Genomic DNA, 144,179 nt, shown 5'->3' with positions numbered 1-144,179 from the left:
CAACATTGGGAACATTCTTCCTGCATCCAACCTGTCCAAACCCGTCAGAATTTTAAACGTTTCTATGAGGTCCCCTCTCACTCTTCTGAACTCCAGTGAATACAAGCCCAGTTGATCCAGTCTTTCTTGATAGGTCAGTCCCACCATCCCGGGAATCAGTCTGGTGAATCTTCGCTGCACTCCCTCAATAGCAAGTATGTCCTTCCTCAAGTTAGGAGACCAAAACTGTACACAATACTCCAGGTGTGGCCTCACCAAGGCCCTGTACAACTGTAGCAACACCTCCCTGCCCCTGTATTCAAATCCCCTCGCTATGAAGGCCAACATGCCATTTGCTTTCTTAACCGCCTGCTGTACCTGCATGCCAACCTTCAATGACTGATGTACCATGACACCCAGGTCTCGTTGCACCTTCCCTTTTCCTAATCTGTCACCATTCAGATAATAGTCTGTCTCTCTGTTTTTACCACCAAAGTGGATAACCTCACATTTATCCACATTATACTTCATCTGCCACGCATTTGCCCACTCACCTAACCTATCCAAGTCACTCAGTAGCCTCACAGCATCCTCCTCGCAGCTCACACTGCCACCCAACTTAGTGTCATCCGCAAATTTGGAGATACTACATTTAATCCCCTCGTCTAAATCATTAATGTACAATGTAAACAGCTGGGGCCCCAGCACAGAACCCTGCGGTACCCCACTAGTCACTGCCTGCCATTCCGAAAAGTACCCATTTACTCCTACTCTTTGCTTCCTGTCTGACAACCAGTTCTCAATCCACGTCAGCACACTACCCCCAATCCCATGTGCTTTAACTTTGCACATTAATCTCCTGTGTGGGACCTTGTCGAAAGCCTTCTGAAAGTCCAAATATACCACATCAACTGGTACTCCTTTGTCCACTTTATTGGAAACATCCTCAAAAAATTCCAGGAGATTTGTCAAGCATGATCTCCCTTTCACAAATCCATGCTGACTTGGACCTATCATGTCACCATTTTCCAAATGCGCTGCTATGACATCCTTAATAATTGATTCCATCATTTTACCCACTACTGAGGTCAGGCTGACCGGTCTATAATTCCCTGCTTTCTCTCTCCCTCCTTTTTTAAAAAGTGGGGTTACATTGGCTACCCTCCACTCAATAGGAACTGATCCAGAGTCAATGGAATGTTGGAAAATGACTGTCAATGCATCCGCTATTTCCAAGGCCACCTCCTTAAGTACTCTGGGATGCAGTCCATCAGGCCCTGGGGATTTATCGGCCTTCAATCCCATCAATTTCCCCAACACAATTTCCCGACTAATAAAGATTTCCCTCAGTTCCTCCTCCTTAATAGACTCTCTGACCACTTTTATATCCGAAAGGTTGTTTGTGTCCTCCTTAGTGAATACTGAACCAAAGTACTTGTTCAATTGGTCTGCCATTTCTTTGTTCCCCGTTATGACTTCCCCTGATTCTGACTGCAGGGGACCTACGTTTGTCTTTACTAACCTTTTTCTCTTTACATACCTATAGAAACTTTTGCAATCCGCCTTAATGTTCCCTGCAAGCTTCTTCTCGTACTCCATTTTCCCTGCCCTAATCAAACCCTTTGTCCTCCTCTGCTGAGTTCTAAATTTCTCCCAGTCCCCAGGTTCGCTGCTATTTCTGGCCAATTTGTATGCCATTTCCTTGGCTTTAATACTATCCCTGATTTCCCTAGATAGCCACGGTTGAGCCACCTTCCCTTTTTTATTTTTACGCCAGACAGGAATGTACAATTGTTGTAATTCATCCATGCGGTCTCTAAATGTCTGCCATTGCCCATCCACAGTCAACCCCTTAAGTATCATTAGCCAATCTATCTTAGCCAATTCATGCCTCATACCTTCAAAGTTACCCTTCTTTAAGTTCTGGACCATGATCTCTGAATTAACTGTTTCATTCTCCATCCTAATGCAGAATTCCACCATATTATGGTCACTCTTCCCCAAAGGGCCTCGCACAATGAGATTGCTAATTAATCCTCTCTCATTACACAACACCCAGTCTAAGATGGCCTCCCCCCTAGTTGGTTCCTCGACATATTGGTCTAGAAAACCATCCCTTATGCATTCCAGGAAATCCTCCTCCACCGTATTGCTTCCAGTTTGGCTAGCCCAATCTATGTGCATATTAAAGTCACCCATTATAACTGCTGCACCTTTATTGCATGCACTCCTAATTTCCTGTTTGATGCCCTCCCCAACATCACTACTACTGTTTGGAGGTCTGTACACAACTCCCACTAACGATTTTTGCCCTTTAGTGTTCTGCAGCTCTACCCATATAGATTCCACATCATCCAAGCTAATGTCTTTCCTAACTATTGCATTAATCTCCTCTTTAACCAGCAATGCTACCCCACCTCCTTTTCCTTTTATTCTATCCTTCCTGAATGTTGAATACCCCTGGATGTTGAGTTCCCAGCCCTGGTCATCCTGGAGCCATGTCTCCGTAATCCCAATCACATCATATTTGTTAACATCTATTTGCACAGTTAATTCATCCACCTTATTGCGGATACTCCTTGCATTAAGACACAAAGCCTTCAGGCTTGCTTTTTTAACACCCTTTGTCCTTTTAGAATTTTGCTGTACAGTGGCCCTTTTTGTTCTTTGCCTTGGGTTTCTCTGCCCTCCACTTTTCCTCATCTCCTTTCTGTCTTTTGCTTTTGCCTCCTTTTTGTCTCCCTCTGTCTCCCTGTATAGGTTCCCATCCCCCTGCAATATTAGTTTAACTCCTCCCCAACAGCACTAGCAAACACTCCCCCTAGGACATTGGTTCCGGACCTGCCCAGGTGCAGACCGTCCGGTTTGTACTGGTCCCACCTCCCCCAGAACCGGTTCCAATGCCCCAAGAATTTGAATCCCTCCCTGCTGCACCACTGCTCAAGCCATGTATTCATCTGCGCTATCCTGCGATTCCTACTCTGACTAGCACGTGGCACTGGTAGCAATCCCGAGATTACTACTTTTGAGGTCCTACTTTTTAATTTAGCTCCTAGCTCCTTAAATTCTTTTCGTAGGACCTCATCCCTTTTTTTACCTATGTCGTTGGTACCAATGTGCACCACGACAACTGGTTATGGTCTGAAATTGTTGAACTCAATGTTGAGCCCAGAAGGCTGTAAAATGCCTAATCAAAAGATGAGGTGGTGTTCCTCGAGCTTGCGTTGAGCTTCATGGGAACAGTGTAAGAGGCCGAGGATGGAGATGTCAGAGTGGGAATGGGGTGGAGAATTAAAGTGACAGGTGACCGGAAGCTCCGGTTCATGCTTACGGACTGAACGAAGGTTTTCCACAAAGCGGTCACCCAATCTACATTTGGTCTCCCCAATCGCATCGATTATAGTATATTAAATTGCAAGAACTACAAGTAAATCGCTGTTTCACCAGGAAGGAATGTTTGGGGTCCTGGACAGCGGGAATGGCAGGTGTTGCATCTCCTGTGCTTGCATGGGAAGGTGCCGTGGGAAGGGGAGGGAGTGTTGGGTGTGATTGAGGTGTGGACCTAGGTGTCGTGGAGGGAGCAGTCCCTGCGGAATGCTGAAGGGGAAGAGGAGATGAATGTGTGTTTGGTGGTGCAATCATGCTGGAGGTGGCAGAAATGGTGGAGGATGATCCATTGAATGTGGAGGCTGGTGGGATGAAAGGTGAGGGCAAGGGGAACCCTATTGTGTTTCTGGGAGCGAGGGGAAGGGGTGAGAGCACATGTGCAGGAAATAAAAGGGACACGATCAAGGGCCATGTCAACCATGTTTGAGGAGACCTGCTGACTATTTCCAGCATTTTCTGTTTTTATTTCGGATTTTCAGCGTCCACAGTATTTTGCTTTTGTATATCATTCCTGGAGTTTGGTGCTCAACACTGAAAACTGTACTCCAGATGGGGTCTGTGCAAGGCTCTGTACAGCTGAAGCATCACTTCCTCACTTTTGAATTCCAACATGTTTGGGATAAAAGCCAACATTCCATTAGTCTTTTTGATTACGTTTTGTAGCTGTGCACTAGCTGTTGGTGATTTGTGTACATGTACAAATAAATCCCTTTCCTCCTCAATTGGTGAGCTCCCAATCTCTCACCATTCAGAAAATATTCCAATTTGTCTGTCCTGGATCCTAAGTAAATGGCCTCACACTACCCACAAAATCCATCTGCCATAGTTTTGCCCACTCGCTTAATCTGTCTATGTCCCTTTGTATCTTCTTGCTCTCATTTACACAACTTACTGTGCTCCTAACTTAGTGTCGTCTCCAAACTTAGATGTACGACTCACTATTCCTTCTTTGAAATCATTAATATATATGTGGTGACAATGTGAAACTCCAATACAAATTTCTGGGGAACACCGCTTGTCACTTCCAAAATATTAGAGAATGATCTCTTTATCCCTGCTCTCTGTCTCCTACCTCCCAACCAATTAACAACCAGTATCACAAGGTTACCTCCAATTCTGTGCACTTTCATTTTTGTTAATAATTTCTTATGTGGAACCTGATCAAAGACACTCCCCTATCCACAATGTTAGCGACCACCTCAAAAAAGTTAACTAGCCAAGTCCAACATGGCCAACCTTTCATAAATTCATGTTGACTCATTTTGATCAGCTCTTACTTGTCCAAGTGCTCAGTCACACTGTATCAGATGAGAGATTCCAGTAATTTCCTCACAACTAATATTAAATCGATGGGCCTGCAGTTACCTGGTTTCTTTTGCCCTTATTTCTTATGTAATTGACTGACAGTTGCAATTTTCCAATCCAAAAGCGCAGTTGCTGAATCTAGAAAGCTTTGGAAAATTATAACTAATGCATCTGCAATTTCTTCACCTATTTCTTTTAATATTCTGGGGTGGAAGCCAGCAGGTCCTGGAGATCTGTCGATTTAGTCCCATTATTTTCTCCATTACCATTTTTTACTTAAATTCAATCCACTATGTTCTTCCCCTTGATTTTTTCTTTAGGTTCCCTTGCACTGCTGGTATTTTGTCCACTTCCTCTGCTGTGAAAACATATGCAAAGTATTAATTTAACTAGTCTGCCATTTCCTTATTGTTCATTATAGTCTTGCCTACATCTGTTTTTAATGGACCCAAATTCCCCTTTACCATTCTCTCCCTTTCTCTTAATATGTTTATAAAAACTTTTGCTGTCACCTTTGATATCCGTCGCAAGTTTTTTTCTTCATATTCTTTTTGCACTTTATATAGCTCTCCCAGTCCACAAGATTTCCACTTTTCTTTGCATTTGTGTAAGTTGTTTTTTTTTAGCTTGATTCTGTCCCTTGACTCATTTGTTGACCATGGTTGCTTAGCTACACAAGTAGAGCATTTGCCTTATGTACTGGTTTTGTATTGTCCCTAAAAATTTGAATATTTCCTATTGTTTATCTGTGGGTTTACGCTTAAACAGTTCAGCACAGTTTACTGTGTTCAATTTATTTTTCACCCGTCGAAATTTGCCATAGTTTAAAACTTTGGTTTATGATTTTCCCTTTTCCCTTTTAAATCTAATATCAAATTCAATCATATTATAGTCACCATTTATTTGTAAGATGTTTCTTACCGCCAGATTGTTAATTAATTCTGGTGTGTTACTCATCGTAAAATCTCATGTGGCCTGTTCCCTTGTCAGTTCTAAAAGATATTGCTCAAGAAATCTGTCCCGAGTACATTCTCAAAATGTACTGCCTTTACTACTTGAGCTGTTCTGCTACTCCCAGTCTGTGTGAAAATTAAAATTTCTCATTGTTTTGCTGCATGCTTCCCTAATCTTCACATTTGTATCTGCCAAATTGGGTTACAATGTATTATTACTATGCAAATCTAGCCTGTTTTAAATCATACCAATTGCTACATTTTTTTAAATTAGGAATTTATAGCTTGTGAATATTGTAACAATTTTAAAATCGGCTTCTGGGCAAGCTGTCTGTTTTTCTGTATGGGAGAATGTGTGAAATATACATCTTGTTTAGTTTAGGATTTTACAGCATCCCTTATCCAGAATTATTCAAATAGTGAAACTTGGGGTTTCTTTTTCTCTATTGTCTTTTAACTGTGGGCCGGCTATCTGAATGGGAAGTTTTCGAGTCCTGTTCTTTACAAGGTAATATCAAAGACCGGCTGTCTGCATCAGCAAGACCAAGTTGTCTGCTGTGGTAATTAATTGGAAGGAAGGAAGGAAGGATTGATAGCTCTGATCCCGTGATTCTCAACTGGTGTTCAGCGGCACATTGGTGTGCCTTGAACCCTTCACAGGTGTGCCACCAAATTGTGTAAAAGTATGCTGGACTTTAGCTGATTTCACAAGGAAACACAAACCATTTAACTCTGAAACAGAAGGGGAGGGGGAGAGAGAGAGGCAGACAGACACATATGTCATCTACCTATATGTATGACGACACTGCTTTTGTAAACATTGCCAATATTGACAAATAACTATCTATTTATCTCTACTATTATCAAAAAAACTATGTTCTAGAGTTGTACAATTAATAATGACAAGAGACAACACACACAAACAATTTAAATGTCCATACTCCGAACAAAATCCTTTGGCAAAAAAATGTTTTTCCTGTGAGTACTCGACACCCCACCCCCCTCTCCCACTCCCTTACTCCCTCCCATTATTGATAGAGAAGTCCGAGTGCCTACCATCGAATGAGACTGTGTGTGTGTGTATGTATATTTATGTCTGTGCGTGTATGTGTGTCTGTACCAAGGGCGTAGCCACGGGGGGCACTTGGGGCATGGCCACGCCCAATCCAAAATAATAGTATTAAATTGTCCATGTGAAAAGCTTAAAATTTGATTATTAATTTGGATGAAAGAAATGAAAGACGAGTCTAACACATATGCAGTAAAAAGTGTAGTTTTTATAATAAAATGTCAAAAACTATTTAATTACATTTAACCACATTCTTATTTATATTTTGTTATTTTTGTTTATTGATCTGCAGCTTGATGTGTGGCCAGGACTGGCGGCATCTTTGACGCTTTGACCTGATATAGTGCCAATTAGCAGCTCCTTTGATGTAGGCGGCATCCAATTTGACCTGGCCTACCCGCCCTAGCGGTTCCTTTGATTTTTGAGAGTTGGCTTTTAGCATATTGTGACCATAGTCAACATCAAAACTTCCTGTTCAACTCTAGGTTCGTTTCTGTCTGGGCTCTCTGGAGTTTGGAAATTGGAAGACTCAGTTCGTGTCTGTCTGGATTGGATCACTCAGACGAATAAAGTTTGTCGCCCCCAATTGACAAATTCATCATAAGAAAACGTAAAAATGAGCAAGGAGATATCAATGAAAGTGGCACTAGTAGGCCTACAACCAACGCCAGTACAAGCGGTGCTGAACCAAATCCTAAAAGATCCAAAATTCATCGTCAATATATGGAGGATTATTTGAGGTTCGGTTTTTCATGGACAGGAGAAGAAGAAGGCCCCATTCCACTGTGAGTTGTGTGCGGTGAAAAACTGTCGAGCAGTGCAATGGTTCCCAGTAAACTGAAACATCATTTTACTACGAAACATGCATATCTTACAACAAAAGATCAGAGTTATTTTAGGAGATTGATGGCAACGCATCAAAACAAGAGAAATATTTTGAAAAAAATGTAAGGGTGTCAGATAAGGTTCAAATTGCTTCTTATGAAGTTGCTGAATTAATAGCGCAGAAAATGAAGCCTCATACTATAGCTGAATCACTTATTTTGCCTGCATGTCGTGAAATTGTCAAAATAATGCATGGTGATGAAGCGGAACAAGAAATTGCAAAAATTCCACTGTCTGACGATACAATTCGGAGAAGGATAAATGATATGTCATCTAACAGTGAAGAAAATGCAGCCGAAAAACTTGCAAACTCGAATTTTGCTTTGCAAATCGACGAGTCCAAAGACATTAGTGGTAAAGCACAATTATTAGCAGTTGTTCGCTTCATTCATGAAAACGAGATATTGAACCAATTTCTGTGCTGTAGAGAACTTCCAGAAGATACTAGAGGTCAAGACATATTTGAATCTGTGAATTCATATTTAGAAGATTTGAAAATTTCATGGGACTCATGTGTTGGAATCTGCACGAACGGTGCTCCATCTGTGATGGGATGTGTCAAAGGATTCATTACGCTCGCAAAAAAACATAATCCAAATATATTATTCACCCATTGCTTTTTGCATAGAGAAGCACTTGTTGCAAAGACATTACCGCTATAATTAAAATCTGTGTTAGATCAAGTTGTTAATATTGTAAATTATATAAAATCAAGACCTTTAAAAACTCGCTTGTTTAAACAGCTCTGCAAAGCAATGGATGCACAGCACGAATGTTTACTTTTGCATACAGAGATAAGATGGCTTTCAAGGGGAAAAGTCTTAAGTCTTGTATTTGAACTTAAAGAAGAATTGTCAATATTGTTTGAAAGAGAAGGAAACGATACGTTTTGCAAATACCTTAAGAGTGAAATGTGGTGTGCTAAGTTAGCATATTTGGCAGGTATATTTAATTGTCTTAACAGCATTAATACCAGTATGCAAGGGTGAAATGAAAACATTCTCACCTCTACAAACAAGCTATTAGCTTTTCAGAAAAAAAATTATATCTGAAAAAAGAGCGACAGAAAAAAATCTTGAAATGTTCCCTTTGATACCAAATCACAGTATTAAAAAGGTTGCTCCTATCGTGATCGAGCATTTGGCATCACTGGAAGACAAAATCAATAAATATTTTCCATCTTTGGATGTAGAGAAATATGATTGGGTAAGAAATCCATTTTCTCCAATTAGTATGTCAGATTTTGATTTTACATTGCATGAAGAAGAAGAATTGACTTCTATTTCTACAGACTGCGGTCTTAAAATGAAACATTCAGATATGTCTCTTGATGCGTTCTAGATTTCTATTAAAGAAGAATATCCTGCAATATCAAAAAAAGCCTTGATAATTCTGATGCAGTTTTCAACATCATATCTCTTCGAATTAGGATTCTCAACTCTTACGAACATCAAATGCAAAAAACGGGAAAAACTGAGCAAACTTGAACACGAAATGAGAGTCGCCTTATACGCCCTAATATTAGTGACTTAACTAAAAAACGTCAGGCTCAAGTATCACGTTAAAATACTAATTAATCTATAATTAATGTGAGGAATTATGATTATAGTTTATTACTGTTTCAGAATAAAAAATAATTAAAACATACATGTGTACAATGTTGTATAACTTCATATACTGTGATTAATAAAATGTTTTTTAAATTTTCAGAATCTTGCTTTTTTTATTAACCTGTGTTCACCATTTAATCCCTTCAAGTGTGCCGCCAAAAATTCTAATATTCGAAAGTGTGCCGCGAACACGAAAAGGTTGAGAACCACTACTCTGATTTGCAAAATGATATGTGTCCATTCTTCCTTGTAGCAGCCTATAGTAGTTAAAATGAAGGAGAGGAAGAGAGAGACAACTGGGAATAGTAGCATATGTTCTTGGCGTCCTTCTCACTGTATCGCTCCAAGAACTAAAGGCTTTAGGAACTCCATGAAGTGTCCTTCACATGTAAAAGTTTTTCTTCAAAGCTGCCTGGTCCAAGTCATTAAATTACCGCAGAATATTGCATGATATTGGGACTTTTATTGTTTTGGAACTGAAAGAAGTCATGTATCCCAGTACTGTACTCATTCTGGCAACGGATTCATTTTTCTTACGGGTTATTTCTGTTTTTTAATAAAAGCAAATAAATATTTTTAGCCTGAAACATATGGCCAGTTAATAGGAAATTTGTGCTGGTTATGAGATCATGATTGCATAGTGTGAAGCTCCATATTATTTTCACTGCACTCCCCAGTAGTAAAAGGGTCATTGTTTGCCATGGGCATAATTCATCGCACGTGAAGGTGAAGCTGTGGCTCAAAGCTTGATTTTTGCGTGAAAGTAGAAAGTGTTGTGAGTAAGCCTGAACAGTAACTGGCAAATACAGGCATTTGTAAAATATTGGTACTCATGTCAACTGAGTCAAGATTTCTTGAGAATTCTCACTTTACTTCCAACTGTTTCAGGCATTTTAACCACTCAGTCGTGTAAACCAGATATGGTTGTGAAGCCAAAGAGTTGAATGCTTGTAATAGAAGAGAACCTACAATCACTGTAGAAGGGTTCACAGTCTATATTTATGGACAGATGGAATAACTAAAACACTATTGACTACTTATTGTCCAATTACATCTGCTTGTACCAATTCAGTTGATGCTTATCTTTCAAGTAGCAAGTTAACCACTCTGTCCCGGGTAGTCGTCAACAAGTAGATCACTGTGATGACATTGTTACAATTTAGATTCTCTTCCAACCCTCTTTTTATTCATAACAAAAGGAAGCTCTCATAAGCTTGTCTTACATCCAGATGAGCAGAAATTTTATCCAATTAAATACTGTGAAGACCGAAGCCACTGTTTTCAGTCCCCACCACAAACTCTGTTCCCTAGCCACTGACTCCATCCCTCTCCCTAATATCTGTCTGAGGCTGAACCACACTGTTTGCATCCTTGGTGTCATATTTGACCCTGAAATGTGCTCCCAACCACATATCCCCAGCATAACTAAGACCGTCTGTTTCCACCTCCATAACATCGTCCGTCTCCGCCCTTACCTCAGCTCATACGCTGCTGAAACCCTCATCCATACCATTGTTACTTCTAGACTTGTTCACCTGAAATTGATCCTTTATGTGTGATCTAAATGGGATTAGCAAACCACAGGATTAAAAATTGCTCCTTTATTGCAATATTTCACAGTGTAACATAGAAAATAGGTGCAGGAGTAGGCCATTCGGCCCTTCGAGCCTGCACCGCCATTCAATAAGATCATGGCTGATCATTCCCTCAGTACCCCTTTCCTGCTTTCTCTCCATACCCCTTGATCCCTTTGCCGTAAGGGCCATATCTAACTCCCTCTTGAATATATCCAATGAACTGGCATCAACAAATCTCTGCGGCAGGGAATTCCATAAGTTAACAACTCTCTGAGTGAAGAAGTTTCTTCTCATCTCAGTCCTAAATGGCCTACCCCTTATCCTAAGACTATGTCCCCTGGTTCTGGACTTCCCCAACATCGGGAACATTCTTCCCGCATCTAACCTGTCCAGTCCCGTCAGAATCTTATACGTTTCTATGAGCTCCCCTCTCATCCTTCTAAACTCCAGTGAATAAAGGCCCAGTTGATCCAGACTCTCCTCATATGACAGTCCGGCCATCCCTGGAATCAGTCTGGTGAACCTTCGTTGCACTCCCTCAATAGCAAGAACGTCCTTCCTCAGATTAGGAGACCAAAACTGAACACAATATTCCAGGCGAGGCCTCACTAAGGCCCTGTACAACTACAGCAAGACCTCCCTGTCCCAAACTCAAATCCCCTAGCTATGAAGGCCAACATACCATTTGCCGCCTTCACCGCCTGCTGCACCTGCATGCCCACTTTCAGTGACTGATGTACCAGGTCTCGTTGCACCTCCCCTTTTACTAATCTGTCACCATTCAGATAACCTGCCTTCCTGTTTTTGCCACCACAGTTGATAACCTCACATTTATCCACATTATACTGCATCTGCCATGCATTTGCCCATTCACCTAACCTGTCCAAGTCACCCTGCAGCCTCTTAGCGTCCTCCTCACCGCTCACACCCGCACCCAGTTTAATGTCATCCGCAAACTTGGAGATATTCCACTCTATTCCTTCAACTAAATCGTTAATGTATATTGTACAGAGCTGGGGTCCCAGCACAGAGCCTTGCGGCACTCCACTAGTCACTGCCTGCCATTCTGAAAAGGACCCGTTTATCCCGACTCTCTGCTTTCTGTCTGCCAACCAGTTCTCTATCCACATCAATACATTACCCTGAATACCATGCGCTTTGATTTTGCACACCAATCTCTTGTGCGGGACCTTGTCAAAAGCCTTTTGAAAGTCCAAATACACCACATCCACTGGTTCTCCCTTGTCCACTCTACTAGTTACATCCTCAAAAAATTCCAGAAGATTCTTCGAGCATGATTTCCCTTTCATAAATCCATGCTGACTTGGTCCGATCCTGTCATTGCTTTCCAAATGCGCTGCTATTTCATCCTTAATCATTGATTCCAACATTTTCCCCACTACTGATGTTAGGCCAATTACCCATTTTCTCTCTCCCTCCTTTTTAAAAAAAATGGTGTTACATTAGCTACCCTCCAGTCCATAGGAATTGATCCAGAGTCGATAGACTGTTGGAAAATGATCACCAATACATCCACTATTTTTAGGATCACTTCCTTAAGTACTCTGGGATGCAGACTATCAGGACCCGGGGATTTATCGGCCTTCAATCCCATCAATTTCCCTAATACAATTTCTCGCCTAATAAGGATATCCTTCAGTTCCTCCTTCTCACTAGACCCACTGTCTCCTAGTACATTCGGAAGGTTATTTGTATCTTCCTTCGTGAAGACAGAACCGAAGTATTTGTTCAATTGGTCTGCCATTTCTTTGTTCCCCATTATAAATTCACCTGAATCCGACTGCAAGGGATCTACATTTGTCTTCACTAATCTTTTTCTCTTCACATATTTATAGAAGCTTTTGCAGTCAGTTTTTATGTTCCCTGCAAGCTTCCTCTTGTACTCTATTTTCTCCCTCTTAATTAAACCTTTAGTCCTCCTCTTTTGAATTCTAAATTTCTCCCAGTCCTCAGGTTTGTTGCTTTTTCTAACCAATTTATATGCCTCTTCCTTGGCTTTAACACTATCCTTAATTTCCCTTGTTAGCCATGGTTGAGCCACCTTCCCCGTTTTATTTTTACTCCAGACAGGGATGTACAATTGCTGAAGTTCATCCATGTGATCTTTAAATGTTTGCCATTGCTTATCCACCGTCAACCCTTTAAGTAACCTTTGCCAGTCTATTCTAGCCAATTCACACCTCATACTGTCGAAGTTACATTTCCTTAAGTTCAGGACCCTAGTTTCTGAATTAACTGTGTCACTCTCCATCTTAATAAAGAATTCTACCATATTATGATCACTCTTCCCCAAGGGACCTCGCACAACAAGATTGCTAATTAGTCCCTTCTCATTACACATCACCTAGTCTAGGATGGCCAGCTCTCTAGTTGGTTCCTCGACATATTGGTCTGGAAAACCATCCCTAATAAACTCCAGGAAATCCTCCTCCACCTTATTGCTACCAGTTTGGTTAGCACAATCAATATGTAGATTACAATCGCCCATGTTAACTGCTGTACCTTTATTGCACACATCCTGTCATGTATTCAACTGTCATTGTAAGCCATGTATAAACTGACCTAAGTTGTACACCGTGAGAACATTGACCACTATGTGGTGAACTTGTGGGAGACATTCTTAACCTGGACTTCAGGTATAAAAGGGGAAGCTCCACCCACCTTCATCACTTCAGTGCTGGAATAAAGGTTACTGGTCACAGAGTGACCTTCTCTCTAGTATAGGCCTCGTATGCATTTGTACTGTATAGTAAGGACATATCATTGGCGACAAGAAACTGGGACTTAAACCATGTGAGCATAGCCACTAGCAGCACAGATGAGAGGTACTGTGTTGGTGATGATTGGGACGATTTTATTGAGAGACTACAGCAAAGTTTCGTCACTAAGGAATGGCTGGGACTGGATTCGGCCGACAAACGCAGGGCTCATCTCCTGACGGTTTGTGGATCCAGGACGTAGTCCCTGATGAAGGATCTTCTAGCGCCAGGGAAGCCGGCGGACAAGACTTTTGAAGAGCTCAGTAAGTTGATCGGGGAACACTTTAAACCGGCAAGCTGCAAGCACATGGCGAGACACCAGTTTTACACGCACCGGCGGCAAGAAGGGTAAAGCGTTCCAGACTTCGTGGCAGACCTCCGGCGACTGGCGAGCCTATGTAAGTTCCCAGATGCATGCAGAGCAGAAATTCTGCATGACTTTTTCATTGAGAGCCTTGGGCACACTGGAGTTTTCAGGAAACTGATTGAGACCAATGACTTGACCCTGGAAACGGCGGTTTTGATGACCCAGACATTCATCTCAGGGGAGGAAGAGACCAGAATATTGGTTGACAAAAACCTTGGTTTAAATGCAGCAAATGGACAGGGAGTCAACATTGTTAACGTGGCACACAGTTCTCCAGGCAGACAAGGGCAATCGGACATGCCCAAGCATGTAGTCGAACCCAAAGAGGGAATTCAACAGAGATAATGGCTTGCTGAACGGCGATTCATGCCATCGCAAGGGACAATGCGGCCAGTAATGGGCCCATCAACACCTGTCAATGGTGCGTTTAAGGACAGTTACAGAGACAGTCAGAGACGATCGACTGGTAATGGACCTTTTGTTTCCAACAATGGCTCATGTTGGAGGTGTGGAGGCAAACACACAGCCAGAGCTTGCAGGTATCAGCAATATAACTGCAGAAATTGCAACATCAGCGGTCAATTGGCGCTTATGTGCAGGAAGCCTGCAGCCAGGTTGATGTACGAGGAGGACGGGCCCGATGTAAGCCCTACGAGGCCAAATGGACACTGGGGGAAATCGCTGGAAGCTGAAGTTCAGCGAGTTCATGTGGAACACATATACAATTCATACACCAGTTCGCCACCGATAATGATGAAAGTGCTCCTCAATGGCATCCCAGTATCAATGGAGCTAGGCACGGGGCCCAGCCAGTCCCTGATGAGTATCAAACAGTTCGACAAGCTGCGGGCGTCCAAGGCCAGGAGGCCAAAATTATTGCCGATTGACGCACAGCTACGGACATATACAAAGGAGATCATTCCGGTGCTAGGCAGCGCCACGGTAGTCGTGACCCACAAAGATTCGGAGAACAGGTTGCCACTCCTGATTGTCCCGGGGGACGGTCCCGCAGTGCTGGGGAGGAGTTGGCTTGCTGTCATGAACTGGAAATGGGGTGATGTCAATGCAATTTCTTCTGTGGAGCGAATATCATGCTCACAGGTCCTGGACAAATTTGACTCACTATTTCAACCCGGCATTGGCACTTTCATGGGGACCAAGGTAGTGATTCACATAAACCCGGACGCCAAGCCAGTACACCACAAGGCCAGAGTGATGCGGGAAAAGATAGAAGGCGAATTGGACCGCCTGCTGAGGGAAGGCATCATCTCGCCAGTCAAATTCAGTGACTGGGCGAGCCCGATTGTGCCGGTGCTCAAGGCGGATGGGTCTGTCAGGATATGTGGTGATTACAAGGCCACCATCAATCGGGTGTCACTCCAAGACCAGTACCCGCTACCGAGAGTAAAGGATCTCTTTGCGACGCTATCCAGTGACAAACTTTTTTCAAAATTGGACCTGACCTCAGCTTACATGACCCAGGAGCTGGCGAGTGAGTCAAAGAAGCTGACCACTATCACGACACACAAGGGGTTGTTTGAGTACAACAGATGTCCGTTCGAGATTCGCTCGGCCGCCGCGATCTTTCAACGAAACATGGAAAGTCTCCTCAAGTCGATTCCAGGGACAGTGGTTTTTCAAGACAACATCCTCATCACGGGTTACGATACTGAAGAACAACTCCACAACCTGGAGGAGCTGCTACGCAGACTGGACTGGGTAGGTCTGTGACTGAAAAAGGCGAAGTGCGTCTTCCTAGCTCCAGAGGTAGAATTCCTGGGGATGAGGGTAGCAGCAGATGGGATCAGACCTACTGCGTCCAAAACGGAAGCGATCCAGAGAGCACCCAGACCCTGTAACACGACGGAGCTGTGTTTGTTCCTGAATTATTTTGGCAACTTTCTTCCCAAATTGAACATGCTGTTAGAGCCGCTACACGTGCTCCTACGTAAAGGTCGCGAATGGGTCGGGGATGACAGCCAGGAAAGGGCTTTTGATAGAGCCGCAGTTTGTTATGCTCCAACAATCTGTTAACGCGATATGACCCATATAAGAAACTTGTTTTAACGTGCGATGCGTCGTCCTATGGGGTCGGGTGTGTGTTGCAGCATGTTAATGCCAAGGGTCAGTTACAGCTGGTAGCTTATGCCTCCAGAAGTCTGTCCCAGGCAGAAAGGGGTTACGGGATGGTAGAAAAGGAAGCGCTTACATGTGTATATGCAGTAAAAAAAATGCACCAGTACCTGTTTGGCAGGAAATTTGAGCTGGAGACAGATCACAAACCCCTAACGCCCCTTTTCGCCGACAACAAGGCCATAAATGCAAATGCGTCGGCCCACATACAGAGGTGGGCACTCACATTAGCTGCCTATGACTATACAATTCGGCAGAGACCGGACACTGAAAACTGCGCCGATGCACTCAGCAGGCTCCCACTAGCCACCACCGAGGGGGCAACCGAGCATACTGCTGAGATGGTCATGGCTATTGAAGCTTTCAAAATGGAAGGCTCACCCGTGACAGCCCGTCAGATCAAAGTCTGGACTAATAGAGACCCGCTACTGTCTTTAGTCAAGAAATGTGTCCTGATGCACTTTCGATTCAGGCCGATTGCCTACTATCGAGTAGTCATGACCCAGATGGGCAGAGAGGCGTTCATCCGAGATCTCCACAAGGAGCACCCAGGCATTGTCATGATGAAGGCAATTGCCAGGTCACACGTTTGGTGGCCAGGGGCAGATGCAGACCTGGAACTTTGTGTTCGCAGGTGCAACATGTGTGCCCAGCTGGGCAATGCGCCCAGGGAAGCCCCCCTTAGCCCCTGGTCCTGGCCTGCCAAGCCATGGTCACGCATCCATGTGGACTACGCAGGTCCCTTCATGGGAAAAATGTTTTTGGTTGTAGTAGACGCCTATTCCAAATGGATCGAGTGTGACATTCTTAATTCAAGCACATCCTCTGCCACGGTAGGAAGTCTACGGGCAATGTTCGCCGCCCATGGTCTACCAGACGTCTTGGTCAGCGACAATGGCCCGTGCTTTACAAGCATTGAGTTCCAGGACTTCATGGCAGGAAATGGTATCAACCATGTTAGAACGGCACCGTTCAAGCCGGCCTCAAACAGCCAGGCGGAATGAGCAGTGCAGATAATCAAACAGGGGATGTTCAGAATCCAAGGGGGTTCCCTACAAAGCCGCTTATCACGCCTCCTGTCGGCCAATAGATCCCGACCAAACTCGCTCACAGGGGTTCCACCCGCAGAGCTGCTAATGAAAAGGATGCTCAAAACCAGGTTATCCCTCATACACCCCACCATGAAAGAAATTGTTGAGAGCAGGCGCCAGTCACAATTTGAATACCATGACAGGAATGCGAGGGCGTGATGTATTGATGTCAATGGCCCAGTCTTTGTCCTCAACTACGCTGCAGGGCCCAAATGGCTCGCAGGCACTGTGATTGCCAAAGAGGAGAATAGGATTCTGGTAGTTAAACTTACCAATGGACAAATCTTCCGCAAACACGCAGATCAAACAAAAAAGAGGTTCAGCAACCCCAAAGAAGAAGCAGAGGAAGAACACGATGTAGAGTTCACTCCACCACAGGTGACCGAACACCGGAACCAAGTGGAGAAGAGCCCAGTCACTGTGGGCAGTCCGGACAGGCCTGAGGCACCGCAAACAGCAGACACTCAGGCCAGCGCCCAACAACCGGAGCCCCAACTCAGGCGCTCTACAAGGGAGCGTAAACCACCAGAGAGACTTATCCTGTGATCCCAATAAGACTTTTCAGGGGAGGTGATGTCATGTATTCAACAGTCATTGTAATCCATGTATAAACTGACCTAAGTTGTAACACCGTGAGAACACTGACCACTAGGTAGTGAACTTGTGGGAGACACTCCTAACCTGGACTTTCAGGTATAAAAGGGGAAGCTCCACCCACCTTCATCGCTTCAGTGCTGGAATAAAGGTTACTGGTCACAGACTGACCTCTCAAGTATGGGCCTCGTGTGCATTTGTACTGTATAGTAAGGACATATCACATCCCTTATTTCTTGTTTGATGCAGTCCCCAACCTCACTACTACTGTTTGGCGGTCTGTACCCAACTCCCACTAATGTTTTCTGCCCTTTGGAATTCCGCAGCTCCACCCATACCGATTCCACATCATCCAGGCTAATGTCCTTCCTTACTATTGCATTAATTTCCTCTTTAACCAGCAACGCCACCCCGCCTCCTTTTCCTCTCTGCCTATCCTTCCTAAATGTTGAATACCCCTGGATGTTGAGTTCCCAGCCTTGGTCACCCTGGAGCCATGTCTCCATGATGCCAATTACATCATATCCGTCAACTGCTGCCTGCGCAATTAATTCGTCCACCTTATTCCGAATACTCCTTGCATTGAGGCACAGAGCCTTCAGGCTTGTTTTTTTAACACGCTTTGCCTCTTTAGAATTTTTCTGTAATGTGGCGCTTTTTGTTTTTTGCCTTGGCATTCTCTGCCCTCCACTTTTACTATTCTCCTTTCTATCTTTTGCTTCTGCCTCCATTTTATTTCCCTCTGTCTCCCTGCATAGGTTCCCATCCCCCTGCCATGTTAGTTTAACTCCTCCCCAACAGCACTAGCAAACACTCCCCCTAGGACATTGGTTCCCACTCCAAAAGGTACTACACAGTCAGACCGTATTGTTCATTTTAACATTCATTTATTTCCAGGAACTATAATCATGCTGAAACAAAAACAAAACACCAGCACAGGTACTATGCGCTGCATGGCCTCCTTCTGTGCTTCTATGATTCTATGATGCTACAGAAGAAATTAGATCTAAAAAATCAGTTCACAAGATTTCAATTAAATATCGCCTTCAGAACACATTTCTCAAATAATCAGATTATCAGTAAGATTTTTGTAGAATTGCTGATGTGACACTTGTATGCGGGTGAGACGATATTCCAGCTCTGGCCACGTAAAGTCCAGCTGTCCTCTTAGACACCATTGAAAACTGAATTGATGAAACAGCGAAAACCCACACTAATATACTATTCTTCTGGGTTTCCAAGGCAGGGTACAACACACAAAATCAAAGGAGTTATTTCTCATTGAGCAGCCTAATCAATTTTAGATTAAAGTATGAATAATAGCTCTTGGTTGTCCGCGAGCTTCATTTACTCTGGACACTTGACTTGAATAGCAAACGCTTGGTTTTGAAAACACCCCTAGATTGTCTGACAGTTGTATGGAAGTTCCTCATGCATTTAAACAATTCAAAAACATGAGGGAATTAATTATGCAATTAGCTTGCAAGTATAGACAAGTTAATACACTATAGTAACAGCACTGTGCGAAACCAACTGACCACCAACTATCCCTTACAAGGCCCTAAAGAATTCCTTTTAAGATACTGCTAATTACAATAAATCTTATTTTAAGGACACAAAGATATGTAGAAATCTTATTATGTGAAACAAAAACAGAGCTTTCCTTCCATTACAAATACCCCTCGTTTATTGATTAAGATAAGAGCCAGAGTAATCAGAATGGACCAGTTTATATGCTGTACCTTCTACCTAATTCTATGTAAAAGCCCAACAGATTTCCTTGGATAATCTTATTTAGGCACTGCAATAAAATGATAAATCTCACTTATCATGAATATCCCTTCTCATCCTTCGCAACCTGTCTGCAGTCTTTAACATAAGAACATAAGGAATAGGAGCAATAGTAGGCCATACGGCCCCTCAAGCCTGCTCTGCCATTTAATACGATCCTGGCTGATCCGATCATGGACTCGGGTCCACTTCCCTGCCCACTCTTCATAACCCCTTATTCCCTTATCATTTAAGAAACTGACTATTTCTTAAATTTATTAACTGTCCCAGCTTCCGCAGCTCTCTGAGGCAGCGAATTCCACAGACCTACAACCCTCTGCGAGAAGAAATTTCTCCTCATCTCAGTTTTAAATGGGCGGTCCCTTATTCTAAGATCATGCCCTCTAGTTCTAGCCTCCCCTATCAGTGGAAACATCCTCTCTGCATCCACTTTCTCAAGCACCCTCATAATTTTATACGTTGCGATAAGATCACCTCTCATTCTTTTGAATTCCAATGAGTAGAGGCCCAACCTACTCAACCTTTCCTCATATGTCAATCCCCTCATCTCCGGAATCAACCGAGTGAACCTTCTCTGATCTGCCTCCAAAGCAAGGATATCCTTTCGTAAATATGGAAACCAAAACTGTACGCAGTATTCCAGGTGTGGCCTCACCAATACCCTGTATAACTGTAACAAGACTTCCCTGCTTTTATACTCCATCCCCTTTGCAATAAAGGCCAAGATTCCATTGGCCTTCCTGATCACTTGCTGTACCTGCATACTATCCTTTTGTGTTTCATGCACCAGGACTCCCAGGTCCCACAGTACTGCAGCACTTTGCAATCTTTCTCCATTTAAATAATAACTTGCTCTTTGATTTTTTTCTGCCAAAATGCATGACCTCACACTTTCCAACATTATACTCCATCTGCCAAATTTTTGCCCACTCACTTAGCCTGTCTATGTCTTTTGGCAGATTTATTTGTGTCCTCTTCACACATTGCTTTTCTTCCCATCTTTGTATCGTCAGCAAACATGGCTACATTACACTTGGTCCCTTCCTCCAAGTCATTAATATAGATTGTAAATAGTTGGGGTCCCAGCACTGATCCCTGCGGCACCCCACTGGTTACTGATTGCCAACCCAAGAATGAACCAATTATCCAGACTTTCTGTTTTCTGTTCATTAGCCAATCCTCTATCCATGCTAATATATTACCCCCAACCCTGTGAATTTTTATCTTGTGCAGTAACCTTTTATGTGGCACCTTCTGGAATGCCTTCTGGAAGTCCAAATACACCACATCCACTGGTTCCCCTTTATCCACCCTGTTTGTTACATCCTCAAAGAATTCTAGCAAATTTGTCAAAAATGACTTCCCCTTCATAAATCCATGCTGACTCTGCCGGACCGAATTTTGCTTTTCCAAATGTCCTGCTACTGCTTATTTAATAATGGACTCCAACATCATCCAACCACAGATGTTAGGCTAACTGGTCTGTAGTTTCCTGCTTTTTGTCTGCCTCCTTTTTTAAAAAGGGGCGTTACATTTGCAGTTTTCCAATCTGCTGGGACCTCCCCAGAATCCAGGGAATTTTGGCAAATTACAACCAATGCATCCACAATCCCTGCCGCTACTTCTCTTAAGACCCTAGGATGCAAGCCATCAGGTCCAAGGGATTTATCTGCCTTTAGTCCCATTATCTTACTGAGTACCACCTCCTTAGTGATTGTGATTGTGTTAAGTTCCTCCCCCCCCATAGCCCCTTCACTATGCACTGTTGGAATATTGTTTGTGTCCTCTCCCGTAAAGACTGATACAAAATATTTGTTCAGAGTTGACAGATTTGACACAGTTGACCACACTATCCTCCTCCAAAGCCTCTCCTCCGTCATCCTGCTGGGTGGGACTGCCCACGCCTGGTTCTATTTATATCTATCCAATCGAAGCCGGAGAATCACCTGTATTTGCTTCTCTTCACATTGTTACCTCTAGAGACCCCCTAGGATCTATCCTTGACCCCTCCTGTTTCTCATCTATCTGCCCCTCAGCAACATCATCCGGTTCCACATGTATGCTGGCAAAACTCAGCTCTACCTCACCACCACCTCTCTCGACCCTTCCACTGCTTCTGATTTATCACGCTGCTTGTCCAACATCCAGTGGTGACTGAGCAGAAATTTCCTCCAACTAAATATTAGGAAAACTGAAACCATTGGCTTCCTAATATTTAGTTGGAGAAAATTACCCTCCCAAAACTCGCGTCTCTCTACTTCCTAAAACCTACTTCTTTGACCAATGAAAGCCATTGTCTTCAATCCCTGTCACAAACACCATTCCCTGGCTACCAACTTCATCCCTCTCCCTGGCAACTGTCTGAGGCTTAACCAGATCGTTCGCAACCTTGGCATCCTAGTTGACTCTGAGATAAGCTTCCGACCACATACCCTCTCCATCACCAAGACTGCCTACTTCCATATCTGTAACATCGCTCATCTACGTCTCTGCCTCAGCTCATCTGCTGCTGAAGCCCTCATCCATGCCTTTGTTATCTCGAGACTCAATGCTCTCCTGCCTTCCACCTTGCACCCTGAATAAACTTGAGCTCATGTAAAACTCTGCTGCCTGTATCCTAGCTTGCACCATCCCATTCATCCATCAGTCCTGTGCTTGTTGACCTACATTGGCTCCCGATCCGGCAAGGCCTCTATTTTACAACTCTCAACTTTGTTTTCAAAGCCCTCCATGGCCTCGTCCCTCCCTAGCTCTGTAAGCTCCTCCAACATACAACCCTCCAAGATCTCTGCGCTCCTCCAATTCTAGCCTATTATGCATCCCCGATCTTCCTTACTCCATCATTGGCGGCCGTGCCTCCAGGTGTCTCTGAAATCCCCACACATAACCTCTCGCCTCTCTTTGAAACCTCCCTCTTTGACCACGCTTTTGATCAACTGTTCAATATCTCCCTATGTGGCTCGGTGTCAAATTTTGTTTGATAACGCTCCTGTGAAGCACCGTGGGACGGTTTGTGACTAAAGGTGCTATATAAATCTAACAGCAACAACTTGTATTTATATAGTGCCTTTAACATAGTGAAATGTCCCAAGGTGCTTCACAGGAGTATTATGAGATAAAAAATTTGACACCGAGCTGCATAAGTAGAAATTAGCGCAGGCGACCAAAAGGTTGGTCAAAGAGGTATGTTTTAAGGAGCGTCTTGAAGGAGAAAAGAGAAGTAGAGAGGTGGAGAGGTTTAGGCAGGGAGTTCCAGAGCTTGAGGCCTAGGCAACAGAAGACATGGCCACCAATGGTTGAGCGATTATAATCAGGGATGCCCAAGAGGGCAGAATTAGAGGAGTGCAGATATCTCGGGGGGTTGTGGGGCTGGAGGAGATTACAGCGATAGGGAGGGAGGGATTTGAAAATAAGGATAAGAATTTTGAAATCGAGGTGTTGCTTAACCAAAAGCCAATGTAGGTCAGCGAGCACAGGGGTGATGGGTGAGCTGGACTTGGTGCGAGTTAGGACATGGGCAGCCGAGTTTTGGATAACCTCTAGTTTATGTAGGGTAGAATGTGTGAGGCCAACCAGGGGTGCATTGGAATAGTCAAGTCTAGAGATAACAAAGGCATAGATGAGGACTTCAGCAGCGGATGCAAGGGCAGAGATGGGCGATGCTACGGAGGTGCAAATATGCTGCGGGTATGTGGTCGTAAGCTCATTTCAGGGTCAAATATGACACCAAGGTTGCGAACAGTCTGGTTCAGCCTCAGACAGAAGTTGGGGAGAGGGATGGAGTCAGTGGTTAGGGAATGGAGTTTGTGGCGTGGACTGAAAACAGTGGATTCGGTCTTCCCAATATTCAATTCGAGAACATTTCTGCTCATCCAGAACTGCATGTCGGACATGCAATCTGACAATTTAGAGACTGTAGAGGGGTCGAGAGAAGTGGTAGTGAGGTAGAGCTGGGTGTCATCAGCATACATGTGGAAACTGACGCTGTGTTTTCAGATGATGTTGCCAAGGGACAACGTGTAGATGAGAAATAGGAGGGAGCCAAGGATAGATCGTTGGGGGACACCAGAGGTAATGATGCGGGGGCGGGAAGAGAAGCTGTTGCAGGTGATTCTCTGGCTACGATTAGATAGATAAGAATGGAACCAGGCAAGTGCAGTCCCACACAGCTAGATGCCGATGGAGAGGCATTGGAGAAGGATAGAATGGTCAATCATGTCAAAGGCTGCAGACAAATCAAGAAGGATGAGGAGGGATAGTTTGCCTTTATCACAGCCATAAATGATGTGATTTGTGACTTTGATCAGAGCTGTTTCGGTGCTGTGGCAGGTACGGAAACCGGATTGGAAGGATTCAAACATGAACTTGCGGCAAGATGGGCACGGATTTGGGAGGTGACAACACATTGAAGGACTTCGGAGAGGAAATGGAGGTTGGAGATGGGGCGGTAGTTTGCAAGAACAGAGGGGTTGAGGTTATTTTTTTGAGGAGTTGTTGTTTTACCTCCTATATCAAGTTGTACCATTCATTAGTTACATCACAGGGGCCAGGTTCTCAATTAGACTAAAAGGCTGAGGAGACAATTGGTGAGACATTTTTGTTTTTTAAAGCTTTAAAGAAATATATCTAGGGATAACCTATTCAGAGAACTAAAATCGTTGAGCACTGCTCCTCTAGCTTCAAGCTGGGCAGAAGTGTCACTCCATTTCAGGACCACAAATTGAATGTATGGCAAGTATCCAATCTTGTTCTTCATCAAATTGCCAATCATATATTATTATTAGATGTTCCAACTTTTTATTCATTATTATTTCCTTAAGCTTTAACATAATTAGCCCATTAGGAATACTGGTCTGTAGTCATCAGAACCTGAGTTTGATCCCTTCTTGTGGCTGGCATATTACCTGCTTGCCACTCGATCAGGCCATTAGTGGTTGATGTGGACAATTGGTACAGATCAATAGGGGGAATAATTAGATCGTCTCTGAGAACCTGAACGTATCACCAGCGCTTTTCCAGGATCAAGTCGAACGTCAAAAAATATCAGTTATTTAAAACATATATGGAATACTAATTTTTATTTAAGTGATTTTTTTTTCGTTGACAATTTTCTCCAACACTTGTGGGAATGTGGTTTCATACACTCCCTGGTACTTTAATAACAACAGCAACTTGCATTTATATCGTGCCTTTAATAGTAAAACGTCCCAAGGAGCTTCACAGGAGTATAAATAGACAAAAACTGACACCAAGCCAAAGAAGCAGATGTTAGGTCAGGTGACCAAAAGCTTGGTCAAAAAGGTAGGTTTTAAGGAGTGTCTTAAAGGAGAGAGAGGTGGAGAGATTTAGGGAGGTAATTCCAGAGTTTGAGGTCTAGACAGCTGAAGGTAAGTGGCCATTGAACCCCGAGTGGCCATTCTTCACGTGAACATATGCAGTGTCAACAGGCTATTGAACTATGAGGAGTATCACAGTTAAGTCTACCCACTCCAGTTCTTACCCAATGTCCAAACATGAACTTTTTTCAACAGGAATCACTGAACTGTAATCATAAGCAGAAACCCTTATTGATTTCCCCACCCTAGTCCAGGGGTGCTGAGACCAACTGTCACAGACTCAGCACAGACCAAAGCTATAGGAATCACTGCTGCTGTGCCATCTGGGATCTAATGGAGTGTTGCTGAAGGTTTTTCAGACAATGCTCAGTTGCTCAATATTGTTCATTTATCAACATGTGCAAACTGTGTAAGCAGACCACTCAATGAAGCATCATCACGAATTACGCAGCCTAGGTAGTATTTGAAGAGCTTAAGTGACTGTTTAAATGGCTGGATTTGAGCAAGCTTTGGAGTTTTGAAACTGCTGTCAAACTAAAGCTAACCACTGAAGAACCACTCTCTAAAATAGTGCTATGTGTGATAGAAAGAAATGCTCCTCAAAAGCAGCTTGTGCAGTAGGCATGGCAGCAGACTGTAGACAAAGTCAGTGCTGGCTATATGATCCAGACGATGGCTGACACAAAGAAAGCAAAGACTATAGAACAATATGCTAAGTATGTGCTCTGAATATGCGTGCCCCAAAATTTTCCTTCATAACCTACAACTCATTTAATCCTGATCCAATCTAAGGATTAATAGAAAATTAGCCTTGAATGATGACCAAGCGTGACACAACCACAAGCAGCAGGTTAGAACTAAAACTGTTGTCAGGCAGAAATCATAAAAGATAAGTCATAAAATCCAGCCAGAAATCATAAAGAACACAGGAAATCCTTGTAAGATAACATATCTGTATGACGCATGTTCATTTCGTATTAGATAGGATGGGGCATTTGTACGTCATTGAATGTGCTCCCTAAACTTGCAGAATCTAAAAACAATTTCTCTGCTTGCAGAACTAGATGGATGGCACATAACCAAAACACGCAGGTGGAGATTGGAGGAAGTCCCAAGCACAACTCCATTTGCGGAAGCCATTTCTGGACAACATTGGACTTGAGAGCATTCAGGGAGTGGAGTAGGGTGAAGCAAGGCCTGCAACAAGCTTAAAACTAGTTCCTGCTCTTTAAAATGTATACCCCTACTTACACACTGACACACAGGAATGTAGTCAGCCACAAATATTCTAATGCAATAGTAAACTCTTTGAAGGTGCTTCTCTGAGGAAGCATTTTGTTTGAAACAAATAGAAACATAGAAAATAGTTGCCAGCACTGCATTCTACCCTGGTGCCATAGCCAGATTAACCCTTAGGCCCTCATATTTTTTAGACCCTTGACTTTAGGCCCTAATTTTTATATCATTAACCCTAAATCTTTGTCACAAGGTTGGTTAAGCAGTATCATATATAACTGCATAATTATATCTTCAGAGGTGCAAAATATTGTATCCTTATGGCTTAAAGTGTATATAAAATGTCGTGTCAATCTTGAAACATGTATAAATATCCAAAAATAATTCACCCGGAGAGTGCTAAGATACTGAGAGATACAATGCATAACTTGGAGACTGGTATTTTGTGTGAAGTCTGGAGTGATATACTTTGGCCATTCAACAGATGTAATCTAAGTTTGCAAACCGCCCAAATTGACCTTTCCACTGCTGTAAACTTACTGAGAAGTCTTGGAACTATTCTTCAACAAATATGGGACAGTTTTGATGAGTACGAGGCTGAGGGGGTTGCAAGGACAGCGAACCAGGAGTATAAATCAGCCAAACGTCGCAAAAGACAAGACATGTGATGACGCAACTTCACACACATTCAACAACAAGCCTTCAGAGTTAATACATTCCTCATGGTCATTGACGAACTTAAAGAGTGCATTAAAATATCGAATCAAGGTTTATGCCGATATTGATAAGACCTTTAGTGTCCTGGCAAATTGTTCACATAATATATCAAGCTCCCAAGGCAGTGAAGGTATCAGATGCTTATGTCAGAAATATCCAGGTGATCTCCCAGTAGATTTTACTAAAGAATTTTTCCAACTTGTTGAATTTTTAACCTTCTCAAATATAGAAAGAAAAGAGGATGAGAGTAGGCCTATTTGGATGTACCGTGTAATCATTGAATCCAATGTGATGAAATGTTTCCCAAATGTAAAAACTGCATTGTGGCTGTATGTGTCATTAATGGTCACTAATTGTAGCAGAGAACATTCCTTCTCTCTTCTCAAAAGGATTAAAAAACTGTCTTACGATCCACCATGAATCAGGAGCATCTCGCTGTTTTGTCTCTTTTGAGCCTTGAGAATGAAATTGTCAAGTCTTTAAATTTTGATATTAATCACGACTTCACCACAGCTAAGGCCAGGAAGAAACCAATCTTTGTTTGAAGAGACGTATTCAGATAATTTTTTGTTTGATATGACAGTTTAAAGTCAGGAAGAAACCATTCTCTGTTTGAATTGTATGCTGTTTTTTAATGTACATAGCTTGGAATTTTGTTAGTTGTTAAATTTGGATAAATATACAATTATATTTGTTTGATGATTTTGTGAATTGTATGCCTCCTATTAACCTCAGGTCCTCACAGCCTTAATCCAGCACTGCATGGAGCGTATGGCAACTCCAACTGCCCTCAATGCTGTAGGTTCTAAGCCCACTCACGGAGTCTCTAGCGAATGTTAAGACTGCTGCAATAGAGGTTTTATGCTCCAATCTACAAGAGTCTCTCTTGTCTGGCTTCAATATGCTACCAGATCAGATTAAGAATCTTGATGCAGGGATTCAGATTTCATGACTGCCCAAGTCTGCACCTCCACAAATCAATAGTTATACTGAGAGTACATCCAGCAGCAAGTGCATGCCTAGAATAGGCACAGATGAGGTTGCTGTCTTTCAAGACAATACCACATCCAGTCCATGCATCATTCCTGTGACAGTCGATATGCTAGAAACCAGGGAGAACCAGTCAGCCAGAGCAGCAGCAGGCATGGCTTAATCAGTTGCAGAGCCATCTCAGCACAAGGAGGTACAGAACCATCTGAATGTGAAGCAGCTGTCACTGAAACCCTACAGTCAGCACACTTTCCATATGGAAATCACTTGGAAGTTACAGATTAGGGGTGGATAATTCACAGAACATACTAAGGGAAGCACATGGTAAAACTCATTGACATCACTCATATGACATAAAGGTAATAAATTGATTGCAATGTATTTAACATTTGGCCAGAGATTTTGCCTCTAATTCTGTAAAATAAGGTAGCAGTACAGAAAAGGATAGATATCACTGGCAGTTGAGGAAGTAGAGTGTTGTAGAAGGTGCTTTGATACCTTCTTTGTTAAAAGACTTGCATTTATTGCACTTCACAACCCCAGGACATCCTAAAGCACTTTATAGCCAGTGAAGTACTTTTGAAGTCACCGAGGTAATGTGTAGCCAATTTACATACAGCAAGCTCCCACAAATGCGATGACCAGATGTTTTTTTAGTGATGTTAATTGAGGCATAAATATTGGTCAAGATACAGGGGATAACTCCCCTGCTCTTCTTCAAAATAGTGCCATGGGGTCTTTTTCATCCACCTGAGAGAGCAGACGAGGCCTCAGTTTAATGTCTCGTCTATAAGATTTACGAGGATGTTGCCAGGACTGGAAAACTTTAGCTATGAGGAAAGATTGGATAGGCTGGGGTTGTTTTCCTTGGAACAGAGGATGCCAAGGGGAGATTTAATTGAGGTATATAAAATTATGAGGGGCCTAGATAGAGTGGATATGAAGGACCTATTTCCTTTAGCAGAGGGGTCAATAACCAGGGGGTGTAGATTTAAAGTAGTTGGTAGGATTAGTGGGGAGATGAGAAAACATTTGCTCACCCAGAGGATGGTGGGAGTCTGGAACTCACTGCCTGAAAGGGTGGTAGAGGCAGAAACCCGCATCACATTTAAAAAGTACTTGGATGTGCACTTAAAGAGCCGTAACCTACAGGGCTACGGACCTAGTGTTGGAAGGTGGGATTAGGCTGGGTAGCTTTTTTGAGCGGCACGGACATGATGGGCCAAATGGTCTCCTGTGTCATCATTTTCTGTGATTCTATGAAGATAACACCTCTAACAGTTACATCTACATATTAAAGGGAAAGCTTATGCTTTAGCAAAATGTAGCTTGGAGAAAGACTTCACACACCATTTTCCTGGTTGCATTGGCATTTCTGCAGCTACATTTTTACCATGCATCTTGTCTGGCCCCGATTCCGTAATGATAATGAGCAGATCTTTAAGTGCCTCTTTGTTTAGTGAAGTTGTGGAGCGTGCAGCAAATGATGATCTTGCAAACCCTATATGGTAAGGCACCCAGATTGCTTCAGACATCTGAAGTGTTGCTTCAAGACTTCAATAGTATGCTCAACAATAATTCCAATGATTTAATGGTTCTCGAATCTGCAGTTTCTCCAGAATTTCTGCCGATCTCCAGAAGTTACACGGGAAGCTTGCAGGAAATTCCAGGTGATTTGGAAAGAGAACCAAAGAGCAATTCTGATTACAATATATAATTTAAAAGGAAAGGGCACAGCCAACCACTTCCAGCATACAAGACAACCAGACCAATCCACAACTAGAAAATGAATCAAGCAATTTCAGCAATATATTTAATTTTAGGAAGAACAGTAGTCCATCTAGCCTGCCCATCCACTTAACCCCTTTATTCCCTTGAGATATTTACATACATTTTTATAATTCAATAACCATGAAATCCTCCAAATTGTCTTTTTGAAATCCTTTATGATTACCTGCATTAAGTTTGTTCTTTGTTCTATATGTTGATCACCCTCCTTGTGGTTTCAGGCCATCTATCAGTCTCATGAGCAGAAATCCAAACAAGCTCATCTTGTGCTGACCTTCCCAGAGGTGACCGTACCAACCTTCTTCTCATCCCTTATTTCACCCACCATTAGACTCTGCCAGTGAATCAACAATAATCAGCCCCGCTGCATTTTTCTTCATTGTATCTGCTCACTTACAAACAATTCCCTTTCCATTCACCTTATTGTGGATAATTTTATTGATATCCTGGCTTTAACTGAAACTTTGTCCCTCACCAAGTCATACCCTGGTATCTCCTCTACCCTTTTGGCACCTTCTCCAAGCACTTCACCCTAGTCTACCCCTTTAAAATTCTCATTCTCCATCACCTCCATTACAAGTGACTAGACTCCAAAAGTACTTCATTGGCTGTAAAGCACATTGAGATGTCTGGTGGTCATGAAAGACGCTTTATAAATCCAAGCTTTTATTTCCTTCTCCATTCTTTTCCCCCTGTCTGAATTCACTGACCTCCAACCCCTATCCATATTCCCTTGTCCTCTATACTCTCATGGTCTCAATCACCGACAAGGAAGTGGGTTGGAAAGGCATGGTGGATGTGGGTGGTGACGTTTCCACCCCAGGAATAAATTCTCAAGTCACTCAACTGCACTTTCATTGGCAAGCCTCCACCCACCCCACTTGCCACAATACCTCTGCAGCTGTTAATCTGCTCACAACTGCCTCATTCGATATGGCATCTCCCTTCCTTTCCTCCAGTTAAATGAAGACCAAAGCCAACCATCAGCCTTCCACCAGACTCCATCCCTCTCTGGCCTTGGACTGACCTGTTTGCAACCTCATCATTATTCAACCCCAAAGCAAGCTTCCAACCCAAAGTCCCCTCCATCACAAAGACCACCCATTTCCACTTCCGTAACATTGCCTTGTACCCAATTCCATGGCAGTCACCTCCAAGCTTGCCTATTGGAATGCTCTCCCAACCAACCTCTCATCCCAGAGATTTTTTGGGCCATTTGTCAATGTTTTTCTGTAATCCTTAGAATATAGGAGCAATTGTTTTTTTTTGGGGGGAAAGAGAAGGAAGAGAACTGTACAAACTAAAAAAAACACTTGTACATTTGGAAAAGTTAAGTTTATTTGAATATCTTATTCCAGTTCAAATCAAAAAAATTTTGCTTGGGAATGTTTCAAAGCAAACAACGCTAGTACAATACCATCTTCACTACCAATAACATTTCAGTCACCTGCCACTAACAGTTGTTCAATCTATCTATCTTCATCCATCCTTTCTTTGCAGTAAGTTTTATTCGCACAGAGGAATCTAGATCTCCACTTAACAGATCTCAAGATTAAAGCACTGGCAAGCTCAAGAGCTTCAAATGAGCAAGAAATGGCTACTTGTTACAAATAGACTGTCCATCATCATAGGCGGTCCCTCGAAACGAGGAGGACTTGCTTCCACGCCAAAAATAAGGAGTTCACAGGTGTTTCGAAAGAAGAACCAGAGCTACATCCTCAAGGGTGGAAGATGCCTGTGCGTGGATTTTTAAAAAACGTGTGGTGGCCGTTGCACATCTGCTGCCACCACAGGCTTGAGAGCTAGGTCTTGGTCCAGTGGCAAAGGCTGTCTATAAACTAATCATCACTGCAACTCCCCAAGACTATTTACTTGTCAACATTTCCTTGCTTGAGTAGGACAGCCAAAGGAATGAGAAAACTTACATTTTTATAACACCTTCCACATCAGGATATTCAAAAGCACTTCACAAACAATGGATTGTTTTTTTGAAGTGTAGTCACTAGGCAAATGCAACAGCAAACACACACACACACACACACACACACACAAAAACAAAATAGCATTTGCATTTATCTTAACCTATTTAAGGATTTTTGATCAGTTTTTCCTTGTGGAAAGGATTTGGGAATTGTGTTAAAAGTGTTATGTTTTGAAACAAAGTAAATTTGCACAGGTTTTTAAAAAAACAGCCACAGGCTACAGGAATTGAAGGTATGTATTAAAGCCAGATGAGCTTGTTTATTTCAAACTGATACAATGTGTCTATTGTCTGATCCTAACCTCATTAGTCAGGATCACAGGGAACATTAAGCAATTCTTTATCTCATCTCAGATTTCAAACAAATATTCACAACCTACAATCACCATATCCAAGTTTCTTTGGGCGTGCAGTCTACTTCTGTAGGCACCAGACTATTGACTGGCCTGTGACAGTTTGCTTTCGTCTCTTCCCTGAGCTCAAACCGCTTCTGGAAGTGGCCAGCACCACTGTACTCGAGAATATCCAAGGCACACCTGAAACTTTTAACACTGGGTTTCCCACATTTGAATTTTTATTACATTCAGACATGGTTGCATACATTTTAACAAATACACATTGCTCAAAAGCAAAATTTGAACTAGTATTGGGCTTCCTTGTTTTATTGTACAACTTCTATATCAAAAAACTTTACAAACTATCCTTATCTATATTAGAAAGGTCTCTAAAAAGATATCTATTAGTGGTTCATGTAGCAATTGCGGTCTGGGTCCATTTTAACACTTTAATTTGTTCAGGATCATTTTTTTTTTTAAATACAAGGGTGTACTTTTGTGCTTCGGATTTTCAAGCCTGTGCCCCGACTCCCCAAATTGTTCAGCTTACCCATGCAGACCATGAAAGTTATAAGTTTGATTCCCAATCTGTGCTGCTTTAGTTCAGGATTGTCCAAACTACAGCTTGTGGGTCACATGTAATGGCAATCTGCCCCTCCGAAGGCCAGGCAACTCAGTCCTATTTCCATATATAATTCTTATTTGCCGATTTGTCCTGGTGAATTTTGTGGGCCTGGAGGTTTGGAAAAAGCCATTTTTAGCAATGTTGCCTCACTGGTGGACAAGTCCTAAATCAGAAAACCAAAATCAGCTAGTATCAATACGGTTATGACAGATATATAATTGGAGGATTTAAACTCTGCTCCTAAGCCTCCATGACTTTTACCCATGCAACTCATGAACACAAAAAGCTCAGTAGGGGCACTACAACTACCCTCAGTACCACTGGCTTAGGGGGAAAAAAAGGGGAGGAAAAAAAAAGTTATTCACCATACTATCCAATCCCTGCTAGAGGCTCCTGCCATGCATGTGCACAGTAAGGACAGGATCAGGAATATTAGCGTTGTCCCCAACAAAACTGCCCAACACCACACACCATTTGGAGCATGGCACTAGAGGATGACCACTGCCCCTTGGAACTGTACGAGCAAGGGGTCATTGCAATATAAAAATCAATCAGTAGTTTACTTTGTTTTTTTCAGTTACATAACCCATAACACACATGAACCAAACACTGTACATACAAGATCAACTTTATTGGGATTAATCCAAAATACAAAGAAAATCGCCAGTTTCCAGAAAGTAAAACAATGCACACAAAAAATTAAGCAATTTATTGCAGAGATGTCACAGTTCCTTAACCCTCCCTTCCTCTAACAATTTTATAACAGCGATCGCCCCAAATGTTGCAGATTGTTCAGAATAGAGTAAAATACAGCGTGTTGCAAGAACATGTACATTGTGTGGAACGTTATTTACATTAAATTACTGTCATGAGGTTAGCAGGTTCCTCCCGTCTGCTGCTGGAATACATCAATGGTGTCTTCGTCTTCCATTTCCAACTGCAAGAGGGGGCAAAAAAAAATTATTTTCCTATACATTTCTACAGTTATGTACCAATCTTCCAGTGCCGTACCTGGTACACGAATGTCCACTGATAAAACCCGACTCGCCTTTTGTTGCCAAGATTGATACCCCTCTCCACACCCCCCCCCCAAACCTGTGTCAAAATATTCATCTGACATGTAAAGTATAACCATCTCATCTATCTGTACGCATGTTATGTCCAAATGCTATTTTAGGTAGCGAGAGTGAGAGAAAAAAGTGCAAGTTGGTGAGCAACATAGAAGACTTAAATTTTCACTGGTTCTGGACGAAGAGAATGCAGACCAGAAGGCAGCAGTCGGCAACATTCTACACATTACTGTCCTGTGCGACAACCTAAAAACATTGAGATCTCTCTACAGGCAAGAATTTTAAGTTTATTGTTGAACATTTAGAATCAAATATAAAGAATGACTAAGAAAGCAATAAAGAAAGGAAAGATAAGATTACGAAAGTAAACGTGCGCAAAACATAAAAACAGATAGTAAAAGCTTTTACAGATATATAAAACCGAAAAGTGTGACTAAAGTAAATGTTGGTCCCTTAGAAGATGAGAAGGGGGATTTAATAATGGGAAATGTGGAAATGGCTGAGACCTTAAACAATTATTTTGCTTCGGTCTTCACAGTGGAAGACACAAAAACCATGCTAAAAATTGCTGGTCACGGGAATGTGGGAAGGGAGGACCTTGAGACAATTACTATCACTAGGGGGATAGTGCTGGACAGGCTAATGGGACTCAAGGTAGACAAGTCCCTTGGTCCTGATGAAATGCATCCCAGGGTATTAAAAGAGATGGCGGAAGTTATAGCAGATGCATTTGTAATAATCTACCAAAATTCTCTGGACTCTGGAGAGGTACCAGCAGATTGGAAAGCAGCTAATGTAACGCCTCTGTTTAAAAAAGGGGGCAGACAAAAGGCAAGTAATTATAGGCCGGTTAGTTTAACATCTGTAGTGGGGAAAATGCTTGAAGCTATCATTAAGGAAGAAATAGCGGGACATCTAGATAGGAATAGTGCAATCAAGCAGACGCAGCATGGATTCATGAAGGGGAAATCATGTTTAACTAATTTACTGGAATTCTTTGAGGATATAACGAGCATGGTGGATAGAGGTGTACCGATGGATGTGGTGTATTTAGATTTCCAAAAGGCATTCGATAAGGTGCCACACAAAATGTTACTGCAGAAGATAAAGGTACGCGGAGTCAGAGGAAATGTATTAGCATGGATAGAGAATTGGCTGGCTAACAGAAAGCAGAGAGTCGGGATAAATGAGTCCTTTTCGGGTTGGAAATCGGTGGTTAGTGGTGTGCCACAGGGATCGGTGCTGGGACCACAACTGTTTACAATATACATAGATGACCTGGAAGAGGGGACAGAGTGTAGTGTAACAAAATTTGCAGATGACACAAAGATTAGTGGGAAAGCAGGTTGTGTAGATGACAGAGAGGCTGCAAAGAGATTTAGATAGGTTAAGTGAATGGGCTAAGGTTTGGCAGATGGAATACAATGTCGGAAAGTGTGAGGTTATCCACCTTGGGGAAAAAAAAAAAAACAGTAAAAGGGAATATTATTTGAATGGGGAGAAATTACAACATGCTGCGGTGCAGAGGGAACTGGGGGTTCTTGTGCATGAAACTCTTTTTGGATCCAAAAAGTTAGTTTGCAGGTGCAGCAGGTAATCAGGAAGGCGAATGGAATGATGGCCTTCATTGCGAGAGGGATGGAGTACAAAAGCAGGGAGATCCTGCTGCAACTGTATAGGGTATTGGTGAGGCCGCACCTGGAGTACTGCGTGCCGTTTTGGTCACCTTACTTAAGGAAGGATATACTAGCTTTGGAGGGGGTACAGAGACGATTCACTAGGCTGATTCCGGAGATGAGGGGGTTACCTTATGATGATAGATGGAGTAGACTGGGTCTTTACTCGGAGTTCAGACTGATGAGGGGTGATCTTACAGAAACATTAAAAATAATGAAAGGGATAGACAAGACAGAGACAGAGAGGTTGTTTCCACTGGTCGGGGAGACTAGAACTAGGGGGCACAGCCTCAAAATACGGGGGAGCCAATTTAAAACAGAGTTGAGAAGGAATTGCTTCTCCCAGAGGGTTGTGAATCTGTGGAATTCTCTGCCCAAGGAAGCAGTTGAGGCTAGTTCATTGAATGTATTCAAATCACAGATAGATAGATTTTTAACCAATAAGGGAATTGAGGGTTACGGGGAGCGGGCGGGTAAGTGGAGCTGAGTCCACAGCCAGATCAGCCATGATCTTGTTGAATTGCGGAGCAGGCTCGAGGGGCTAGATGGCCTACTCCTGTTCCTAATTCTTATGTTCTTATGTTCTATTCCAATGATTCTGTACCATCTGGCACAATGCGACTTTCAATCCAAGAAAGGTTACTCACCATAGCCGGTGTATCAGTTTCGTTTATCGGCTGCCCATCAAAACGAAACCGGATCTGTCTGATCTGCAAGCCCTGTGCAAGCAGAAAAATATATTTAGTATAAGAATGAGAAATTACAGTAGGCTGGCACTTGCCAATCCATATTTTATGTGGCTACAAGTGGTGCAACAAGTTATCATCCTTTCACTTCTGTAACCTAGGTCTGATACACCCCAGACTGATGGCATGAACCTCTCCCCTCTCTGCTGGCTGTAAAGGTCTTGGTGATTTGTGTTTGGACACAGCCAGTTTTAGCAGCTGCAGTTCTCACAGAAAAAAGCAAAGGGCCATTTGACCCATGAAAGAATGTGTCCCTGTAGTTTTGTAACTCTCCGAGCCTTTCACAACTGTTTTGAATCCCTCAAGTTCATCTCCACCACCGTACTCAGATCATTCTAAGCAAAATAGTTCTTCTGGTATCGGTTCTAAATTTATCTTTATAACCTCTATTTTTATTATCTTACCTTATTTTAAAACAATTATTCAAAATGTACTCATCTAAAGCCATTTAATATTTCTATACTTCAAGTAGTTCCCATCTTAACGGTTACATTTCAGAGATTTCAGCTTTTTAAAAACTAATATGATGAGTTTCTCTAGATACTATTCCTTGTGCTTAATACAAAAGCTAGTTCCCATAGGTAAGCCCATGCTTCCTATGAGCTAAAACCAGACCTGCGTGCAAAGTAATGCAGGATAACTTGGCAATGAACAAACAGACCCATTTATTCTCTTGATTTACACAATTTCCAATACATTCTTCAGACGATGAATAACTCGTGCCAGAACTTTCATAAGATTAGCACCTATTGTGCTTGGTCAAAACAATCACTGACTGGTGCGTCATGTGTCAGATTCTTGTATTCATAAAAACCGTTAATATAAGTCCGAAAATTGTGGCCTCTCCGGGCGTGTATGATATGTGCACGCGCCGAAAACTGGCATTTGTGATGTCAACCGTCCGACAGATCGCACGCATCCCTGGGAGGACATTCGCGGGGCAGAGATTTGGGCTATTTGCCCAACTCCTGCCCAGCAAATGTCCTTCAAACTCTTAAGCCTGATAAAAGCATGCATATAGTCTACTTTTACCAGCGTAAGAATTTTAAAACATAAAAATTAGTGATATTTAATTTTTCTATTAAAAAGCCTGTCCATTAAGGTACGTTTATTTTTAACCCTATTAAAACTTTTTAAAAAAATGTTTTAAAAAATTCTAAAACATTTAATTTAATTAAATTTCAATGAATTGTAAATATGTGAGGTGTTTTTTTTTTTTAAATTTATTGTGTTGTGTTTGTGGGGTATTATCATTGATAATAATGGGAACTTGTACAAAGGGAGATTCCATTATCAATGAGAAATCTCCTGTTCATTGGTGGTCTAGGCCCACGTGATCCCAGGTTACGCTTGCGTTCCTGGGATGTGTAAACTCATACGCTGGACTGCGCATCTAGGCCTGGGACCATAAGTATACGTTCCTCCAGGGACAAAAAATTTGGTTGGCGTCCTTCTGCAATTTTGTCTTTGAAAAGTTAGTCTGAGAAATATTTTACTCAAGCATTGGATATTAAGCTCCATTACATGCATAAAACATACCATTCACCACTTACAGCTTTGATAAATCACGTCTGTATTAGGGCTATCCCCATCGTTATTAATTGTCTATTAATAGTTTCTAGCATTTGAACATAGTCACCTTCAAACTCCAGTAACCTTGTTAAAATCTCTCCCAACACAAAACAGTTCCAACAAGTCATAAATGACATTCTCATTGATCATAGTGCTTTATCCCTCCTTATTCCCTCTGCAACATTCAACAGTTGATGATGGCATCTTATTATTCCAAAATATCTCCTTGTGTGTCTAACTCCCTGGGACTCCTTTCCAATGGGTCCATTCCAACCAAATGAAGCCAGAATAGCTCCGGCATAATCCTCCGTTTCGTCCTCCATGTCTCGGGAGTCACCCAAAGATCTATCCTGGGCATCTCTTCAACCTGTTCATTTGTCCTTCCTATGTGCAGTGCTTTACACTTACCCCATTAAATTTCATCTGCTATGGTTTTTCCTACCACTCACCAATTTTTCAGTTGCTTCCTCCGAATCCACTGCCCTTCTTAATTATAATCTGCATTGAGTTTCTGAATCTAAGACATTGATGTAAATTAGAAACAGTAGAAGTAACACCAATCCCTCAAGGACTCTACTCAATATACTCCTCCCCCCCCACATTTTGGTCTCCTCTAACAAGTACCGTTTGCTTTCTAATGGTCAGCTAATTTATTATCCATTCCCAAAACTTTCCTAAACCCTCAGTTTTACACATAGAAGCCTTTCATGTAGAATATTGTCATGTTTTGAAATTCTAGGTACAACATAGTGTTTTCCACAATCCACTTGGGTTATCACTTCCTCAGAAGAGTCAAGGTGGTTAGTCAGGCACAATCTTCCACTTCTGAATCCATACGGAGTGTTTGCCAGATTAATATTGCTTACATCATCTTTCAATTTTTATTTTACATGTATGTATCTTTTCCAACACTTATTTACTGTATTCACCTTAACATGAAATATGTGGTCTGACCAATACATACATTCTATTGCTGACTATATATTCCAGCATTTTCCAAGTACAAATATCAATTGTTTCACTATACTGTTCATACATTGCCATGTCATTACTCCTCCCAGATCCCTTTGTTAAGTGTTGTATTTGTGTCACATTATTTTGTCTAATTTCTAACACTTTGCATTAATAAGTGGTAAATTTACCTTCTATTCAACCACTTGAATAGATACGGTTTTATTGTTCTCCCCATTTTGATTGCTTCAGAATACAAGTACTACAATTTATGTAAATGAAATATATGCAACCACTAACCCTTGAAGAAACTCCATTCAATACCTTCTCCAGTTCAACAAAGCATCCGTCACTAATCTGTTCCATAACCTTTACCCAATGTATCTAGTCCCACACTCAATCCTAGATTTCTATGGCATTTTGCTTAATCACACCAAAAGTGCTCGGACAGTACAAGTAAACTCATTTTTTTTTAAATTCATTTACAGGACGTGGGCGTTGCAGGCAAGGCCAGCATTTATTGCCCTCAAGAAGGTGGTAGTGAGCCGCCTTCTAATAATGGAGTGGCTTGCTAGTCCATTTCAAAGATCAATTAAGAGTTAACCATATTGTTGTGGATCTGGAGTTACAAATAGGGCAGAATGGGCAAGGCCAGCAGGTTTCCTTCCCTAAAAGGACATCAGTGAACAGATGGGTTTTTACGGCAATCTGGTAGTTTCACGGTCACCATTACTGATGCTAGCTTTTTTTTTTTAATTCCAGATTTAAAAAATGTAATTAACTGAATTTAAATTTCCCAGCTGCTGTGATGATATCTCTCCAGATCTAGTCCAGGCCTCTGGATTACTAGTCCAGTAACATAACCACTATACTACCGTTTTCCAATTCAAATAGACGAATGTCGTCCAAGCCTTGGAGGTTTATCAAGCACCATCTGCCCTTCTAAAACTATATTCCCCATTTCCAGCCCATCGGTTAGAATTATTTCTATTACTTTGTCTGTTATGGAAGTTAATAGGCCTGCCATACCCTGGATCCAAGTCATCTCCCTTAAACGTATGCATTTCCTTTTCCTAATTCTAATGATAACCATGGCCCTAGAACATCACTTGATCTCTCAACGTATATACCATTACATCGAATGCATTGATCTTGATTTTAACTTGTCTGGTACGGGCCACATAAACTTCAATCCTCTACCAAAATTCCCTGGATTCTGGGGCAGTCCCAGCAGATTGGAAAACCACAAATCCAACACCCCTATTTAAAAAAGGATGCAGACAAAAAGCAGGAAACTATAGACCAGTTAGCCTAAGGTGTAATTGGGAAAATGCTGGAGTCCATTATTAAGGAAGCAGCAGTGGGACATTTGGAAAAGCATGATTCAACCAAGCAGAGTCAGCACGGTTTTATGAAAGGGAAATCATGTTTGACAAATTTACTAGAGTTCTTTGAGGATGTAACGAGCAGGGTGGGATAAGGGGGAACCAGTGGATCTGGTGTATTTGGATTTCTAGAAGGCATTCGATAAGGTGCCACATAAAAGCTCATGGGGTTGGGGTAATATATTAGCATGGATAGAGGATTGGCTAACTAACAGAGAACAGAGAGTCGGGATAAATGGGTCATTTTCCGGTTGGCAAACAGTAACTAATGGGGTGCTGCAGGGATCGGTGCTGGGTCCTCAACTATTTACAATCTATATTAATAATTTGGATGAAGGGACCAAGTGTAATGTAGCCAAGTTTGCTGATGATACAAAGATGGGTGGGAAAGCAAATTGTGAGGACACAAATAATCTGCAAAGGGATATAGATAGGTTGAGTGGGCAAAATTGGCAGATGAAGTATAATGTGGGAAAATGTGAGATTATCTACTTTGGCAGAAATAATAGAAAAGCAAATTATAATTTAAATGGAGAAAAATTGCAAAGTGCTGCAGTACAGAGGCCTTGGGGTCCTTGTGCATGAAACACAAAAAGTTAGTGTGTAGGTACAGCAAGTAATCAGGAAGGCAAATGGAATGTTGGTATTCATTGCAAGGGGGATAGAGTATAAAAGCAGAGAAATCCTGCTACAACTGTACAGGGTATTGGTGAGGCCACACCTGGAAACTGCACAGTTTTGGTCTCTGTATTTAAGGAAGGATATACTTGCATTGGAGGCTGTTCAGAGAAGGTTCACTAGGTTGATTCTGGAGATGAGGGTTGACTTATGAAGATAGGTTGAGCCTATACTCATTGGAGTTCAGAAGAATGAGAGGTGATCTTATTGAAATGTAAGATAATGAGGGGCTCGACAAGGTGGATGACGAGAGGATATTTCCACTCACAGGGGAAACTAAAACTAGGGGGCATAGTCTCAGAATAAGGGGCTGCCCATTTAAAACTAAGAGGAGGAATTTCTTCTCTGAGGGTTGTTAATCTATGGAATTCTCTGCCCCAGAGAGCTGTGGAGATTGGCCATTGAATATATTCAAAGGCAGAGATAGACAGATTTTTGAGCGATGAGAGTAAAAGGTAATGGGGAGCAGGCAGAGAAGTGGAGCTGAGTCCATGATCAGATCAGCCATGATCTTACTGAATGGCGGAGCAGGCTCGAGGGGCCAAATGGCCTACTCCTGCTCCTATTTCTTATGTTAAGATATGTGATGCACTGTAAAAAATGGAAACAGTAATTTCTCACCCTTGTTACGAAGTATTTTCTGGAGTATTTTGTATTTTGAGTCTTTGCTCTTCCAATTTTCTCTGATCCTCCAAGTATGGTACTGGAAGATTCCTTTATTATTGTATGGCTTTGATAGCAATGCTCATCTTCAGAGCCACTTTGCACCTCAAGCTACATATTCTATGTCCTATACATATAATATGTCCCAAAAAGTTAGTTTGCAGGTGCAGCAGGTAATCAGGAAGGCGAATGGAATGATGGCCTTCATTGCGAGAGGGATGGAGTACAAAAGCAGGGAGGTCCTGATGCAACTGTATAAGGTATTGGTAAGGCCGCACCTGGAGTACTGCGTGCAGTTTTGGTCACCTTACTTAATGAAGGATATACTAGCTTTGGAGGGGGTAGAGACGATTCACTAGGCTGATTCCGGAGATGAGGGGGTTACCTTATGATGATAGATGGAGTAGACTGGGTCTTTACTCGTTGGAGTTCAGAAGGATGAGGGGTGATCTTATAGAAACATTTAAAATAATGAAAGGGATAGACAAGATAGAGGCAGAGAGGTTGTTTCCACTGGTCGGGGAGGCTAGAACTAGGGGACACAGCCTCAAAATACGGGGGAGCCAATTTAAAACCAAGTTGAGAAGGAATTTCTTCTCCCAGAGGGTTGTGAATCTGTGGAAGCCTAAGGAAGCAGTTGAGGCTAGCTCATTGAATGTATTCAAATCACAGAGATAGATTTTTAACCAATAAGGGAATTAAAGGTTATGGGGAGCGGGCGGGTAAGTGGAGCTGAGTCCACGGCCAGATCAGCCATGATCTTTTTGAATGGCGGAGCAGGCTCGAGGGGCTAGATGGCCTACTCCTGTTCCTAATTCTTATGTACATCATCTAATGTTCAGCCCTTTCTCTCTTCCTAGTGTTTTTTCTAATTTGAATTGCCTTTCATTCATTTTAATAATGTTTACTGCACTAGTTTCTCATTTATCCAGCATGTTCAATATTATTTTAAAAGCATTCCATTTATCTTAAACGGAGTAATCGTCAGGAATAGTTCCAGTTAATGTCTTCCCCATTCCTTTATAACTTGCCCGTCATACTTTTGTCAGTAACTGCCATTACTGATTTCCTGATTATCTGAAATGGAATGATGCTATGGCCACTAATTCCTATCTATCCAAATTATGAATGTTAAGAAGAATCAGGTCAAGATATATTTTACCTAGACCCCATGTGTGATCAGAAAAGCAATCACATACTATGTTTAAAAATTGCTTTTGAGTATTCACAGTTTATGTTGGGTTAATTGAAGTCACCCAGGTTTCTCTCACCACTGTTAGTATCTGCTCCTCTTATTTAATTATATCTCCTTTACTGAACCCTGGTGGCTTATAATAGATCGCCATTAACCCTCTCCTACACTTGCTCTACAGTTCAATTCTAGGTCCCAGGGTATCAATTCAGCCCTCTTTACATCCAAATTAACATTTTAAGTCCTCCTCCTTTGCTATCATTGCTGTATTTTATAATAGTGAATGCACACAATTTTTTGAATATTAAGGGAATCAAGGAATATGGGGATAGTGGAGTTGAGGTAGATCAGCCACGATCTTATTGAATGGCAGAGCAGGTTTGAGGGGACGAATGGTCATTCCTACTCCTAATTCTTATGTTCACACCCATCTTTTGAAGTGAACTGTTTTAGTAATACATGTAACATTCCAACTCAAGCACCTATTTTGAATGCTTAAAGCATTCAAGCACAGGTGTTCGCTTGGTTCAACTAGTAGCTTTCACCACTAGTCAGAAGGTTCTAGGTTCAAAACTACTCCAGGATTTGAACATGGACGTTAAAGATCCTATAGCATTCTTAAGGAGTTTTCTCCTCGTGTTCCTCAAACAAAAACAATTAAATCTTACATGTGGCTTAATCTGGTTTTCATTCCTTCAGCAGAAATATCTACTAATTTAGTAGAATGCACTCTAAAGTGAAGTTAGGATTGAGGTACACTGTAGGGCCAAAATAAAGAGCAGTTTATACCTCATTTACTTTAAAAAGATCAGCTTTGATGGTAAGAGTGCCAGAAGCAACACAGTTAAGAGTAAACAAAGCAAAGCCAGTGCCAAAGGCACCAAGGCTTCTCCTGGGAGAGGGCATGTAACACTGAATGTAGTTATGCTACTGGTGGACAATTAGTTTGGGTCTCTATCTAGCTGCAGACAAGCTCATTTATCAACCTACCCACATAGACCAACAAAGTACTCTTCATTGATGGCCTGTACTCTTTACTTAACATTGTAGATCCCGTCAGACTGACAAATAGGAGCTTTTCAAAAAGAATTCAAAGCACAATCAAAAAAAAAAAGAGGGCATTTGGTGAAACACACCAGTATTTCAGTAGGTAAATGCACCATCGAGTGTGGCCTGGAGCCTTACAAGCACAGTGAACCAAAAGTTCAATTTCTGATATCATTATCATAGGCGGTCCCTCAAACGAGGATGACTTGCTTCCACACGAGTTCACAAATGTTTCAATGACGAACCAGCTGTTCCAGTCCTGAACTCCAATTGAGGGGGTGGAAGATGCCTGCGCTTGGATTTAAAAATTTTTTTTTTTTATAAACGTGTGGTGACTGTTGCACACCAGCCACCACACATGCTTGACAGAGCTAGGCCTTTATCCAGTGGCAAGGGTTAACCAGGACGACTGGAGACCTATTCTGCTGCATGGATCTAGTGCACACACATCGCAATGTGGGCTGGCCCATGCTGCGCCTGGGCCCTCGGCCGTTTGGAGCGTGCGACTGAACAACAGCGCTGGTGACCACATCACGTTCCCTGGGCGGGGCCCGAGTAATGCGAGGTAAAGATGGCCAGCTATATTTGAAAAAGAGTTGAGCAGCAAAGTTAATAAGTTTACATTATTGAATATCAAAATTGAAATTTAACTTTTAACCTCAATTATTTGCCCTGATGATACTGCTAATATGCTTAGCTTCTGCAGTCTATAAACATGGGATTCATCTTATTGCTGTGAACCTTATTGTTACACTACGGACATTGTGACGGTCATACAATTTAACATGTCCTCTACCACTTTTTCTATTTTCCTCAATCTGCTCCCTGCAATTTTTGGGATCTCTCTAAATTTACTGCTGAGATACAACAAAGTGAAAATCAGGTTATATTCATACACAGAGTGACAGCCCGGTTATACACACTTACATCATATATGCATTTATCAGACCTCAGCTAGGACAATGCCCTTTCATAGTTCAGCACAACAGTCATGTTTTCTTTTACGACTTGATGAACTAGCTAAACTTAATAACTACCGTATAAATATTCACTTACTGCTATTATTAAATTACTTATTCTAATGCGGTTTAAGTTTGTTTGGCAGTTGAAGCCATGGTCATAATCTAGTGTAGTATTATTACTCTGTCACCATATAAATTTACTTAGATATCTGGGTAAGTGAAAACATTCTGGGACCAAGGGAGCTAGGGAATACCTACAAAACACTGAAGCCAATAATGAAGAAACCGGAAAAACTAAGTCGTTTCTGTGGCAGCCTAAATCAACATTAACAATTGTGCGTGTTTTAAACAATATTTTAATGGAAGATTAATTTACATTGAAGTTCAAAATGAAAACAGAGACGGTCCTCTCCCCTTCCAAATAGAAGTCCACCACTATTTACATTAAACACTTCTACCAATTTCTAGCAGGTCACTAGCAAACTATATCTATAAATCTAAATAAATAAATATATATATATTAATTATGTTTTATAAGTATATATTGTGTTATATATATATATATATTAAAATTATGCTTTGTATAGGTTTTACATATATTTAACTTACGCGTATATACACACAATTTTCTCAATGATGCGTTATATATTTTTTATATATATATATATATATATATCTCTAAATGATGCCTTTTATATTTCTTTTATATATCTCTCGAAATGAATCATTTTATATTTCTTTATATCTCTCTAAATGACGCATTTTATATTTCTTTTATATATCTCTCTAAATGACGCATTTTATATTTCTTTTATATATATATATCTTTAAATGATGCGTTTTATCTTTCTTTTTTCTATGCATCTCTAAATGATGCGTTTTATCATATATATCTCAATGATGCGTTTTATCATATATATATATCTCAATGATGCGTTTTATACACTTACATCATAAAATATATAATTTAGATAAAATATACATGTGCGTGCGTGTATAATATACATGTATCTCAACTAATTTTTTTTGGTGCTACAATATGGTACAAATGAACAGACGCCTTGGACGATCCTCATTGCTAGCTCTGAAGTTGATGAGCAGAGTGGAGATCAAGCATCCACCCCAGGGCGGTAGGGGAGAGAGAAAGGAGGTGGAAAAACAACATCACGTTGGTCTTAGTCTGTTTCACAACAACCGGTACAAAATTGAAAGATTAGCTGGACAGCTCACCAAAGGAACAGCATGACACAGCACAAGAAACTGAAAACATTTCTGTACAATACTTCAAGTTGCTGTTTTGGATAAATACTTGACAAGCTATTAGCACTAGCTGGGCTGTTGGAACAACCGCAGAAGGTTCCAAAGATTTACTGACTACACTCACACATTGCATCATATTAAGACTAACCTGTCGCTCACAGTACGCTTTCATCAGTTTGCTCAGCGGTGTTTGCTTCTTTATCTTGAACTGTACGACCGAACCATCTTGTCCAGCCACCTTCAGGTTAATATGGTCATTCCTGTGGTCATTCCCTTCGCTTTTCACGTTTTCCTAAAGTCAGGGTGAAGAACACGTTTATAGTCAATATCCAGAGCTATGAGAGGCAAGCCACACTGTTCAAATAGGGCTGTTTCAATTAATCAGGAAACCCAAGCTTTCAACCAAAAGAATGACAGAACTGTACACTGGTCTTTGGACAAGCTCCTGTTGTAAATGCAAGTTATATGTATTGCATTAAATATCTTCTTCCAATTGTTTTTGTTCCTGCCAGATAGCCACTATCCAACTTTAGCAAATCTGCAAACCAAAATAAAATTGGATCCTGCACCATACCAGTGCCATACAGGTTTGCCTAGTCACAAGGCGAGTGAAGTTCAGAAAGCAACTCAATCATGGTATATTAGTTCTTGTAAAAAGGTAGATGTTTGGAGCAGGAAAAACACAACACTATCCAGGTCTCTCCAGAAAAAGCCAATTTCATTTTGCACATAATTCAGTGGGCAATTGATCCATTTTCATATAGTTGCTCCCAATTAAGAAAACACCATAAATTTCCTATGTTCCCTGCCACCGTTAAAAATTCTAAAAACTTCCAACTGCTTGAACTCACACAGAACTTGAATTTATATAGCACCTTTAACGAAGTAAAACAGTCCAAGGTGCTTCTTCAATGATTGACACCGAGCCACATAAGGGGTTATTAGGGCTGATGAACAAAAGCTTGGTCAAAGAGATTGGCTTTAAAGGAGGAAATACAGGCAGAGTTGTTTAGGGAGGGAATTCCAGAGCCTAAGGCCTCAGCAGCTGAATGTACAGCCGACAGTGTTTAGCGATTAAAATAGGGGGTGCACAAGAAGGAAGACCTGGAGGAGTGCAGACGTCCAAGTTGTAGGTCGGAGGGTAAAAAGATAGGAAAGGCTAGACCGTGGCGGTATCTGAAAACAAGGATGAGAATTTTAAAATCGGAATAGTGCTTAAATTTGGAGCCAACGTAGGTCAGCGAGCACAGGGTGATGGTTGAACGGGACTTGATGCGAGCTAGGATATGGGCAGCAGTTTTGGATAAGCTGAAGTTTATAGGGGGGGCAGGAGTGCGTTGGAATAGTCAAGTCTAGAGGTAACAAAGGCACGGATGAGGGCACAGGGGCGAAGTCGGGTGATGTTGCAGAGGTGGGAATAGGCGGTCTTAGTGATGGCACCGATAAGTGATTGGAAGCTCATCCTGGGGGAAAATACGACACCAAGGCTGCGAACAGTCTGATTTAGCCAGGGAGAGGAATGGAGTCGGTAACTAGGGAACAGAGTTTGTAGTGGGGACCAAAGGCAATGGTCTCGATCTTCCCAATATTCAGTTGGAGGAAATTTATGCTCATCCAGTACTGGATGTCAGACAAGCAGTCTGACAATTTAGTGACAGTGGAAGGATCGAGAGAAGTGGTGGTGAGTAGTAGAACTGGGTGTCGTTGGCAAACATGTGGAACCTGACGCTTTCATGAGGTTGCCAAGGGGCAGCATGTAGAAATAGAAGGGGGCCAAGGATAAATCCTTGGAGGACACCAGCAGTAACAGAGCAGAAGACCTCATGTGACAAATGTATCAAAATCAATGGGACTTGTGAATCCATATTGCTGCACGAGTGGACAGAGATAAACGAAGATGCAGATTTGTCAAAACCCTTTACTCTTCTGAAGATCCACACAGGGTGCACTGAAGTGTCAATGATGGATAAAAGTCTAAACCTGCAGAATCTAGAAGAACGGAATACAAAACTCCAGTTCTCATTCAAAAGCAAAATATCGTGGATGCTGCTTGGCGCATTGAATGCATCAGCATTTTATTTTTTTATTTCATTACTCATTCATTGCTGGTCTTCTGTTGCTTTACTTTGTTAGTTACAGCAATACATTTTATCTGTCACCAAGCCTGCTTATTTCATCAAACTCATCATTTCACCTTTGCAACTTTGCCTGCTTGTGTCTTACCCCCCACCCATATTTTCATAATCCCTGGACTCAATTCCTCCATCTCCAAACCATCCAAAACTCCAATGCCTGTTTCTTGTCCCAACACTAAGCCCCACTTGCCCATATCCACTGCTAACTTGCACTGTCACCTAATCAAATTTAAAATCCTTGTCCTCATCCTTAAACCTCCAGGCTTGTCCCAAGCTATCTCTGCAACCTGCTCAGGCCCCATGTCCTCTGACTGACTTCGTGTACATTGCTGCCCCCCCCCACCTCTCAACATTCCACTACCAGTGAAGAGTCTTCAGCTATCTCAGCCCTACTCTTTGCATGTTCCTCCCTAAACCTCTATGCCTCTCTCATCACCCTTCAAAGCTATCCTGGGGCTATTTGCCCCAAAATATATAAATGCAAGTTGCTTGTGACAAGGTTTGGAATATTACTTCAAATTAACTGCTCCTTTTGGCAGCAATTACGCCAAGTACACATGAAAGGCAATCATAATTATTTGCTGCCAGGCAGCTTTAATTTGAAATCCCGACAGAAGTCAGTGCCTTTTCCTCCACTTGCCTGCATACTGTTAAACAGAACTTGATATCATTACTCATGCAAGTGAAAACATTTCCCATTCCCAATGGAACACAAAATAGCACAAATGCCTATTTTGACTAGACCGACAAGGACAACACTGTGGCCCCAGTGTCACCTAACAAGAAATAACACAAGTGCCCCTTTAAGGGCACCACTAATATAACATATATATGGTCTAACCAAGCTAATATGTTTTAATAAAGCAACAAAAGACCAGCAATAACTTGACCAATTAAATGCCAATATTATTGGTATTTAGAAGACACTTGATTATTCCAACACACTCCTGGCCAGCCTCCTGCATTCTACCCTCTGTAAACTTGGTCATCCAAAATTCTGTTGCCCGTGTCCAAACTGGCACCAAATCTCATGCGCCCATTACCCGTGCTCGCTGACCGACATTGGCTCCCAGTTAAGCAACATCTCAGTTTAAAGATTCTCATCCTTGTCTTCAAATCCTTCCATGGCCTTGACCGTCCCTAATCTCATCCAGCATCCCCCCCGGAGATATCTGTACTCCTCCAATCCTGGCCTTTTGTGCATCCCCGATTTTAATCGCTCAAGCCTTGGTGGCTATGCCTTTAGCTGCCTAAACCCCAAGCTCTGGAATTCCCTCCCTAAACCTCTCCACCTCTTTACTCCTTCAAGATACACCTTAAAATGTGCCTCTTTAACCAAGCTTTTGGTCATCTGCCCCAATTTCTCCTTATGTGGCTAGGTGTCAAATTCTGTTTTAGAACGCTCCTGTAAAGTGCCTTGGGATATTTTACTATGATAAAGGTGCTATATAAATACAAGTTGTTGGTTGTATAACCTGCAGTGGACACCAGTCATGGAAGGAAATATTAGGATTGTAGTGCTTTTTAATAGAACAAGGTTTTGAATCTGGTCCAAACTGATACAATGGCATTTAAAGGATCAGTTTAATAACCACAAAATGTTAGAAGTCAGCAAGACCGATGGATGATCAGAGAAACTGAAAATTCACACTTGTGGACTATAAGGTAGGTCCTCCTTCTTAGGCAGTCCCCCAGAGTCGAGGATGACAGTGAAGCAGATTTCAATGGTTTATGCTCCAACAACCATCAAGATGAAGATGATTAGGAAGAATAGCAGTGCAGGACAAGATTACTGAGCTTTGGTATGAGGCAATACATCAAGTAGTCAGCTGCACTACACTTTTGGTAGATGTTTATGATACAAGTTACATGTCCAGCATAAGCTGTGTTGAAGCCACATTCTTTGAGGCAAGAGGGGAATCTGGATTGCTTCATTTGTATAATTTCCCCCAAGATAACATTAATTGTTTAGCGCAAGCTAAACACAGTAAATGAAATGTCGATCACAAAGAATGTGAAAACATTACAAATACAAGATGAGCATGACACACAAGTCCAGAAAGTACATTATGGACAATCCTTTCAAGATAAATTGATGTATAAATGTCATTTCATCCAGGTGAAAAGGCTCCCATTCAAAAACCTTTACACTAGGTCTTCTATATCACAAAACTGTTCTAAATATAAGCAAAAAAAAGATAACTACTGCAGAATTACATACATGCACACACCACTCATACAAAAAGTTGTGTTGTCTATGTAAGAGAATTTAAATACTGCAGCAATTTATAATTCATATTTTACATAATATATTAAGGCAGTTTATTCTTCCAAGAGGCCAGAGTCTGGAATGTAGCTTCATACACACGCACACGTTCTTTAGACTTTGTCAAGTTTTTGGAAGACTTAAAATTGGGCTTCGACAAGGAAGAATTAAATTGTAAGTTCTTTTGAATACTAAAAGTTTCTAGATAGAGCAACCACTGCTTCCAGCCACAACTAGTTTGAATTGAATTAAAATTACGTCGGGAGTGAACAACCGCTTCCAAGCAGTTATCAGCATCGTTTTCTGAATTGATGCCTGTATCGAAGTGAATTCTAACTGTCGACATTGAAACATGGGAATAAAATTATCGATAGAAAGAAGATCGCAGAAACATAATGACCGTGTGATGTCGGGTTTGCGGTAAAGATGCTGCTGCAATCGATGTGTTCCGGTCTGTTCGCACGGTTATAGGCTCAACGCCGCTACCAAGAGGGCACTGGCAGCCGGAAGTGAGTGCAACCTCAGCCTGCGGATCCAGCCGCGCAGTTTGGGCCTTCTCCGCACAATCAAAAGACTGCCAAATGCGGCGGGACCCCGATTCCCGACTGGAGCAGGCGGAAGGGCCCTCCTCGCCTTCCCCAACAAAAGGGTCCGCGGGGTGGGGAACACCAGGCACCGGATCCGCCTGCTCCCTCCCCTGTGCAGGCCTCGGATTTGCACGATAGGCCTGACCCGGCCTAAGGGGCCTTTACCCCACCTCCCCCGGGCCGCCCATTGCTTCCTCCTACCCCTTAGTAAACACGGGCCGAGCTAACGAGGCCCGCCGTCAGCACGGCCGACATCACCCAATTCCCAGGCCTCAGCCGTCCGGACGCCGGCTATTCCCCGCCTTGTTGCCGCCGACCAGCGGCCTCCCCTTTGCTTCCCGCCCCACACACGGCGCCGATGCCGCTCCAGCCCTCACCCCCTTGGCTTTATCCTCCGCCATTTCACGGGCTGCGGTCTCAGGCTCTCGAGAGTTTTCTGGCGGGCTCGCGACTCGCTTCCGCTCCTTGTCTCCGTCTCGCGGCCTCCTCGTGTCGCCGCGCGCGCTCAGTCCCAGCCCGCTCGCCCATTGGTCGCCCGCCCGCTCACGTGCTCGAAAACCCATAAAGGATCACGTGGTGCGTGTCGCAACATTCTTGCAGGCCCCACCTCCCTCTCGCCCTTCGGGATCACGTGTTGCGTGGAGCCCTGATCACGTGCCCATTCTTTGGCGCCGCAGCGCTTTGGGCTTTAAAAAAAACTCCCCCTGTAGGGGCGACACCGAGTTGCTCCAGTGTCAGCAGACAGGAACAAAAAGTGTTCTGGGAAGTTCCCCTGTGCACCTGTGTATAGAACAAAGAATAATAACTTCTCTTCGGCGGTCCCTCCAATCGAGGATGACTTGCTTCCACGCCAAAAAGAGATGAGTTCAATGAGTTCACTGAAGGACCTAATATTCCAGATCCCAAACTGCATCTTGAAGGGTGGAAGATGCCTGGCGTGGATTTTTTTAATGTGGGGTGGCCATTGCACACCAGCCACCACACAGGCTTGACAGAGCTAGGTCTTGGTCCAGTGGTAAGGGTTAACCAAGATGACTGGAGACCAGCTCTGCTGCACGGACCTAGTGTGCACACATATCGCAGTGTGGGCTGGCCCTTGCTGCCCCTGGGCCCACGCCTCTTCTGGGCTCCGAACTCATGCCTCTCCTGGGCCCTGATCGCTCTGCAATCTCTCGCCGCTCCTGCGCCCCAACCTCGCCGCTCCTGATGTACCTGCCCACGCTCCAATCGGCGACCTGGATTATGGTGACGTCCAATCCAGTCGCCCTCTTCACTGCCGTCGCCCTCCTGCACCAGCTCATGCAACTCCCTGGAGTGGTACGCTCATTTTAAGGCCCCAACCTGCCGCAGATGTTCCCTTGCAGGTCGAGGCTGTGCTGGATGCCGGGCTGCCTCGCTCGCCGCTCCTTTTAAGGCCGCACCTGCCGCAGGTGTCGGGGCACCGACCTGCGAGGAAACATTTGCGGCAGGTCGGGGCCTTAAAAGGAGCAGCGAGCGTGGCTGCCCGGCATCCAGCGCGGCCCCGACCTGCGAATAATAACACTGTACAGTACCGTGAAATACACAAATAATAATTACATCATATTGTGATTGTGGATATTAACTATCGCCTCTTGTTTTGGGACCATAGCTTACTCTTCTAGCTGCAGTGGTACCAATTAAGAGATAGCATGTGCCTCCTTCGTAAAGGGGCACAACCAATAAAAAAACTAACTTAAACATAAATTAAAGGAAACTTAACAAATTAAATTAAAACTATTTTCCGGTGTGATGAAGCACTCCAGTCCCTCCAGTGCCTATCGGTTATGGGTGGCCTCAAGCATGCCAATGAACACCACCATCTCCAGGGACATCTGGGCATAAACATAGCCGCAGAAGGGAGGCACGCAGTCTGGCCAAACGATCCCCTCAACAGTGGGACCGCAGCTCAACAGTCTTATTACCTATAAATAATAAGTTGGTCCTAGAATTACTTCCTAATTACCAAACATGCTACAAATATATTTGAAGTTGCATATATAGTAGTGGAATTAAATCAATACAAACCAAATTTATTCTGCCCTCCAGAGCCAAATATTTGTGCTTTCTTTGTGGGTTGTGCCTGCCAGACCTGTATACTTGAATTCTTCCATTTTATAATGGAACACAATCCATGTAGTGGTTGGATCAAAATTAGTCCTTTACTCACTCCTATTCATTTTCTCTCTCTTGCCCCTCAAGGCATCTACAAAATCAATTGTGATATTTATTTTATTCATTTAACATTCAAAGTTAACCATAATTATTTTGCTTATACATCTGTATACTGCTTTTTGCTTGAAATAACCATTCTGTGCTCCTGTCGAAAGTACTGTAAAGAAGTTGCTACCGGAAAACGTGCACAAAATTCCTCTGATAATTCAATAAATAACAGTTCTTTCAGATGAGACATTAAACTGAGGTCCCATCTGCTCTCGCAGGCGGATGTAAAAGATCCCATGGCACTATTTCAAAGAAGAGCAGGGGAGCTCTCCCCGGTGTCCTGGCCAACATTTATCCCTCAATCAACATCACTAAAACAGATTATTTGGTCATTATCACATTACAACAGTGATTATACTCCAACAGTACTTCATTGGCTGTAAAGCACTTTGAGACATCTGGTGGCCGTGAAAGGCGCTATATAAATGTAAGTCTTTCTTTATTGTTGTTGTGGGAGCTTGCTGTTGTAAATTGGCTGCCGCATTTCCTACATTAAAACAGTGACTACACTTCAAAAAGTTCTTCATTGGCTGTAAAGCACTTTGAGATGTCCTGAGGTCATACTATATAAATGCAAGTCTTTCTTTCACATACATACAGCATACATTCCAATCATAAATGTTTTCGGCTGAGCATATTTTTCCTGACACAAACCAGTGAAGCCGAGTCTCCTATGCATCCCTGTCTTGCTTTTCCCCCAAGTCCAGCAGCTAATGTACTGGACGGGTCCTGTACTTCATCTTCACGAGAACTAACGGCCACATTTGCTGCCGCTGTATACTGGAGGCAGGAATTGTGAGGCAGGGAGTCTTCCCTTCCAGCATACAGGCACCATTTTAAAAAAATTATTCATTCAAGGGATGTGGGCATCGCTGGTAAGACCAGCATTTATTGCCCGTCCCTAATTGCCTTTGAAAAGGTGATGGTGAGCCGCCTTCTTGAACCGCTGCAGTTCGTGTGGTGAAGGTATTTCTAACAGTCCTGCCAGGGAGGGAATTCGAGGATTTTGATGCAGCAATGATGAAAGAACAGTAATATATTTTCAAGTCAGGATGGTGTGTGACTTAGCGTGGAACTTGAAGGTGTTCCCATGCATCTGCTGCCTTTGTCCTTCTCGGTGATAGAGGTCGCGGGTTAAGGAGGTGCTGCATAAGAAGCCTTGGTGAGTTGTTGCAGTGCATCCTATAGATGATATATACTGCAGCCATGGTACGCTGGTGGTGGAGGGAGTGAATGTTTAAAGTGTTGGATGGGATGCCAATTAAGTGGACTGCTTTGTCTTGGATGATGTCGAGCTTCTTGAGTGTTGTTGGAGCTGCACTCATCCAGACAAGTGGACGGTATTCCATCACACTCCTGACTTGTGCCTTGTAGATAGTGGAAAAGCTTTGGGGAATCAAGAGATGAGTTACTCGCTGCATTGACGACGAGGTTCAACACCGCCTCCGGTGCGCCAGCGCAGCCTTCGGCCGCCTGAAGAAGAGAATGTTTGGAGATCAGGCCTTCAAATTTGGCACCAAGCTTATGGTCTACAGGGCTGTAGTTGATACCCGCCCTCCTGTATGTCTCAGAGACGTGGACCATATACAGTAGACACCTCAAATCTTTGGAAAAATACCACCAATGATGCCTCCACAAGATCCTGCAAATCCCCTGGGAGAACAGATGCACCAACGCCAGTGTTCTCGATCAGGCCAACATCCCCAGCATCGAAGCACTAACCACACTCAACCAGCTCCGTTGGGCGGGTCACATTGTCCGCATGCCGGACACAAGACTCCTAAAGCAAGCGCTCTACTCGGAACTCCTACATGGCAAGCGAGCCCCAGATGGGCAGAGGAAATGTTTCAAGGACACCCTCAAAGCCTCCTTGATAATCCCCACCGACACCTGGAAGTCCCTGGCCAAAGACTGCCTGAAGTGGAGGAAGAGCATCGCTGAGCACCTCGAGTCTCATCGCCGAGAACATGCAGAAAACAAGCGCAGGCAGCGGAAGGAACTTGCAGCAAACCAGACTCCCTTCCCACCCTTTCCTCCAACGACTATCTGTCCCACCTGTGACAGAGACTGTAATTCCCGTATTGGACTGTACAGTCACCTGAGAACTCACTTTTGGAGTGGAAGCAAGTCTTCCTTGATTTCAAAGGATTGCCTATGATGATGATACTCGCTGCAGAATACCCAGCCTCTTACCTGCTCTTGTAGGCACAATATTTATGTGGCTGGTCCAGTTAAGTTTCTGGTTGATGGTGAACCCCCCGCCCCCCACAGGCTGTTGATGGTGGGGAATTCGGCGATGGTAATACCATTAAATGTTATGTTTAACTATGTTAAAGACGCTATATAAATACACGTTGTTGTTGTTGACCAAAACTACAGCAGTGTATGGATATAAGCAGGATTATTTCTTCAGCAAAATGCAGTGAGTGGAGGATAATAACATAATACAAATTATGTGCATAAAATCGATCAGCGTCACTTACAACTTTGCAATCTCCAGGGGAAGCAATGCAAAGGGGATGGCAGAATGTATAGCAAAGAGAAGGGAAGCAGGATACATGGTAAGGGAAATGCACAGGAAACTTGGCAAGGGAGAAAAAGATAGGGAGGGGAGAGGAGAAACAGAGGAAGAAAAGTGGATGGCAATGAAAAGGAAGGGGGAAAATCAACAGCAATGAAAGGGGAAGTAAGTGGATGGCAGCAGAAAAAAGTGGAAATCGATGATAATGAAGGGGTGAGGTAAAGGACAGAAGTGGGAGTGGTGCTTTGTTTGAAGAGGAGAGAAGCTAGGAGCAACACTTTGGATGGTAGTAGTAAGAAATGTATCAGCATGAACTGAGAGGAACTGAGAGGGAGGGGCAAAGAGTGCCAGCATGAATTCTAGGGGGAGAGGGAAGAGCACCAGCTTCAATGGGGGAAAATGGAAAGAGAAGGGGAGAAGACTGCCAGTTTGAATTGAGAGAGAGGAAGGGTGTCAGTGTGAAGTGGGAGGTTTGGAGAAGCGAATGTCTGAAACATTGGGGAGTTGGATTGGGTATAGTGTCTCTGCAAACTGCATCTGGAGGGGTTGAATGTCAGCGTGAACTGAGATGGCGGGGCAAGCAATTGGATGCAAAAGAATGACTGTTCAGGGTAAATCATTCTATTGAAAATTCAAATAGCACTTTTCTTTACCTTTTTAATTAAAACTGTTAATTGTGTAATAAAATAGTGCTTAAAATTAACCAAAGTGCATAATTTTAAACTAAAATTATTTTATTTTCCAGGGAAATATATCCCAGAGCCCTGAGAAATGGTGACTTTAACATTTGATTTTCCACTTTAATATTTTCATGTATTTTCATTTTTTTTCTTGCAGTACAAGTGGAATAATGTTGGGTATCCTTATTGCTTTTTTGAAGTTGTTCAGCTTTTCGTATATTTCTAGGTTTGCATGTGTGATTCAGTAGCTCTTGTAATTAAAATCAATCCTCATTGGCAGACTAAGCAGTTTCTATATGTTTGCATTATTTCACTAATGGTCTTTTATTTCACCCGTTTTTTATTTAGTAGTTTACAGGTCATTTAACACATTTGCGATTTATGTGTCTCTTGGTTCAACCCCTCCTCCACCCGTTTCTCCTCTCTATTCTTCTCACCTTGCTAAAAGGCCTGTTTATCTGTCAGCCTAATGAAGGGTACACAACCCAAATGTCCTAACCTGTATTTTCTATTTATGGATGCTGACTGACCTGCTGTGTACTTCCAGCATTTTCTGTTTTTATGTAACATTTCCAGAATTTGCAGCTTTTCCTTTTTTATTTTCCCGATGTAACTACTCGTTTTCACACGTTGTAGGCTTATAATCAGGGCTGTTCATCATTTGTCAACTTTTAATGGATTGTGGCAGCTTTTTTGAAACTATTGTCAGCTTTTTACAGTTCTTTTAAGGGTCGTATGTATGAAATATCAATTAATTAAAAAAAATCTATCAATTGCTATTATTATGTCTCGACATACTGCCTACAATTTTGAATTTTTGTACAACATTCAGAACATTTTCACCATGAAATCATCTCCAGTAAACCACATGAACTAGTTATTTTTTACTTTGTGCTGGAAAACATTAAACAAATTTGTTCCTCGTCTTAATCCACTGAGCTCAACTCCCAGCTAATGGAACAAATGCAGCAATAATGGATTCAAGAGCAGGTTCGAGGGGCTAGATGGCCTACTCCTGTTCCTAATTCTTATGTTCTTATGTTCTTATGTTCCACCAGAAAAAAACACTCTCCACTGACAAGGATTGAATTGGAGTGCCCATTGTATGTGCAAATATATATATTTTTTATTCGTTCATGGGATGTGGGTGTCGCTGACAAGGTCAGCATTTATTGCCCATCCCTCACCACCTTCTTGGACCACTGAAGTTCATGTGGTGAAGATACTCTCACAGTGCTGTTAGGGAGGGAGTAGCAGCATTTCGACCCAGTGATGATGAAGGAACGTGGATATATTTCCAAGTCAGGATGGTGTATGACTTGGAGGGGAGCTTGGAGAGGATGGTTTTCCCATGACCCTGCTGCCCTCGTCCTTCTAGGCGGTAGACATCACAGGTTTGGAAGGTGCTGTCAAAGAAGCCTTGGTGAGTTGCTGCAGTGCATCTTGTAGATGGTACACACTGCAGCCACGGTACGCAAGTGGTAGAGGGAGTGAATGTTTAAGGCGGTGGATGGGGTGCCAATCAAGCGGGCTGCTTTGTCCGGAATATAAATACAAGTTGTTGTTGTTGTTTTTGAATGGTGTCAAGCTTCTTGAGTTTTAGAGCAGCACTCCTCCAGGCAAGTATTCCAACACACTCCTTACTTGTGCCTTGTAGATTGTGGAAAGGCTTTGGGGAGTCAGGAGTTGAATCACTCAGCATCTAACCTTGTGGCCACAGTATTTATGTGGCTGGTCCAGTTAAGTTTCTAGTCAATGGTGACCCCCTAGGATTTTGATGGTGGGGGATTCAACGATGCTAATGTCATTGAATGTCAAGGGGCGATGGTTAGACTCTCTCCTATTCGAGATAGTCATTGCCTGGCACTAGTGTGGTGCGAATGTTACTTGCTGCCACTTATCAGCTGAAGCCTGAATGTCGTCCAAGTCTTGGTGCATGTGGGCATGGACTGCTTCGTTATCAGAGGAGTTGCGAATGGAACTGACCACTATGCAATCGCCAGCGAACATCCTATTTCTGACCTTATGATGGAGGGAAGGTCATTGATGGAGCAGCTGAAGATGGTCAGGCCGAGGACACTGCCCTGAGGAATTCTTCGATGTCCTGGGGCTGAGATGAACTTAGAGTTCTCTCCATCCTTCCAGCCACAACCATCTTCCTTTGTGCTAGTGTGGATATCTGCACGGAATATATGGAATTAAGGACAGTAAAGTAAACGGGATATATGAAAATGTATAAGCCATGGAAGAATAGCTGGAAGAATGTCAGATTGCAAATAGTGCAACATCAGCATAGCTAACAGTCTTTCTCAAGGTTTCAAGTCACTAAATCCTGCCAATAACATCTAATTGTAACATGAAATAAATCTGCAGAATTGCAAGGTCTCAGTTAATAGTCACACCACTAGATTGAAACATTTAGAGGCAATACTTGAGCTTTCAAGAAAAAACATCTCATATAGATTGACTAATGAGTGACTGAGTTAGACTGTCAATCCAATTGTATTTTGTTATCTGATTTCAAAACTGTATAACTGTTGACGCTTTACGATGTAACTTCACCTATCCGTAGGGAGTGTGTACGCTCCATCCAGAGAGTATATCTTCTGTCTGATAGGTCTTACTGGCCGGTAATAAAGACTGCTTTGTTCAAAGCACAAGAGGTATTCGACTCAGTAATTTTACTGAACCAGATTGAGGTAAAAGAATCCAGGAATTTACATTTGGTGTCAGAAGTGGGATCTCAACGGACGACTGCCGAAAACTTGCGAATTAAGAGCCAGACTAGCCTTGGACGAGACGAGGGGAAAGTGGCCACTGGAGTGAGTATGATTTCAATACTGCTCCAGTTTCCCCCGGTTTCAAAAGTCTGAGGAAAGTTTAGCCACTCGCTGGTTCTCAGGTAGTGTCTGAACGAGATCCAGGACAATCTGGTGAATACCTTTCAAACTTAGAATAGGGATAGAGATGCTTCTGTGATTTTTACTGAAAAAAAAAAGCCGGGGAGTTGTGGTTTGTTTTATCTCAAACAGAATGAAAGTTTGTTTTAACCCTTTGTAGTGTTGTCCTGTATGTGGGAAGTTTAAGAGTGTGAACCTTATTGAATTACGTATATTCGGAAAAAAGAAAAAATTACATGGTCCCGGTGGTTAAAAAAAAAGAAAAACTTGTTGAAAGGAAACATTCAGAGAAGGCACAGCAAAACAACTGAGATGGATTCAAAAGGATTTAAAAAAAAAAATTATATTAAATAACACGACCTTGAGGCTGGAACAATTGAGATAACGAAAAGCAGTCCACAGCCTACGTGCCAGACTTCTCTCTAGTCATGAAAAAAAAGTAACGTACTAAATAGGTGCTGAAAGAAAAAAATGTTCTGAGATTTTAAATTATGAAAAAATTCCACTGCAGTAAAAAAAAATCACTCCTGTCCAGTTGGCAGAAAAACTCCATTAAATTAGGGCTTTCATTGACTGATTGGATTTAAACTGCGCAGTAACGCGAAAGGATAGGGAAATTTGGAGACTAAAAGAAATTAATTAAGGCTCATAAGACTTTAGAAAATTAGAAAATTAGGCTCACAGGGAATAAAATGGGGATTTAAATAGAGGATAGGTGTTCAACTCAGGTACGACGTCGACCTTGTATATCACTTGGCCCGTCTAGGCTCTGATTGAATTTTTAAAAAATCCCCGCAGCAACTCGGAAGGTAGAGCCGACGCGAACGCGCAGCGGCGCAGACGCACAAACAACGCGAGACGCGCAGCGGCGCGAGCGTGCGGCCGAGAGGAGAAGAGCCGAAGCGAATGCGCAGGGAAGCGAATGCGCAGTGAAGCGAACACGCAGTGACATAAACGCGCAGTGACGCCGACGCGTAGTGACGCAGAGGCGCAGCAACGCGAATCGCGAAAGTCAGTGCTAGTGTCAGTAAGTCTTTGTAAGTCTTAAGTGTTTAGAGTTTTAAGTATTTAAATCGCGCAGTGACGCGAACCGCGCAGCGACGCGGGTAAGTGTTAGAAGTCTTTGTCTATCTTGTATTGAAATCGCGCGGCGACGTGAACCGCGCGGCGACGCGGGTAAGTGTTAGAAGTCCTTGTTTATCTTTTAAAGTTTTAAGTATCTTAACTCGGGTGGCGACGCGAGCCACGGGTCGACGCGGATTGCGTGGCGACGTGAACTGCGAGGCAACGCGGATTGTGCGGCGACGTGAACTGCGGGGCGACGTGGGAGTTTTAAGTATCGCGCAGCGACGCGAACCGCGCGGCGACGCGGGTAAGTGTTAGCATTAGTAAAGTTTGTTTATTTGGAGTTAGTTAAAGTCAGTGTTAGTTTCTGTAAAGTCTGTGTCTATTTTTAAGTTTGTTTAAATTGCACGATGACACGAACGCATAACGACACGGTAATACGAGGAGCAGCGTGAAAATGGGTAATCAGTTAGATAAAACCACGGATGCGGATAGTCCGCTATAAAAGTTATGTGAGGAATTCCCTGAAAGAGCTGAAGACTTTAGAAAATTATCAGGAGCCCTGAATAAATTATTAGGGGATGACCAGTGGCCTCTAGGTGGCACTAGAAGCATAGAGGTAGTAAAAAAAAAAGCACAGGGATTGTTAAAAAAAAATTTTATTAAAAGATGCATCACTTCTGTCAAGTTGGCAAACAAATGCTATTAAATTAGGACTTGCATTGACAGAGGGAACACATGTTAAAACTGTAGACGTCTTAAAGAAAGAATGTGCGCACGAGAAACTTGCTAAGAGATCCTCTGGGACCTCTGAGAAAGGTATTGATCAACTACGAGTTAAAATGGCTGGCATTGTGTTAACCGAGGCTGATGATGAAATTGATGAGTGGCCACTGACTCAGCGCCCAACGGCGCCTCCCGCACCCCCTGGCCTCTTGCTCCAGTCCTCTTCCCAACATCCACCACCTAACACTCCGGCAAAAAGAGTTAGGAACAACCCCATATCACCAAAGCAACTAACCCAAACTGACTCCTCATCCTCTGATAGCGATTCGGATCTCCAGTTTACAAGCAATATAGCCGAAAGGACCAGATCTCACACTCGAAAGGGCAGAACTATATCTCAACATCACAAACAGTCCCGTAAATCTTCTAGTCAATCTACCAGTCCAAGTTGTGAAAGACATAGCAAACACCCCCGCCGATCGAGACGCAGAACTGTCAAGCAGTCAGACAGCTCTGAAACATCCTCCGGCCTAGAAATGATTTCCAAGATCCCAAAGCCCCGACACCAATTCCCTGTCAGACCAATGCCAAACCCTGATGCACAACAAGCTGCAGACCACCTCTCTATAGATGTCTGTGATCTTCAAACAACTATTTGATTGCTCACGTTATCCGGACAGATGGAGAGGACAGTTAGATATTATTGGCAGGAAAAGAAAGGGGAGGGGGGAGGTACGCCCCCAACCCGGGTCAAGACTGAATACGTGACTAGAAAGGAAGAGCCATCTCGGGAGGAAGGATCAATAGAACCGTAGTGTTGCATACAGGATTGGATGGATAAGCAAGGATACGGTTATACTAAACAACCAAACGGCCCAAGCCCTGCTAATAAACCTCCCTATTGTCCCCGGCATGGTATGGGAAGAGGCCGGGACTGGGTAAGAGGAATTGACTGTTTTAATTGTGGGCAGGAAGGACATTGGAATAAAAATTGCCCCTACCGTCAGCATGGAAAAGGAAGAGGAGGAAGAGGAGGGGGGCAAGGGGGGAGAGGAGGATCTTACACTAACTTCTCCCAGAAACAACCCCTTTGGTCAATTGTTCCCCAATTGACTACACAGCTTGATTGTGCAGGGATCCTCCCCGGACGACGAACCCATTCTGAATGAGTGGCAACCCTTTTTGATAGATACGGGAGCCTTCATGTCTTCTGTACAATCAAAGCTTAAACTCCCTGCCTCTACTGAAACACAGGAACTTTCAGGATTCCTGGGACAAATCTCGACATTCCCAGTGTCAGAACCGGTTAAAATGGGTTACCAGGAAGAATCGGTGGAACATCGAGTTGTTATCACAACCAATCTGGACTGTAACTTGATGGCTAGAGACCTCCTTTGCAAATTCCAGTTGCATTTGGAGTGTGGAGATGATGGGATTATTGTAAAACAGGAAACCCTTAAGCGGCAGTACCACTAGAACTCCTCAGTGGTGGTCTCTGGACCTGCCGCAGGCACCCTATCACGTGACCCTAGCATACGATCCCAGTGGAAAGAATCAGGACCTGCAGAACTTTTATCAGGATCACGAAGGGGAAGTGAAGGGAATTCTATTAAGGGCTAGAGTGACTGGACTGGAAAGAGAGGCAGATTTTGTGGAAGTGGATAAGAATCTGTGGAAACAGCCCCTAACAATTATTGCTCGTGAAGTATTAGCCCCTCACCATGCTAAAGATTTGGGAGTAATGGTATGCAAGGCCATAGATGAGGCTGACCCTACCAGCCGGGATGTGCAAATCGTAAAACATGGCCGAACAGTCCAATTTCATGGGGACCCCGAGAAGGTCTTAACGACTCTACAGCATCATACTGGCTCGGACATACCTGACTATGTGGATCCTCATGTGTGGGCAGAGGACCGCTCCCAAGTGGGTTATACTCCCATTGATCCGATTGAGATCCCAGTGCAGGGCAATGTGGACTGGCCCTCTATCTGACAGAACCCACTGAAATCACAGGCAATCCTAAACTGACCTTTCGGCACTGTACTGCAATTAATCCGGCCTGTTTTCTTACTGAGCCAACCCAAGATGAGGAAGAACCCAGTCATGATTGCTTATCTTTAATTTAAGAGGCCACATCAGTCAGGGAAGATTTAGTTGATGTACCAATGGAAGATCCAGACTGTATTCTTACTGAGCCACCCCAAGATGAGGAAGAACCCAGTCATGATTGTTTATGTATGTTGACGGAAGTACTTCTATTAATCCAGAAGATACACAAATCTCAGGATACGCCATAGTAAACCAGGAGAATCAGGTCTTGGAATCTGCCGCTTTGAAACCGCCTATTCTGCTCAACAAGCTGAACTATTCGCCCTCACCCAAGCCTGTATCTTGGCCAAAGATCTCAAAGTCAATATCTATACCGACTCTAGGTATGCCTTTGGGGTGGCCCATGATTTCGGACAATTATGGAAAAGTAGGGGATTCCTAACCTCACAGGGGAATGAGATATCTCATAAACAGTTAGTATCTGATTTGTTGCAAGCCCTCATGTTCCCCAAACGCATTGCCATTGTCAAATGTACCGCCCATACTACCGGAAATTCTCTGGTTGATATAGGGAATCGTTGTCCTGACCAAGAGGCCAAACAGGCCTCTCGTGACCAACAGATGGTAGTGCCCAAAATTATGAGTCAGACTAAAAATCCTGCGAAGGATAAGTTAGCCTTGGAAAAACCAATGCCAACCATCCAAGATGTTATAAAAGCACAGGAGGACGCTCCTGAAAAAGATAAACTGTTGTGGAAATATTATGCATGTACTTATGACGATGTTTCTAAACTCTGGACCACTCCCGCGGAACAGACTTGCATGTCTGACGAGTTGGCCTCATGAGTTATAGAATGTCTGCATTTTGCTACTCATTGTGGAGCAAGGGCAACAAGTGATACACTTTTGGCTACTTGGTGGCACCCTAGACTCCAGGCGCTCACCCAGAACATCAGTAGTCGTTGCCTGGTTGGCCAGCAACATAATCCAGGGAAGGGAGTCCCCTGTGATTGGGGTAAAACGCCCCTACCCGAAGGTCCCTTTGAGACATTTCAGTTGGACTACATTGAGTTGCAAAAAGTTCAGTGTTACAAATATGTGTTAGTAATAGTAGATGTGTTTAGCAGATGGATTGAAGCCTACCCTAACCTGGACAATAAGACTCAAACTATTGTTAAGGTGTTAATGAGGGAAATTGCTCCTAGATATGAGATCTCAGCTCGACTGATGACCACCTATGTTCTTTCTCTGACTCAGGCTCTGCGACTAGTTCACAACCAGGTTCAAGATACTCACCTCGACCTCCCAGTTTTACCCGAATTGTCCCTCGTGGCACCAGGGAAGTATGGATTCGGAAGGGATTAGAGCCACAATGGGAGGGGCCTTTTCAGGTGTCACTCACTACCCCCACTGCAGCCAAGGTTGAGGGGAAAAGTGCCTGGGTTCACCTGCACCACTGCAAGCTCATCACCATTTAAACAAATTTTGCTGGTTAGTCTAATTCCTGTTTCTGTTCCAGATCTCCTCTTCCCCATAGCTGAACAAGGCAGTTGAAGGAGGATCAGTTTGAACTTTTACCCGTAAGACAGCCAAATACACTGACGGAGACCTGAAGAAGGGAAACGGGAAAACAGAACTCTTTTTATCAGCTAAATAATTGGACTATTTATAAGATGAGACTGTGTCTGTATGCCACTGTCTGCATAATAGTGTTGATATGACAGTTTTGGCGCACGGGAAGGAAGACAAAGGCGAGAGCTCCATGTAAACACCTTTTTGTATATGTCTTACGTTTATGCGGAAAAAGGGCACTTCACTAGATGCTGGGTGTGTTCACATATCCCTATACATTCCAAAGGTTTCAAGTCACTAAATCCTGCCAATAACATCTAATTGTAACATGAAATAAATCTGCAGAATTGCAAGGTCTCAGTTAATAGTCACACCACTAGATTGAAACATTTAGAGGCAATACTTGAGCTTTCAAAAAAAAACATCTCATATAGATTGACTAATGAGTGACTGAGTTAGACTGTCAATCCAATTGTATTTTGTTATCTGATTTCAAAACTGTATAACTGTTGACGCTTTACGATGTAACTTCACCTATCCGTAGGGAGTGTGTACGCTCCATCCAGAGAGTATATCTTCTGTCTGATAGGTCTTACTGGCCGGTAATAAAGACTGCTTTGTTCAAAGCACAAGAGGTATTCGACTCAGTAATTTTACTGAACCAGATTGAGGTAAAAGAATCCAGGAATTTACACTAGGTATGACTCAAGCTAGTGGAAAGTTTTCCCCCTGATTCCCATTGACTTCAAATTTACTAGGGCTCCTTGATGCCACACTCAGTCAAATCTGCCTTGATGTCAGGGGCAGTCACTGCCGACAACACCTTCCATCATTTTGCTGATGATTGAGAGTAAACTGATAGGGTGGTAAGCAGACACCTCAAATCGCTGGCGAAATACCACCAACGATGTCTCCGCTAGATCCTGCAAATCCCCTGGGAGTATAGACGCACCAACATCAGTGTTCCAGTGTTCTCGATCAGGCCAACATCCCCAGCTTCGAAGCACTGACCACACTCGAACAGCTTCGTTTGGCAGGCCACATTGTCTGCATGCCCGACACAAGACTCCCAAAGCAAGTACTCTACTCGGAACTCTTACACGGCAGGCGAGCCCCAGATGGGCAGAGGAAACATTTCAAGGACACCATCAAAGCCTCCTTGATAAAGTGCAACATCCCCACTGACACTTAGGAATCCCTGGCCAAGGACCGCCCTAAGTAGAGGAAGAGCATCCGGGAGGGCGCTGAGCACCTTGAGTCTCGTCGCCGAGAGCATGCAGAATACAAGCACAGGCAGCGGAAGGAGCGTGCTGCAAACCAGACTCCCCACCCACTCTTTCCTTCAACGACTGTCTGTCCCACCTATGACAGAGACTGTAATTCCCATATTGGACTGTACAGTCACATGAGAACTCACTTTTAGAGTGGAAGCAAGTCTTCCTCGATTCCGAGGGACTGCCTATGATGATGATGAATTGGCCCAATTGGAGTCGTCCTGCGTTTTGTGGACAAGGCATACCTGGGCAATATTTCACATTGTCGGGTAGATGGCAGTGTTGTAGCTGCACTGGAACAGCTTGGCTAGAGGCACGGCTAGTTCTGGAGTACGAAAGACGGGATTTTTTCGGGGCCCATAGCTTTTGCTGTATCCAGTGCGCTCAGCCCTTTCTTGATATCACGTGGAGTGAATCGAAATTGGTTGAAGACAGGCTTCTGTGATGATGGGGACCTCAGGAGGAGGCCGATATGGATCATCCAGTCGGCACTCTGGCTGAAGATGGTTGTGAACGCTTCTGCCTTGTCTTTTGCACTCACATACTGGGCTCCGCCATCATTGAGGATGAGGATGTTAATGGAGCCTCCTTCTCCCATTAGTTGTTTAATTGTCCACTACCATTCACAACTGGATGTGGCAGGACTGCAGAGCTTTGATCTTATCTGTTGATTGTGGGATCGCTTAGCTGTGGCTATAGCATGCTTTTTCTGCTGTTTAGCATGTATATAGTCCTGTGTTGTAGGTTCACCAGGTTGGCAGTTCATTTTTCAGTATGCCTAGTGCTGCTCCCGGCATGCTCATCTACACTCCTCATTGAACCATGGTTGGTCCCCTGGCTTGATGGTAATGGTAGAGTGAGGGACATGCTGGGCCATGAGTTTACAGATTGTGGTGGAATACAATTCTGCTGCTACTGGTGGCTCACAGTGCATCATGGATGCCCAGGTTTAACCTGTTAGACCTGTTCTGTGTCTATCCCATTTAGCATGGTGGTAGTGCCACACAACACAATGGAGAGAGTCCTCCATGTGAAGACGGGACTGTGTGGTGGTCACTCCTACCAATACTGCCATGGACAGATGCATCTGCAACAGGCAAATTGGTGAGGACGAGGTCAAGTACATTTATTCCTCATGTTGGTCTTTCACCACCTGCCACAGGCCCAGTCTGGCAGCTATGTCCTTCAGGATTTGGCCAGTTCGATCAGTATTGGTGCTACCGAGCAATTCTTGGTGATTGAAGTCCTCCACCCAGAGGGCGTTCTGTGCCCTTGCTAGTCTCAGTGCTTCTTTCAAGTGGTGTTTAACATGGAGCTGGTTCATTAGCTGTAGATGGTAATCAGAAGAAGGTTTCCTTGCCCATGTTTGACCTGATGCCATGAGACTTCATTGGGACCGGAGTCAATGTTGAGGACTCCAGGGCCACTTCCTCCTCACTGTATCACTGTGCCGCCACCTCTGGTGAGTCTGTCCTCCCAGTGGATCAGAACATACCCGGGGATTGTGATGAAGGAGTCTGGGATCTTGACTGAAAGGTATGATTCTGTGAGTATGGCTATATCTGGCTGTTGCTTGACTCAACTGTGGAACAACTTTCCCAATTTTGGCTGTGGGACAAGTCTCCGGATGTTAGTGAAGAGGACTTTTCAGGGTCGGTTGGCCTCAGTGTGCCAATAATGTCCGGTGCCTAGGTCGATGCCGGGTGAACCATCCAGTTTTATACTTAGTATACTGCTTTGTAGCGGTTTGGTAACTGAGTGGCTTACTAGGCGATTTCAGAGGGCAGTTAAGAGTCAACCACATTAACATAAGAAATAGGAGCAGGAGTAGGCCATACGGCCCCTCGAGCCTGCCCCGCCATTTAACACGATCATGGCTGATCCGATCATGGACTCAGGTCCACTTCTCTGCACGTTCCCCAAAACCCCTATTCCTTTATTGGTTAAGAAACAATTATTCAATGACCCAGCTTCCACAGCTCCCTGAGGCAGCAAATTCCACAGATTTACAACCCTCTGAGAGAAGGACTTCCTCCTCATCTCAGTCTTAAATGGGCGGCCCCTTATTCTAAGATTATGCCCGCTAGTTCTAGTCTCACCTATCAGTGGAAACATCCTCTCTGCATCCACCTTGTCAAGCCCCCCCATAATCTTATACGTTTCAATAAGATCACCTCTCATTCTTCTGAATTCCAATGAGTAGAGACTCAACCTACTCAACCTTTCCTCATAACTCAATACCCTCATCTCTGGAATCAACCTAGTGAACCTTCTCTGAATTGCCCCCAAAGCAAGTATATCCTTTCTTAAATATGGAAATCAAAACTGTACACAGTATTCCAGGTGTGGCCTCACCAATACCCTGTATAACTGTAGCAAGACTTCCCTGCTTTTATACTCCATCCCCTTTGCAATAAAAGCCAAGATTCCATTGGCCTTCCTGATCACTTGCTGTACCTGCATACTAACCTTTTGTGTTTCATGCACCAGGACCCCCAGGTCCTGCTGTACTGTAGCACTTTGCAATTTTTCTCTATTTAAATTATAATTTGCTTTTCTATTTTTTCTGCTAAAGTCGATCACCTCACATTTTCCCACATTATACTCCATATGCCAAATTTTTGCCCACTCACTTAGCCTGTCTATGTCCTTTTGTCGTTTTTTTGTGTCCTCCTCATAATTTGCTTTTCCTCCCATCTTTTTATCGTCAGCAAACTTGGCCACGTTACATTCGGTCCCTTCATCCAAGTCATTAATATAGATTGTAAATAGTTGGGGTTCCAGCACTGATCCCTGCGGCACCCCACTAATTATCGATTGCCAACCCGAGAATGAACCATTTATCCCAACTCTCTGTTTTCTGTTAGTTAGCCAATCCTCTATCCATCATTGCTGTGGGTCTGTGGTCACATATAGGCCAGACCAGGTAAGGACAGCAGATTTCTTTTCTTAAAGGAAATTCGGGAGCCAGACAGGTTTTTACAACAATCCGGTAGTTTTATGGTCACCATTACTGATACTAGCTTTTAACTGAATCTAAATTCCCCAGCTACTTTGGTGGGATTTGAACTCCTGTCTTCGAACATTAGTCCAGGCCTCTGGTTTGTCTATCTCTGCCTTAAATATAGTCAATGACCCAGCCTCCATAGCTCTCTGGGGTAGAGAATTCCATAGATTTACAACCTTCTGAGAGAAGAAATTCCTCCTCATCTCAATTTTAAACGGGCGGCCCCTTATTCTGAGACATAGGGCTAGAACCTCCTCTTTTTTTGCCTGCTTAATGCCCATTTAACGCCCATTTTACTGCAGAAATGACATATAACGCCCATATATCGTCCATTTTGGCACAGAATGGAAACTGGCGGGCATTTTTCGGAAATTTATCGCCGAGCGTTACTTTCCCCATGTGCTTAACGGCGAGAAAAAATATTACTGCGCACCCAGTTTTTTGGGCGGAATCAGCAGAATGGGCGAATTCAACGCCCATAATATCGCCCAGCGTTACTTTCTGCATGGAATTAACACTGAGATTCAATATTAACACCTGGGGACTGTTTTTTGTCATAAAGAGCATATTTACCCAAACTAGCGGTCTTGGAGATCGCCCATCGCCAATTTCACCACTTTGCACACATTTCGTCCACAATATCGCTCGCTCAAAAAAACGCCCACAAAAAGTGGAACTACCCGGAACGAATCACAGCGTTATGGACGCCATGTTGTCGATCACATGTCGCATCTTTTAAAAGGCTGCTGTGCTTCAACCTTGGCGGAGTTTGGATGTATTCTGCAGGTCATTGGAGTTGATGTGAACATCTCTAAAAACATCTTGACCACACTGTGACCGATTGGAATTGAAGAGGTGTGTTCGTCGGGACAGTCCTTGTTTGTGTGCAATCGGTGGAAACAGAGAGCTACTGCAATGGGGCCTGTCCTTTCTCACCCTCTCTTGGTGACCAAATACATGCAGCAGACTCGACATCGCCGAAGGAACGCTGCACTGCATTATGTGCCCAATGTACGAAGTGACAGACAGATGAGGAGGACCAGATGTTACACCTCCCGCGAGTACAAGGAGAAGCATTCTTACCTCGACTTGCCTGACACCACCTGCCTTCGGAGACTGCGCTTCCACAAAAAGGTTATCACTGAGGTATGCCTGCTGATAAGGGCAGATCTGCAGCCTGCCAGCACCATCAGAACTGCACTGTCCATTGAGGTCAAAGTCACCGTGGCACTGTCGTTCTATGCCTCGGGTTCTTTTCAGGCCACAGCTGGCGACATTTGTGGACTTTCTCAGCATGCCACACATCGCTGCATTAGACAAGTCACTGAAGCCCAGTATTATTGCAGGAGGGATTAGATCAGCTTCCCCATGACCAGGGAGCCACAGAGTGAGAGGGCTCTAGGATTCTCCAGAATTGCAAACTTCCCCAAGGTGCAGGGAGCAATAGACTATACGCACATTGCGATGCGGGCACCTTTTCAGGATGCAGAGGTTTTCAGAGACCGCAAGGGATTCCATTCCCTGAACGTCCAGCTGGTTGTCGACCACCAGCAAATTATACTGGCAGTGAATGCTCAATTTCTGGGCATCCTTGATGCGCACATCCTGCGTGAGAATACTGTATCTGACTTGTTTAACAAGGTCGATGCTGGATGCTTGGGGACAAAGGATATGGCCTCGCCACCTGGCTGATGACTGCCCGCGTGGCACCCACACCGAGGCCGAGAGGCAATACAATAAGAGCCACAGAGCAACTCGCAATATCATGGAGAAAACCATTGGCGTGCTGAAACAGTTCTTCAGATGCCTGGACCACTCAGGAGGCGAGCTCCAATACCACCCTGAGAGGGTAGCTCAATTCGTGGTGGTCTGCTCCATGGCTATCAGGAGGGGACAAGAATTGCCTGATGAGCCTAACAGTCCACCTCACCAGAAAGAGGGGGGTCAAGTTTCGGCCTGAGTTGCTCCTATTTTTTTGGAGCAACTAGTTTAGAATGGAGCATCTTAGAAATTGCAATTCTTGGCGTTTAGTTTGCTCCAGTTCTAGTCAGTTAGAACAGTTTCATTTTAGAACAGATTTTTTTTTCAAAAGGGGGTGTGTTCAGCCACTTACTCCTGTTTTGCAAGTTTAGGCAGTGAAAACTTACTCCAAACTAACTTAGAATGGAGTAAGTGTAGTTTTTTGTACGCTCAGAAAAACCTTGCCTACACTTAGAAATCAGGCGTAGGTTACAAATCAGGCGTAGGGAACGGGAGTGCGGTGGGGGGGGGGGGTGGAAGGGAAGTAATTTCATTTTACAAGCATTCAACAGTCTCACTTATACAAATAAAGAGCCATCCTGAATAATAAATGATAAATAAAGCAACTAAAAAATACATTGAATTTTCCTACCTGTCTGAATCACCAGCAGCAGCCTTCGAGCTGCGAAGCTTCAGGCCATTCATCCAGGGAGCAGGGGCGGCGTCAGGCCACCCACAGAGTGCCCAATGTTTGTATCGCATTGCATGTGCATGCACACTCCAGCACGACATCTTCTGCTGTAAGAAGGCCCCGCACTCTCAAAATTGGCGCGACACTTTGGCCCCGCCCCCCCGCTGATCTCTGTGTGCCGCGCCGAGCTGCAAGGAAGCTGCTGAGAGGCCGAGAATTCTTCCGTGAGTTTTTGACGCGCTTTTGAGTGCGGAAAACGTGCGTGGGTGTCGGGGCTGTGCCATTCCAGGCACGCCCCGAAACTTGAGGCCAGGAAGAGGAGGATGAGGAGGTGGATGCTGACATCGGGCCAGACAATCAGGCTGACGCTGAAGCCATGCCTGCGCCCCCCTGTAGACCGCATGAAAGGGCCCATGGTGGCATGATAGCTGCAAGAGCCTTACGTCAGGAGACGATCAATGATCACTTTGCCTGAAAGAATGTTGGTGTTATTTACAAGGCTGACACACTGCTGGGTGTAAAGGTCATACATCAATGGTGGGCATCACCTTGGTGACAGTTAAAAGTTTAAGTTGATTGAAATTAAGTGTGATTATACCCTTTGATGTTAAGGAATCACCAATGTGTAATGGTGCAGCTATCTGAGCCAATGTGCTGCAAGGTTTTGTAAAATAAACAACATTTAAACCGAACATTAGTCTGAAATCATCAGTATTTCTGTACAAACCAACCCTCCCCCCACCGCCCCCCCCCAGCTTCTTCTCCCCACCTCTGCCCCTTGGTGAGAGGGGAGCGACCTGTCAAAATCCCAACGGAGATCGAGAGCCAGCGGCAGTTGGTGAGAGGGGAGCGACCTGTCAAAAGCCCAACGGGAGATCGAGAGCCAGCGGCAGTTGGTGAGAGGGGAGCGGCCTATAAAAGGCCCAGCGGGAGATCGAGAGCCAGCGGCAGTTGGTGAGAGGGGAGCGACCTGTCAAAAGCCCAGCGGGAGATCGAGAGCCAGCGTACCGGTGCAGCTACAGCGGGAGAGAAAGCAAAATAGAAGTAGAAAGTAATCAAAAAGTGACGTCACAGCCAATGTGGTAAGTGATTGGCTGGTGATTGGTGAGTAGCTTTTCTTTTCTTTTTTATATCAGTAAGTGAACTGCAACATTGTTATTACCAATTTAAGGGTATCTAAGGTTAAGACATGGCAGGAGAGCTCGGCCATGTGATATGCTCCTCCTGTACCATGTGGGAACTCGGGGACACTTCCGGTGTCCCTGGGCGCTACGTGTGTGGGAAGTGTATCCGCCTCGAGCTCTTGACGGTCCGCATTGCGGAATTGGAGCTGAGGGTGGATTCACTCTGGAGCATCCACGATGCTGAGAATGACGTGAGTATCACGTGTAGTGAGTTGGTCTTACCGCAGGAGAAGGGTCCACAGCCAGATAGGGAATGGAAGACCAGCAGGAAGAGCAGTGCAAGAAAGATAGTGCAGGGGTCCCCTGTGGTCATCCCCCTGCAAAACAGATACACTGCTTTGAGTACTGTTGGGGAGGATGACTCATCAGGGGAGGGCAGCAGCAGCCAAGTTCATGGCACCGTAGGTGGCTCTGCTGCAAAGGAGGGCAGGAAAAAGAGTGGGAGCGTGATAGTGATAGGGGATTCGATGGTGAGGGGAATAGATAGGCGTTTCTGCGGACGCAACCGAGACTCCAGGATGGTATGTTGCCTCCCTGGTGCAAGGGTCAAGGATGTCTCGGAGCGGGTGCAGGACATTCTGAAATGGGAGGGAGAACAGCCAGTTGTCGTGGTGCACATTGGTACCAACGACATAGGTAAAAAAAGGGATGAGGTCCTACGAAAAGAATTTAAGGAGCTAGGAGCTAAATTAAAAAGTAAGACCTCAAAAGTAGTAATCTCGGGATTACTACCAGTGCCACGTGCTAGTCAGAGTAGGAATCGCAGGATAGCGCAGATGAATACATGGCTTGAGCAGTGGTGCAGCAGGGAGGGATTCAAATTCTTGGGGCATTGGAACCGGTTCTGGGGGAGGTGGGACCAGTACAAACCGGACGGTCTGCACCTGGGCAGGTCCGGAACCGATGTCCTAGGGGGAGTGTTTGCTAGTGCTGTTGGGGAGGAGTTAAACTAATATTGCAGGGGGATGGGAACCTATACAAGGAGACAGAGGGAGACAAAAATGAGGCAAAAGCAAAAGACAGAAAGGAGATGAGGAAAAGTGGAGGGCAGAGAAACCCAAGGCAAAGAACAAAAAGGGCCACTGTACAGCAAAATTCTAGAAGGACAAAGGGTGTTAAAAAAGCAAGCCTGAAGGCTTTGTGTCTTAATGCAAGGAGTATCCGCAATAAGGTGGATGAATTAACTGTGCAAATAGATGTTAACAAATATGATGTGATTGGGATTACGGAGACGTGGCTCCAGGATGATCAGGGCTGGGAACTCAACATCCAGGGGTATTCAACATTCAGGAAGGATAGAATAAAAGGAAAAGGAGGTGGGGTAGCATTGCTGGTTAAAGAGGAGATTAATGCAATAGTTAGGAAAGACATTAGCTTGGATGATGTGGAATCTATATGGGTAGAGCTGCAGAACACTAAAGGGCAAAAATCGTTAGTGGGAGTTGTGTACAGACCTCCAAACAGTAGTAGTGATGTTGGGGAGGGCATCAAACAGGAAATTAGGAGTGCATGCAATAAAGGTGCAGCAGTTATAATGGGTGACTTTAATATGCACATAGATTGGGCTAGCCAAACTGGAAGCAATACGGTGGAGGAGGATTTCCTGGAATGCATAAGGGATGGTTTTCTAGACCAATATGTCGAGGAACCAACTAGAGGGGAGGCCATCTTAGACTGGGTGTTGTGTAATGAGAGAGGATTAATTAACAATCTCATTGTGCGAGGCCCCTTGGGGAAGAGTGACCATAATATGGTGGAATTCTGCATTAGGATGGAGAATGAAACAGTTAATTCAGAGACCATGGTCCAGAACTTAAAGAAGGGTAACTTTGAAGGTATGAGGCATGAATTGGCTAAGATAGATTGGCTAATGATACTTAAGGGGTTGACTGTGGATGGGCAATGGCAGACATTTAGGGACCGCATGGATGAATTACAACAATTGTACATTCCTGTCTGGCGTAAAAATAAAAAAGGGAAGGTGGCTCAACCGTGGCTATCTAGGGAAATCAGGGATAGTATTAAAGCCAAGGAAATGGCATACAAATTGGCCAGAAATAGCAGCGAACCTGGGGACTGGGAGAAATTTAGAACTCAGCAGAGGAGGACAAAGGGTTTGATTAGGGCAGGGAAAATGGAGTACGAGAAGAAGCTTGCAGGGAACATTAAGGCGGATTGCAAAAGTTTCTATAGGTATGTAAAGAGAAAAAGGTTAGTAAAGACAAACGTAGGTCCCCTGCAGTCAGAATCAGGGGAAGTCATAACGGGGAACAAAGAAATGGCAGACCAATTGAACAAGTACTTTGGTTCAGTATTCACTAAGGAGGACACAAACAACCTTCCGGATATAAAAGTGGTCAGAGGGTCTATTAAGGAGGAGGAACTGAGGGAAATCTTTATTAGTCGGGAAATTGTGTTGGGGAAATTGATGGGATTGAAGGCCGATAAATCCCCAGGGCCTGATAGACTGCATCCCAGAGTACTTAAGGAGGTGGCCTTGGAAATAGCGGATGCATTGACAGTCATTTTCCAACATTCCACTGACTCTGGATCAGTTCCTATCGAGTGGAGGGTAGCCAATGTAACCCCACTTTTTAAAAAAGGAGGGAGAGAGAAAGCAGGGAATTATAGACCGGTCAGCCTGACCTCAGTAGTGGGTAAAATGATGGAATCAATTATTAAGGATGTCATAGCAGCGCATTTGGAAAATGGTGACATGATAGGTCCAAGTCAGCATGGATTTGTGAAAGGGAGATCATGCTTGACAAATCTTCTGGAATTTTTTGAGGATGTTTCCAATAAAGTGGACAAAGGAGTACCAGTTGATGTGGTATATTTGGACTTTCAGAAGGTTTTCGACAAGGTCCCACACAGGAGATTAATGTGCAAAGTTAAAGCACATGGGATTGGGGGTATTGTGCTGACGTGGATTGAGAACTGGTTGTCAGACAGGAAGCAAAGAGTAGGAGTAAATGGGTACTTTTCGGAATGGCAGGCAGTGACTAGTGGGGTACCGCAGGGTTCTGTGCTGGGGCCCCAGCTGTTTACATTGTACATTAATGATTTAGACGAGGGGATTAAATGTAGTATCTCCAAATTTGCGGATGACACTAAGTTGGGTGGCAGTGTGAGCTGCGAGGAGGATGCTGTGAGGCTACAGAGTGACTTGGATAGGTTAGGTGAGTGGGCAAATGCGTGGCAGATGAAGTATAATGTGGATAAATGTGAGGTTATCCACTTTGGTGGTAAAAACAGAGAGACAGACTATTATCTGAATGGTGACAGATTAAGAAAAGGGAAGGTGCAACGAGACCTGGGTGTCATGGTACATCAGTCATTGAAGGTTGGCATGCAGGTACAGCAGGCGGTTAAGAAAGCAAATGGCATGTTGGCCTTCATAGCGAGGGGATTTGAGTACAGGGGCAGGGAGGTGTTGCTACAGTTGTACAGGGCCTTGGTGAGGCCACACCTGGAGTATTGTGTACAGTTTTGTTCTCCTAACTTGAGGAAGGACATTCTTGCTATTGAGGGAGTGCAGCGAAGATTCACCAGACTGATTCCCGGGATGGTGGGACTGACCTATCAAGAAAGACTGGATCAACTGGGCTTGTATTCACTGGAGTTCAGAAGAGTGAGAGGGGACCTCATAGAAACGTTTAAAATTCTGACGGGTTTGGACAGGTTGGATGCAGGAAGAATGTTCCCAATGTTGGGGAAGTCCAGAACCAGGGGTCACAGTCTAAGGATAAGGGGTAAGCCATTTAGGACCGAGATAAGGAGAAACTTCTTCACCCAGAGAGTGGTGAACCTGTGGAATTCTCTACCACAGGAAGTAGTTGAGGCCAATTCACTAAATATATTCAAAAGGGAGTTAGATGAAGTCCTTACTACTTGGGGGATCAAGGGGTATGGCGTGAAAGCAGGAAGTGGGTACTGAAGTTTCATGTTCAGCCATGAACTCATTGAATGGCGGTGCAGGCTAGAAGGGCTGAATGGCCTGCTCCTGCACCTATTTTCTATGTTTCTATGTTTTTTTTTTTCCCCTTCCCTTCATGACTCCAAGTCATCTGGCCGAGGAGGTCCTCAGACATTGCTTCGCTAGGGGTAGTGGTGGGGGGTGATGGCCGAAGCGCTGCTTGGACGGATACGGGAGAGGACGGTCCCGAGGTGGGAGCGTGCTCCGAGCCATAAGCAAGATGATGCTGCTGGCTCTCATGTGTGGTTGGCAATGGGGGTGTGTCACCTTGGGGTGCAGTGTGGTGCTCCAGGAGCACTGGGAACCGTCTGCCACCAGTATTCCTGGCTACCTGCTCCAGGGCCTCCTCTATTCTTTCCATGTTATATCTAATTTGTTGGACAAAAACTCGGTGCCAACTATGTTCTTGGTGCTTAGTGGGCTTTTTGCTGCTGGTGAATCTCCGTCGTTCCTCCCACAACAGCCAAACAAGCACACACCACAGCCACTCTGAGTCCCTCTGAGCTCCCTCTCTCTCTCTGTCTCCTTTTCTGCGCATGTCATGATGACCCTTGACATCCTGAATCATGGGAATTGAGTGTTACCATGCCGTTGCTAAGGACGGCCACACTTTACGGCAGAAGGTCAGAAAAATTTAACACTACCGCCCATTTGATATCGCTCGCGGTAACGCCCATTTTCAAAAATGTAAACTAGGTGTTTTGAAAATGGGCGACAAGCCGGTGATCTGAAAACCCTTTTTTAACGTCCACGCTGGAAATAATGCCCATTTTTGGATGATAAGCTCAAAAGTGGAGGTTCTTGCCCTAAGTCCCCTAGTTTTAGTTTCCCCTATGAGTAGAAATATCCTCCCTGTATCCACCTTGTTGAGCCCCCTCATTATCTTATATGTTTCGATAAGATCACCTCTCATTCTTCTGCACTCCAGTGAGCATAGGCCCAACCTATTCACCCTATCTTCATAAGTCAACCCCCTCAAATCCGGAATCAACCTAGTGAACCTTCTCTGAACAGTCTCCAATGCATGTATATCCTTTCTTAAATATGGAGACCAAAACTGTACACAGTCCTCTCGGTGTGGCCTCACCAATACCCTGCACAGTTGTAGCAGGAAATCTCTGCTTTTATACTCTATCCCCCTTGCAATAAAGGCCAACATTCCATTTGCTGTACCTGCATACTAACTTTTTGTGTTTCATGCACAAGGACCTCGAGGTCCCTCTGTACTGTAGCACTTTGCAATTTTTCTCCATTTAAATTATAAATTGCTTTTCTATTATTTCTGCCAAAGTGGATAACCTCACATTTTCTCACATTGTACTCCAACTGCCAAATTTTTGCCCACTCACTTAGCCTGTCTATATCCCTTTGCAGATTTTTTGTGTCCTCCTCACAATTTGCTTTCCCACCCATCTTTGTATCATCAGCAAACTTGGCTGCATTACACTTGGTCCCTTCATCCAAGTCATTAATATAAATTGTAAATAGTTGAGGACCCAGCACCGATCCTTGCGGCACCCAAGTTACTGTTTGCCAACCAGAAAATGACCCATTTATTCCGACTCTCTGTTTTCTGTTAGTTAGCCAATCCTCTATCCATGCTAATATATTACCCCCAACCCCGTGAACTTTTATCTTGTGCAGTAACCTATTATGTGGCACCTTATCAAATGCCTTCTGGAAATTCAAATTCGCCACATTCACTGGTTCCCCTTATCCACCCTGCTCGTTACATCCTCAAAGAATTCCAGCAAATTTGTCAAACATTATTTCCCTTTCATAAAACCATGCTGATTCTGCTTGATTAAATTATGCTTTTCCAAATGTCCTGCTACTGCTTCCTTAATAATGGACAATAATGGACGACAGATGTTAGGCTAACTGGTCTATAGTTTCCTGCTTTCTGTCTGTCTCCTTTTTTAAATAGGGGCGTTACATTTGCGGTTTTCGAATCCGCTGGGACTTCCCCAGAATCCAGGGAATTTTGGTAGATTACAACCAATGCATCCATCTAAAAGTTTGTATGGTGAATGGATATTACTGGAACTCAAAGGTGAGTTATCACAGATTGGAGGTAAGGACCAGTTCACCCAGAGTCTCAAAGATAAGGAGACAACTGCTGAAGCAAACCAAGAAAATAGGGATGTTGGATGGATTCAGGTAGAAAGAAATCCAGAAGAGGGAAGAAAACCAGAGAGTCTGTTTATTAAGTTACAACAATAAACAAATATCAGGTACAACTTTCATCTTTCAGTTGCAATTTGAAAATGATACATTCTGTTCTTAATTTTATACTAGGTTATCGCCCATGACATTGCACATGGGGAGTCAAAGACATGGGCACTTTTCAGGAGAGAGGAGGAAAGAAGAGAAGAGAAGGGGAGAGGAGAGGAGGGGAGTATTGAGAACAAATGGAAGAGGTGGGTCAGAAGGAATAGAATGGGAAAAAGAGAGGGGAAGAGAAAGCAGAGTAAAGGAGAGGGCGAGGAGTGGAGGAATGAGGACAGGGGAAAATGGGGCAACAGAAGGGTGAAATAAGGGAGATAGAAGGGGGAGATGGGGAGAGGAGAGTCGTCGGTGCAGGGGGAAAGAAGGACAAGAATGGAGGAAAGTAGAGGAAAGAAGAGCCCCATCTTAGAGAATAAAGCACTGTACATGACAGTACAATACTCTTGTCCTTGGAAAAAGATTGTACCATCAAATTATTGTTTCCCACATTACAACAGTCACTATACCACAAAAAGTACTTCCATCAGCTGTAAAGTACTTTGGGATGTCCTGAGGTTGTGAAAGGCGCTATATAAATCGAAGTCTTTCTTATTGAGCAACACAAAGGAGATCTGCTATTTTTTCAAAAAACACAACACCCTTAGGACACTCGAGGGTACATTATTGAACAAATACCACTATTGTAAAGCTACCTATTGTTTTCAGTAAGAACATAAGAAATTGGAGCAGGAGTAGGCCATCTGGCTCCTCAAGCCTGCTTCGCCATTTAATAAGGTCATGGATAATTTTGGAGTATGATTAGAAATTTAATATTTATTATTTAAATCAGTTTGCAACAGTCTGACACTTTCTCGCATTATCTGATCATCGCAACTGTGGGAATTATAGAAAAATGTTTATTAAATGAAAATGAACAACAGAATATCTTGAACTAATACTTTGAAGAATGCAGTGACATGTCTTCACTCATTTAAAACACTGCCAAGCAATGTTCCTTTCAAGTTGTACTCTGGAGATCCCGCGCAGCCTGCTCACCGACTTTTAAAGGGAAAAACCGCGCATGTGCAGAATTTTGAAGGGGCCGCACAACCCGTTAAAGGGACTGTAAACAAATTAGAGGGAGCATTGCTGCCAAGATGGATGCCTGATAGCATACTGCACCGCAGTTGTGCAATGAAGATTGACGAGTGCAGCCCCTGCCATCCACCTGGAGGCTGAGTAGAGGTGAAGCACATACAAAAGCAGTCACCTCAAGCCACCTTCATTCGCTTCATAACATGTTCGGGAGAGAGTTGGATGTGGTCCTTGCGGCTGGGGGGGGTTGGGGAGTGTGGAGGGGGTGTGGGGGGGAGGTGCTGGGGTGGGTGATCAGCCATGATCTTGTTGAATGGCGGTGCAGGCTCGAAGGGCCGAATGGCCTACTCCTGCACCTATTTTCTATGTTTCTATGTAACAGCAACACTGATGAAACTCTGGAACCTATTGAAGCTTTCTATGCTGAGCTCCTTCACGGCAAACGAGCCAAAGGTGGGCAGCGGAAACGTTACAAGGACACTCTCAAAGCCTCCGTGGTAAAGTGCGACATCACCACTGACACCTGGGAGTCCCTGGCCGAAGACCGCCCAAGGAGAAAGTGCATCCAGGAGGACGTGGAGCTCTTCAAATCTCAACACTGCGAGCGTGAAGAGGTCAGGCGCAGGTAGCATAAGGAGCGTGCGGCAAATCAGTCCCATCCCCCCTTCCCCTGCCGAATGTCTGTCCCTCCTGTGACAGGGTCTGTAGCTCTCGTATTGGACTGTTCAGTCACCAAAGAACTCACTTCAGGAGTGGAAGCAAGTCTTCCTCGATTCCGAGGGACTGCCTACGATGATGATGATCACTGAAGAATGTTGTGTAGAATCGGATGAACTAAAAAGGTGAAAATAAAAAAGTTTACAACTTCCTGTTTTTCTTCATTCAAATAACACCTTAATATAGACCCTTTTATAATTTCAAATTCCATTGCAAAGTGGAACGATTGTATGGATTATTGAAGCATGAAACCCCCCTGCAGTAAAATTGTTTTAGTACAGAAAGTGTGCAAACATTTCGTATGATTACGTTGTCCCTGTACCAACGATAAAGATGTAACTTAAAGTTCTGCAAAGCTACAGTGAGCAGACACGGATTCGACGCGACACTGAAGTCGCCTGAGCATCATCTGGTGATGTCATGCGCACAGAGTAGCAAGTCAGTGAGACGAGTGCGCATGTATATGAAGTAATGGACGAACAGCAGGAGACTGACAGTGAAGCTAGTCACCTGGGCAGAAGCAGATTGTCCAGCATGGGCCAGTCAGCAGAACGAGGTAGGAATTCAAGGGCAGGTTGGAGTTGGTCTGTATTTGTGACGGCTAGGGATTTTGCAAGCACCTTGAGCGAAGTTCATCCCGTCCTCCTTTTAATTTGTTGCAGGTTTTGAAGCTATGGGGGCAGGATGTGAAGCGGGAATTAGAGTGGGAGGAGGCTTGTATGAAGAAAAACACCAGCTTGGACCAGTTGGATTGAATGGCCTGGTTCTGTGCTGTAGATTCATGTGCGGAAAGCTGTGTCAGAAAGTTGTGTTCGATGTAGTAGTCCGTGTGTGGGTGAGACAGAGACAGAGACAGACAGATAGATGGGAAGGGGGTGTGTAAAGAGACTGTTGTGAAAGTATCTTCTCAGGCTCAGTGATGTCAGTCGCTCCCTGAAACAGTCTGAGCATCTACTTTTTATGGAAGTTGTGTCCAATATATTGCTCTATGTGTACTTGTGTGGTGGCTGGATCTGGGAATGTAATAATGAAACACTCTTCCCTTGTGATCTGGCGTGGTATTCTGTGTCTTACACACAGGTACTCCTTCATTTTGTCCAAACATGGACTGAGGCAACACTGGGTAAGTCAAAGTTTAGTTTGAATTACAAACTGCTTTATTACACAGTGGGTAGAATACACAAGTGAGATTGATGAGTTGTTTGATAAGATTGGTACAACTTCTTCTGTTTATACATTCTTACAAAAGTAAACACCGGAGTGCCAACCCACTCCATTGGGTCATCTAACTAAATTTATAAGCGTAATCTCTTTGTCCTCCTGTCCTGACGCCCAGAGCAATGGTTCAATGTCTTTGCAGACTTGCTGTTCAATTCCCTCTTGGTGGCTACACTCTGATTTTTAAAAACTGCTCTCTCTCTGAAACCATTTTTGAATTCTAACATCAAGGTGCAAAGTGGCCTTCTGTATAACCAGATAACAATTGTCCATTGATTCGGCCTCTGCAAGAAGTTCCTACCTTGCATTGTAAATACAATTTGTCTGCCTCCTGATCCCCAACTCCGCATAGGGCTGTCCTGGGAAGCTAACCTCTTTTGGTAAAATTTTGCTTAAAAAATACAATTTAACATTCCTCATGTCTGAGTCCTTTCTGTGACAAAATGGCCAAAGAACCCCAAATGACAATAACCCTCTACTAATCAACAAAATAATGTCTTTATGTAACATGTCAAACTGCTTAACACTTGGAAGTCAGATCTAAGCCTCAGTATGGATAGGGGCAAATTGGGGATGGTGGTGAGGGAGCTATTGAAGAGGCAGGTTTTTGAAGGTGATGAGAAATGTCTGAAGGTGGAAGGATTTAGACCAGATTTGAAATGATGGTGGGACATGGGGCTGGAGGAGATTGTAGAAGTAGGGAGAGATGAGGGTGTGGAAGAATTTGAGTGTGAGGATTTTGAAATTGATGCACTGAGGGATGAGCAGTTGATGGAGGTTGGCAAGAATAGGGAAGGTAGGTGAGTGGAATTTTGTGCAGGAAAGGATAGACGTGGTGGCATTCTAAATGAGTTGGAGTCAATGTAGGATGGAGCTTTGGAGGCCAGCTTTGGAAAATTCAAGTCCAGTCTGGCCTAAAAGACATGGGTGAGGTTTTCACCAGCAGTGGGGTGAGGTGGGATGGAGATTGAAAAATCACCTGAGGTGAAAATAAGCAGTCTTAATGGATTGGATGTGGGATTCAAAGCTCAGCTCATGGTCAGTGTTGGATTGAGTTTAAAAGAGGCATGGAACTGGGGTTATGACAGAATAAGGGCCAAAGAGGATGGTTTTGGTTTTGCCAAAGTTGGACTACAATAAATTTTGGCTCATCTATAGCTTGATGTCTGACACAGTATTAAACCACTTCTTAAATCCTCTTTACATATTTTTGAAGAGGTAACAGAGAGAGAGTAGACAATGGTAATGCAATAGATGTAATTTATCTAGATTTTCAAAAGGCCTTCGATAAGGTGCCCCATAGCAGACTGATGAACAAGGTCAGAGAATGCGGAGTCAGGGGACAAGTAGCAGAATGGATAGCTAGCTGGCTTCAAGACAGAAAGCAGAGCATAGGGGTAAGAGATAGCTATTCGCAGTGGTGTTCCACAAAGATCAGTGCTGGGACCACTGTTCACAATTTATATTAACGTTTTAGACTTTGGAATCAAAAACACAATTTTTAATTTGCGGATGACACCAAATTGGGGGCAATGGTTAATACTGAGGAACACTGCAACAAATTACAGGAGGACATTAATAAACTTGCAGAATGGGCAAATAATTGGCAAATGAAGTTCAAGACACATAAATGTGAGGTATTACATTTTGCTCAGAAGAATAAGGAGGTCACTTATTACTTGGAGCGTGGGAGTCTGGGTGGGGTAGAGAAACAAAGGGATCCTGGAGTACAATACACAAATCACTAAAGGTTGTGACACAGGTTAGCAAGGCCATCAAAAATGCAAACCAAGCACTAGGGTTTATTTTTAGAGGTATAGAATTGAAAAGTAGGGAAGTTATGCTAAACCTGTATCAAACCTTGGTTAGACCACACTTGGAGTACTGCATACAGTCTGGTCATCATATTTTAAAAAGGATATAGAGGCACTGAAGAGGGCGCAGAGAGATTTACAAGGATGATACCAGAAATGAGGGTATACATATCAGGAAAGAATGAACAGGCTGGGTTTCTTTTTCTCTTGAAAAAAGAAGGCTGAGGGGTGATCTAATAGTTATTTAAAATGATGAAAGGTTTCAATAGAGTGGGTACAGAGAGATGCCACTTGTGGGGAAGAACACAACTAGAGGCCATCAATATAAGATAGTCACCAAGAAATAAAATAGGGAATTCAGAAGAAACTTCTTTATCCAAAGAGTGGTGAGAATGTGGAACTCGTTCCCACAGGGAGTGGTTGAAGCGAATAGCATAGATGCATTTAAGGGGAGGCTAGACAAGCAAATGAGGGAGAAGGGATAGAGGGTTATGCTGATAGATTTAGATGAGGGAGATGGCTCGAGTGGAGCATAAACGCCGGCATGGACTTGTTGGGCACAATGGCCTGTTTCTTTGTCATATATTCTATGTAATCCTATTGTGACAACGTTATTTGCAATTGCTCCAATGCTGGAGCAGTAATGCAGTTTGTTTAGTCTTTAAGTTATTTAAGTAAGTGAATTGATTTATTGTTGCTCCCTTAGTTCATACTATTTGTTTGTTTCTTTCCTTCTTTCTAGCCTATTACAGGTTTGTGGTACTATTTTTCAACTGTCTAGTAACTTTTGGCTCCTATTTCTGCTTTGACATTCCCAGTGTGCTTCAGGAGCAGTTTCAAGGGGTGAGTACAGAATTGCCCAAAGGATGAATATGTTGCCTGGTCAGTCCCAAGTTTATGTAAGTTACCTGGCAATGTTGGGCTCTGTCCATCAGCCCAAGGAACACCACTCTATTGAACACTGGCTGCAGTATTCTGGATATATACAGTATGCTTGCCCAGCATTTCACAGACTTACTCAGTTAAACATCTGGCTACCTGTTGAACTTGTTCATGTGTGCAGCAATGAATTCCTCCTCGGATTAAATATCACCTTTCGTTGATAAGGTGGATAGATGATGCTGCTTTTGAGCAAAATGGATTGCATGACAGCCACCCAAGAAGAATTTCTCCATCGCATTTCCCTTCCCACAGCAAGTGGATGGAATCTGATCCCCTTTTGGCATGGTGCTGTAGGTTGGTAGTTCAGAATTGTCAAAGTTGTTTCCTCAAAGTCAGCCAGGAAAGTAGAATCCAAGGGTATAAATAGTGAAAAGCAAATGTAAAACATTTTGGGGAAGAACTTCTTCAATCAGAGTGATTAAATGTTTGGAATGACCTGGCGGTAGGATAGTAGACACACAAACATTAGGGTTATTCAAGATACAGTGCATGCTGTTTTTGGAGTTGGGTGTGAGCTGTTACAAAGTTACTATAACTTTATCTTATTTGAAACTGCACAGAGTTGTAGAAACCAGTCTCTCAAACCTCACGGTGTATAGCCCATTAGCTGCTGGCTGCAGTGAATTTCTTGCAGGTCTGTTACACATTCTCATTGTGATTTAAAGTGACTTTATTAAACCAGTTATGTAGTAGACATTATATCCCTATTCTCAAATATCTTTCCCCCACCCCCCCATGTCAATTTAATGTGAGTAGATTTTCAAAATTTCTGTTGTTCCTGGATTGGGTGCTGGGAAATTACTATTGATGCCATGTCCCGATGGTGAGTAAATGATTTTTGGTGAGGATGGTTAGAGATCCCAACTGGTTACAAGGTCAGTGGTTCAGCAGCTCGGTTATAAAAAGTTTAGAGTTGGAAGAGTGTAGGTTTGTCCTGAAGCAGCGCATTCAGCTATGGTTCAGTGGGTAACGCACTCGCCTCTGGGTTAGAAGGTTGTGGGTTCAAGTCCCACTCGAGGTGCTTGAGAACAAAAATCTAGGCTGACGCTTCAGTGCAGTACTGAGGAGCGCTGCACTGTCGGAGGTGCCGTCTTTCGGATGAGATGTTAAACCGAGGTCCCGTCTGCGCTCTCGGGTGCATGTAAAAGATCACATGGCACTATTTCGAAGAAGAGCAGGGGAGTTTTGTCCGGTGTCCTGGCCAATATTTATCCCTCAATCAACATAACAAAAACAAATTATCTGGTCATTATCACATTGCTGTTTGTGGGAGCTTGCTGTGCGCAAATTGGCTGCTGCATTTCCCACATTACAACAGTGACTACACTCCAAAAGTACTTCATTAGCTGCAAAGAGCTTTGAGACGTCCGGTGGTCGTGAACGGCGCTATGTAAATGCACATCTTTTTTTCTGTTGTATCTGCATAAGTTTTGTGGCCTCTCTTTCCAGAATCTATCTTGTCCCAATCCTAATGCAACCAATGGGACAACAGATTGTGTGGAGGGACTGGGGATGACCCCACAGCAGTACAACCTTCTCTACGCTATCTATGCATGGACGTGAGTAATCTCTGCTAATAAATACACACTGTAAAACTGCTCTCTTCACCTTGTACTTTGCCTCTACTGTTGAAGGTGACTCCATGTAGTGAATTTCAGTACAGTAGTCCATTCCCTGCCACTCCTATTCCTGAACTTCAGTAAATTTGTCTAACTATCATTGCTCTTGTTAAGCCAGAAAAATATATATCCGGCTTGTGGTAAATAATCTAATGTGTTCTGTCCAGCTGAGCTGGTGGACCTAATATAACAACAACTACTTGTATTTATATAGCACCTTTAACATAGTAAAATATCCCAAGGTGTTTCACAGGAGTATAATAAGACATAATATTTGACAGCGAGCCACACAGTAAGGAGAAATTAGGGCAGATGACCAAAAGCTTGGCCAAAGAGGTAGGTTTTAAGGATCGTCTTAAAAGAGGATGGCGAGGTTTAGGGAGGGAATTTCAGAACTTAGGGCCTAGGCAACAGAAGGCATGGCTACCAATTATAATCAGGAATGCTCAAGAGGGCAGAATTAGAGGAACGCTGATATCTCGAGGGTGGGTGGGGGAATGTTGTGTGGCTGGAGGAGATTAGAGATGGGGAGGACGAGGCAATGGAGGGATTTGAAAATGAAGATGAGAATTTTGAAATTGAGACGTTGCTTAACCCGGAGCCAATGTAGGTCAGCAAGCTGAGGGGTGATGGTTGAACAGGACTTGGTGCGAGCTAGGACATGGGCAGCTGAGTTTTGGATGACAAGTTTACGTAGGGTAGAACGTGGGAGGTAGGCCAGGAGTGCATTAGAATAGTCAAGTCTAGAAGTAACAATGGTATGGATGAGGGTTTCAGCAGCGTATGAGCTGAGGCAAGGGCGGAGACAGACGATGTTATGGAGGTGGAAACAGATGGTCTTAGTTATGCTGGGGATATGTGGTTGGGAGCACATTTCACGGTCAAATATAACACCAAGGATGCAAACAGTGTGGTTCAGCCTTCGACAGATATTAGGGAGAGGGATGGAGTCAGTGGCTAGGGAATAGAGTTTGTGGTGGGGACTGAAAACAGTGGCTTCGATCTTCACAGTATTTAATTGGAGAAAATTTCTGCTCATCCAGTATTGGATGTAAGACAAGCAGTCTGACAATTTAGAGACCGTGGAGGGGTTGAGAGAAGTGGTGGTGACGTAGAGCTGGGTGTCAGCATACATGTGAAAACTGACGCTGTGTTTTTGGATGATGTCGCCAAGCGGCAGCATGTAGATGAAAAATAGGAGGGGGCCAAGGATAGATCCTTGGGGGATAGCAGAAGTTACAATGCGGGAGCGGGAAGATAAGCCATTGCAGGTGATTCTCTGGCTACGATTAGATAGATAGATAAGAATGGAATCAGGCGAGTCCAGTCTCACCCAGCTGGATGATGGTGGAGAGGAGGATGAAGTGATCAACCGTGTCAAAGACTGCAGACAGGTCGAGAAGAACGAGGAGGGATAGTTTACCTTCGTCACAGTCACAAAGGGTGTCATTTGTGTCTTTGAAAGCTGTTTTGGTACTTTGGCAGGGCAGAAACCTAATTGGAGGGATTCAAACATGGAGTTTCTGGAAAGATGGGCACGGATTTGGAAGGTGACCACACGTTCAAAGACTTTGGAGAGGAAAGGTGGCGGGGGGGTGGGGGTGGGTGTAGTTTGGAAACGTCAACAGTTTTTTTTTGAGGGGTGATGACGGCAGAGTTGAAGGAGAAGGGGACAGTACCTGAGGAGAGCTAACCGTTAACAGTGTCAGCTAACATGGGATCCTTACAAGGATGTTGGGTGGTCAGCAGTTTGGTGGGAGCAGGCAGAGGATCTCATGGACAAGATGAGGGGAGATCGGAGAGAAACTGGAGAAAGATGCAAGTTCAAGACTAGGGCAGGGGGGAACCTTAGATGAAGTTTGACCCAGTAGGCCAAGGGAAGGGAAGGGGAAGTGGAAGAGGCAGCTGAATGGATGATCTCACTCGTCGAGACAAAGAAGTCCATGAGCTCTTCACACTTGTTGTCATAAGTGAGGCTGAGAGTGACTGCCCTTGACATCGAGGCAGCTTTTGACCGAGTGTGGCATCAGGGAGCCCGAGTAAAATTGAAGTCAATGGGAAATCTCGCCATTGGCTAGAGTCATACCTAGCACAAAGGAAGAGGGTTGTGGTGGTTGGAGGTCAACCACAGAGTCAATGCTGGGAGCGGTGAGTTGGACGCCCACAGCCTTGTCGGTTGAATTTCTTGTGACCACAACTTCCTCGGACTCCTTTTTTTTTCCACAATTCTTCCCTGAAGCATCCCTTTGTACTAAATTACTGAAATTTTGTGGAATACTAACTCTGCCCAATAACCTGACATTCCTTTGCTTTCTGACATCTTACTCAATTTTCTTTACCTGCTTTCTTCCTAGTTCCTTTGTCGGGGGATATTGTTCTATGGGCATTTGTCGCCCAATGGTACCTTGCTCATTCTTGATGTGTGAGCCTAGACAGTACAGCGAGTGTCTACAGGCTGTTCAAACACATGGGCATCATAGTTGACTCCAATTCACCCCCTTCCAACCTGCGCATTTTCCCATGTACTTGCAATTTACAGCGGTGGTTATTAGTTGGCAATTAAAACGGGGAACTATAGATCAGTTAGCCTGAAATCAGTAGCAAAATGCTAGAATCTATTATTAGGGACGTGGTAATAAAGCACACATATAAATTGTAATACTAGGTAGAGTCAACCTGGTTTTACAAAAGTGAAATTGTGTTTGACAAATCTTTTTTGAAGATGTAACTAGTAGGATGGATAAGGGGAAGCCAGTGGATGTAGTGTCTTTGGATTGTCAAAAAGTATTCGATAAGGTGCCACACAAGAGGTTATTACACAAAATTATGAGGATTGGTTAATGGACAGAAAAGAGAATAGTAATAAATGGAACTTTTTTGGGTTGGCAGACTGTAACTAGTGGGGTATTGCAAGGATCAGTGCTTGGACCTATATTAATCTATATACAATCTATATCAATGACTTGGATGAAGGGACTGAGTGTAACGTATCCAAGTTTGCTGATGATACAAAGCTAGGTGGGAAAGTAAGCTGTGAGGAGGATGCAGAGAGATGTAGACAGGTTGACTTGGTGGGCAAGAACATGGCAAATGGAATACAATGTGGGCAAATGTGAAGTTATCCACTTTGGTAGGAAAAATAAAAAAGCGGAATATTTTTTTGAATGGCAAGAGATTGGGAAATGTTTTCATTCAGAGGGACCTGATTGTCCTTGTACATGAATCACAAAGTTAACCTGCAGATACTGCAAGCAATTAGGAAAGCAAATGATATGTTGGCTTTTGTTACAAAGGGAATATAATACAAGAGTAAAGAAGTCTCTACACTTATACAGGGCATTGGTGAGGCCACACCTGGAGTATTGTGTACAGTTCTGGTAGAAATATTTGCCTTGGAGGGAGTGCAATGAAGGTTCACTAGACTGCTTCCTGGGATGAGGGGATTGTCCTAAGAGGAGAGATTCAGTAGACTAGGCCTATATTCCCTAATGTTTAGAAGAATGAGAGGTGATCTCATTGAAATTTATAAAATTCTTAAGGGGCTTGACCGGGTTAATGCTGCGATGTTTCCCCTGGCTGGAGAGTCCAGAACTAGGGATCAGTCTCAGAATAAGGGTTCGGCCATTTAGGACTGAGAGGAGGAGAAATTTCTTCACTCAAAGGGTTGAGAATTTTTGGAATTCTCTATCCCAGAGATCTGTGGATGCTCAGTCATTGAGTATATTCAAGACCGAGATCGATAGATTTTTGTATATTAGGGGATATGTGGATAGTGCCGGTATTGAGGAGTTGAGGTAGAAGATCAGCCATGATCTTATTGAATGACGGAGCAAGCTCAAAAGGCAAAATGGCTGCCTTCTGCTCCTGGTCCTCATGTTTTATTACTAATGGGAACCCAGGCACTTTTTTTTCTTTCCTCGAGCTCAAGAACTCTAGTGTCTTTCCCCTAATGTCACCCCCGATGCAATTAGCTAACCTGGGACTTTCTGGTATTAATAGCTCAGTTGCACTTTGTCTTTTCCACTGAGTCATCCTTTTTGGATTGCTAACAAACCTGTTTTGTAACATCAATACTCTGTAACCTCTGTCCCAGGCTCAGCTTTCACTCTTGCCATTAATAGTCCTTATGCTGGTTTTAGGTGGTTCTGATTACATATAGGAAGTTTACCTGAGTATCAGCCTGGCATCCAATGTTCTACTGGCACAGAAACACTAAACTCATTAAATATCACTTGCTTTGACCTATTGGAATAGTGTGAATTTAACAGGGGTTTGACATTGGCCCCTCTAACACCCCAATGACTGGCTGTAGAACCTCATTGGCAGAGTCTATAACAGTTGGCTTCTCTTCTCAGCTGCCTAGGTATACAGATGGGATGCCACAAAGATGGCAGGGATGAATTAGATCTTCGACAGTCCAGGGGTCCGAGGGGAGGGTGAAGAAGAGTTCCATTCCAGCATTAATACTATGAAAAGCACAACATTCTTGGAAATGGTTTTTGCGCTTTATTCCTTCTTTGTATTTTCTCTCCTGTAGCAATGCTGTGGTGGTGATACTGGCTGGTTTCCTCGTAGACAAGCTGGGAAATCGCGGTGAGTATAAACAACAGCATGAACGTGGGATCGTAACCTGGAAAATCTCAGCCTGGTAGAAGAGGCGATTTCACATCCAAATTGGCACTTCGCACTGTGAGACTAATGTGTTCCAGATGTATATTGAATTCTTTATCAACCCCTGGAATGGAAGACTATATTAGACTTTAAAGACACAATTTCCACTCCCATGCACTGGTGGGTAAAGTGAAGGGAGGGGGAGTGGGGTGGGGAGGGGGGGCGGCGTGCAGAGTTTTTCCTATGCAGTCAGTGTCCAAGGGCTGCAGGAGCTTTGTGCTCTGCAGTCTGTGAGCCTCAACAGAGGCCTTAACTTGTATATTTGTGGCTTTTATAAGCCTTGTCAATCACCCCAATAATGCAACAACATTGCTGGTCTCTCGCACCCACCACGTCCTGTTCATTGTACAGCTATGCTTGCTAACTTAATTGGATAACGTTTCTGACCTTGTCTTTTGGTCATTCTGTGGTTACTGACACTGCATTACTCTAGTTGCGTGTGTTTCTTGCATAGCATTTTAATGTATGCTTTTATTTGTGCCTCTTTTGTTTCTGAAAAGGAATAGGAAGTGGGGTAGCCCTGTTAATAAAGGATGAGATCAGTGCGTTGGTGAGAAACTATATTGGCTCAGAAAATCAAGATGTTGAATCAGTTTGGGTGGAGATAAGGAATAATAAGGGGAAAAAGTCACTGGTGGGCATAGTCTATAGGCCTGCTAACAGAAGGTACACTGTTGGACGGAGTATAAATCACAAAATAATGGAGGCTTGTAGTAAAGAAACGACAATAATCATGGGCGATTTCAACCTTCATATTGATTGGACAAAGCAAATTGGCCAGGGTAGCCTTGAGGAAGAGGTCATAGAGTGTATCCGGGATAATTTCCTTGAACATTTTGTTGTGGAACCAACCAGGGAGAAGTCTATCTTAGATCTGATACTGTGTAATGAGAAGTGATTAATAAACAATCGCCTAGTAAAGGATCCTCTTGGAATGAGTGACCATAACATGGTTGAATTTCAAATTCAGTTGGAGGGTGAGAAAGTTGGAACTCAAACCAGTGTCTTAAATAAAGAAGACTACAAAGATATGAAACAGAGTTGGCTAAAGTGGACTGGAAAATAGACTAAAATATGGGACAGTTGATGAGCAGTGATAGACATTTAAGGAGATATTTCATAACTCGCAACAAAAAGGAAAGACTAAGAGAAGGGATGACCATCCGTGGCTAACTAAGGAAATAAGGGATGGTATCAAATTGAAAACATAGAAACATAGAAAATAGGTGCAGGAGTAGGCCATTCGGCCCTTCGAGCCTGCACCGCTATTCAACAAGATCATGGCTGATCACCCACCCCAGCACCTTCCCCCCCCCCAGCCGCAAGGACCACATCCAACTCCCTCCCGAACACATCCAATGAACTGGCATCAACAACTCCCCGTGGCAGGGAACCCCACAGGCCAACAATTCCCCGAGTGAAGAAGTCTCTTCCAATCCCAGCCCCAAACAGCCCACCCCCATCCCAAGAGCGTGCCCCCCCAGCCCCCCCCCCGGCTCCGGACCCACCCAACAGCGGGAACACACCCCCTGCATCCAACCCGCCCCGTCCTGTCAGAATCCTTCCCAAATGCCGAACACCCCCGGATGTCGAGCCCCCAGCCCCGGCCACCCCGGAGCATACAATGTGGCCAAGACTAGTGGAAGGGCAGAGGATTCGGAAACTTTTAAAAGCCAACATAGAAACATAAACATAGAAAATAGGTGCAGGAGTAGGCCATTCGGCCCTTCGAGCCTGCACCACCATTCAATATGATCATGCAACTTCATTACCCCATTCCTGCATTCTCTCTATACCCCTTGATCCCTTTAGCCACAAGGGCCACATCTATTCCCTTTCATAAATCCATGCAGACTTGGACCGATCCTGTCACTGCTTTCCAAATGCGCTGCTATTACGGGCCCAAGTTTCCACATGATTTGCGCCTGATTTTTAGGAGCAACTGGTGGAGAATGGACTATCTCAGAAATCACAATTCTCCACATTTTTTTTCCTGCAGTTCTAGTCAGGTAGAACAGTTCTACTTTGGAACAGAATTTTTTCTTAAAGGGGGCGTGTCCGGCCATTGACGCCTGATTTCAAAGTTTCCACAGTGAAAACGTACTCCAAACTAACTTAAAATGGAGCAAGTGAAGATTTTTGTAGAACTGAAAAAACCTGTTCTACACATTAAAAAAATCAGGCGCAGGTTACAAATTAGGCGTCCAGAACGAGGTGGGGGGGGGGGGGTGGAAGGGAACTCATTAAATTCTAAAATAAATCCTTAGTTATACTTATACAAATATTATACAAATAAATCCAACCTGAATAAACATTTATAAGCAAAGAAAAGATTAAATAAACCATGTTCCTACCTGTGTGAAAGTTCTTCAGGCAGGCCTTTAGGAAGTGGTTTGCCGTCGGGACCGAAGGCTGAACGGGCCGGGCCCGAGATTTCGGGCAGGGCCTGTCCCCAGCATCAGAGGTAGGTGGCGTTGGGGAGGGAGAGAGGGAGAGAGGGAGAGAGGGAGAGAGGGAGAGAGGGAGAGAGGGAGAGAGGGAGAGAGGGAGAGAGGGAGAGAGGGAGAGAGGGAGAGAGGGAGATCGGTCAGGTCGGATCCAGTCCGGGGGCAAGAGTAGAGTCGGGTGGGAGCGGGAGCGGCAGACGGGTCGAGTCGGGTCCGGTCCGGTCGGAGGGGGGGGGCGGGGGGCGGAAGCAGGAGCGGCAGCGACAGGTGGGCCGAGTCGGGTCCGGTCGTGGGGGGGGAAGCAGGAGTGGCAGCTCGTCTTCTCTGAGGAGCAGTTCCTTCAGCTGCTCAGGGTGGGGACGCACTGGAGGACGGGCAGGGTGCTTGATCTCGGAGCTGGAGACGTAGAGGTTACTAAAACCATCAGCCCCCATTTTGACGAGGTCTATGTGACTGAAGTGTCTCCCACCATGAAGTGGCAACTTAAAAAGAAACAGTACAGAGTTCTAGGTCGGGTCGGGTCGGGTCCGGTCCGGGGGAGGGTGGGGGGGTGGAAAGCAGGAGCGGGAGTCGGCAGGAAGCAGGAGCTGGCCGTGGGAGGAGCCTTATTCACGCAGCCCCAGTGAGGCCATTCGGCCAGGGCTAGGGGCTGCGTGCTTTGGGCCCCTCCCACACAGTTTTGGGCGCCTGGAGCTACTGCACTTGCGTGCCCACTGTAGCGCGTGTGTGCAGAGCTCCCGGCACTGTTTTCGGCGCAGGGTCCTAGCTCAGCCCCCTACAGCTCCTGCTGCGCCGCGCCGAGGGCCAGAGGACCTGCAGGGAGGTGAAGAATACGGAGGGTTTTTTAGGTGCACTTTATGGCGTGAAAAACGGGCGCCAACTTGGGCCCTACATCTTTAATAATTGATTCCAACATTTTCCCCACTACCGATGTCAGGCTAACTGTTCGATAATTCCCTGTTTTCTCTCTTCCCTCCTTTTTTTAAAAGTGGGGTTACATTAGCTACCCTCCAGTCCATAGGAACTGATCCAGACTCTATAGAATATTGGAAAATGATCACCAATGCATCCACTCTTTCTAGGGCCACTTCCTTAAGTACTCTGGGATGCAGACTATCAGGTCCTGGGGATTTATTGACCTTCAATCCCATCAATTTCCCGAACACAATTCCCTGACTAATGAGGATTTCCTTCAGTTCCTCCTCTTTGCTAGGCCCTCGGTCCCCTAGTATTTCCGGATTGGTTATCTGTATCTTCCTTGGTGAAGGCAGAACCAAAGTATTTGTTCAATTGGACTGCCATTTCTTTGTTCCCCATTATAAATTCACCTGATTCTGACTGCAAGGGTCCTATATTTATCTTCACTAATCTTTTTCTCTTCACATATCTATAGAAGCTTTTGCAGTCAGTTTTTATGTTCACTGCAAGCTTACTCTCATACACTCTTTTCCCCCTCCTAATTAGACCCTTTGTCCTCCTCTGCTGAATTCTAAATTTCTTCCAGTCCTCAGGTTTGCTGTGTTTTCTGGCCAATTTATATGTCTCTTCCTTGGATTTAACACTATCCCCAATTCCCCTTGTTAGCCACGGTTGAGCCGCCTTCCCCGTTTTATTTTTATGCCAGACGGATGTACAATTGTTGAAGTTCATCCATGTGATCTTTAAATATCTGCCATTGCCTATCCACCGTCAACAGTATCATTCGTCAGTCTATCCTAGCTGATTCACGTCTCATATGATCGAAGTTATCTTTAAGTTCAGGACCCTAGTCTCTGAATTAACTCTGTCACTCTCCATCTTAATGAAGAATTCTACCATATTATGGTCTCTCTTCCCCAAAGGGCCTCACACAACAAGATTGCTAATTAATCCTCTCCCATTACACAACACCCAGTCTAGGATGGCCAGCTCTCTAGTTGGTTCCTCAGCATATTGGTCTAGAAAACCATCCCTTATACACTCCAGGAAATCCTCCTCCACCGTATTACTACCAGTTTGGTTTGCCCAATCTATATGTAGATTAAAGTCACCCATGATAACTGCTGTACCCTTATTGCACGCATCCCTAATTTGCTGTTTGATGCCATCCCCAAGCTCACTACTACTGTTTGGTGGTCTGTACACAACTCCTACTAGCGTTTTCTGCCCTTTGGTGTTCTGCAGCCCTACCCATACAGATTCCACATCATCCAAGCTAATGTCCTTCCTCACTATTGCGTTAATCTCCTCTTTAACCAGCAACGCTACCCCACCTCCTTTTCCTTTCTATCTATCCTTCCTGAATATTGAATACCCCTGGATGTTGAGTTCCCAGCCTTGGTCACCCTGGAGCCATGTCTCTGTAATCCCAATTGCATCGTATCCATTAACAGCTATCTGTGCAGTTAATTAATTTACCTTATTACGAATGCTTCTCACATTGAGACACAGCGCCTTCAGGCTTGTTTTTTAACACTCTTTGTCCTTTTAGAATGATGTTGTAATGTGGCCCTTTTTTGATTTTTGCCTTTGATTTCTCTGCCCTCCGCTTTTCCTTATCCCCTTTCTACCTTTTGCTTCTGCCCCCATCTTACTCATGTTGGAATAAATGGGTCATTTTCCACCAAACAGTAGTAGTGAGGTTGGGGATGGCATCAAACAGGAAATTAGGGATGCGTGCAATAAGGGTACAGCAGTTATCATGGCTTCTGCCCCCAGCAAAACTAAAAAAAATAATATAGAGGAAAGATAGATTATGAAAGTAAACTTGCACGAAATATAAAAACAGATGGTAAGAGTTTCTATAGGTACATAAAAAGGAAAAGAGTGGCTAAAGTAAATATTGGCACCCTGGAGGATGAGACTGGAGAACAGGGAAATGGCAGAGACGTTGAACAAGTATTTTGTATCGGTCTTCACGGTAGAAGACACTAAAAACATCCCAATAGTGAATAATCAAGGGGCTATAGGAAGGGAGGAACTTAATACAATCACTATCACTAAAGAAGTAGTACTCGATAAAATAATGGGACTAATGGCAGACAAGTCCCCTGGACCTGATGGCTTGCATCCTAGGGTCTTAAAAGAAGTGGCTGCAGAGATAGTGGATGCATTGGTTGTAACCTACCAACATTCCCTGGATTCTGGGGCGGTCCCAGCGGATTGGAAAACTGCAAATGTAAAGTCCCTATTTAAAAAAAAAGAGGCAGACAGAAAGTAGGAAACTATAGACCGGTTAGTCTGTCATTGGGAAAATGCTAGAGTCCATTATTGGTATAATATTCGTATTAGGCAGCCCCTCATATTGAGGTTGACTTGCTTCCACACTAAAAAGGGATGAGTTCACAGGTGTTTCAATGAGGGAGCTGACATTCTAGGTTCCGAACTGCATATTTAAGGGTGGAAGAGGCCTGTGTGTGGATTTTTTAATGTGGGGTGGCCGTTGCACACCAGCCACCACACGGGCTTGACAGAACTAGGTCTTGATCCAGTGGCAAGGGTTAACCAAGACGACTGGAGACCGAGCTCTGGTGTCCATTATTAAGGAAGCAGTAGTAGAACATTTGGAAATGCATAATTCAATCAAGCAGAGTCAGCATGGTTTTCTAAAAGGGAAATCATGTTTGACAAATTTGCTGGAGTTCTTTGAGGATGTAACGAGCAGGGTGGATAAGGGGGAACCAGTGGATGTGGTATATTTGGATTTCCAGAAGGTATTCGATAAGGTGCCACATAAGAGGTTACTGCACAAGATAAAAATTCACTGGGTACGGGGGTAATGTATTAGCATGGATAGAAGATTGGCTAACTAACAAAGCAGAAAGTCGGAATGAATGGGTCATTTTCCAGTAACAGTAACTAGTGTGGTGCTGCAGGGATCAATGCTGGGTCATTAACTATTGACAATCTATATTAATGATTTGGATGTAGCCAAGTTTGCTAATGATACAAAGATGGGTGGGAAAGCAAATTGTGAGGAGGACATACAAAATCTGCAAAGGGGTACAGACAGTCTAAGTGAGTGGGCAAACATTTGGCAGATGGAATATAATGTGGGAAAGTGTGAGGCTATCTACTTTGGCAGAAAAAAATAGAAAAGCAAATTATAATTTAAATGGTGAAAAATTACAAAGTGCTGCAGTACAGGGGGACCTGGGGTCCTTGTGCATGAAACACAAAAGTTAGTATGCAGGTACAGCAAGTAATCTGGATGGCAAATAGAATGTTGGCCTTTATTACAAGAGGGATAGAGTATAAAAGCAGATAAGTCCTGCTACAGGGTAGTGGTGAGGCCACACGTAGAGTACTGCGTACAGTTTGGGCCTCTGTATTTAAGGAGGGATATACTTGCATTGGAGGCTGTTCAGATGAGGTTCATTAGGTTGATTCTGGAGATGAGTGGGTTGACTTATGAAGAAAGGTTGAGTAGGTTGGGCCTATACTCATTGGAGTGCAGAAGAATGAGAGGTGATCTTATCGAAACATATAAGATAATGAGGGGGCTGGTCAAGGTGGATGCAGAGAGGATATTTCCACTCATCGGGGAAACTAAAACTAGTGAGCATAGTCTCAGAATAAGGGGCCGCTCATTTAAAACTTAGAGGAGGAGGAATTTCTTCTCTGAGGGTTGTAAATCTGTGGAATTCTCTGCCCCAGAGAGCTGTGGAGGCTGGGTCAGTGAATATATTTAAGGCAGAGATAGACAGATTTTTGAGAGATAAGGGAATAAAGGGTTCTGGGGGGTGGTGCTGAACCCATGATCAGATCAGCCATGATTTTATTAAATGGTGGAGTAGCCTCGAGGAGCCAAATGACCTACTCCTGCTTCTATTTCTTATGTTATTTTTACCATCTACTATTTAAGGAAGTTTTATTGAGATGGCTCACAACATCCTCTGCATGGTATGGGCGTTCCGTTCAAAATTCCCTTCTCCGCGGAGCTGCAGAACGAGAAATTCTACAGCCAATAGCGGAAGCCTGTGCACCTGTGTCCGAAGAGAGCTCAGCAGGCACACGCCTACCCAAAGAGCTACATGCATAGACTATGCCTCGGTTACTTGGACATGTCTGAGGAGCTGTGTGTTTGCCGCTTGCGCTTGACCAGCCTAAGCATTTGGGGAACTTCTCCACTTTCTACAACTAGAGCTCCAAATTTCCTCTGACTGGCATGACTCATGATTGCCTTGAAGATCTATGCCACATATACTTCAATTTCACTAGAATGTGGGTGGCATTTCATTTCTTACAAGTAAAAGATAAGACATAGAAACATAGAAAATAGGTGCAGGAGTAGGCCATTCGGCCCTTCGAGCCTGCACCACCATTAAATAAGACCATGGCTGATCATTCACCTCAGTACCCCTTTCCTGCTTTCTCCCCATACCCCTTGATCCCTTTAGCCGTAAGGGCCATATCTAACTCCCTCTTGAATATATCCAAAGAACTGCCATCAACAACTCTCTGTGGTAGGGAATTCCACAGGTTAACAACTTGCTGAATGAAGAAGTTTCTCCACATCTCAGTCCTAAATGGCTTACCCCTTATCCTTAGACTGTGACCCCTGGTTCTGGACTTCCCCAACATCGGGAACATTTTTCCAGCATCTAAGCTGTTCAGTCCCATCAGAATTTTATACGGGACTTTTTCATGGTTATAAACGTCACACTCTTTCCAGAATAATAGCAACTTAAACCAGACATGATCTCTCCAAACTAGCCATAATTCTGTACAGAAATCCTTTAATGCTTAATTTGCCTTAAACTAACACACAATCAGAATCATGCAACACAGAAGAAGGCAATTGGGCCCATCATGCCTGTATCAGCTCTTTGAAGCAGCTATCTGATTAGTCCCACACGCTGCTTTTTCCCCATAGCCCTGGTGTAGCTGTTTAAAAATCTGCGTTTCTCTAGAGCCAAGGATAAACTGGGGAAGTGGCTCAACTGAAAGACAACAAACTCTCTGGGGATCATTTTAACATTTGCCGATAGAGGATAATGGACGATATTGGATCGGTCGCTCGTTATGCACCTCCCCTTACAAAGACAATGGAAAAGAAATGGGAGAGGTGTATAACTGACAGCCAAATCAATATTGCCTGTTTTATACTATTGCCCAAAACTTAAATTACCCCATGCTTTTATACTGATTTTTATTTTTCAGTTATTTATCCAGTTCCCTTTTGAAAGATACTATTGAATCTGCTTCCACCACCCTTTCAGGCATTCGATTCACATCCTGCAAGCTTAGCTTCACCATGCAGAATCCTAACGACCTAATCTAAACCTTGTGTTAGCCTCTTATCACACATTCTCATAATACAAAGATATTCATATTGACTACTGAGGTTTTTGTTTCCACTCCTGCTCTGAATCAGTATAAAAGCATGGGGTAATTTAAGTTTTGGGCAATAGTATAAAACAGGCAATATTGATTTGGCTGTCAGTTATACACCTCTCCCATTTCTTTTCCATTGTCTTTTTAAGGGGAGGTGCATAACGAGCGACCGATCCAATATCGTCCATTCTCCTCTATCGGCAAATGTTAAAATGATCCCCAGAGAGTTTGTTGTCTTTCAGTTGAGCCACTTCCCCAGTTTATCCTTGGCTCTAGAGAAACGCAGATTTTTAAACAGCTACACCAGTATTTGAGTTTTCTTCCATCATAGCCTCTGTTGACCTGAAGGTGTTGAATCTTTGTGGAAGTATTGTTCTCCAGGCACTGAGCAAGCTCTGCTGCCCTCAGATAAGTGTATTCCTATGCAGTAGGCTATTTAAATCATTGGGAAATCGCAGCCCAGCCCTATCCTTACTAGCCACCTGACGTTTACCAATGCAAACTTCTAGCAGAGGCTAGGTTACAGATCAGGAGCTGAAGTTCTGGATGACTTTTTTTTTTTCCTTCCCTTCCCCTCCCCTCTCCCCACAAACTTAGCAACACTAAAGACAATTGTGCCACTCTGGTTGAGTTGAGCCAATTTAGGATAGATCATGGATCAAACTGAGGACATTTCTGGTCTGTATGACTTGGCTACCCACTGGACAAATGAATGGAGATCTTGGGGGAGCTATGCCAATATTTAATAATCAATGTACAAACTTCAGTCCTAACGTTTGCTTACGAGAGCAAATATTGTAAGGACGTGTTGAATGGGAGCCTGCTTTTATAATCTGCATTTAGTGATCCGGTTATCATAGCTAAAGGTAATATTTGCTGACGAGCTGAAACTATCGGCGGCCATTGACTTCAATTGAAAAGAAAAATGGGGGTGTAAAATTGTCATTCATCACTGTTTTTCGCACTGTGATAAACAATTACATTTCCCCTGCGTGCAATAGAAAGAGAGGATGTAGCGAAAGAATTATTGAACAATTTAGAAAGGCTACAAAATCAAGCCAACAAATGGCAGATGAAATTTAACTCTGATAAATGTGTGAAGTGTTGAATACTGGACAGTAAATGTGCATCATCAGTGTATGATGAATGGAATTGAATAGCAAAATGCCTGGATGATATGGCAAAGCAGGTTAAAAGCAACAAACAGGATTCTGAAATGTATAGTTCATACAGATAACATCTCCAGAGGTTCCGTTGGGGCAGCACAATTACTAAATTCTAGTAACCACTCCAATAAACATGTAAGCATTGGAGGGAACGTAGAGAAGTGCAACAAGATTGATCAGATATGTACAGAAGATGAGCCCTGAGGAAAAAGATTAGAGAAGCTTAAACGCTACGTCTATTTTTTTTTAAAAACAAGAAGGTTAAACGGAGAACTCATTGAATTATACACAATATAGACCAGTATAGATAAGAAAAACTAGAATATTATCTCAAATTAAGTCGGGAAATCAAGACCAGGGGACAGAAATTTGAATGGCACAAAGTCATTTTAAAAGATGTTTTAGGAAAAGTTTTGTCACTCGATGATAAATGTTTGGAATAATCTCCCAGGTGGGGTGGTGAAGGCAAAAATATTAGGGATGTTCAAAAAGAAGCTGCTTGCTAAGTTTGGAATGTTAGGCTACCAAAGGTTAATGGGCTGACTGGCCTTTTTATTGTCCTTGAGTTTAATCATGATCTAAATGTTTGAAGTTTAGTTCGTGTGAAAGGTTTCATTTGTTTCCCCCTGTAGTTGGGATCTTGCTGTTTTCCATCCTTATTGTGCTGGGCTCGGCTACATTTGCTTTAGGATCTCACTTCAAGGGTACAAGTTACCTGCTACCACTGATGCTCATTGGCCGGCTTCTCTTTGGCTCAAGCAATGGATCACTCGTCAGTAAGTACCAGTTTCGACCTAACGGTAGTAGACTAGTGGGCGCAACAGCTTAGTATTAATTTTTTTTTTAAAGTCAAAATAATTCATTATACAGGATAATCTTGCATTTTAATTGCTTTTTCTAACCAATTTGCATCCCTCTCCTGAAGGATTGAGTGAAAGTGTATACATTATTAGTGTGTGTGGAAAATGTGCACTTGGATTTTGAAAAGATGTGTACAAATATGTAGCATTTAGTAGGGTCGTAACTACAATTGTGGCGTTATTTATTTTTACGCATTGTTCGTGCGGTAAAAATGTGTCATGTATTTGGCAGTTGAGAAGCTTTTTAAAGAGTCTAGGCAATATAGTATCTGTAAAGAGAAAAGAGGGTTAATGTTTTGAGTTTAACCCATTGTCAGAACTCATAGTTCCGTGCAAGATGCATTATCCTTCTTTGCATTGTTTAGTAACAATTGGAAAGACTTCATGGTTTTAATAGGTGGTAGGTGCCCCATACTAAACTTGTTGATCGATTGGAATAGCCCTGGTCTTTTTTAACAAAGTCAAGTATTTAAAAATGTGTCTTTAATGTGATCTTAAGCATAATAATCTGGGGCTGACAACCCTCTGCTACAAGTTTAAATCTAAATTCTTGGGCAGACTAAACTTGATGTGTGTTGGATTCCAAGGATAATGCTACTTTATGGTGATGCAGCCAGTGCAACTTCTGTATCTGTGAGACATGCTTGGTGTGTTTACTTAGGTAGCCCTGCTGAAGTCCGCCACTAGTTCAGTGGGCTGTGCTGTTGCGCAAATGAGGAGGTGTAGTTGCCTTCAGCTCCTTGAGGGGTTGCAGGCAATATACACACTGCTTCTGGTGAAGCTGCCTGCTGTGTTTTTCCTGGATATAGATGGACTGAACACTTGCCTTGAGGGGCGAGAAGGAAAAAAAACTCTGCTATAAACCAACTCGCCAGAAAATGCTGAAAATACGAATACGCAGCAGGTCAGTTGCCATCTATTTAAAAAAAAAAGATGTTAATATTTTGCACGTAACTACCATAACCTGTCTTTTCTCTTTATAGATACAATGTTGTGCCTGGATTTTGTTTTTTGTCTGTTGGAGGCTAGTGATGTGATTTCCAGATCAGTGGACTCTGCACACTGTTCCCCAGATATCTTTGGACAGTATGAAGATTAGTCTCCCATCAGATTCCACTACTTTCTGTCTGTATTGGGGTTCTTTCTAAAGAACATGCATTGGGGGATTTTGAACCATACAAGTTACAGCACAGAAGGAGACCATATAGCCCATCGTGTCAGTGCCGGCTCTTTGCTAGAGCAATCAAAACTAATCTGGCCCCCAGCCCCCAAAGCTTTGTACCTTTCTCGCTTCAAATATTTCTCCAGTTTTTCCCTTCAAAGAAGCAATGGTCTCTGCCTCAACCGCTCGTTTTGGAGTATATTTCCAAAGTTGCTGACAATCCTTTGGTACCTGATCAAAGTGACCATTCTTCATGTGTCAGCTTGGGGAGTCGGGACGCTATTCAACTCGTGTCAGCTGAGTCAGAGGTTGTGTTCAAGTCCCACTCTAGGGACTTGAGCACAAAATCTAAACTGACACTCCAGTGCTGAGGGAGTGCTGCACTGTCAGAGGTCTTTTGGATGAGTTGTCAAACCGAAGCCCCGTCTGCTCTCAAGTGGATGGCACTATTTCGAAGAGCAGGGGAGTTATCCCCGGTATCCTGGCCAATATTTATCCCTCAATCAACACAACAAAAAAGAACACATTATCCAGTCATTATCACATTGCTGTTTGCGGGAGCTTGCTTGTGTGCAAATTGGCTGCCGTGTTTCCCACATTACAACAGTGACTACATTCCAAAAGTACATAATTTGCTGTAAAGCGGTTTGAGACGTCCGATGGTCATGAAAGGCGCTATATAAATCCAAGTCTTTTCTTTCTATTTAAAGAATTGGGCAATGGTGGCAGAATATGAGTCTTGCCCTGTCTGTCCCTGACCACTGCATACGCAGACTTTTGTCAGCAGGAGTCCTTGAATGAACACCCCCCCCACCACCACCACCACGTCTGTAGTTCCTGAAGCCAATTGTTATGCCCCATCTCTGGCCAAGCTGAGCAGAGCTAACCAGAGATTGAACCTGGAACCTTATATCTCCGATCTAAACTGGGTAGTGTACATTGCCAGTTATGATTTATTTTTTAGAATGGCTGCATCACTCCGATTCTATTTCTCTTTCTTCCCCCCCACCCCCCCAACAGTTGTTCAAAACCGAATTACTGCTTTCTGGTTCAAAACTAAGGAGCTGTCACTGGCCTTTGGGTTGACAATGGTCTTCTCACGTCTGGGCAGTGTCCTCAACTTCTTATTAACCCAGTCCTTTGAGGCACATTTTGGGATTCATTGGACACTTTGGGGAGGTAAGAATCTAATTTTGAATTTTTTGCTGAGGGCAGGGAAAATTAAAAAATATTTTTCCATATGTGAGGACGGTTAAATCAATCGTGTTGATTAATGAACTATCATGGAGGTAAATCTAAATATTAGACTCTGGTTAGAGATGCTAAGTCAGTTGGATGTATTGATGTCATATCCAGATTTTATCCAGATTAGTTCTTCAGCTAATGCTTATATCAATTAGTCAGTAACTTAAATAACTTTATAAAAAAAAATACTAAAAAGACAAAACCAAATAGATGTTGGCAGCACTGATTAATTTGATGGTATGATAAATTGCTAACTATTTTGGATATTGGTGCAAATCTTGTTCTGTTGCTGTTAGAAACTGATTAAGTGAATCGAATTGTGATTTGAACTCTGGAACTCACTGCCTGAAAGGATGGAAGAGGCAGAAACCCTCGTCACATTTTTAAAAGTACATGGATATGCAATTTAAATGTCATAACCTGTAGGGCTATGGGCCAAGAGCTGGAAAGTGGGATTTGGCTGGATAGCTCTTTTTCGACTGGCGCAGACACAATGGGCCGGATGGCCTCCTGTGCCCTAAATTTCTATGATTCTATTCTATGCACCAAGAAACCCACTTGTACTACCTCTAACATTGGAAATGTGAAAAACCGGTATCTGGACAGTTACTACCTTTGCCCTTCTTCCTGTCTCAAGATTTTCATGAATTTAAATCCTTCCGTGGCCTCCTCACTCCCTGCCTCTCGCCTCCTCCAGCCCCCCCCCCCATGAACTTTCCGTGCTGCCTCAATCCCAAGTTCTGGCATTCTCCTCTCAATTCTTCCTCCTTGCCATCTTCCTTTAGACCTTCCTTAAAACCTTCCTTAAAACCCACCTCTTTCACCAAGCTTTTGGCCACACCTCCTAATATCTCCTCTGGTTAAGTGTTCATTTTTTGAGTGTGCCTGTAGGAAGGACTTTGGGACATAGAAACATAGAAACATAGAAAATAGGTGCAGGAGCAGGCCATTCAGCCCTTCTAGCCTGCACCGCCATTCAATGAGTTCATGGCTGAACATGAAACTTCAGTACCCCCTTCCTGCTTTCTCGCCATAACCCTTGATCCCCCGAGTAGTAAGGACTTCATCTAACTCCCTTTTGAATATATTTAGTGAATTGGCCTCAACTACTTTCTGTGGTAGAGAATTCCACAGGTTCACCACTCTCTGGGTGAAGAAGTTTCTCCTCATCTCGGTCCTAAATGGCTTACCCCTTATCCTCAGACTGTGACCCCTGGTTCTGGACTTCCCCAACATTGGGAACATTCTTTCTGCATCTAACCTGTCTAAACCCGTCAGAATTTTAAACGTTTCTATGAGGTCCCCTCTCACTCTTCTGAACTCCAGTGAATACAATCCCAATTGATCCAATCTTTCTTGATAGGTCAGTCCCGCCATCCCGGGAATCAGTCTGGTGAACCTTCGCTGCACTCCCTCAATAGCAAGAATGTCCTTCCTCAAGTTAGGAGACCAAAACTGTACACAATACTCCAGGTGTGGCCTCACCAAGGCCCTGTACAACTGTAGCAACACCTCCCTGCCCCTGTATTCAAATCCCCTCGCTATGAAGGCCAACATGCCATTTGCTTTCTTAACCGCCTGCTGTACCTGCATGCCAACCTTCAATGACTGATGTACCACGACATTTTTTGTTTTTGCAGTAATGGTGCGATATAAATGCTGCAGTAGGTCTGACCGCCACTGGTAGGACCATCTGATCGTGTCTGTTGCAGTGTAGTTTCTGCTTGTAATGCAATCTTCCCTGTGGTCCATTTTCTCAGGTACGTTACTGTGTGTTCTCAGCTTTGTGTCAGCTGTCATTGTTGGAATCCTGGATAAAGTTGGCACAAAGTAACTCGGACTGGACGGTGTCCTTCAGCAGGAATCCAAGAAAGTGGTGCGTAGATTCAGGGCTTTGGGGATTCAAGCTTGTGTAAAGTGTTGCTATTTGACTTTGAATTAAGTATCTGTTATAACCAGGTGGAATGCAGCGTAATCCCTAATCCCTGAAGTACATCTCTGGAAGGGATCCATAGGATCATCTTGTAGTATATTGCTTGTATGAGCTCTAGCCCCCATCCCCTACACCGGCTCTGTGTATAACCTTTTTTGTTCTTCCCTCCCAGCGGTTACAGGATGTTCGCTATTTGCCTCTCCGCTACTGGCTGCTAGTTCTCACCATCATGTTCTTCTATAATGGAATCTTTCCTTTTTTTGCTGATGCCAGGTAGGAAGAGTTTATTCTATTAAAAGTGTATTCTCTAAAGCGCAAGTACAGATTGAACCTCCCTTATCCGGCACCACCCCTCGTCCGGCACCATTCCCGGTCACCAGGTGGCACATGGGCAGAACTCTGACATGAACAAATTGAAATCTTTCCTCGCTGCCGACTCCCGCAATCGCTGGCCTGACTCCACGATTCACCGCCCCGCTCCCCCCCACCCCCCTCCAACAATCTCTCTGACGCACTCCCAGCCCCAAGCCAGCCAGCCAGCCCCGATATCTCCTTGCTCAGTACCTGTACCATCCATGTGACCACCCCTTGTCTGGAAAAATCCCTTATCTGACATAAGCCAGGTCCCAAAGGTGCCGGATAATAGAGGTACCATAATCTAAGAAGGACTTTGGGATGTTTTTAAAAAAAAATGTTTATCCCTCAATTAACATCACAAAAAAACAGATTATCTAGTCATTATCACATTGCTGTTTGTGGGAGCTTGCTTGTGCCCAAATTGGCTGCTGCGTTTCCTACATTACAACAGTGACTACACTCCAAAAGTACTTCATTGGCTGTTAAAGCACTTTGAGACATCCGATGGTCGTGAAAGGCGCTTTATAAATCCAAGTCTTTCTTTTACTTGGAGTGGTTCCCATTAATATTTCTGTGGGATGGAACTATTGTGAATTTTCTCCCACTCTTCTTGCACTTCCTTCTCTCCTTGTCGCAAAAATGACCTGCTTCATAACAGTGCAAGAGCGCAGCCACAGGCAAATTTGTTTCTCTAACAGAAAAATCTGGAATGTAAATGTTTTGCTTTTTTGTTTGGGAGTGTTTTTTTTTAATGTTGCCCCTTGCAATTTCCCAACCATTTCTAGGAGCTGACATAGCTTCAGGAGGAAGGTAGTCAGGCCTGCTGCCTTGTGGCTCAGTGGGTGCCAGCAGCAGCCTTGTACATTGGCCAGGTTTATAAATGAAGAATGGACACTTGGCCGATGAATATTGGCAGAATATTTGACTGGGCATTGAGTACAGTGAAACTGGTGCTGGCAGATGACCTCAAAAGTTTCATCTCAACAGCGTGATTCTGCTGTTAGTATGTGAATGAAGCTTTGGTTTTCTGTATTGCGATCCTCAAACCAATTACATTCGATTACTGTTTTGAAACTTTGGTTAAATATTTGTTAGTCTCTAGGACTATTATTAAAAAATATATATGTATGAAGTGTGGAAACCAAACACTACAACTTACTGAAATTGTCAGTTACTTTATATCTTTGAACGAAATATGATGAGGACATTTGTTTGTTTTTCAGCAAGTTTATTCAGGATAAATATTCTGGGTACAGTCAGCAGGAAGCCTCCTACATCGCTGGTGCTGTCTACGACAGCTCACTCGTGCTATTTGCTATAGCTGGAATCCTCATTGTGAGTACAGTGGTTTGTCCCACCTCGCAACAGTTTGTGATTACTAGACTTGGGAGACACCTTTGTTGCAGGTGTTCATCTAACTCCTATTGTAGATGGAAATGGAGCTGGACAGAGCTCAGAGTGAGCTTTAATCTAAGATGTGGATTTGGTAAAACATGAACAATCTTGGAGTAGCTTTATATACCGGAAGATGGCAAGAGAGGTCTGAGTCGGGCTCCATCAATGATGGGATCCCACCTCCCCATATTAAAATACAATCATTCTGTGAGATGCAGAAAATGACTTGACAGGAAAGTGTAAGAATCTTTAACAAATTGTACTGGCAGTTTTACAATTTTATTACTTACAATTTTTACAGTGGATTGCAGGTGAGGGCTTACTGACATCAAAAATAAATTTCAGATGAGTCACAATCGCCTGTTTAAAATTCCAAACTCTGGTATATTGTGTTGCAGTGTTCCAAGTAATTTTTGAAATGGTTCCAATCAGAGAAACAGTTTTAGGTTTTAATCTTATTTTGAAAATTAACTGTTTATAACGATGAGGCTTGAATAACTTACCTTAAGCAGAAAGTCTTAAATATTGTCAATTAGGAAAAGAAATGATCCTATCACAATACACTCAGGTGTGATCTGTTGCCCCTGGTAATTGTGGACTTAAAATATCAATGACCTGAACATATTGTCCAATTCATCTGACTACATATTGTTTCTACTCTGAATATCAGTCAATATGTTCAGCAGTATAACCTTAGCAATTGTGATCTGTAGTTGGACTTGATTATTTAGAAGATGTGCAAATGTCTATGTGAACTTCATGGTGGGGCGGGCAATAATCAAGGGAATAATGGAGGCATGTGAAAAAGGAACGGCAGTAGTTATGGGGGATTTTAACCTACATATCGATTGATCAAATCGCAGGGGGTAGCCTGGAGGAGGAATTCATAGAATGCATACGGGATTGTTTCTTAGAACCGTATGTAACAGAGCCTACAAGGGAGCAAGCCATTTTGGATCTGGTCCTGTGTAACGAGACAGGAAAAATAAACGATCTCATAGAAACATAGAAACATAGAAAATAGGTGCAGGAGCAGGCCATTCAGCCCTTCTAGCCTGCACCGCCATTCAACGAGTTAATGGCTGAACATGAAACTTCAGTACCCACTTCCTGCTTTCACGCCATACCCCTTGATCCCCCAACTGAAAGATGAAAGTTGTACCTGATATTTGTTTATTGTTGTAACTTAATAAACAGACTCTCTGGTTTTCTTCCCTCTTCTGGATTTCTTTCTACCTGAATCCATCCAACATCCCTATTTTCTTGGTTTGCTTCAGCAGTTGTCTCCTTATCTTTGAGACTCTGGGTGAACTGGTCCTTACCTCCAATCTGTGATAACTCACCTTTGAGTTCCAGTAATATCCATTCACCATACAAAATTTTAGATGGATGCATTGGTTGTAATCTACCAAAATTCCCTGGATTCTGGGGAAGTCCCAGCGGATTCGAAAACCGCAAATGTAACGCCCCTATTTAAAAAAGGAGACAGACAGAAAGCAGGAAACTATAGACCAGTTAGCCTAACATCTGTCGTCCATTATTGTCCATTATTAAGGAAGCAGTAGCAGGACATTTGGAAAAGCATAATTTAATCAAGCAGAATCAGCATGGTTTTATGAAAGGGAAATAATGTTTGACAAATTTGCTGGAATTCTTTGAGGATGTAACGAGCAGGGTGGATAAGGGGAACCAGTGAATGTGGCGAATTTGAATTTCCAGAAGGCATTTGATAAGGTGCCACATAATAGGTTACTGCACAAGATAAAAGTTCACGGGGTTGGGGGTAATATATTAGCATGGATAGAGGATTGGCTAACTAACAGAAAACAGAGAGTCGGAATAAATGGGTCATTTTCTGGTTGGCAAACAGTAACTTGGGTGCCGCAAGGATCGGTGCTGGGTCCTCAACTATTTACAATTTATATTAATGACTTGGATGAAGGGACCAAGTGTAATGCAGCCAAGTTTGCTGATGATACAAAGATGGGTGGGAAAGCAAATTGTGAGGAGGACACAAAAAATCTGCAAAGGGATATAGACAGGCTAAGTGAGTGGGCAAAAATTTGGCAGTTGGAGGACAATGTGAGAAAATGTGAGGTTATCCACTTTGGCAGAAATAATAGAAAAGCAATTTATAATTTAAATGGAGAAAAATTGCAAAGTGCTACAGTACAGAGGGACCTCGAGGTCCTTGTGCATGAAACACAAAAAGTTAGTATGCAGGTACAGCAAATGTAATGTTGGCCTTTATTGCAAGGGGGATAGAGTATAAAAGCAGAGATTTCCTGCTACAACTGTGCAGGGTATTGGTGAGGCCACACCGAGAGGACTGTGTACAGTTTTGGTCTCCATATTTAAGAAAGGATATACATGCATTGGAGACTGTTCAGAGAAGGTTCACTAGGTTGATTCCGGATTTGAGGGGGTTGACTTATGAAGATAGGGTGAATAGGTTGGGCCTATGCTCACTGGAGTGCAGAAGAATGAGAGGTGATCTTATCGAAACATATAAGATAATGAGGGGGCTCAACAAGGTGGATACAGGGAGGATATTTCCACTCATAGGGGAAACTAAAACTAGGGGACTTAGGGCAAGAACCTCCACTTTTGAGCTTATCATCCAAAAATGGGCATTATTTCCAGCGTGGACGTTAAAAAAGGGTTTTCAGATCACCGGCTTGTCGCCCATTTTCAAAACACCTAGTTTACATTTTTGAAAATGGGCGTTACCGCGAGCGATATCAAATGGGCGGTAGCGTTAAATTTTTCTGACCTTCTGCCGTAAAGTGTGGCCGTCCTTAGCAACGGCATGGTAACACTCAATTCCCATGATTCAGGATGTCAAGGGTCATCATGACATGCGCAGAAAAGGAGACAGAGAGAGAGAGGGAGCTCAGAGGGACTCAGAGTGGCTGTGGTGTGTGCTTGTTTGGCTGTTGTGGGAGGAACGACGGAGATTCACCAGCAGCAAAAAGCCCACTAAGCACCAAGAACATAGTTGGCACCGAGTTTTTGTCCAACAAATTAGATATAACATGGAAAGAATAGAGGAGGCCCTGGAGCAGGTAGCCAGGAATACTGGTGGCAGAGGGTTCCCAGTGCTCCTGGAGCACCACACTGCACCCCAAGGTGACACACCCCCATTGCCAACCACACATGAGAGCCAGCAGCATCATCTTGCTTATGGCTCGGAGCACGCTCCCACCTCGGGACCGTCCTCTCCCGTATCCGTCCAAGCAGCGCTTCGGCCATCACCCCCCACCACTACCCCTAGCGAAGCAATGTCTGAGGACCTCCTCGGCCAGATGACTTGGAGTCATGAAGGGAAGGGGAAAAAAAAAAACATAGAAACATAGAAAATAGGTGCAGGAGCAGGCCATTCAGCCCTTCTAGCCTGCACCGCCATTCAATGAGTTCATGGCTGAACATGAAACTTCAGTACCCACTTCCTGCTTTCACGCCATACCCCTTGATCCCCCAAGTAGTAAGGACTTCATCTAACTCCCTTTTGAATATATTTAGTGAATTGGCCTCAACTACTTCCTGTGGTAGAGAATTCCACAGGTTCACCACTCTCTGGGTGAAGAAGTTTCTCCTTATCTCGGTCCTAAATGGCTTACCCCTTATCCTTAGACTGTGACCCCTGGTTCTGGACTTCCCCAACATTGGGAACATTCTTCCTGCATCCAACCTGTCCAAACCCGTCAGAATTTTAAACGTTTCTATGAGGTCCCCTCTCACTCTTCTGAACTCCAGTGAATACAAGCCCAGTTGATCCAGTCTTTCTTGATAGGTCAGTCCCACCATCCCGGGAATCAGTCTGGTGAATCTTCGCTGCACTCCCTCAATAGCAAGAATGTCCTTCCTCAAGTTAGGAGAACAAAACTGTACACAATACTCCAGGTGTGGCCTCACCAAGGCCCTGTACAACTGTAGCAACACCTCCCTGCCCCTGTACTCAAATCCCCTCGCTATGAAGGCCAACATGCCATTTGCTTTCTTAACCGCCTGCTGTACCTGCATGCCAACCTTCAATGACTGATGTACCATGACACCCAGGTCTCGTTGCACCTTCCCTTTTCTTAATCTGTCACCATTCAGATAATAGTCTGTCTCTCTGTTTTTACCACCAAAGTGGATAACCTCACTTTTATCCACATTATACTTCATCTGCCACGCATTTGCCCACTCACCTAACCTATCCAAGTCACTCTGTAGCCTCACAGCATCCTCCTCGCAGCTCACACTGCCACCCAACTTAGTGTCATCCGCAAATTTGGAGATACTACATTTAATCCCCTCGTCTAAATCATTAATGTACAATGTAAACAGCTGGGGCCCCAGCACAGAACCCTGCGGTACCCCACTAGTCACTGCCTGCCATTCCGAAAAGTACCCATTTACTCCTACTCTTTGCTTCCTGTCTGACAACCAGTTCTCAATCCACGTCAGCACAATATCCCCAATCCCATGTGCTTTAACTTTGCACATTAATCTCCTGTGTGGGACCTTGTCGAAAACCTTCTGAAAGTCCAAATATACCACATCAACTGGTACTCCTTTGTCCACTTTATTGGAAACATCCTCAAAAAATTCCAGAAGATTTGTCAAGCATGATCTCCCTTTCACAAATCCATGCTGACTTGGACCTATCATGTCACCATTTTCCAAATGCGCTGCTATGACATCCTTAATAATTGATTCCATCATTTTACCCACTACTGAGGTCAGGCTGACCGGTCTATAATTCCCTGCTTTCTCTCTCCCTCCTTTTTTAAAAAGTGGGGTTACATTGGCTACCCTCCACTCGATAGGAACTGATCCAGAGTCAATGGAATGTTGGAAAATGACTGTCAATGCATCCGCTATTTCCAAGGCCACCTCCTTAAGTACTCTGGGATGCAGTCCATCAGGCCCTGGGGATTTATCGGCCTTCAATCCCATCAATTTCCCCAACACAATTTCCCGACTAATAAAGATTTCCCTCAGTTCCTCCTCCTTAATAGACCCTCTGACCACTTTTATATCCGGAAGGTTGTTTGTGTCCTCCTTAGTGAATACTGAACCAAAGTACTTGTTCAATTGGTCTGCCATTTCTTTGTTCCCCGTTATGACTTCCCCTGATTCTGACTGCAGGGGACCTACGTTTGTCTTTACTAACCTTTTTCTCTTTACATACCTATAGAAACTTTTGCAATCCGCCTTAATGTTCCCTGCAAGCTTCTTCTCGTACTCCATTTTCCCTGCCCTAATCAAACCCTTTGTCCTCCTCTGCTGAGTTCTAAATTTCTCCCAGTCCCCAGGTTCGCTGCTATTTCTGGCCAATTTGTATGCCATTTCCTTGGCTTTAATACTATCCCTGATTTCCCTAGATAGCCACGGTTGAGCCACCTTCCCTTTTTTATTTTTACGCCAGACAGGAATGTACAATTGTTGTAATTCATCCATGCGTTCTCTAAATGTCTGCCATTGCCCATCCACAGTCAACCCCTTAAGTATCATTAGCCAATCTATCTTAGCCAATTCATGCCTCATACCTTCAAAGTTACCCTTCTTTAAGTTCTGGACCATGGTCTCTGAATTAACTGTTTCATTCTCCATCCTAATGCAGAATTCCACCATATTATGGTCACTCTTCCCCAAGGGGCCTCGCACAATGAGATTGCTAATTAATCCTCTCTCATTACACAACACCCAGTCTAAGATGGCCTCCCCCCTAGTTGGTTCCTCGACATATTGGTCTAGAAAACCATCCCTTATGCATTCCAGGAAATCCTCCTCCACCGTATTGCTTCCAGTTTGGCTAGCCCAATCTATGTGCATATTAAAGTCACCCATTATAACTGCTGCACCTTTATTGCATGCACTCCTAATTTCCTGTTTGATGCCCTCCCCAACATCACTACTACTGTTTGGAGGTCTGTACACAACTCCCACTAACGATTTTTGCCCTTTAGTGTTCTGCAGCTCTACCCATATAGATTCCACATCATCCAAGCTAATGTCTTTCCTAACTATTGCATTAATCTCCTCTTTAACCAGCAATGCTACCCCACCTCCTTTTCCTTTTATTCTATCCTTCCTGAATGTTGAATACCCCTGGATGTTGAGTTCCCAGCCCTGATCATCCTGGAGCCACGTCTCCGTAATCCCAATCACATCATATTTGTTAACATCTATTTGCACAGTTAATTCATCCACCTTATTGCGGATACTCCTTGCATTAAGACACAAAGCCTTCAGGCTTGCTTTTTTAACACCCTTTGTCCTTTTAGAATTTTGCTGTACAGTGGCCCTTTTTGTTCTTTGCCTTGGGTTTCTCTGCCCTCCACTTTTCCTCATCTCCTTTCTGTCTTTTGCTTTTGCCTCCTTTTTGTCTCCCTCTGTCTCCCTGTATAGGTTCCCATCCCCCTGCAATATTAGTTTAACTCCTCCCCAACAGCACTAGCAAACACTCCCCCTAGGACATTGGTTCCGGACCTGCCCAGGTGCAGACCGTCCGGTTTGTACTGGTCCCACCTCCCCCAGAACCGGTTCCAATGCCCCAAGAATTTGAATCCCTCCCTGCTGCACCACTGCTCAAGCCATGTATTCATCTGCGCTATCCTGCGATTCCTACTCTGACTAGCACGTGGCACTGGTAGCAATCCCGAGATTACTACTTTTGAGGTCCTACTTTTTAATTTAGCTCCTAGCTCCTTAAATTCTTTTCGTAGGACCTCATCCCTTTTTTTACCTATGTCGTTGGTACCAATGTGCACCACGACAACTGGCTGTTCTCCCTCCCATTTCAGAATGTCCTGCACCCGCTCCGAGACATCCTTGACCCTTGCACCAGGGAGGCAACATACCATCCTGGAGTCTCGGTTGCGTCCGCAGAAACGCCTATCTATTCCCCTCACCATCGAATCCCCTATCACTATCGCGCTCCCACTCTTTTTCCTGCCCTCCTTTGCACAGAGCCACCTACGGTGCCATGAACTTGGCTGCTGCTGCCCTCCCCTGATGAGTCATCCTCCCCAACAGTACTCAAAGCAGTGTATCTGTTTTGCAGGGGGATGACCACAGGGGACTCCTGCACTATCTTTCTTGCACTGCTCTTCCTGTTGGTCTTCCATTCCCTATCTGGCTGTGGACCCTTCTCCTGCGGTAAGACCAACTCACTACACGTGATACTCACGTCATTCTCAGCATCGTGGATGCTCCAGAGTGAATCCACCTTCAGCTCCAATTCCGCAATGCGGACCGTCAAGAGCTCGAGGCGGATACACTTCCCACACACGTAGTCGTCAGGGACACCGGAAGTGTCCCCGAGTTCCCACATGGTACAGGAGGAGCATATCACATGACCGAGCTCTCCTGCCATGTCTTAACCTTAGATACCCTTAAATTGGTAATAACAATGTTATAGTTCACTTACTGATATAAAAAATAAAAGAAAAGCTACTCACCAATCACCAGCCAATCACTTACCCCATTGGCTGTGACGTCACTTTTTGATTACTTTCTACTTCTATTTTGCTTTCTCTCCCGCTGTAGCTGCACTAGTATGCTTTTGACAGGTCGCTCCCCTCTCACCATCTCCTCGTAAAAGATCCTCTTGGAATGAGTGATCACAATATGGTTGAATTTGTAATACAGATTGAGGATGAGGAAGTTGTGTCAGAAACGAGCGTACCATGCTTAAACAAAGGGGACTACAGTGGGATGAGGGCAGAGTTGGCTAAAGTAGACTGGAAACAAGGATTAAACGGTGGCACAATTGAGGAACAGTGGAGGACTTTTAAGGAGCTCTTTCATAATGCGCAACAAAAATATATTCCAGTGAAAAAGAAGGGCGGCAAGAGAAGAGATAACCAGCCGTGGATAACCAAGGAAATAAAGGAAAGTATCAAATCAAAGACCAATGCGTATAAGGTGGCCAAGGTTAGTGGGAAACTAGAGGATTGGGAAAATTTTAAGCAACAGCAAAGAATGACTAAAAAAGCAATAAAGAAAGGGAAGATAGATTACGAAGGTAAACTTGCGCAAAACATAAAAACAGATAGTAAAAGCTTTTACAGATATATAAAACGGAAAAGAGTGACTAAAGTAAATGTTGGTCCCTTAGAAGATGAAAAGGGGGATTTAATAATGGGAAATGTGGAAATGGCTGAGACCTTAAACAATTATTTTGCTTCCGTCTTCACAGTGGAAGACACAAAAACCATGCCAAAAATTGCTGGTCATAGGAATGTGGGAAGGGAGGACCTTGAGATGATCACTATCACTAGGGAGGTAGTGCTGGACAGACTAATGGGACTGAAGGTAGACAAATCCCCTGGTCCTGATGAAATGCATCCCAGGGTATTAAAAGAGATGGCGGAAGTTATAGCAGATGCATTTGTTATAATCTACCAAAATTCTCTGGACTCTGGGGAGGTACCAGCGGATTGGAGAGCAGCTAATGTAACGCCTCTGTTTAAAAAAGGGGGCAGGCAAATAGGCCGGTTAGTTTAACATCTGTAGTGGGGAAAATGCTTGAAACTATCATTAAGGAAGAAATAGCGGGACATCTGGATAGGAATAGTGCAATCAAGCAGACGCAGCATGGATTCATGAAAGGGAAATCATGTTTAACTAACTTACTGGAATTCTTTGAGGATATAACGAGCATGGTGGATAGAGGTGTACCGATAGATGTGGTGTATTTAGATTTCCAAAAGGCATTCGATAAGGTGCCACACAAAAGGTTACTGCAGAAGATAAAGGTATGCGAAGTCAGAGGAAATGTATTAGCATGGATAGAGAATTGGCTGGCTAACAGAAAGCAGAGAGTCGGGATAAATGGGTCCTTTTCCGGTTGGAAATCAGTGGTTAGTGGTGTGCCACAGGGATCGGTGCTGGGACCACAACTGTTTACAATATACATAGATGACCTAGAAGAGGGGACAGAGTGTAGTGCAACAAAATTTGCAGATTACACTAAGATTAGTGGGAAAGCGGGTTGTGTAGAGGACTCAGAGAGGCTGCAAGGAGATTTGGATAGGTTAAGCGAATGGGCTAAGGTTTGGCAGATGGAATACAATGTCGGAAAGTGTGAGGTCATCCACCTTGGGGGAAAAAAAACAGTAAAAGGGAATATTATTTGAATGGGGAGAAATTACAACATGCTGTGGTGCAGAGGGACCTGGGGGTCCTTGTGCATGAATCCCAAAAGGTTAGTTTGCAGGTGCAGCAGGTAATCAGGAAGGCAAATGGAATGTTGGCCTTCATTGCGAAAGGGATGGAGTACAAAAGCAGGGAGGTGTTGCTGCAACTGTATAAGGTATTGGTAAGGCCGCACCTGGAGTACTGCGTGCAGTTTTGGTCACCTTACTTAAGGAAGGATATATTAGCTTTGGAAAGGGTACAGAGACGATTCACTAGGCTGATTCGAGAAATGAGGGGGTTACCTTATGATGATAGATTGAGTAGACTGGGTCTTTACTCCTTGGAGTTCAGAAGGATGAGGGGTGATCTTATAGAAACATTTAAAATCATGAAAGGGAAAGACAAGATAGAGGCAGAGAGGTTGTTTCCATTGGTGGGGGAGACTAAAACTAGGGGGCACAGTCTCAAAATAGGGAGGAGCCAATTTAAAACCGAGTTGAGAGAGAATTTCTTCTCCCAGAGGGTTGTGAATCTGTGGAATTCTCTGCCCAAGGAAGCAGTTGAGGCTGGCTCATTGAATGTTTTCAAGTCAAAGATAGATAGATTTTTAACCAATAAGGGAATTAAGGGTTACGGGGAGAGGGCGGGTAAGTGGAGCTGAGTCCACGACCAGATCAACCATGATCTTATTGAATGGCGGAGCAGGCTTGAGGGGCTAGATGGCCTACTCCTGTTCCTAATTCTTATGTTCTTATGAACTCCATTATCATTGCTTGGTAATAAGTACATAGAATCATAGAATGGTTACAGCACAGAAGGAGGCCATTTGGCCCGTCGAGCCCCTGCTGGCCAAGAGCGTCTCGGCTAGTCCCATTTCCCCCCCCATCCCTCCCCTGCACTTTCCCCGTAGCCCTGCAAATTGTTTTCTTTCAGATACTTATCCAACTCCCTTTTGAAAGCCTCCAGACAGTACATTCCAGATCCTATCTACTCGCTGTGTAAAAAAAGTTTTTTCTGATGTTGACTTTGGTTCTTTTGCCAATTCCCTTAAATCTGTATCCTCTGGTTCTTGACACTTCTGCCAATAGGAACAGTTTCTCGCTATCTACTCTGTCCAGACCCCTCATGATTTTGAACACGCCTATCCAATCTCCTCTCAATCATCTCTGCTCGAAGGAGAACATCCCAGCTTCTCCAGTGTATCCACGTAATTGAAATCCCTCATTCCTGGAATCATTTTTGTAAATCTTTTCTGCACCTTCTCTAAGGCCTTCATATCCTTCCTAAAGTGCGGTGCCCAGTTGAGGCCGAATCCGTGTTTTATACAGGTTGCTTTAAGCTCTCATGAAGTGTTAATATATTAAATCCTGGAGTACCATGAGCATCAGCTGTTGGAGCTGATCTAATGCATGAATTTGATTTGTGAAATGCAAAGATGATCACAATATGCAATGAGTGCATCCCCTGGAAACTGTAAACTCAAGCTGATGAAACAATTGACTTTACCATTGTGCCATATTGATCAGCTTTGACCTTCCCTTCTTTGCTACTGCTGTTACACATTTAAATCATTGCTGTTCAGTTTTCTGACTGAAATTAAAGAAGATAAATTAGCTATATAAAACACACAAAACGGCTGCATTTTGGCAGTTCTCAGCTTGGCCAGCAGATGGAGCTCTCCTCTACCCTGAAAGTAGAATATTTTGTATCAGTATAAACATCAGGACTAGTCTTGGGCAGATACACTACATCTATTGGACATTTGAACCTAGATTTTCCATGATTTTCATGTCATGTTAACTCAATTTATCTGCATTCTCAACCCCCCCCCCCCCCATCCCAAATTTCTCCAATAGGATCTCCTCCCTTAGCATTATCCTTGGTGATTTCAATCTCCATCTCTGCTCCCCTTACCCCACCTCCTCTGATTTCACTGTCCATCCAAACCTCGCCCTCCATATAATCTCTCCTACCCACATTCATATCCTCTAACTCTCATGGTCTCGATCATAGAAGAAGCCATCTCCGACCACTTCCTTCTTCGCCTGTGTTGGAACAAACTCTTGCACCGTCATTTATGATTGCGTTTTCAAGCTGGCAGCTGCCTAGACTTTGGCCTTCTATTTGCCACAATATATTTTGCAGCTGTTGAACTGCTCAACCACTCCCTCACCTCCACCTTTTTATATGCCCTCAGAAAATCCTATACTCTTTCCCATCCTGGTTGTTCTCCCTGGTATGCCCCCCTTCCCCCCCCCCCCCGGAATCATCGCTGCCACAACTCTGAAGGATGTAAACTTGAACGTATCTAGCGCACAGCTGGTGGCAGTCTACGTCCTAGTTGGTCACGTACTTTCAGAAAAAAAAGAGGCAATGTCAGCAGAGACCTCAAATGGGAACAAATGTGTAAAGACTAAAAATTAAGATATAAAGTGCGGTTTCTGAGAAGAACTTAAATCAAGCTTTTTTTATTAAAAAAACAGAAAAAAAGGGCCAAGGAATGAGTTCAAATGCCTTATCACGCAATCTGACCAGGGCACTCCCAATAGCTTTCACTTGTCTCAACCACTGTGAAGTTCTCTTTCATTTAGTATGCATCCATTAAACGTTCTTTTGATCTTTTTTCAGGATAATGTGGGTCTGAGAGGAATATTTGCCACGGTCTGTGCTGTGCTGACGGTCCCAGTTTTCTCACTGCTGGCGTTCACTTTTGTACCGCCGTTGGTTTCCACGATATGGCTGGGAGTCACCTACTCCTTTGCTGCTGTAAGGTGTTGATTTTATTTTCTCAGCTGACGAGTAACTGATTGTTTGTCTTTCCTTTCTCCCCCCACCCGACTCGCTTTCATCCCTCGCCCCACCCACCTAAAGCAACCATTTTAATGAAGGCGTTCAAGACCCATTCTTCCAGCCTCAGGAACCCCTTGAAGGCAGGGCCCAGTAATGATTTCAGAGGGATACTGTTGGTGAAACTTGCTTTAATTCCTTGTAGAACAGTCTTGGGTACCTGTGCAAATGGTGTCTGGAAATTTCTTAGAAATCTCTGGTTAGTTCCTCGTGTTTTTTAAAATGTATAAAGTTGGATTGTTTTTCTCATCATATAATTGGGCATTTTTGGTTCAATTTCATTCCTTCTCGTGTATAAGAATTGTATATATTAGTGGATCTCCCATGACATTACACATGTAGTCTTCAGGTGATAATTAGAGCAAGATGCGTAGATGTAATTTAGTGTCCATTTTAAAGTCGTACATTCTTTATTTTATATTGAGCATAAGAAATAGAAACAGGAGTAGGCCATATGGCCCCTCAAGCCTACTCCGCCATTTAATATGATCTTGGCTGATCCGATCATGGACTCTGGTCCACTTTCCTACCCGCTCCCCATAACCCCTTATCGGTTAAGAAACTGTCTATCTCTGTCTTATATTTATTCAATGTCCCAGCTTCCACAGCTCTGAGGCAGCGAATTCCACAGATCCACAACCCTCCTGAGAAAAGCAATTTCTCTTCATCGGTTTTAAATGGGCGGCCCCTTATTCTAAGATTATGCCCCGTAGTTCTAGTCTCCCCCATCAGTGGAAACATTCTTTTTGCATCCACCTTGTCAAGCCCCCTCATAATCTTATACATTTCGATAAGATCACCTCTCATTCTTCTGAATTCCAATGAGTAGAGGCCCAACCTACTCAACCTTTTTCTCAGGTCAGCCCCCTCATCTCCGGAATCAACCTAGTGAACCTTCTCTGAACTGCCTCCAAAGCAAGTATATCCTTTTGTAAATATGGAAACCAAAACTGCATGCAGTATTCCAGGTGTGGCCTCACCAATACCCTGTATAACTGTAGCAAGAATTCCCTGCTCTTATACTCCATCCCCTTTGCAATAAAGGCCAAGATTCCATTGGCCTTCCTGATCACTTTCTGTACCTGCATACTAACCTTTGGTGTTTCATGCACAAGTACCCCCAGGTCCCGCTGTATTGCAGCACTTTGCAATCTTTCTCTATTTAAATAATTTTTTTCTGCCAAAGTGCATGACCGTACACTTTCCAACATTATATTCCATCTGGAAAATTTTTGCCCACTCACTTAGTCTTTCTATGCCCTTTTGCAGATTTTTTGTGTCCTCTTCACACATTGCTTTTCCTCCCATCTTTGTATCATCAGCAAACTTGGCTACGTTACACTCGGTTCCTTCTTCCAAGTCATTTATAGATTTCCAATATAAATTCCTGTATCCACGTTTAAAAAAAGAAAGACTTAACATTTATATAGTGCCTTTCACTACCACCGGACGTCCCAACGCACTTTGCAGCCAATGAGTATCACTGTTGTAATGTAGGAAGCACAGCAGCCAATTAGCGTGCAGCAAGCTCCCACAAACTGTAATGTGATAATGACCAGATAGTCTGTTTTAATGACGTTGATTGAGGGATAAATATTGGCCAGGATACTGGGGATAACTCCCCTGCTCTTTTGAAATAGTGCCATAGAATCTTTTACATCTATCTGAGAGAGCAGATGGAGTCTCTGTTTAACATCACATCTGAAAGATGGCATCTTTGACAGTGCAGCATTTCCTCAGCACTGCACTGGAGTGTTTGCTTAGATTTTTATGCTCAAGTCTCTGGAGTGGGACTTGAACCCATAACCTTTCCAAGGTGCGGGTGCTACCCACTGAGCCACAGCTGACACTGCCAATGTAAATTTGTCACGCTGCAATGACACACTCATTCATGGTGCCATTGCAGCACCTCGGGGAGTGGTACAATTACATTGTGACAAGCTGCCACAGGCAGTTTCCATGTTGAGATGGGAATTTATAATGGAAAAGTTGACCGTACGTGCAGATGTAGTTTGTTTTCATATATATATTAAAAACTATAGATAGGACTGTAAAACACTTAAAATAACTAGGAATTGCTGGGATACAAGAGAATAATTCAGAACCAGAATTTTCTTTTAGTTTTGAAGTCCTGTCCTGGTGAAATGCCCAGCAGTTCTGAGGTGGGCTAAGTATTATCAGATGAACTGCATGTTACATCTTATTGCATTGTTGTTAAATATTGTTATTAAAAAAAAAACATTTAAAAACTCTTGGTTTAAATTGAGGGGTGTGGGAAGAAAGGGGGGGGGGGGGGGTTTAATGCTGGTTCACAATAATAAAATCCTGGGTGTCAATTCCTGATTTAGGTACTTAATTGTAATTATTTTCACAGGCAAATTGTGTGTTATTTTTCATCCCACAGGCAAGTCTGTGGCCATCCATCTTGTTAGTAGTTCCTCAAGCAAATATTGGAACAGCCCTTATCGAATGCCTTCTGGAAAATTAAATACACATCCACTGGTTTCCCCCTTATCCACCCGGCTTGTTACATCTTCAAAGAACTCCAGCAAATTTGTCAAACATTATTTCCCTTTCATAAAACAATGCTGACTCTGCTGGATTGAATTATGCTTTGCCAAATGTCCCACTACTGCTTCCTTAATAATGGACTCCAGCATTTTCCCAACGACAGATGTTAGGCTAACTGGGTCTATAGTTTCCTGCTTTTTGTCTGCCTCCATTTTTTTTAAAAAAGAGGGGCGTTACTTTGTGGTTTTCCAATCTGCTGGGACTGCCCCAGAATCCAGGGAATTTTGGTAGATTACAACCAAGCTGGTCTTCTATGGTTGGGTTGAAGTGCAGTGGGACAGAGTAGAGGAAGCTTTAGTCTGCACTTGGCTGTTCTATATCTGACCTGGAAGCACTTCATGTGGATGTTGGGTGCATGAAATGCTTGCTTTGGAGGCAGTTCAGCGAAGGTTCACTAGGTTGATTCCAGAGATGAGGGGGTTGACCTACGAGGAAAGGTTGGGCCTCTACTCATTTGAATTCAGAAGAATGAGGTGTAATCTTATCGAAACATATAAGACTATGAGGGGGCTTGACAAGGTGGATGCAGAGAGGATGTTTCCACTGATTGGGGAGACCAGAACAAGAGGGCATAATCTTAGAATAAGGGACTGCCCATTTAAAACTGAGATGAGGGCTGTGGATCTATGGAATTCACTGCCTCAGAGCTGTGGAAGCTGGGACATTAACTGTCTTTGTCTTAAATTTATTCAAACGATAAGGGGTTATGGGGAGCGGGCAGGGAAGTGGTCTTGAGTCTATGATCAGATCAGCCATAATCGTATTAAATGGCAGAGCAGACTTGAAGGGGCTGTATGGCCTACTCCTATTTATCAAATGTACATTGGTTAACTCCTCAGCTATTTTTTCCTTTCTCGTTTTCTTACTCTGTAGCATGCTCTCTCCCTCCTTCCCTCCCTCATCTTTTCAGCCAAGCTTTGTCACTTTTCCTTATTAATATTGTTTGTTTTTTCTCCTCCAAAACTTTTTGGGACCTTATCGTGCAATAAAAGGTGTTATTATACAACTGTGTTGTTGGTTTATCCCCCCCCCCACCCCAAGCTCAGCTTCTCAGGTGAGTCATTTGCAGAGTGCAACTGCCCTCTGGTATTTCCCAACTGGCAATTATTGACCGAGTGCTGACAGACTATTATCCACACCAGCACTTGCAGCAAACAGGAGTCGAAACCTTTCTTTTTCCCTTTCCTGGTCATCTAACTTGGGACACAGTGGCCAATGGGTAGCTACCACTCACAGATAAGATCAACAAACTTGGTGCACATTGTGGATTGAACGTGGAGCCTGCTTGGGTTAAAAGAAAAGCCATTGTGGCAAAATTGTACAAACCATCAAAAACTCCAAACACAATTAGTGTATTTAATAACTGGTACCAGTGAATTAATTCAGCCTATAACCAGCACTTTTCCTCTCCCTCCTACATAGAACCTTTTCTGATTTTTCCTTCCCATCCCCAGTAATAGGAGGAGCCATAATTCCATCTACCCAGAACTCAGCCCCTTACAGGTATTAGGAGGTAATAACTAGCAGTCCTTGGTTAAAATTCTTTCCTCCCTCAACCCTCGAAGCATGTTCTGACCAATTGGTCAATTATTTAACAACAACCATCTCTCTTCCATGTGTTAGTGACATTTCATTCTGTTTTTGTTCAGGGTGGCACACTCAACAGAACCACTAAGCATTCAGCAGCTGCAAAAGAGGAAAATCAAGAACAGTCAGAAACATCCCCTTTGCTAAGGGAGACAAGTGATGAGAACCAAATTAACTGAATCCAAGACACAAATTGTTCCTATTAAAGAAAACTGGGCTATTCAATAGCCAATGCTTTTTTTTTTTAAAGTGCAAATTTAACAGCCTCATGTCAAACATCAATATCCTCAATCACATTAAGGCAATAATTTTATAGCTGAACTACAGAATGTTTTATTAAATCTCAATACTTGCTGTTCAATACAAGCCTTCAATAAATGTAACAGTCACATTCCTCACCTACACCAGCCCTTGCAGTTATTACGTATGTATGTAACTTGAACTGTGTGGGTGGGGCGCGGGGGGGGTTAGCCTTTTACTATTGTTGGGCTATGAGAGAAGCTCTGGTTTTCTGCTGCTCTGAAGCACACCTGATCTTGGGGTGGATGCTTAACATTGGGTAAGATTGCAAAAGGAAACATTAAAATTTTCCATAGGTCTGTCAGGTGGAGAAGAGCAGCTTATGCCCTCTGGGTATAAAAGTGCTACACAACCAACTAATTACTCCTGTATATTTGTTAGTATGTAGGGCATAAGGTGTGACTGACTAAAAACAAGCAAATGGGAGCAAGACACTCCTCTGGCAAGGAGGAAAAAAATAGTCCTGTGCAAGCCAGTAGGAAAGAATCATGTGATGAGTAAGGAAGTGTTGTATGTTTATTTTTAAATGCAAGAATGTGAACTATATTTCACAGGTTAAACACTCACTTTATAACCATACTTGCATGGGTTTTTGATTAGAATCTCATTTTAATGAAACACCACAGTATTTGTTTGATCCAGGCATGAATGAAGATTGATTTTTCATAGTGTTCCAGATTGGCTGTCTGCTGCTTTGGCTTGTATTGGAAACCAGGGCTTTAACTGCACTGAGTGGTTCCTGCAAATACTGATTACATGACATTGTCAAATATAGTTAGTTGAAAATGACTACTCTGAACACAGGTTTTTTTAAACTCAGCAGTTCATGGATGGGATTTATTCCTCAATCTGGAAATGGCAATTTGCCAGCATAGATGGTGCCAGAAGCTGTGAAACTTACCTGAAACACTTAATTAGCTTCTCATTTGAAAGGAATATTTTGAACAGTTCATTTGTGACTAATTACAAGTTAGTTATCTGCAGTCAACTTTGAATATCCAAACTCTAGCCCTCAATAATCCCTATTTCTTCTTCTCATCCCTCATTACTGGGGTGAAATTAGTAAACAGGGTGCCAGTGAATTGGAAACCTGTTGTACACCAGTGACTTTCATGGGAAAGAAAATAGGGTGCAGTATAAAACAGGCTCCCAATTCACTTTTGGCTTTGTGTTGACAAAAAATTGAGATTTAATGAGTAAACACTAACACCCTCCATCACTGACATGCAAGACTGTTTAAACTATAGATGTAGAAATCTAATTCCACCCCTCAAGTAGGACTTAGCCAGTGATCATGTTTCCTGCTAACCCAGCTGAAAATGATTTGTGTTTACATAGCAGTATGAAACTTTTTTCTTAACTACTTCCTGGTCAGATTTTATTTGCTTATGTATCCATACATGCTCACCCCCATCATGTGCATTAACCATTCCATTCACCCACTCCAGGTAGTTTTAAAAAAAATGACCTGATGCTAATTCAGGAATCCTCTGGCAAAAATACTCAGCCATCAGTAGGTGAAGTTTGCCTGATCAACTATAAATGCTATCCAGAAATAGCTTGCTTTTAATGTGCTTGGATCACCCTGTTTAAGGTGTTAACATTTCTGGAAGGATGATAGGAACAAGTCTTCTCTACTTCCTCCTGATCTACCAGGTTCATCACCCTCAGAGTAAACTTCATTCTGGTTTTGTTTCATAAGTGGTCCCAAGTTTTGCCTGACATCACCTCAAACATTCTATTTACATCATGATATCCATGCCCTTAATAGTAAATACTTGGATCAGATCCTCTGCAAGTCTCCAGTCAGCAAGTACACACTTGAGAAATTAAGTCCATCATAGTTCAAATTCTCAGGCTGGTCATGTTGCCTTTCTGTAGCATTGCTGGAGTTTATAACCTTCAGTCCTAAATAATACCCAAGCCTACAGCAATAGAGGACAGAGACCCATTCATCAGAGGAAAATAGCACAAAGCAAGTTGTGCCTCGTTAAGGTGTAAATAGAACCTCCATGTATAATTTTTTTTGAAGTGCAAAATAGACATTTAGGTTTATAAAATTTCTGCAAATTTGACTTTTATTGTACAACCCAAGCATAGAAATGTTATGGCCAAATACCTTGTGTAGCATGGTCACAGCAGCATTTGTAACTTTGGTTTGAGTTATTTCCATGCTGTGACCAGAATGGAAATTTTATTTGGAAAGCAACATGGTCAAGGATTAGAGAAATAAGAGGCTGATGGGGGTAGCAGTTTTAAGACTGAAAAATCCTCATTGGAGCACTACATCCATTTTGCCTGCCCACCATTAATTTCAAGTTCTAATCATCCACAACTGTCAGTATGACTTTTACATTACAAGTCCTTGTTACACCACTCCAGAACTCTTGCTTATCAAAAAAATGTTCATCTCCAAAACCTTCCATCACAGACTATGCCCACTGGAATCAGTTGGCTTTCACTAAAAGTTTGTTTTTAATTTCTCAAACTTATGGTTTGCTCAAGGAATTCTACAAGGAGCATGTGTCCTGTCTTGGTATCAAATGACCTCAACTTTATCCACTACTTTCCTGATGATGCCACTCTACATTCAGTGCACACAACAGCCATTGTTCCTGGTACTACAGCAGAACCTCTTTCTTTGCCCTTCAAAGAGAAGTCAGTGAAAATCTTATACAATGTGTTTAAACCAACAGCTACCATCTCACACTTGCCATTCCACCCATAATCCTCAGACATCTTCAATTAAATACAAAATACTCTGCTTTGCCACTGCTAGAACATGCTTCAAAAAGCTTTTCCTTTCATGCCCAACACTTAATTGCCCTCAAATCTTAGAGATGGAATGTTTAAGTGTTTCCAATGTCCTACATGTTTGTTAGCAGATGTAGCAAGTTTTGGGGGGGGGGGGGGGGGGGGGGAAAGAGAAAAGGAGAGAGAGGTGAAAATCTGCCACCAGCCAAATATTTACTTCAGATTGACTAGAAAATAGAAATTTTATTGGATGAGAAAATACAGAAACTCAGTAATTTTTTTTGGCTATTGCTATTCAGTTATCTGCATCCAAGATGGTTGCATAAAAGGCACAGGAAAAAAGACCGCTTCCTCACTGGCAATAATTGGCATACATGTGTGCACAACCTTCAAAACATTCCTTGAACTATAGTATAGAAAAAAAAGTCAGTGAGGATACAGCATTAAGTACCCTGAACACTGCTGCCAAAGCTAGACTGCAAGGCAGCTAATAGAAATGTACCCTGAGAGCACAAGCAAAATTGAGCATTGGTTAGAATTATGCTACAAAACATTTCATTTAACAAAGTCATGTCAAAACTGCAAACAGCAAATGATTAACTTAAATAAGAGTATTAAATACAGCAACCTTTCAGTACAATGTTATTACCCATTTGTATAGATTTCATGTTACTTTTCTATGTCTTGTTATAAATACTTTCAAGTTATCAGCAAAATTAAAACTAGCAATGGTATGTTTTAAAGTCTGCCATAGAAAAGCCTAAAATGTAGTTAAATCTTCAAGAGATCCCTGATCTAAAATGGGGAAGATTTCCTCTACACTATAGCTAGCTAATCAGAAACCAATTTAAGATAGGAAATATTTGCCCAATGCAATTCAGGAAAATATATATTTCAAAACTAATCACCTTTCTGTTTCAAGTTTAAATGTTACCATGCCCATTTATAGTTGCAATGTTTATTATACACTAGTTCATAGATCAATATAAAGGAGCTGAAGAATCTGAGTTGCACATAATGTGCATGTTACAATCATGCCAAAGAATCTTTTCAATACATTGGCTGATTTTGCACAACTGTATATTCTTGGTGAACTAAGGTAACAGCTACAGGATTGGGACATGATTCTGATCAAACTCATTCCATTACCACAATCATGTAATTCCATTATAGCCTCCCCACAACATGCTAGTCCCAGGTCACTCCACAGGGTGCAGAAAACACTTCACATGCACAAGGCTGAACTGAAATATTATGGCTGGACTAGTCCACACTGCAGGAAAAAAAGCAGCTCTTGGGAGACAGACATCTTAAGACACTTGATGGGATCTGCAACAAAGGGGACACAACATAAACAATGAGGTTCAACACAGCTGACATTCAATGCCTAGGTCCTTGCACTTGGCTAAACAGACATGCCCAGTTCATCTTACAATGCAAGTTTTACACCATTTATTATTTCCACATTTACCAATGGGTACAAACAATTCTGTTTAAGCTATAGTATACTTCTGGGCCAGCAAATCCTCGTTGAAAATGAACAGCTGCTTTGAAAATAAAATGTACTCGCCTTTCACAGATGAACATTCAAAGGACAGGGAAAAACAGATTGTTAAATATTCAGATGCTGTTCAGAAAAGGTTCTATTCACAACTCAGTTGAAGTGTATTCAAGTTTACCCACTGTTCCATGCAGACTTGGGAAGAGAAAAAAAAAAAGAGTCAAACAAAGCAGAGAGCTTCCTTAGAACAACGAAAGAGTGGATCTACCACCAGGGGGCTGGGTGACCTTGTTATGGGATCGTGGACGTGGACCTAGATGAGGTTCATGATCATCCACTGTGGGCTCCTTTGTATTTTCGTCATCTTCCGTTTCTTCATTTTCTTGTTCATGCTCTGGGAAAATAAAATTTACATTGTTTTATTCAGTAGCTAATTGTTTTAATTTGTTCCTAAATATTGTAAACATTTATATCTAACTTCCAATATTTCATTTTGCTACTTAAAATAAAGGCATCATGGCTACTTTATGCTCAGATTTGATATTACATTTGGATATCAATTTTATGCATGCCAACTGCTCTAAGCAAATTTTCTGTAATGATCAGTTTGCTCCAATACAAGTCTCACCTTTCAATTCCTCATTTGCATCAGAGAACAAGTTTGCATCCTGTTTTTAAAAAAAAAAAGTTACAAATTCATTACCATTCAGCAACTAGACTGCATTATGTAATGCAAATCAAGCCATTAGTACACCACTGGAGTATTAAAGAAACTGTTTCAGATACACTTTATGCAGTCACAAATGATGTTAGTTGGAATCCAATAAAAACAGGTTTCCCATTAGAGGTGGACCTGATCAAGTTAAATTCAGGACTAGCTACAAGTCCCATTGGTTGAGCATTAGGTGATTTGGTTAATAATTTGTAGTTGATGTAATGGTTCCCATTACTCCCAATAAACATTTATCTCCAATTTTTAATATTTCATACTAAAATGTGAAGGCATGCTCAGATTCACTCATGACAAAGCAGGCATCCCACAATATTTACAATGTAATCTATACTTCAAATACCAATTGCTCATTTTATAACATGCAATGAAGTTTCAAGACCAAGCCATCATGGATGCCATTCAGCTTGCTTGAATACAACACTAGACAATCCTGCACTATCAGTGTAGCCACCACAACATAAAATTTATAATGTTTATGGGATTGGCAGGCAAATGGGGTTTTGCACCATTACCCTCTAGATGAATCATATGCCAGAAACAATTTAACTTGTGCTGTTCCAAATACTGTAAACAAAATGTACCAAGGTGATCCCTCGGCATCATACACCATCCAATACAAGAGCTCAGCATTAAAACTCTGCAACACTTAAAGTTATTGACTTGAAAGGGTAGAACTAACTGATTCAAAAGTTCAAACAGGACAGGATGCCACAAAAATAGTCGTATATTTATATTCTAATGTTTTAAGTTCACAAGATAGTTATAGATGAAATCTTGCATCATCCATCAGAATAGAAAAAAGTTATTGCTTGCTAACTACCCCAAAATAACAATCCAATTGTTTCTTGAATTAGTTCAATGTTTTAGTCTCCATCCTACAACTAACTTAAGCCCAGGAGAGGCACAAGTTTAGGACCCAGAAGAGACAAGGGCCCAGGGGCAGCACAGGCCAGCCCACACTAGGTCTGTGCAGCAGAACTGGTCTCCAGTTGTCTTGGTTAATCCTTGCCACTGAACCAAGACCTAGCTCCATCAAGCCCGTGCTGGCTGGTGTGCAATGACCCAGATGTTAAAATCCACAGGCATCTTCCACCCTTCAATATGCAGTTCTGGACCTGGAATATTAGATCCTTCATTGAAACACCTGAGAACTCATCCTTTTTGGTGGAAGCAAGTCATTCTTGATATGAGGGACCACCCAAGAAGGAGTCCTTACAACAGCTCAATGAACACAGGGCACTGTGTTTATGAACCATACCTTTGGTTTGTTTGGATGAGAGAGAACTGCAGTGGAAGCAACAGATTCCCCAAAGATGTCACTGCTTTTGGCACCAGCTGGAACATTCCGCGGTTGTGAAGAAACAGGATCTGGCTCGCTAAAAATCCCACTGCCTTTTCCACCTAAAAACAAAAAGTTTAACAGTTAGAAAGCTAGCAGAATCTGCAGATTCAAGTTCAGCATCAACAATTAATACATTTTTAATCCAGCAAGTTTGTTTTGAAATACATCACCTGAAAGGGTGGTAGAAAATTTTAACATTCAAAAGGAAATTCTTAAATGTAGGACTATGGGGAAGAGGCAGAGAGGGAGACTAATTGGATAGCTTTCAAAAGGTAGACAGATGGCCTCCTTCAGTGCTGTACCATTCTATGGATAATATAAAAAGGAGTTGGGGAAACTGGCAGATGCAAAAGTCAAATAATTGAAAGCAATCCAGTGCCAAATAGAAATACTATTAATCCTCAAATCAGAAAGGGAGGAATTCAGTCCCTCAAGTTTAAAGCAACCAAGTTGCAACCCCTCATTACTGTATTTGTAAACATGGCAAATCTGAAACCACTGGGGCACAGTAACTAATTTCTTCCTAGGGGATTTTCACTCACTCGATTGATATTCAGACTTTGACAATTCCCATTAACAGCAATACATTTCACATCATTTAGATCATCCGCCATATCATTTTGAAATCTTATTTCTGTCCTGATGCTTGCGATCATCAATTGCCAGCTTCAATTTTGATCTCATTAGTGAACTTCTAAATTGAGGATCCCTTTGTAATTTCTTGCAAGTCCAGAAGCTAGCTTCTCTATCCTCTTGCAACCCCCGCCCCCCCCAATCCCACTCCCAAAGTGCAATCCATGGCACTATTTGATTTGCCAATTGGACAGTTGTCAGGTGGGGCAGATTTGCCCACCTACCAATGTGCTGATCATGTTTGATTGTGGGTAAGCTCCCAGCTATGTTGGATGTAGCAACATAGTGAGCTCACCAAAGGAAAATGGGAGGAACAATAAGCTATAAAGAGGGCCAATTAGGAATGGCTAATAAATTTCAAACAATTCAATCAAAAGATAAGTGGCAGATAAAAGATCAGCAGCCATTATAAATATTTTTATCACACATTTCAGTCTTAAAGTTGTTTGGCAAATCTCAGTAGCTAGCATAAATGAGGTACAAAGTAATGTGATCAAATGAAGAAAATACTTCCAAACCCTGTCAAGACTAGCAAGTAGAAGGGCTCTTCTCAAGACAACATTAGTGTTCCTGAATGAGGAAGACAACTGACATTACAATAGATCACTGCCATGGGTAGAACCCTATGGTGCACAATAGCTACAGAGGACCTTGTAGCAGATCTCAGCTCTATCTGACTGCTGGTTGTCCTGCAACCTATGTAACCAGTTCTGTATAGTCATTGCCAAGTCAGAGACTCAGTTGCAAATGTTGATTTAGGTGCAGTCTATCATCCATTGTTCCTCCTCCAAAAAACCCACCATTTCCCCAATGTTGAGTAAAATGAAAAAGATGACAGCCATAGCACTTGGCAAAGTCCCCTGAACAACTGATGAAACCAGTAAAAAAGGAAAAGTGCTCAGTTCAGAATATTGCCATAAATCTGGGACTAAATGTGCTACTGCAAATCAGTGGGTGCTTCTGACTGTAGTCAAGGGAATGCAGGTCAAAATGTAATCCTTTAAAGCCGTAGTGTCATTCTGGTGAATCAGCACTGCAGCCTCATTTCCCCCCCCCCCCTCCCCCAAATATACTCCAAGGTGCAATGCCCAACACAGTACTCCAGACAGTGATCAATGCTCCTTACAATTGAAGCACAACTTCCTTCCAGCCCCTCAAGATAAAGGCCAACATGCCATTATATATACACCTGTACTGACTTAATTTGTATTCTTGGGACTCCCAAATCTCTGCTCTCGTCCCAAGCTTTTCACCATTTAGACTTATCTTTCTTGGGTCCAAAGAAGATGACCTCACTTGACCACACAACTCCATTTGCCATAATTTTACCAACTCAGTCTGTCCCTTTGCAACTTCCTGCTCCCATCTGTACTACTTATTGTCCCTCAATGTCATCTTACACATTGAACTTTCAATTCCTTCATCCAAGTCATTAATATGGTGAAAAGTTAATGCCCTGAACAAGCAGCATGGTTACAACATGTTTATATTATTAAATACCAATAGGACCTCAACCAGCAGTATTGACTCTGATTTCCCACTCGGCCACTAAAGACACCTGCAGATTATAGCAAGCGGGAAGTTTATCATGCACCATCCTGTAGATATCTACAAACTGATTCTATACACATTATAGAATCGGTACGTCCAATATCACCCAGTGGCCATCCACAAATTACAGGGCTTGAAAAGATTAGTTTAATTGGTCTTTACCTGGAGGATTGGATCTCTTTGGCAAAGAAGTTTCTTCCGGTGGTCCAAAAATGTTGGATGCCATCTTGTGGGGTTTGCTGGATGTCACATCAGTCGTACCAAATATGTTACTGGAACCACCACCAGGTGGTCTGAGCACTCGGCTAATGAGGAACAGGAGTCAAGAATTATTAGTGCTCCATTTTAGTCAGTCATCTGCTTTTCTACCCCTAGCGCATACTATAAAATCCCAGAGAACCTAGTTTACCAACTCAAGGCAACCCTGCAAACATTATGGAAAGGCCTTAGCACTATTTACCAAGCAACAGATATTACAGTTCAACAAAATGTCAGTTATTACACAAGGAATGGTTTTTAATTAAACTCAGTATTAAAAAGGAATAAAGCAAACACCTAGCATCAATAGTATCTACTCCTGTTATAGTACGTTGGAGAGAACAGTATTTTTAAAATCTGCCTCAAGAGCATCAACCCACTGGAAGTATGCTTGTTTCTCCACACCAAGTTACCTTGCTAGCCATACAATTAATTATTTTGAGCCTATACCCAGTAGCAAATGGGAGCAAGACTGCACAAATTCATTGGGCTATGCACATGGAAATGTCTTCCAAATGTTGAGTTTTGGGGAACAGCAAGATGTTTCTTTCCACTCTCCCAAAACCACACATTAAGTTTTACAACTTGATATTCTAGTTCTTCCTGTTTGAACACAAAGGCAATGGACTGTAGTTTGACAAAACTACTAATAGTACTTTCTCAGTCATACTGCTTCGCATCAGAATCATTCTGAAGTGGTAAACCTAGGGATATTTTGAACTATTCTATTATGCAATTGTTATTTTACAATATGGGTACTTCTGTGCTGTAAACTTCTATGATTCTATTGATCCTCTAGTTTTCAACTTGCTTCAAAATAAAAGTGAAAACTCAGGATCTGTTTAACAGATTAATTTTTAATTTGGGGGGTATAGTAGCATAGTGGTTATGTTAATACTCATTTAAACTGCCCATCTTATAAATTTAACAAATTAGACCCGAAGGTAGTCTGATATCCAATTGTGATGACTAAGCTGTGCCAGTTCTTACTGTGTGATTTTGAAACAGGAACTTTCACATTACGTGATTGGGATGCTCACTACACTACAGAAACAGGTCAACACGAGTACAGTGAGTAACTTGGAAAACAAACTTTAGGCATGATCATGGACTTAATATTTAAAGTCAGATTTTAGATATACACAACTATACAATGTCATCTGCTGCCAGTCAATGTTAAGCAAGCTCAAGCAAAGGGACAGGGGAATTAAAAAACATACTATAGTACTGTTCAGGGTTACTTCCTGCAGTACCAATTTCAATGTTGTTGCAGTATAACTCATATTAGTGCTGTCTCACAATGGACTTAAGTGATGTCATCCTAAAACAATGAAAGTCCAGAGTCCATTGTAAAACATGATTAAGACTGGCTAGTCCAAATTTAGTTCTAGTATATAAAGTTTACCCACAGATTAGATACACCAGTCACCACTTTAAAGTGCACTCAATGAATAGATGAATAAGTCCAATATTAGAGTCACAACTAATCTCAAGCAAATCTAGCAACAACTCATGTAGCACAGGGCTTCAAATAGAAGTGGTTGGGCTTTGATAAACAAAACCTCAGAACATTAACTCAACAGTCTCAAGATTGTAACAGAGCAACAACCCAAGAGGTTTCGCAAACTAAAGTAGGAGTCACTAAGCAATCAACATTTTACACAAAGACTCTAAAGTATTAACTGATGGAGGGTTAAAACATATATCATTTTCATATCACCTCAGAGGACAACAACTATTTAGCAAATGCAGTAGTCATTCTGACAATATCTCAAGCAGACAAGACATTAAAATGTTCAACTGAAGGATAACCCTTGCAACACAGCACTCAACTCATTCCTGCATTGGACGGTCAGCTGAGTAAGTGTTCAAGATTGAATCAACAACTTTCTAACTCTAGGAAAGCCAAGCAAACATCCAAACAGGCACCTTCTAGTAGCTGGCTCACAGGAGAATTGGTAAAGGCCTGGAATCATATCCCCTACTCCATAAATGGTGCACAATAGGAGGGAAAATGTTAAACTTGTAGAATGTACAGTACAGAAACAGGCCATTTGGCCCAAACCAATCCATGCTCCACATATGCTTCCTCCTATCCTACTTAACTAAACTAACATTTTACCACCATCAAACCAGATGGCAAAAAAAAAAATCAAAAAATCTAAAGTAGGTATATGCTTAGCATTAACAAGAAATGTAGGAAAAACAAGTCAAATCCTCCAAAAGAAGTGCTACCAGTTTCAGGTCTGCCCTAGATATTCTCTTGGGTACAATGGCACTGCTCAATTGTCCAAGACTGACAAGTGTCTTTATTCAGGCATGTGCCTGTATTGCCCAATATCTAGTTATACATTACCATAATACAGGGATGCAACAAAAGGAACCACTTATAATCTGAAATGGTGTGTCTGGTTTTGATTCCAGACTGAAAAACACTTGGAAACAAGGCCATATGAATTGTTAAACTGTTTAATTTCATAGATGGCAAGTGAAAATAGAACAGTCAAAACAAATTCTACTTTACTCAATCTCACCACCTCTAATAAAACAAATGGAAAGGTAATAAAGCACACACCCTTCTATGGGTTGATCAACTTGGTTTTGCATTACCTTCCTTGAGATATGTCTATACTACAAAAAAAAGGACTTAGCTTCCAGGTCAACATACTCAGGATACAACACAATAGGAGCAGGAGTAGGCCATTTGGCCCCTCGAGCCTACTCCACCATTTAATCTTTACGCAGAGGGTTGTGAGGATCTGGAACTCACTGCCTGGAAGAGTGGTGGATGCAGAAACCCTCACCACTTTTGAGATGGTTGGATGGGCACTTAGCACCGTAACCTGCAGGGTTACAGACCTAGAGCTGGTTATTGGAGATTAGACAGGATAATCTTTTGTTGGCACAGATATAATGGCAAGTACTGCAGGGAATCAAATATGGCCAGGGTGATCACCTGGTGGGTCAGGGGAATTTTCCCAGATTATTTCTCCCTAAATTGGCCTGAGTTTTTAAATCTGGTTTTTGCCTCTCCCAGGAGATCACATGGCTCCAGTTGGAGTGGAGCGTAGAATGTTTCAGTGCAAGAGGTGTTGCAGTTGTGTGCGGCGGACAGGTTGGGCTGTGTACTCTTTGCCCTTCTGCCATTGTTCATAGGTTTATATGCAACCTTCAGGGCTGCTGACCAAGGGCCGTGCATCTTTGTCGACCAGCACAGACACAATGGGCTGAAATGGCCTCGTGCTGTAAATTTCTATGCTTCTACTATTTCTGCCAAAGTGCATAACCTCACATTTTCCCACATTATACTCCATCTGCCAAATTTTCACCCACTCACTTAGCCTGTCTATGTCCTTTGCAGATTTGTGTGTCCTACTCACATTGCTTTTCCTCCCATCTTTGTATCGTCAGCAAACTTGGCTACGTTGCACTCAGTCCCTTCCTCCAAGTTATATATAGATTGTAAATAGTTGGGGTCCCAGCACTGATCCCTGCGGCACCCCACTGGTTACTAATTGCCAATCATTTATCCCGACTATTAGCCAATCCTCTATCCATGCTAATATATTACCTCCAAACCCAGTATCTTGTGCAGTAACCTTTTATGTGGCACCTTGTCAAATGCCTTCTGAAAGTCCAAATACACCACATCCATTGGTTCCCTGTTATCCACCCTGTTTGTTACATCTTCAAAGAAGTCCAGCAAATTTGTCAAACATGACTGCCTTCATAAATCCATGCTGACTCTGCCTTACCAAATTTTGCTTCTCCAAATTGTCCTGCTACTGCTTCTTTCATAATGGACTCCAACATCTTCCCAACCACAGATGTTAGGCTAATTAAGTCTATAGTTTCCTGCTTTTTGTCTGCCTCCTTTTTTTAAAATTAGGGGCATTACATTTGCAGTTTTCCAATCTGCTGGGATCTCCCCAGAATCCAGGGAATTTTGGTAAATTCCCTTAGCAGAGAGGTCAACAACCAGGGAGCATAGATTTAAAGTAATTGGTGAGGTTGAGGAAATGAAGGGAATAATTTTTTCCACCTGGAGGGTGGTGGGGGTCTGGAATTCACTGCCTGAAAGGGTGATAGAGGCAGAAACCCTCACCACATTGAAAAAGTACCTGGATATACACTTAAAGTGTCATAAACTACAAGGTTACAGACCAAATGCTAGAAAGTGGGATTAGGCTAGATACCTTGGTCAGCCAGCATAGAGACAATAAGCCAAAATAGCCTCCTTCCATGCTGTAAATTTATGATTTTTTTTTTAAAAAACAAAATTTGCACACACAATGCCAAAACCCTTAAAGAAAAATACCAAAATGTGAGCCGTTATAGCAATTCAAATTGTCAAACTTATTTTAGAGATTGCGCCAAAGGAAAGAGTTGCACTTTCCCCACCACTACTTTTAGGTCAGAGCTCGAAACAGTCAACATAACATTTTTTACAGGATCCTGAGCAGTATGGCTATAAATTGACAATCCTAAGAATGAACATAATCACTTTATTTCATATTACTAAGTTAAAGCAGCAATTAACTAACCCAACTGCTTCAAGGTTACTTCAGTCAGTCATTCAGATTACATAAAAGTTCAACTCCATACCCTTATTGAAATAAAAATTTAAAGTCTGACTTTTAAGTACAGCAAAGAGAATTCAGGAACTAGTCACATTTTAGTGTACTAATTATACCACATTACTGAATCAGTTTATTTTAAGCATTAGAATCAGTTTATACATAGCATTTTTGGCATAAGTAGTTCTAACAGACTGGAGAACCTTTGAAGTTCAGTGACATTCATAAGCAACAACATAATTATGAACTGCAAGAGGCCTTGCACTACATGTAAAAAAAAATAGCACAAACAAATCCATTTTGGCTCATAGAGCTTGACCCTTTCAACTTATTCAACCAGCTTTTCACCAATTTAAACTTATGCCCTCTTGTTCAGGTGTCCAGTTTCAGCTCTGCATTAGATAGTCTTATGGACTCCTAATGTACACTGCTCCCAAAAAGATAACCCTTTAAAACAAAGTACTCAATTTATCACAAAGTGGCAAAAGAGCAAAATACTGCAGATGCAGGAAATCTGAAATAAAACAGAAAATGCTGGCAACTCAGGTCAGGCAGCATGTGTGGGGAGAGAAACAGTGTTAATGTTTCAGGTGAATGACCTTTTCTCAGGATTATTACAGCAGGGCTGTTGCTAACAAAGACCACAGCCTGCAGTTAAAAGTTTAACTGTAAAAAACTGACTTAACAGGACACAATGAGCCTTTGATAAGATAGTCACAACAGCTCCCATCAAAAAAATACATAATTTAAGCATTATTGCTACTCCCACTATGAAAAGAACAAAGTTGAGTCTCAGTGACCAGATAATCTGTTTTTGTCAGAGGGATAATTGTTGGCTAGGGCTTGGGGTGTGGGGAGGGGGGGGAAGGGAAAGAGGGGAAGGGGGGGGAGGGAAAGAGGGGAGAGGGGAGAAAGTGCAACTCCTCTGCACTGGTGTCTGGTGGGGATTTTTTACATTAACTTGAACAGACAGGGCCTCAGTTTAATACTGCATCTGAAAAATGGCAGCTCCAAAAACATAGTACCCTCTGTCACAATATCAGCCTTATGTGCTTGAACTTATCACCTGACTCAGGAGTGGATCACCACTAAGCCAAGGCCAACACTTCAGGCCTAAAGACAAGCCATTCGATACTAGAGCAGTGAACAAGCACCGAGTGCTACCTGACCTGTCTGTATACCTACAATGTACAGGTTGAATCTCCTTTATCCAGAACCACCCCTCGTCCAGAATCATTCCCAGCTACCGGGTGGCACATGCGCAGAGCACCGACATGAACAAATTGAAGTGCTTCCTCACTGCCAACTCCCACAATCACTGGCCTGACCCCACAATCCACCACCACCTGCTACTCCCTCCCAACCCATGATCTCTGCCACACTGACAGCCCCAAGCCAGCCAGCCCCTATACCATCCAATTTAACATGACCACCCCTCATCCAGAATAGGTTCTTGATAAGGGAGGTTCAACCTGTACAAGAGTCTAGCAGAAAATACTTGAGCCTAGAGGAATAAAGTAATCAAGTGGTCAATACCGATTAAAACATGCTCTCTTCATCCTCAATGGACGAGTCCACACAAGATGGTGCATATATCCAAGACATTCAAATCAAGTTAAGCACCTGCCCAATCGGAATTACTGTTTTGGGAGATTAAAGGTACATTAATGCTCCCAGACGTGAGGGCTCCAGAGAGATCCTTGCTGGAAAGTGGCTGGCTAAGATGAAACAAAGCTGCAATGTCGCCACTGGTCCATTTGTCTTATACACGTGAAACCACAAGTGCCAACAGATTACTGAACCAACAACACAGTCAAGCCCATTTCGATCCTCGCATCAACAGATCTGATGAATTCCTTCCCCCAAGGCTAAAATCTTAGCACCTCCACCTCTCCGTATTAATACCAATCTAAAAAAGCCAATCAGCTCATCCGGAGAGAACCTAGTCAGTCGCCTTGTCACAGCAGCTCAGTACAGTACATGGGTGAAGCCTTCCTGGTCTTTACAGAAGATCACATACTCCGAAAGGGTAGGAGTGATAAAATGCAGCAAGTTCCTGTTGGATTCAGGACAGTACAGAAAAAAACTCGAACTTTGTCCCCACACTTCAAAGGCTGTCGTATTTAAGGAATACAATCGCATACCAAAGATTCCAAAAATGAATGCCCAACGACCACATATGCAAAGCAGCTAACAGAAGAAAAATATAAAAAGGAGACTGAAGGCTTGTTTGGTAGATTTTTAAAAATAACTCAACGATGCGATCTTAGAGTTGCCGAATTGGTCACATTTTAAAAAGGAGCCCATGGGCGACGCAATATTGTGTAAACTATCAAAATGACGAAGCATCAATTGTGCAGACGGAAGTGAGAGTCAAAGTGAAACTCAGCCTCGCTCGTCACACGGTGGCGATGGACCCCTATGCCTCAAGATGAGTGGACTTCAGGGAGGCGCCGGGCTCCGACAGCGGTCAGCTTCAGCCGGGGAGGGCGGCTGGACCAGCGCCGCTTGGAGCCTGACCCTAAAGCGCTTGGTGCCGCACCGGATAGAAAACTTTTGAGATACTTCTCCGCGGGGAAGTGCAAGCTGTGATGGAAACGGGGATTTCCTTCCCCCCACCCCGGCGGTAACCATGGCAACACGTCCTAGGTGCGCGGCTCTCGACCGGGAATTGGGCCAGTCACGGGTAACCTTCCCCAGGGAGGGACACGGCCCCGGTATCCCGCTACCGTCCGGACAGACGGACACTGACCGCGGGGCTCAGCCGCTGCCAAGCACCGGCTCGGGGACTAACCGCCGCCGGTGCTTCCACTCACACCGGCTGCCGGCCTCCTCTCACCTGGAATTGGGTCTGTTCTCCAAACCCTGAAAAGTGCTGGTGGAAGTCATTCTGGCCCAGTGTCCTCTCACTTCGCTCCGGTCCGACTCTCTCCCTAACGGCCGCTGAGAGACAGCCCGCACCAATCCTCATTTAAAGTAGCAGCAGGGCCCCTCTCATTGGCTAATCTACGTGTCAATCAGTAATCGTCCCGCCCTTAGCGTGGATTCGTACTCTCTGATTGGATAGTTTTCCAAGAGAGGCGGGCCCGGACGGGTCGCCGTCAAAAGGAAGCCCCGCCCATAAAGCGAATCCTGATGTTTGATTCGCTCGCGTTCACCACCATTAACCCAGACCCCTGGCCAATCAAAACAGCAGGTTGACAGCGAAACGTCATTTAATCCCACCCACCCAGCAGAAGGTGTGTCCTGATTGGATAAATTCGAATCCTGTACAGTTACTTTGAGCACGAGCCATTGATGAGAAAGGCACGTCAGGCATCTACCGTAATAGCTAATTTCTCTTGGGTTCTCTCGCGTCAATACCAACACAGACTCCTTTTCTATTACATCTGTAATTTGATATTTTAACTTACGTGGGCCCTTAACAAGAGGAAAAGAACGGCCCGCGTGCTTCTGTAATCCGCGCCAAAAGTATTCAGAACCAGTGAGCTATCCTTGGAGAATCGGGCCAATGTAAAGATTGCGGCACTCGTGACTGCGGCAGAATTAAAACGGATAAGATAACCTTACGTGAAAATAAATGATGTAGAAGGGAATTGAGCGATATTCCCAGGGTGAAAAGAGGTCATTCGAGTGTGAGCAGGCTCGTGTGTATTTTTTAAACCGGCATAGACCAATGGCCTGCAATAAAAACAGAAAATGCTGGAAATACTCAGCGGGCTAGGCAGCACCTGTGGAGAGAGAAACAGTTAACGTTTCAGACCAATGGCCCTTCATCATGTATTGACGTGGTCAGAGAACTGGTTGGCAGACAGGAAGCAGAGAGTCGGGATAAACGGGTCCTTTTCAAAATGGCAGGCAGTGACTAGTGGAGTGCCGCAGGGCTCAGTGCTCTTTGCAATATACATTAACGATTGGGATGAAGGAATTAAGTGTAATATCTCCAAGTTTGCAGATGACACTAAATTGGGTGATGGTGTGAGCTGTGAGGGGGACGCTAAGAGGCTGCAGGGTGACTTGGACAGGTTAGGTGAGTGGGCAAATGCATGGCAGATGCAGTATAATGTGGATAAATGTGTGGTTATCCATTTTGGGGGCAAAAACACGAAGGCAGAATATTATCTGAATGGCGGCAGATTAGGAAAAGGGGAGGTGCAACGAGACCTGGAGTCATGGTTCATCAGTCATTGAAGGTTGGCATGCAGGTACAACAGGCGGTGAAGAAAGCAAATCGTATGTTGGCCTTCATAGCTAGGGGATTTGAGTATAGGAGCAGGGAGGTCTTACTGCAGTTGTACAGGGTCTTAGTGAGGCCTCACCTGGAATACTGTGTTCAGTTTTGGTGTCCTAATCTGAGGAAGGACGTTCTTGCTATTGAGGGAGTGCAGCGAAAGTTCACCAGACTGATTCCAGGGATGGCTGGACTGTCATATGAGGAGAGACTGGATCAACTGAAGTTTAGAAGGATGAGAGGGGAGCTCATAGAAACTTATAAGATTCTGACGGGACTGGACAGGTTAGATGCGGGAAGAATGTTCCCGATGTTGGGGAAGTCCAGAACCAGGGGACATAGTTTTAAGATAAGGGGTAGGCCATTTAGGACTGAGATGAGGAGAAACTTCTTCACTCAGAGAGTTGTTAACCTGTGGAATTCCCTGCCACAGAGTTGTTGATGCCAGTTCATTGGATATATTCAAGAGGGAGTTAGATATGGCCCTTACGGCTAAGGGGATCAAGGGGTATGGAGAGAAAGCAGGAAAGGGGTACTGAGGAAATGATCAGCCATGATCTTATTGAATGGCGGTGCAGGCTTGAAGGGCCGAATGGCCCACTCCTGCACCTATTTTCTATGTTAGACGAAGGCCCTGTGCTCCGAGGGCTCACTGGTTTCCAGCATTTTCCGTTTTTATGTTTTGTTAAGGGCCCAATTTTTTTTTTAAGTTAACGTATCAAATTACAGATGTGCTTGACAAAGGGTCACAGACCTGAAACGTTAACTCTGTTTTTCTCTCTCCACAGATGCTGCCTGACCTGCTGAGTATTTCCAGCATTTTCTGTTTTTATTTCAGATTTCCACCATCCGCAAGATTTTGCTTTTTGATAGACCAATTGCCTTTTTTTCTGCCTTGGAAATTCTATGTAATTATATGAAATTAAGAACATGCTGAGTTTTAGAGTTCCAATGGTTTATTCCTGGTACATGTGCTAAGTTCCCAGTTTGTCTTCAGCAACAGTATCTGATATCTATGACAATTAAAAAAAAAAATCCTGAATCAAGATGTGAACTCAAGAGTAAGAGGTAAGAGAATATAATTTGTTTTAAGAAGTACTTTCGTACTCATGGTAGTTCTGCTACTTTACTATGTCAATTTGCTCAGTTGGTAGCTACCTCTGTGCTGAGTTGGAAGGCTATGGGTTCACAAGATGGTTATGGGCGAAGAAAGCTATTTGGTCTATCTTAATTCATCTCTCCAGAAACAACAACAATATGAACCCAAGCACTAGAAGGAGCTATTAGGATGGGTGAGCAAAAGCTTGGTCAAAGAGGTGGATTTTAAGGAGGGTCTTGAGCGAGGTGGAGGTGTTTAGGAAGGGAATTCCAGAATGTGGTATCTGGGCAACTGAAAGCACAATAGTGAGGCAAAAGGAGGTGGTTGTTGCGGGGGGAAGCGGGGGATGCACAAGAAGCTGATGACAGATGAATGGAGAGTTTAGGGGTGAGGGGTTAAAGCTCCAGAGCAGGTTACAGAGATGGGTAGTGGTGACACCATGGAGGAATATAAACACAAGAATGAGAATTTTAAATTTGAGTCACTGGGGGAACGGGAACCAATGCGGCACTTGGCTAGAGGCGGGAGCAGCGTTGGAGAGGCCTATAAAAGGCCCAGCGGGAGCTCGAGAGTCAGCGGCAATTGGCGAGAGGTGAGAGCAGCGTCGGAGCGGCCTATAAAAGGCGTACCGGTGCAGCTACAGCGGGAGAGAAAGCAAAAAAGAAGTAGAAAGGAATCAAAAGGTGACGTCACAGCCAATGGGGTAAGTGATTGGCTGGTGATTGGTGAGTAGCTTTTATTTTTATTTTTATATCAGTAAGTAAACTGTAACATTGTTATTACCAATTTAAGGGTATCTAAGGGTTAAGGCATGGCAGGAGAGCTCGGTCACGTGATATGCTCCTCCTGTGCCATGTGGGAACTCAGGGACGCTTCCGGTGTCCCTGACGACCACGTGTGTAAGAAGTGTATCTGCCTCCATCTCCTGATGGACCGCGTTGCGGAATTGGAGCTGAGGGTGGATTCACTCTGGAGCATTCACGATGCTGAGAATGATATAAGTGGCACGTGTAGTGAGTTGGTCTTACCGCATGAGAAGGATCCACAGCCAGCTAGGAAGAGTAGTACAAAGAAGGTAGTGCAGGGGTCCCATCTGGTCATCCCCCTGCAAAACAGATACACTGTTTTGAGTGCTGTTGAGGGAGATGACTCATTAGGGGAGAGCAACAGCAGCCAAGTTCATGGCACCGTGACTCGCTCTGTTGTACAGGAGGGCATAAAAAAGAGTGGGAGAGCGATAGTGATAGGGGATTCAATCATAAGGGGAAAAGATAGGCGTTTCTGCGGCCGCAATCGAGACTCCAGGATGGTATGTTGCCTCCCTGGTGCAAGGGTCAAGGATGTCTCCGAGCGAGTGCAGGACATTCTGAAAAGGGAGGGAGAACAGCCAGTTGTCGTGGTGCACATTGGTACCAACGACATAGGTAAAAAAAAGGGATAAGGTCCTACGAGATGAATTTAAGGAGCTAGGAATTAAATTAAAAAGTAGGACCTCAAAAGTAGTAATCTCGGGATTGCTACCAGTGCCACGTGCTAGTTAGAGTAGGAATCGC

General features: G+C 43.2%; 3 protein-coding genes across 3 annotated transcripts; 1 reads left to right on the top strand and 2 right to left on the bottom strand.

Annotated features, from left to right (window-relative positions):
* Positions 1-31,796: 31,796 nt before the first annotated feature.
* LOC139281071 (small ubiquitin-related modifier 3-like) lies at positions 31,797-51,266 on the bottom strand. Its single transcript, XM_070900983.1, has 4 exons — positions 51,097-51,266; positions 45,880-46,023; positions 35,923-35,994; positions 31,797-33,466 (listed from the first exon to the last, which is right to left on the bottom strand). Exons 1-4 carry the CDS (start codon positions 51,118-51,120, stop codon positions 33,404-33,406), a joined length of 303 nt encoding a protein of 100 aa, XP_070757084.1. The 5' UTR covers positions 51,121-51,266; the 3' UTR covers positions 31,797-33,403.
* A 29,634-nt stretch (positions 51,267-80,900) lies between these two features.
* mfsd1l (major facilitator superfamily domain containing 1-like) lies at positions 80,901-123,826 on the top strand. The gene is given in 12 exon segments (XM_070901757.1): positions 80,901-80,922; positions 84,141-84,241; positions 85,790-85,899; positions 90,497-90,552; positions 101,191-101,334; positions 103,601-103,759; positions 105,586-105,701; positions 105,931-106,031; positions 107,339-107,450; positions 119,271-119,408; positions 121,894-121,947; positions 123,710-123,826. Coding segments are annotated over 12 exon segments (1,230 nt in total).
* A 3,098-nt stretch (positions 123,827-126,924) lies between these two features.
* On the bottom strand, positions 126,925-140,253 carry jpt2 (Jupiter microtubule associated homolog 2). Its single transcript, XM_070900981.1, has 5 exons — positions 140,136-140,253; positions 132,624-132,766; positions 130,194-130,336; positions 128,831-128,870; positions 126,925-128,596 (listed from the first exon to the last, which is right to left on the bottom strand). The coding sequence occupies exons 1-5, from the start codon at positions 140,183-140,185 to the stop codon at positions 128,445-128,447; spliced, it is 528 nt and encodes a 175-aa protein (XP_070757082.1). The 5' UTR covers positions 140,186-140,253; the 3' UTR covers positions 126,925-128,444.
* Between the last annotated feature and the right edge of the window lie 3,926 nt (positions 140,254-144,179).

The sequence above is a fragment of the Pristiophorus japonicus genome, chromosome 15 (assembly GCF_044704955.1).
Source record: "Pristiophorus japonicus isolate sPriJap1 chromosome 15, sPriJap1.hap1, whole genome shotgun sequence".
Taxonomy (NCBI): domain Eukaryota; kingdom Metazoa; phylum Chordata; class Chondrichthyes; family Pristiophoridae; genus Pristiophorus; species Pristiophorus japonicus.
Note: the sequence above shows the minus strand (reverse complement) of the source record. Positions and strands in the feature narration are given on the sequence as shown.

Bases quoted from the DNA above. Each gene is read 5' to 3' on its own strand.
- LOC139281071 (XM_070900983.1), bottom strand. From the start codon at position 51,120: ATGGCGGAGGATAAAGCCAAGGGG. The intron at 46,024-51,096 runs GTGAGGGCTGGA...CCCTGACTTTAG, and splicing joins CGGAGGATAAAGCCAAGGGG to GAAAACGTGAAAAGCGAAGG. The intron at 33,467-35,922 runs GTGAGTAACCTT...CCCCTCTTGCAG, and splicing joins AAACTGATACACCGGCTATG to TTGGAAATGGAAGACGAAGA.
- jpt2 (XM_070900981.1), bottom strand. From the start codon at position 140,185: ATGACTTCCACCAGCACTTTTCAGGGTTTGGAGAACAGACCCAATTCC. The intron at 132,767-140,135 runs GTGAGAGGAGGC...GTTCCTCATTAG, and splicing joins GAGAACAGACCCAATTCCAG to CCGAGTGCTCAGACCACCTG. The intron at 128,871-130,193 runs GTATGGTTCATA...TTTTAAAAACAG, and splicing joins CTCATCCAAACAAACCAAAG to GATGCAAACTTGTTCTCTGA.